Source organism: Chenopodium quinoa, unplaced genomic scaffold, assembly GCF_001683475.1.
Source record: "Chenopodium quinoa cultivar QQ74 unplaced genomic scaffold, ASM168347v1, whole genome shotgun sequence".
NCBI classification, from domain to species: domain Eukaryota; kingdom Viridiplantae; phylum Streptophyta; class Magnoliopsida; order Caryophyllales; family Amaranthaceae; genus Chenopodium; species Chenopodium quinoa.
This window is the reverse complement of record NW_018743920.1, coordinates 3,622,228-3,766,406: the sequence shown is the minus strand read 5'-3', so window position 1 is coordinate 3,766,406 and position 144,179 is coordinate 3,622,228. Positions and strand designations below refer to the sequence as shown.

General features: G+C 33.5%; 13 protein-coding genes and 1 pseudogene across 17 annotated transcripts; 6 read left to right on the top strand and 8 right to left on the bottom strand.

Moving 5' to 3' along the window:
• Positions 1-791: 791 nt before the first annotated feature.
• Positions 792-4,876, top strand: LOC110687995 (amino acid transporter AVT1A-like). Its single transcript, XM_021864658.1, has 12 exons — positions 792-988; positions 1,579-1,868; positions 1,949-2,163; positions 2,266-2,289; positions 2,369-2,549; positions 2,650-2,869; positions 2,967-3,102; positions 3,194-3,213; positions 3,309-3,454; positions 3,538-3,581; positions 3,664-3,723; positions 3,830-4,876. Exons 1-12 carry the CDS (start codon positions 822-824, stop codon positions 3,920-3,922), a joined length of 1,596 nt encoding a protein of 531 aa, XP_021720350.1. The 5' UTR covers positions 792-821; the 3' UTR covers positions 3,923-4,876.
• On the bottom strand, positions 4,617-10,972 carry LOC110687994 (calcium uniporter protein 6, mitochondrial-like). Of its 2 annotated transcripts, none has more exons than XM_021864657.1 (3): positions 10,117-10,972; positions 5,150-5,601; positions 4,617-5,072 (listed from the first exon to the last, which is right to left on the bottom strand). In XM_021864657.1, exons 1-2 carry the CDS (start codon positions 10,519-10,521, stop codon positions 5,152-5,154), a joined length of 855 nt encoding a protein of 284 aa, XP_021720349.1. In that variant the 5' UTR covers positions 10,522-10,972; the 3' UTR covers positions 4,617-5,072; positions 5,150-5,151. The 2 variants fall into 2 exon arrangements, with proteins under 2 accessions (XP_021720349.1, XP_021720348.1); XM_021864656.1 differs by having other exon boundaries at positions 4,617-5,053; positions 10,117-10,966.
• A 6,661-nt stretch (positions 10,973-17,633) lies between these two features.
• Positions 17,634-17,978, bottom strand: LOC110687710. The gene has a single exon (XM_021864332.1). The coding sequence runs from the start codon at positions 17,976-17,978 to the stop codon at positions 17,634-17,636; it is 345 nt and encodes a 114-aa protein (XP_021720024.1).
• Positions 17,979-28,314: 10,336 nt separating this feature from the next.
• LOC110687992 (probable xyloglucan glycosyltransferase 5) lies at positions 28,315-31,979 on the top strand. Its single transcript, XM_021864653.1, has 5 exons — positions 28,315-29,691; positions 29,833-30,141; positions 30,242-30,532; positions 30,692-30,805; positions 30,911-31,979. Exons 1-5 carry the CDS (start codon positions 28,957-28,959, stop codon positions 31,556-31,558), a joined length of 2,097 nt encoding a protein of 698 aa, XP_021720345.1. The 5' UTR covers positions 28,315-28,956; the 3' UTR covers positions 31,559-31,979.
• A 13,287-nt stretch (positions 31,980-45,266) lies between these two features.
• On the bottom strand, positions 45,267-49,761 carry LOC110687991 (methylthioribose kinase-like). The gene is made up of 6 exons (XM_021864652.1): positions 49,411-49,761; positions 48,447-48,756; positions 47,683-47,854; positions 47,381-47,582; positions 45,853-46,067; positions 45,267-45,719 (listed from the first exon to the last, which is right to left on the bottom strand). Exons 1-6 carry the CDS (start codon positions 49,594-49,596, stop codon positions 45,548-45,550), a joined length of 1,257 nt encoding a protein of 418 aa, XP_021720344.1. The 5' UTR covers positions 49,597-49,761; the 3' UTR covers positions 45,267-45,547.
• A 3,504-nt stretch (positions 49,762-53,265) lies between these two features.
• On the top strand, positions 53,266-57,423 carry LOC110687989. Of its 4 annotated transcripts, XR_002504496.1 has the most exons (9): positions 53,266-53,708; positions 53,781-54,006; positions 54,323-54,385; positions 54,604-54,740; positions 54,844-54,881; positions 54,989-55,031; positions 55,908-55,956; positions 56,059-56,223; positions 56,886-57,003. XR_002504496.1 is itself a non-coding variant. In XM_021864650.1 (8 exons), the coding sequence occupies exons 1-8, from the start codon at positions 53,582-53,584 to the stop codon at positions 57,062-57,064; spliced, it is 978 nt and encodes a 325-aa protein (XP_021720342.1). In that variant the 5' UTR covers positions 53,273-53,581; the 3' UTR covers positions 57,065-57,423. The 4 variants fall into 4 exon arrangements, 3 of the variants coding, with proteins under 3 accessions (XP_021720341.1, XP_021720343.1, XP_021720342.1); XM_021864650.1 differs by lacking the exon at positions 55,908-55,956 and having other exon boundaries at positions 53,273-53,708; positions 56,886-57,423; XM_021864649.1 differs by lacking the exons at positions 54,989-55,031; positions 55,908-55,956 and having other exon boundaries at positions 53,271-53,708; positions 54,604-54,881; positions 56,886-57,423.
• A 1,302-nt stretch (positions 57,424-58,725) lies between these two features.
• On the top strand, positions 58,726-60,039 carry LOC110687988 (50S ribosomal protein L7/L12-like). Its single transcript, XM_021864648.1, has one exon. The coding sequence runs from the start codon at positions 59,001-59,003 to the stop codon at positions 59,655-59,657; it is 657 nt and encodes a 218-aa protein (XP_021720340.1). The 5' UTR covers positions 58,726-59,000; the 3' UTR covers positions 59,658-60,039.
• Positions 60,040-62,271: 2,232 nt separating this feature from the next.
• Positions 62,272-66,268, top strand: LOC110687987 (glutamyl-tRNA reductase-binding protein, chloroplastic-like). The gene is made up of 5 exons (XM_021864647.1): positions 62,272-62,821; positions 63,310-63,390; positions 63,480-63,584; positions 63,746-63,895; positions 65,740-66,268. The coding sequence occupies exons 1-5, from the start codon at positions 62,432-62,434 to the stop codon at positions 65,977-65,979; spliced, it is 966 nt and encodes a 321-aa protein (XP_021720339.1). The 5' UTR covers positions 62,272-62,431; the 3' UTR covers positions 65,980-66,268.
• A 1,404-nt stretch (positions 66,269-67,672) lies between these two features.
• On the top strand, positions 67,673-93,587 carry LOC110687986 (glycine--tRNA ligase, chloroplastic/mitochondrial 2-like). The gene is made up of 36 exons (XM_021864646.1): positions 67,673-68,161; positions 68,671-68,721; positions 71,850-71,917; positions 73,530-73,611; positions 73,727-73,790; positions 74,310-74,365; positions 74,543-74,620; positions 75,577-75,651; positions 75,729-75,799; positions 76,585-76,701; positions 76,794-76,895; positions 77,617-77,743; positions 79,716-79,799; positions 80,182-80,268; positions 81,000-81,101; positions 81,671-81,734; positions 82,159-82,214; positions 82,330-82,401; positions 83,684-83,766; positions 84,952-85,000; positions 85,259-85,321; positions 85,421-85,510; positions 85,615-85,701; positions 86,238-86,309; positions 86,406-86,464; positions 87,013-87,106; positions 87,647-87,865; positions 88,090-88,184; positions 88,277-88,367; positions 88,460-88,564; positions 88,870-88,908; positions 90,813-90,902; positions 91,913-92,014; positions 92,674-92,755; positions 93,050-93,135; positions 93,224-93,587. Exons 1-36 carry the CDS (start codon positions 67,913-67,915, stop codon positions 93,320-93,322), a joined length of 3,210 nt encoding a protein of 1,069 aa, XP_021720338.1. The 5' UTR covers positions 67,673-67,912; the 3' UTR covers positions 93,323-93,587.
• Positions 93,588-96,237: 2,650 nt separating this feature from the next.
• LOC110687608 lies at positions 96,238-97,160 on the bottom strand. Its single transcript, XM_021864247.1, has 2 exons — positions 96,762-97,160; positions 96,238-96,652 (listed from the first exon to the last, which is right to left on the bottom strand). The coding sequence occupies exons 1-2, from the start codon at positions 96,876-96,878 to the stop codon at positions 96,281-96,283; spliced, it is 489 nt and encodes a 162-aa protein (XP_021719939.1). The 5' UTR covers positions 96,879-97,160; the 3' UTR covers positions 96,238-96,280.
• A 4,772-nt stretch (positions 97,161-101,932) lies between these two features.
• Positions 101,933-105,555, bottom strand: LOC110687985 (acylpyruvase FAHD1, mitochondrial-like). Its single transcript, XM_021864645.1, has 7 exons — positions 105,367-105,555; positions 105,030-105,195; positions 103,692-103,744; positions 103,451-103,513; positions 103,287-103,337; positions 103,056-103,173; positions 101,933-102,325 (listed from the first exon to the last, which is right to left on the bottom strand). Exons 1-7 carry the CDS (start codon positions 105,448-105,450, stop codon positions 102,210-102,212), a joined length of 651 nt encoding a protein of 216 aa, XP_021720337.1. The 5' UTR covers positions 105,451-105,555; the 3' UTR covers positions 101,933-102,209.
• Positions 105,556-106,862: 1,307 nt separating this feature from the next.
• Positions 106,863-109,283, bottom strand: LOC110687984 (exocyst complex component EXO70A1-like). Its single transcript, XM_021864644.1, has one exon. It carries the CDS (start codon positions 108,965-108,967, stop codon positions 106,994-106,996), a length of 1,974 nt encoding a protein of 657 aa, XP_021720336.1. The 5' UTR covers positions 108,968-109,283; the 3' UTR covers positions 106,863-106,993.
• Positions 109,284-110,146: 863 nt separating this feature from the next.
• On the bottom strand, positions 110,147-116,411 carry LOC110687983 (coatomer subunit beta-1). Its single transcript, XM_021864643.1, has 5 exons — positions 116,182-116,411; positions 113,735-115,807; positions 112,449-112,958; positions 110,817-110,902; positions 110,147-110,674 (listed from the first exon to the last, which is right to left on the bottom strand). The coding sequence occupies exons 2-5, from the start codon at positions 115,781-115,783 to the stop codon at positions 110,470-110,472; spliced, it is 2,850 nt and encodes a 949-aa protein (XP_021720335.1). The 5' UTR covers positions 115,784-115,807; positions 116,182-116,411; the 3' UTR covers positions 110,147-110,469.
• A 2,163-nt stretch (positions 116,412-118,574) lies between these two features.
• On the bottom strand, positions 118,575-120,446 carry LOC110687607 (annotated as a pseudogene).
• Positions 120,447-144,179: the final 23,733 nt, after the last annotated feature.

Below are 144,179 nucleotides of genomic sequence, written 5' to 3'. Positions count from 1 at the left end.
TTCTAAATAGGTAGGTTTTGATTGAAGGTATAATTAGAATAGTATTTTTACTGGAGGGATAAAATTAAAAAAGTAAAAAATAAATCAACAACTTTTGTGTGCAGCTGGTCACACCGACACACACCAAACCCCTAACCAACGAGTAACTCCTGACCGACTTAATAACCCCTAGCCGAGTGAGTAACCCCTATAACACTAACAAAATAACCCCATAATGATTGGCCACATATGAAAGTTTGTGAAAATTAAAAAGCCCTCAAAACTGACTCTCGCGAGATGCAATATGCCTGTACACCATGGATTATCGTGGTTGTCATGAATTCTTGAAATTCTTTGATTCAATACCAAAAATTATACTGAGTACGGCTTATGTTGTGTAAAAATATTTATATACACTTGGTTGCACCAGGTATTTTGTATTCACTTTGACAAGATTTTTTCCGAATAAGAAATAAAAATTCCTTAGATGGAAAATAATGTATACTTTGTTAAAAACAAAATATGAGACAGGTTTATGTTTATTCACAGATAAATATATTTTATTGTATATATCTGAACCTCGTTAAACCCTACCATCATACGTCAAGCAAAATAGAAGGCAGAGCCACAACAAACATAAGTGGTCAAATAGAATATTTTAGAATGCATAATTTTATTTTATTGATCTTGAATGTTTCTTTTTGTTGAAAAAATCCTACATTCTTGTACCCCATTAACAATATTGGTTGACAATATATACATTTTTTCCGTTTTTGCAGATTGTGTGCTAGACTGCTAGTCCAATTAAGTAACCAAAATAAATTCGCATCATTTTGGAAATAATGAGTGAATTTATTTTCAAAGTAGATGATAATGATTTTGATAATGATGAAATGAGTGATGTTAATGATGATCATGATTATTCCTCGAGCATCAATGATGGAGATAATACAAATCATTATGCAGGAGGTGATCATTCTTATTTGGATCAATGGCCTCGGAGTTATAGGTACATTATTATGCATTATTTTCTCCACATTTTATGTATATTTTCATGTGTTTTTGGATTTTAAAGATATAAAAATGTTGTTCATTATTGATTATTTAATCATGCATTGTGAGTTTATAGTGTATTGTTGCAAGTTCGTATAACAGTGTAGGGTTATTGTGGATTTTGTAACAATATAATTGTAGAAAATGTTATGGGTGTCTAGTTATAAGCTGATTAAATATGAATATAAGGTCTTTATATCATGCAAATCAATACCATATATGTAGTTTTTCCCGTCTGAGAGATGAACAAAATTATCCAATCTCAAGTTATTTTTCCTCGAAAATGTCCCCTAGTTATGCAAACCTTGAAATATCCCTGTATGATTTTATATGTCAAGTGTCAAGAATTTTAAAAGATACATTGAAATTGGATTTAGTTGTATGTGTCAGTGATGAATTTATCATTTCTTGGGTTGCATTTGCTAGATAATAGTCGACATGATATTGATACTTGAATAAATGTTATTTATCAAAAGGATGTTAAATTTCTAAGGCTTGTTGATCGTAGATTCTCTTAAAATCTGTTGTTTTGTTGATATAATGCAGAGAAACCACAGACTCGCTCTCCATTGCTGCATCACCAAATGGCCTTAGCATTCTTAGACAAGCACAAGACATAACTCAAAGTATAACACAAAGCATAACCAATATAAGTCAAAGCCATCAAGATCTTGGTGTTAAGGCACCTTTTCTTACCCCTAATGAAACGTCTAAAGAGCAGTTTGACAGATACTCCAGTACCTTAACATGGTCATCCGTAGGCAAATCATCCTTCTTTCATCCTTCTGGGGAGCAGATTACTTACGGCTGCAATGTCACACAAACTGTCTTCAATGGTAAATACCAAAAATTCTGTTCCTTCCATCTATTTGATTGAACTTGGTCAAATGAAGAGATTGGTTCATATATTTATCAGGGTTCAGTGTATTTGTTGGCATTGGACTTCTGTCAGTGCCATCAACGATACAAGAAGGAGGTTGGGCGAGTGTAGGATTATTACTTCTATATGCAGGAATTAGCTATTTCACAGGTTATCTCTTGAGGAAATGCATGGAGATCAACAAAGAAATCATCACTTTTCCTGACCTAGGAGCAGCAGCATTTGGAAACTTTGGCCGCATTTTTGTATCAGTGAGTTTTGCAATCATCTGTCTAGATGTTTCTGCTTTAAATTTTATCATATTCTTTATGCTCTTCTGACAAACTTTTTTTTTTTATGAATGCTTTTTGCAGATCATCTTCTATATCGAGTTATATGTAAGCATGAATGTTGCATTCTTGCAAGATTTTCAGGGATGTTCTGTTATCTGTTATACTGATTAATTTTTGGATGCAGTTCAGTTGTGTGGAATTCATAATGTTGGAAGCAGCTAATCTTGCTAAATTATTCCCAAATGTTTCCTTGCACTGGGGTGATCTTTACCTTGGCCCAGTTCACTCTCTTGGAATAATTTCTGCTCTTATTGTTCTACCAATTTGCTATCTCAGGGATTTTCGCAAAATTTCCTTCGTTTCTGGTACACTGGCATCAAAAATCTTCAAAAAAAATTTATTTTTCTGCAAAAATCAATGTATATTCTCATCCATAAGAAATGTATAATCAACATTATTTTGCAGTTGGTGGCGTATTTGGAGTAGTATGCATAGCGCTTTCATTGCTTTTAGTTGGTACTACAGAAGACATTGGATTTCATCAAACTGGGCCTTTAGTGAAATGGAATGGCATTCCTTATGCTTTTGGTGTGTTTGGTTTTTGCTACTCCGGCCATTCTGTCCTTCCGAACCTGTATCATTCAATGTCAGACAAGAAGAAATTTCAAAAGGCACTGACAATAATGTATGGTTGGTTTGTATACATATTCTGAATGTCACTGGTACTTTCTGCACTTCACTTATTAACAAGTCTAAATTATTTCTATGATTTTGCAATACAGTTTTGCATTGTCTATCTCAGTATATCTTCTTGTGGCTGTATCGGGGTTTCTCATGTTTGGCGAGGACACTGACTCCCAAGTCACCCTTAACCTACCAGAAAACTCTGCTGCCACCACAATTGCCCTGTGGACTACTGTATGATTCGACTTATGATCACATTAATGTGTAGAAATGCTCGATAATATTTGTTTTTCTTACAACTTATTACTTGTTTTCCTTTTTTCAGGTTCTGAGCCCCTTCTTCAAATATCCTTTCGAGTTTTGACTAGCTTATAAATTTATGAATTGTGATATTCCTTTCTTAAGAAATGTAGAGTTGTTTTCCCTTAACAACTGCATACATATCCTTTGTTGCTAAATCCATTGGCCAGGAGTCTAGAAGAGTTGCTGTCCCCAAATCTATCCAACAGTTGCTGGTGCATAATTCCTCTGAGAACTACTCTTGTCGTTTCGAGTGTTTGTGTAGCGTTCCTGGTTCCCTTTTTCGGTATGTTATTGAAAAGTCATAATCATTTTAGCAACTAACCAACACATAGATAAATATACCTTTACTAACAACATGAATTTCAGGTTATGTGATGGCCTTTACTGGATCACTACTGTGCTTACTAACGGTAGGATGATGATTATACCTTTTAAAAATTGCTTTATAACTTAATAAATTTCCGATCTTATACTATTTGATTGTAAATGCAGTCTATTGTAGTTCCAGCTCTCGGCTACATAAAAGTTGCCAAGAACCTGTCAACTATACAGGTAATATAACTACTATTTCTGATGTACAAAATGTTTTCTGATATAAAGTACAATTTACGTAAGAAAAAAGAGTAAAAATCTTGACTATAATTTTTGTGTTTTCCAGATTATTACGTGTTATGCAGTCGTGGTGATGGGGCTTGCCGTGGCAGTACTTGGAACCTATTCTTCAATCTACAACATTATCCACAGCTATTGATAGACTGATAAACTTTCACCTGAGATTTCCATAATTTAACCAGAACAAATGTAATTATCAAGTGTGTATATTTTTCCAATCAATTCTGTCTACGAAATGAATGACTTAGGACTAGAATTCAAGGAGAGTTTCTTCGTCAAAAGCCACAACAGGGCTGCAAGGCTCAAGCACCCTGTTGCAAAGGAAAACATTATCCACGTAAAGTTCGCAACTCCAACTTTCATTCCAAATTTGGAAATTAGCATCTCAGGAACTTGAGATTGAGTTTTGAACATTGCTCCCTCTGTTGAACATCTTTGAATCTCCTGAGTACGAATTTTGGAAGTAGTATCTAGCCTACGGGCTGCTGTAGTGATGAACGAGATAGTTGAATAACTTCAAATGTTTTTTGAAATTGAAGACAAAAAATGTGTTCTTTCATTCTCAAGATCTATGAACAACTATTATTATTTTCGTATCTCTATACTTTCTGTTAGTTGCACTTTGATACTTTCTAATTTCAACATAGATATTACAATGTGTATCAATAGTTGATTCGTTTTTTATTTTTTATTTATTTATTTATTTTATGAGCAAATAAACAAAATCCTTGATTTATCGAATTGAATTGGGAATCTTAGTTCATTACATCTTTGAAATTCCATATTGGATAGAATTTACAATACTATCAATAGCCTGAAAATTGGGACAAAACTGAAACGGAAAAAGTAGAATTTCATTGTCTTTCAGAATTTAGCTGTTTTAGATAACAAATGTTACTCATGATGCAATTGATCATTCGAAAAACAGCCAGACATCATATCAAAATGGTAGCTTTCATTGAAGATAAATCTGTTAATGTTAGCAAGTGTTCACCACTTCAGGAAAGATACTAGACTCCTCTATCAATAGGAACAACGGGGTAAGCCATTTCATATTTTTTGAGGCTCGTTCCTTTGCCTAAGGGAAAAAAAAGGACAGAAGAGCAATAGCTTTCTTGCTGATGGCGCAATATGATTAGCTGCTATCAAGGATGATAGATAGGTCAAATAAGAATTGCAATATTAGTTACGAGCTTCTTTACTTGGAGAAAAAGTATCTTGGCATCAATATGTCCACAATCCTCTTCTGCTGTAGAAGATATTGATCAATCTGAGAATTCAGCAAAAATCTATATTAATGAGACAGATAAAATCAGGTCTTGAAAGTATTTCTGATTACATGGACAGGTTGAGAGAAACTAAATACCTTTACAGTACTAACTTCTCATTGATCTGCTTTTTGTCGAGAGGATTTTTGCACTTATCTCTCAGCTCAATAAATCTGTCAATATCAAATTGGTACTTCTTGAACAGCTTCCGCTGCCTTGAAAGGAAGAGTGTCTTCATCAGGTCTTGGTACGTGGGATCTTTTGAGGTAATCATAAAGTAGCCATAACCGATCACTAAGCCGGTTGCTGTTGTAAAGAATGCGATTGGCTCCATCACATCCCACGAGAATTCCCAGAAAGTAAGACGAAAGAAAAGCCCGACCTGCAATATAGCAACACCAAGGCCTGACCACAGCATTAAACGAACCTGCCTGTGAGCCTTCCTGTCAATCTCTTCCTTCCTTTCTTGCAACTTCTGCAGCTCTTCCCTCCTTGGATCATCTTCTGGAGTTAAGGCAAGCGGAATCGATCTCCTAACCAGTTCAACAACCTTGGTACAAGAACGGAGAGGGGGGGGGGGGGGGGATGCAGTAAAAGCAATGGCAGATGAGAATCGATTATCTTGTAAACCACAAATCATATACTATACATCTATACTAGTGCCAAAACATCAGAGTGGATTTAGTACTTCAAAAGCTCCAAACAGCAGTGTTTATGGAGTACAAAACATCAGAGTGGATTTAGTACTTCAAAAGCTCCAAACAGCAGTGTTTATGGAGTACAAAGGAATAATTGAAATAAGCAACACTCACAAACCTAAGAATAATAGTATAGTAACTACTATCAATACCGTTACATTGGAAGGGTGAGACAAAGTTGAAATACAAAAATGGATCTTCTTAAATTTCAAGGCTCCATCTCATCTCCCAATTAAGTTCTACACAGGAAGTCTAAGAGGGAATATTATAAAAGCAGGAGGGACAGGATTAACAAGTTCATTTGTAATTTTAGGTCCATCAAATACAAAGGAGAATCCGTGATCAAGGAAAAGTGAGTTTTTGTTTAAGAAAACTGTATGTAACAAGAAGAATACTAGTATCATAGCTTCTGCTGATCAGCCTAGAAAACTCTGTTGAAAGCCTCATCTCTAAAGTACTAATATGACATGGTGAATTAATAATAATCTTTGGGGCCCTTTTTTCTAAGCCATACAATCCAGATATCCCACTCTTAATTTAGAATATTTTTCCATCAATTACCTAAAGTTTCAAACCATATGGCTCCAACTTCCAGCTCAGATAATTAATTATATGAACAGATGGCTATTTGATTTCCCATCACCACTCTGAAATACGCAGGAGTTTGCAGCTTAGAAGTTAGAAACTTAGAACCTTAGGCCCTTAGGTACAGATAATTTGAAGAGAACAGCTTCAATGTTATTAAGCTTCACATCCTGTCACGCAGCAAGAGTGCATTTTGGTCCTAATTTACTCACTGATGGGACTTAATGGACATAAAAAATAAAATCCCCAAAAACACAAGCTAAAGGTATGGAATTGCCATCAGTGATTATTAGGTGCTTTAAGGATGTTGCGAGTTTACAGGATAGTATGAGCCTAATTGTTCATAACCCTTTTAGCACGGCGAGAATATGTATAAGCAAAGAACCAATATAAGGGGTCAGAGACACTTTGGGTAGTAGAAAAATTATTTAGCTAAGATTGTTGGTTAGTTAAGTAAATGCCTAGAGAGAGGGCATGATAATTTTACATTTTCTGGGAGAGAGGTAAAGAACAAGCCTCTAAATTGCTTGTATCATCTTGTTATAATCTGTAATTCTCAATTATACACAAAAACAACCATCTTCTTCCTTTTAATTCAGTCCTAGCCATGTTAGTATTTAGCAACACAAGCCATCCAGGCATACATCCCTTTTAGTGACAATGCCTCGTACTAGAATATTCATAAACTGATAGCTCTTTGAGTTAAGTGAAAGTGTGTTAACATGGATACTTCCAAGTTCAAGAAACTACATCAAAATTACATATACTTTACTGGACTATAGCGTCATAAACTTGCCTCTGTAGCAATATATGCCCCTTTAGCAACTTCACTTCAGATGTTATTCTAAAGGAGAAAAATATTTTTTAAGAGAGATGAAAACAAAGTAATTTATGTGTATTTAGTCTCAGCCTTTTTGCACAATCAATCAATCAATCAAAGCCTTAATCCCATAATCCAAGCCTTTTTGCACACCATTGATGTTTTTATGCAGTCATAAACGGACGAAATAAATCATATAAAAGCGTAGGTGAAATGAAATTCCTACGAGTGAGAAAACTTTCTTGAAGGGAAGAGTACGGAATCTCTAAAGCTGGCAACTCCTGCTGACACTGCTTGGCATCCTGAATGTGTTTCACTTTCAGCTTCTGGTGTCAACCAAAGGGAAGACAGTGATGAAGAAGGCTGTTTACATCTTGGTATACAATACCGGACAATAGGAGGATCAGATCCACCAAGAAAGAAATGACATTTAGAGAAAGCTGTCAAATCGTGGTATATAAAATCCTCCTACCTATAAATAACAAAAATCTCATGATCACAAACATTAAATAAAATGGGATTTGAAAAGGCAAAAGAGATAAACCAAATGCTTTATTTGATTCACTATCTAAGAATATATACCTCTCTAGCTCCAAATCCTACCCTAATGTGAACACATTGACTGAAACATACGAACTCAAAAGACAAGAAGAATTTGTATGCACTCATCATTGTCAGATATACACTCAAAATAAGCAAACAACTCCAATACCCGAAGTGCTGCATTTTCCCTATGACCCTATCACTATACCAAATATTTCAAAAAGAAAATCCTGTATATATTACGTAGCAAAGATTATTTAATGAATATTTGTTAGGAAGAAACAAAACAATACTAACCACGAAATAGATATCTAAATCTTAATTAGAGCTGAATCTGATTCCTCTGCAGAAGGATCCAAACCAAAAGTTTTCACATGTGTCGCTGCTCAAAAGTGATGACTTAAAGTCAGCTTTATAACTCTTGCCACACACACACACACACACACGTGCACACACACACACACACACCCCAAAAATAAAGCCCACCTACCTTATTCAACAGCACTAAGCTATAACACCTAAGAATGACATAGGAAAATCCTAGATTCTAAATTAGAAATGGGAATCTGATACCTCTTCAAAAAGATTTTAAGAAAGAGTATACCCATCTGATATAGCTCAAAAGTGCTGCAGTAAAGTCAACTTTAGACTCCCTTTTTCATTCCCCCTTCAATTAGCAGTTATAAAACCTTAACAAGATCATGTAACACACCACCTATCAATCACCATCACTATTACAACAAAAAAAACTGTCAGAAATCATCCAAATTCTAACTGTCAACAACACCTTCAAAGTCTATGTGACAACACCACTCCCCCCCCCCCGGGTCACCCCCAAAAAAAAGATCCAAAATGCAAGTTGAAAGTACAAAAATTAAATGGAAAAAGCTGCATTCCTTTACCGCTCTGACTTATTTCCATAATATTCGAAAGGATGAAGACCCACTATACAGCATAAAAGAAAATCACCTTGAATTATCTAAATGCTACACAAGAGTCGGGACTAATCATCAAAAAAAAATTACGAAACAACTTAATATAGATTCTACTCAAACAGTATCTAGATATTCACCTAGATTTTATGTCTTACTTTGAAACCCTCCCACGGGCTTGCTACTCAGCACATAGATAGAGAAGCTCTAAATTCATTTCCTCATGCTAACATATATTCATATATACGCCTCGCTATGGCCACTTTCAAGTTGACAAAGTTTTAAGCAGAGAGTAAATATTAGGCTCTAAATTGCTTTTTGGTCAAAGAATATTTCGTAATACAGGGATAACATCAATTGTGGCCTAGTGGCTCCTATGTCTTAAGATTCAGTATGTCAAGTTGGAAAATTATCAATCAAGATGAGGTACGCTCAAAACTCAACTTAAGTGTTTCGAAAGGTTCTGAGAAAGAGGTTCATAACAGCATTGCTCCTGAAAACCTTTTCACCCTATGGTGAGCAATACAGACTAATAACTGGATCTTTGAAAGGGTGACTTCAGATACATCAAAGATGAATACTGCATTCTACAACACACTCTAACCTCCTTTCCTTGGGTGCAATTGTGTGATCCTGCAGGCTATGCGTGAAAGAAGATGCCAACATAGGAAGGCTACAAAAGGACCCCTAATATGAGGAATATGAATGGGCTAAAGTAGCATTATCAAGCAGGGGTTACTTTCATTCAAGCTTGGGAGTTGAAATTTTGAAATTATGTCAATTCAATAAGGAAAAATATTGAAATTTCTAAAGACAAAAGCACCCTCAAAGTACATTAGATTATTCAACCGATCATATTTGGCATGCCTTACATCCTCAATTGAATTGTATTGGTTCCTATATTTCATCACCATCATTTGCAACGAAAGGACATTCTTTTCTCTTCCTGTCTAGCTGTCATCATTTTTTCGATGATTTCCCCAACTTAGCTTGCCATCATGTACTCAAATGACCTTGGTATCAATCAAATTCTCAATTGCCAACATCTTCACCATTTTTGTATCTAAGCAATGGTAATTTCAACTCTCGAAAATAAAGACAAGACTCTTACTGTGCCAACCCTTTGATTCACACCCATAACCAACCCTCAGACCTCTAAACCAAATCTTCCGGAATCGATAACAATCTTCCATTTTCTTACAATCATCACAAACCCAATCATACCATTTATACCTATCCAATTTCTCCATGTCCATTCAAAATTAATATTTACACATAATTCCAAAAAATAAGATTCCTCTCTACACACAAAACAAATAAACCATACAACATCACAAATCAACACACCAACACACACATTTCTTCAATATATAATAATCAACCACAAAAAATCACTCAAAATTTCCAGCAAAATTCCAAATAAACACAAATTAAAGAACAAATCAAATTTTCAAAAAACATATCATAATCGATTTTAAAATTTATACCTTATCAGGATGAAGATAAACTTTATGACGAAAAAGCAGAACAACACCAGCTTCATCAAGAACTTTCGCGAAAGCAGCAGCTTCGTCAACAGATCTCGTAACTCCCATACTTTCACAAGTTTTCAAAAGCTCTGAATATCCAATCACCTCTTTTCCATCTTCTCCAAGCTTCGTCTTCAACGCTTCAACATTCACTAATCTCATCAATTTCTTCACTTCTCCCAACGTAACCGCCGCTTCTCTCTCTGCTCCGCCACTCGCCGTCGCCATAAACCGCCTTTCCTCTCGATTATCGTCTCTCGACGCCGAAAAAACCTCCGGAAAACGCGCCGGAAAGTACAGAGTTTGACGACTCCGATGAGTCGCCGCCATTGTTAAACTTCTTCGAAAATACGAACTCCACATTGTAATCACTTTCTCTCTCCTCTTTTACTTTCTCTCTTATCTTTAGGTTTTGGTTCAATCTGCCATTGAAGGAAGCTTGGTTTTGGTAATGGTGGTTGGAAGATTATTATTGAAGTTGATGAGGAAGATGTGAAGAAGTTGGGAGAATGTTTTAATGAGTGGGGTTGTATTTTTCTGATTTTCTTTACAAGGAAAGTAAAGCTTTTTATTTTTTAATATTATTATATTATTATGAGTTGATTTGTTTAATACGAGTAATTTAATTTAATTTAGCTAAATTTTATGGAAATATACTTTAGTTTGGAAAGTTAAGAGTGAAAAAAGGCAAGGTTTCCGGGTCGAAAAGACTGAAAGGGAAAAAATATTATTCATTTGTTATGATTTTATATTAAGTAAATAAAATGCATCTATGCCAAATCCTGGGACATATCAAATTTACAAAAGAAATTACAATGTTGGAAGTTATGAAAAATTATTGTTTTGTTTTTTTTAAGTATGTTTCGACATGATCAACTCTCATTGACCATAAAACTTTTTTGCCTAATTGGACATGATCAATTCTGATTAGCTATCAAAAAAATAGTGAAGAGAAACACACCCCTAAATAAAGATATTTGGGCCATGTTGGTTCAAAGTTGGATTACTGAAATTCTACTTTTGTATGGAGTGTACTTAAAAAATTAAAAAAATAAAAAATTCTTCTTTTGTATAGAGTATATTCTGTATTGATTTTATAAAATGTACATTAGCACTTTGAATCACACGCTTAAAAATGGACAAATAATATAACACTTTTTGTACGATCGACAACAAGAATCTCAATTATTTATTATAAAAAAATCTAGTTTATGTATTTTAGGTAACGACATTACCATAAACTAATTGTATAACCATAACTCCATAATGCATTTTATGAAAGATATCGTAATATTTAGCGAGAATAAAATTACTACGTATTACCTTAATTAACATGTAACATTAAATAACAAATGTTCCTAACAATTTCTTATTTTATAGGGTTAAGGTTGATTGCAAACGTAGGCAAATTTCATATGAATATGACAATCTCATGAGTAAGAATATGTTTTTTTACGTTAGCATTTAGTTTGCTTATTACTTTCTTGTATTAGTTTGTCTTTCGATTATGCTGTTATTTTTCTTGAATGAACTTTAAAGAAAAAGAAAATTATCACCACAAGGTCCACAAGTACAACACAACCAACTTTGAAAAAAAGAAAAAGAAATGGAAGTTTCTATAGTCAAAGAACTCAGCCCAACTACTGTACAAAATAACAAAAGTCAAAGGAAGGAATGAAGGATAGCACATTAAGAAGTGGCCTAGTGGGTGAGAGGGTGATTAGTCTGAAACTGAGTACTTACTCGTAATCATTATTGTTTAAAGGAGTGGTGGGCCAATAGTTTTGTTAATTTTGTTGTTTAATGATCAAATGCTTGGTTTTCAATCTTTTCATATAGATTGCCTTTAGAGTCGATTGACAGATTGTAAATGTGTTTCGTCAATCTTCTGTTGTTAATTAAATTTATAATTAAATATTGTAAATGAATAATACGAATAAATTTTGGAAGCTATGATTGCAAATGAGTTGATTTGGACACCATAATAGTGAATTTGTACGTAGTTTAAAATAACTCGATCATATAATTTATGATTGCATTTTATATGGATTATATAATGAATGAAATCTTCATCAATAATGTGTTAAACTAAGCTTTTAATTTTTTACTCTTAAACATTTTCTTAAAGATGAGAGTGAGAGATAACTCAAGTGGTTAGAACTCCCCTCCCGATGACAGGTGATCCTGGGATCGATTCTCATCACTCGCCCTTGTGGCTCTCTAAACAACAACAACAACAACAAAAAAAAAAAAAAAAAAAAAAAAAAAAAAAAAAAACCATTTCCTCAAAGATGGTACGGGTTTGGGCGTTTGGCTATGCCACTGCACCTCATGCTCAAATGGGTCATACATAAAATGAGCCTATAGAAATTATGTCAATTATTTAAAAACAAAACAAGTGCCAACGCAATAGGTACCGTAACGATTACTAAATTGGTTTTAAAAAGCGGGCTAACATGTGGGCCAACCTGTCAATATGTCATGTCCATGCCAAGCTCGTGCCAACTTTTGAAAATGATATTCATGCACGACCCATGACCCACTAGCATAGCAATGATGGACTTGAGGCAGGCTTATACTGGGTTGGACATTTTTATAATAACCCGGCCCATGTCCACCTTTGTATAAAATAAATTATTTTGTTCAAAATACAAAATTCACTTTGAAGAGTTCAAATTAAAAGACTTTCAAAATTAAACTAGAGACATAGAGCTAGAGTTCAAGATCAAGCTAGTCCAATTGTATTTAACATAACCCAACCCCCTAATTTCGCCCCTGAAAAAAAACTCATGAAATGTTAAGAGTAGCAATTTAAGTCAATGTGTTGGGCTTAGATTTGGTTTCAACTTTGTATTGGTTTTTCCTAAATAGATTCAATGTGTAATTAACATTAGAGGTTGTTTGTTTGTAGGGATAAATGATGGGATAGGGATTAATAATCCCTTGTATCTTATAATCCCTTGTTTGTTTAATGGAAATTGTTCTATCCCATATGAAAGGGATAGGGATAAAAAAATATAGTTATCTCTCTATTGTAACAAGGGGGGCAGGTATAAGGTGTAGGGATTAAAATTGAAAAGTAAAAGACAATTTTACCCTTAATGAAAGGGAAGGAAGAGGAGAGAAGAGAAATGTTAGTAAGAATAGTTAAGTAATTTAACTACTTATCCCAATTTAATTCCCAAATCATACCAAATAATGGATAACATAATTTTTATCCTTATCCCACCTATTAATTCCCTATCCTTATCATACCTTTTTATTCTCATTATCCCTATCCCTGTTGCCAAACACCCCGTCAGTACATAACATGATAAAGGAGTCAAATCAAGCTCAATATGTGAATTCGAGGTGTTCAAGTTTCTCTCATTAATTTCAAGTTGATTCTAAGAGATCTTGAGATTGATTCTCATCATCCGCCCTTGTGGCTCTCTAAACACCAAAAAAAAAAAATAAAAAAATATTAATTTCAAGTCGGTATATTGGATCGGATAAAAGTTTGTCAACTGTATATTAATGCCACCTTGAATAAAAGCGTGAAATTCAAGAATAGGCCCAATTCATGTCCTCCCAAATCCACCAAAAGAACTGACCCAAATGAGATCAGACCTTCACACAACAAACCAAGCATAAGTTTTTATGGACATACTACATTCAGGAAATTCAATGCTTGTGACTTAATAAAGCCCAATTACAACTTCCCTAAACAGAGCCCAACTTGTATAAATATTGGACACAAGTTTTGCCTTCCATTTGGAGATTATCAAATAAGTTTCACTACTTTACCGGATGATTTAAAGTATAAAAGCATGAGTTCGTAACTTTTAGCCACAATCCTCCAAACTCTCAATACTCAGATTTACATGATTTATACAAAAAATTTACCTCATTAATTTTTCCAATAACTATTAAAGAACGTTTTCATGGAGTATATATTGTCTTTTCCTCGGAAAATCAAATCGCGACAGGAAAACGTCCGGTGATGATCTATAGGAAATAGATAAGGACACCAATACCATACCCAATTACCCATTGGCCACTGCTTAGTTCCAAAATAATTGTAATGTACTAAAGTACACGTTAGACAAATTTGACGTTAGAACTTGAAAGCAGTGCCAATACTATCCAATTTTTTGCTCTAATTCATTTCCAACTAATATTCAAATATACTTGCTTCTAAACATACTCCATGATTCTCATCCTACAAAAAATCTTATCCGATACAATGATGGTGTTGAAGGTACACCTATCTGTCCTCCCATGCTCGGATGCTCCCCCCAAACCCACCCAAATATGTCTGATCAATTGGGCTGAGCTGGCCGGGCCAATTCGATCACCTCCAGTAAGGTGGACTATTTGAAATCCAAATTCAATAAAATTAAGGCCCAACATTATGGGAGGGGGGTTAAGATAAAAGGGATGTTAAAAGAGGGAGAATATGTCCCTCTCTGTCCGATACTTCCTTTATCTGTCCTTTTAAGTTTGCCCAGATTTAAACAAAATATGGTTTGATTCGTTGTATGTGACGCTGCTCGTTTGTCATTTGCTTACTTTTTATCATGATGAGGCAAATACAACAAGATTATCTAAACAGAAAAGCGGGACAAACATATTGGGACAGAGAAAGTATGAATAATCAACCCGAACACAATGGAGATAGCTCGATAGCGAAGGTTCACCCGAATTGGTGATGGGGTTATCTATATGACTATATGCTATAGGAATTGCCACTTGCCAGGGCAAATGCAACTGTATATGCACAACAACATGCTACATGTTTCAATATATTGCCGCATATGTTTTTTCTTTGATTTTGACACATCTAATTTTTTCATTGACCCCATACTACGAACGATCTTTTAGTGCCATTAGTCTACTGATTTGTAAAATCAACTCCTATTTTTTTTCTTGTTACACTAACTGCTAAATACAATTATGCCAAAAATAGGAAACTATCTTATATGTTTCTATTACAATGTAATAGTGTATATATGTAATATATAGTCCAAAATAAAATAAAAGCTACAACTGCATAATTTGATTTTGTGCATGCTTGCTAATTTTGTCTTCCTCACAAATAGGGACCTCCTAGTTCCCAATTTTAGGTTGAAATGACAAAATTAAGTTCCGTGAATCTATTCTTTCTTTTTCTCGATATAATTATTAAACGCATGAGAAAAAATATACATAATGCAAATTCTCAAGCATTAATCACTTGATAAATATTCTTATATCATATTCTAAATATGAAAATTTTCAAGTAAGTCAAATCTTATCTAAAAAGCAAAAAACTGAAACTGAAAAGGTCACTCATTCTCGATCACACAATAAAATGTAATGCATGCACTCCTCAACATCCTCGTCTTCTCCCCATTCAAGATTTTAGCTCGAATCTAGTACATTTATTTAATTAGGAATATTAAACTCACTAATTAAGGAAATCTAAAGATCCAATTTAAGTAATGACCACTAGCTAAAATGGCCTTGTTAGGTTATTGGGATACACTATTCCAATTCCCAGCAAGGTATGTAATTAATGTCAGGGAATCAGGTGTTAAAAAGAATGATGCACAAACATCAAACATGTACTGATGTGCTGAGGAAAGTCAACGCTTTTGTTGAGTGGCTAGCTAATAAGCACATTTTTAACCGTGATCGAAGATCCAATCAACGTACATACCTATACAATTTTAATAGAATATTATTATTATTATTATTATTATTATTATTATTATTATTATTATTTAATCAAATTGGAGGTTTAGTACTTGTACTACTTTCTATGACAAGTAAAAGTTGTGTTTTGGTTGGAGTGAAAGAAGCATTTCTCTCCCCATGTGTCCATTGGAGATTTTTAAAATCCAAACATCTTAAACATTTATGTGGAGTAAGGAGTTGTTACCACGAATTGTGTTTCTATATACATGTTACGAGTTACAAGTTTATTATGTGATGGGGATAGAGAGAATGAATATGAATTATGTAGTGATGAAAGAAGTGTGATTGAAATTTTCGGGAAGTTAAATGTTCTTTTCAATTGTTTGATTCGATAGTTTTTATCTATTAAAAAAATATAGAATTGTTGGTAATAAATAAAGATTCATTACAAACTTAATCAATGACGTTTTAAGGGTAAATAAGTAGCCTAAATAATATTAAATTAGCCTTGTTCACGTATTACTTGATTGATTTGTCATAACTATATGATTTCAGTTCAATCCTCTAATTTGGTAGGAAGAAGCAAAAACCAACAAAATTTGTTTTGGTTTAAGAAAGGGCCGCTTGAGCTAACAAATTATCATTTGTTGAAATTTGGTTATAATATAAATCAACTAGATCTTTATTTAGACTAACGAACATTTTTTTTTATTTAAGAAAGGGTAGTTTGAACTAATAACGTGCTATCTTCTTTTAATTGTTATGTACTTGTATAACATAAAATCTACTAGCTTAGAAAGAACAAACCAATAGGAAAAATCTTAGCTCGAACATTTTATAAGAATCGAAATTTATTCTTTGTGATACTTAAAAACAGAAAATCGTGAAAAGGTAGGAGTGATACCCTAGATGGACTATGGAGAGGGTGATGCCTAAGTGCAATTAACTCTAAAACATGCAAAAGACAAACTCTTACACAATTTCTTAGTTCATGTATTATAAGAAAGTCCAGACCAGCAAATCATTTGAAAAGATTTTTCAAATTATGATGCTAAGAGAATAATTTTTTTTCTTTTTTCTTTTTTTTTTTTTGAATTTATATTATATAATTATTTTTTGAGGGAAGAGAAACACAGTATTTAAGAAGGGCATGTGTGTATATATTTAACAAAAAGCTCTGAATTAATAAATTTAAGTTTGACTTAACCATAAATTAACTCTTTTGTAGTATGTTGTACTTCGTAGAAGCTAAAAAAAAAAAAAAAAAAAGCAAACAAAATGTGGATCCAACTGTAAAACCAAAAAGAGAGCAAAGAGTTCACTATAAGAGCATCTTTATTGGTGAACCCAAATAAATGGTTCATGGGTCACTATCACCATTTCTCTCTCATCCACATCAACCCAACAAATCATTTACAATATTCACTCTTAACAATGAACACTAAACAATGGTTCATCATCAATACTCCCTACCCCACCTTATTTTATTTTTGTAAATATAATCTTTTTTGTTTCATAATTATAATTTATTGACCCGATGTCAATGTAATTAATTGACGTATTTAATATTTTAATCGTGATTACTAATTAAGAAATTATCGCATTTTTTTATCAGCTTTTTAAAAAACTAATTCTTGTGATTAATATTTTTTAAACAACAACGCAGCTAATTTTAATTAACAAAAAAAAAAAAGAGGTACAAATCGTGATTACAGTTCTACAACTATAATCTAGTACACTTTATTTTTAAAAAAAAAAAAAAAACAACTACACATCGTTTTGTAAGATGTCCTTAGGGATAACCATTTGTTGTAAACCTAGTTGCCTAAATTTTCGTTGTTACCAAATTTATTCCATATATGTTCGACCAAGTCGTTTTTTAGCTGCAAATGAGTCTGTTGATCCTCAATCTCTGTTCTACGAGACAAGTATAAGTCGATATCCACAATACGATCAGTACGGTACTCGATAGTGTCCTCATTAGCGTTGCCTCCAGCATTCATAAACTCATTGGTATTAACGTTATTTTGATACGTCTCTCGTTCATCTTCAACGATCATATTATGTATTATGATGCAGGCGAGCATGATATTGTGGAGTATGTCGGTATCCCACGCCAAAGACGGCTTTTTAATAATGGCAAAACGAGCTTGAAGGATCATATTTTGACCCAAAATTTTTTTCTTCTTTCTATTTGTTTTGGGGTTGGTATTAGCATCCATAATTATAATTTATATTTGGAAAAAAAAAATTTAATAATAATAATAATAACGACAATAATAATAAAAATAATAATAATAACGATAATAATAATAAAGGAAATAATAATAATAACGATAATAATAAAAAAAAATGATAATAATAATAATAATAATAATAATAATAATAATAATAATAATAATAATAATAATAATAATAATAATAATAATAATAATAATAATAATAATAATAATATTGGTAATTATAGAGGGGATTTTTGAAGAGAAAAATATAGTAGAAAGAAATGGATTTTCAAAGTTGAAGAAAGTATAGCAATATGGGTGTCTATTTATAGAGGGGGAAAAAATAGAGCCGTTGGTAATTTATTTTTTTTTTATTTGTGTTTTGTAAAATATATCCGTTGCAAAATTACAACGGATTTATTTAAAACAGTGACACGTGTCAAGCAGCGGCTGGGCCAAGTGGCGCGCTCCCAGCCGCTGCTTTCTATTTTTTTTCCTGAAAAAAAAAATAAAAATGGGTGGGGCTCACAATCCATAAATTTGGTCCAAATGCTTGCAGCAGCAATCGATCCCACAACCATTCACTATGAACAATTATAGAGATCACCATTAAGCCACCCATTCACTTGTTCACTCATTGTGAACTATTTTTTTGTTCACCCTTAAGGCTGCCCTAATCATGGGTGTCACTCTTTATTCTTTTCACTTTTTCTACAAAACTCTTTTGTTGGCAATCATTTATTTATTTTTTATAAAAAAATTTCCATTAATTTACTTGACTAGCTTAGCAAGCCCACCTTTACTAATTAATGTTTGTAATTATAATTAGTGTGCTCAATCATTAATTAGCTTATGTTAATTAACCTTGTCGCCTTGCATTAGTTGCATTGCATATATCATAAGACTGCAATTGAATAATAATGTTAGGGGAGGATAATAAGATGCAGACACACTAACAATGTACTTCGATCATTGACTTGGGTTTAAGGAAGTTGATTACATAAATTGAAGAAGATATTCTAACTAAAAGTTTTGATTCTCTAGCAGTAAAGGATCTGGTAAGTAACTTCTTCCGTTGCATGCGAAGTCACTAGATAGCGCTTTTTGAACTAAACTTACTTTTACTAGATTTTGTCAATCAAACAACAACTTAGTCTCTAACTTTCGAGAAATTTTTACTTTTTCGTATTCATTTATGGCAAACCAAACAAGCATTTAAAAATTGTTTAGAATAAAGAAGAGACACGAAACTTAAAACTTGTTTTATTCATTTAAGCTAAGATATTTAAGTATGATCTGACCTAAATATTTTTTATTCGATTTGATGTACTCATCATTACAACTTAAACCTCATTACACAAAGTATTCATTACAATAATTGTGCTATCTCTATCTTTATACATGTAAAACGTGACTATTTTTAAGATATACTTGGTGTATAATGTGTATATTATACTAAGTATATGTGGCAAAATCAGTGGCGGACTTGGGCTTAGACCTGGTGGGTCAAGTGACACACCAGGCCCAAAAAAATTTTTTAAGTTATTTTAAAAAAAAATAAAAATAAAAATCAGTTTTCCCCAAAAAAACCAAACACGAATTCAGTTCAAGACTTCAAGCCCTAGCCTTCTTCTCTTCGCGACTTCGCCTCATCTCCATTCTTCAGTTCGCCTCTTCGCTTCGTCCCAGCCAGGCAGCCACCGTTCTCTTCGCCTGATGGTCGGACGTCGGTGGTCGTGGACTCCGTCCTCTTCGTGGCTTCTCGCATAGTCGCATAATCGCATTTCGAAATCGCTACTCGCTAGTAAGTTGATTTCTAATTTTTATTTTTAATTTCTAATCTTCAAATTAATTCAGTCTGATTAGTTAATTTTATTAAACTTTGGTTTAAACTTTGGTTGATTTGTTAATTTGTAGTTGGTTGTGCTGCTGAATTGGCGAATTGCTGTCTTGCTGAGTGCGTGCCTCGGTGCCTGAGACTTGAGTGCTGTCGACTGCCGTGCTGCGGTGCTGGCCGACTGCCCGTGGCCCTATTGCAGTGCTGCTCCGCCTGCTCCGCTGCTCGCCTCCGCCTAGCAAGGTAGGTAATCAACTAATCATCAATTGATTCTTTTTGTGAAATCTGTTTTGTGTAATTGTGTTTTGTGTAATTGTGTTTTGTGTAATTGAAATCTCTTGAACTTATTACTTATGTGAAATCTGTTTTGTGTAATTGTGTTTTGTGTAATATGTTTATGTGATTATGTCATTATGTGAAATTGCTTGATTTAGACCATTTAGTTGAATATTTATTCAAATAATTTTTCTGGGGAATATTGCTTGATTTAGTTCAATATTTATTCAAATTTCAGAATGAAGAAAAAACGTACTCCAAATGAAATGCAAAACATTACTAGCTTCTTTGCTAAAAAGAATCTTACTCCAACTTCTCTTCCACATCCAACACAAAATGAACAAACTATAACTCCACCTCAAGAAAGTGAGCAACTTTCATCTCCATCTCATTATTCAACTCAAAATTCCCCTCAAAATGAACAAGGCCAATGTTCTCCTAATGCCCCAATCTTTGGAGAAAGATTAAGTGAACATGAATTTGCTAATCTTCCACAAGACCCAGGAAAGAGGAGAAAAATGAGTCAATTTCATAAAGATGATAGAGATTTAGTGAGAAGAATTTACATTCAAAGAAAGCCTTGTCAGCCCAAAGACTTTACATTTCCCCAAACTTCTATTTTTGGCAAAAATCGTCGCTTTTGTGCTAAGTGGTTTGATACTTGGACTTGGCTTGAGTATAGTGTGGAAAAGGATGCTGCCTATTGTTAGCATGGAAGATATCATGAATCGATATCAAAACATGAAAACTCGTCGAGAACTATTGTAATAAGTTTGCATTACTATTTAGTTGTCTTTTGTAGTATTATATGAACATTTGGTTGTATTTTGTACTGTTTGAATATTTGGATGTATTTTTTAGTACTATTATTTGGTTGTTCGGGATTTTTTTTTTTTTTTTTACATACTTGATTATCGATTGTGACCCACCAATCGGAAATTCCTGGGTCCGCCACTGGGCAAAATGGTAAACACATGAATAAATGATGGGCAAAATGAGGCAAAAGAAGAATGGCCAAGTATACTGATGATCAAGTTCAACCTCGATGTTTAACTCTAGGTTGTCACACATATATATTCTAACGTCAAGCATGCAAAAACATCCTGTTAAGGTCATTTTCGCAATAATAATCTCTATACCGCTATACGAGTTAAATGCTATATGTGACCACGTACTCCGCCCATTTAATTCTTTCTAAGGCCAACTTCCTTTTTCTTTACATTCACTCTAGGAGTATATAATAATCAGTGGTGAATCCAAAAAAAATATGTAACGGGTCAAAATGCATTTGAAAAATTTAAATAAGGTCATTTGATACAAAGATAAGCAATTTTATTGAATAAAAAATAAATAAAAAAAAATTATAAGGGAAATTATTATTTTTTTTTCCTATGTTCAAGTGGAATCAAGATATACATGCATCTGCCACTGATAATAATTACTCCATATAAAGGTGGGCTGATAAGCTAGAAAAAGAAACTTATATGGCTATATAATGTATAAGTTAATTTAGTGTCCATAATATATAGTCTAGTGACTAGTAGTCACTAGTCGTGTAGTGAGTGAATAGCTCAGTGGAGCTACACTCACATTCCTTGGTCTCGACCTGGGATCGAGCACACCCCTGGGCACTCCCACCCACAGTTTCCTCTTGTGATAGGATGGGCTGTGTGGGCCCCTCTTACCTCAAAAAAAAAAAAAAATAGTCACTAGTCAGTCACTCTATCAGGAAATAAAAGTCACACATACAAATTGAAATAATACTCCGTATAAAAAAAAATGGTTTATGAAGGTTTTTAAGTAATACTCCATACAAAGAATAATATGAAATTTAGATATTGGTTTGACTATTATGTAAGGGTCAGTGTATGTGCTACATATATATAGGACACTGAAGATGTAATTTAAACGTAATTTAATTCTCTACACGATTTTACCAACTAAAATAGTTGATATTAATAGATAGTTGAGTCAAGCTCATGCAGTATAATACTATAATGTACAATGTAACTACTACTTCCGAATAATTACAGGGTAAAACTGTAACACGTAAATAAAAATATACTGGTAAGACATAAAGAAAAGAATTAAAGAAAGAGAACACTGAATAGATGAAGAAGGATCCACCCACATGGAATTGAATGAATAGGGAGAAAAGATATGAAAGGGTTTTGGTTAGCAAAGCCCCCACCACACTGACTACTCACATTCACATAGATAGATAGAGCAACTAACTACCGTTTGCTGGGGTTGCCGCCTTCTTATCAAATTTGAGAACGTGATATTGTGGTGTCGGTGGGAAACTCCTTCATTTAATTTTTCAATCCCCAATACTTTATATTATAATTTTACAATATAGTTTTTATATAACGTTACTCCTAAAATATGACCATGACAACGTGTCTAATATCATAAAATATAGTGAGTATTATTGGTTGTAGTATGGTCTGTTTTTGTGATTTGATTTTGTGGTCTATACTCTTAACAATTTGCTTCGTTGGCTAACCCAAATCTCTATCATATGGGTTGTTGGTGGGTCCACTTTGTTACCAGATCCTCATTGCTCGGGGAGACGCCGAGTATTTGGTATACAACACTACTACTCCATTATAATATCATTAATATGTATACTTCTACACCATATTATTTACATTTTTAGTAGTAGGTTTTCAATTTGTACTTTGCATTTCGTTAATTTTCTACTCTTCTATCTATAAATAAATGTAGCTAACATGTCATTTGATTCGGACATATCATGTTATTCAATTCCATATGGTGGTTTGAGTTGGGTCAATATTATTCTCGTATGTTGGTTCTGTAAATTTTTTAGTTTGGTTTGGGTACTGTTTAGTGATTAGGGGTAGCTAGTTGCAGTATAAGCTAAACTTTGACTACCTGGTTGCATTGACGGGTTAAATAGATGGTTGTACGTGTTAGATGTTTTGACTTGGTGACTATTTAAACTCTATACAAAAGTAACTAGTTAACTTAACTAATAACTTGTACTTATTTTATTACATGAACATGTGAAATGACAAATAGTTAAGTACTAATACAGGGTGTGTAAACTAGACTAATACTAACATAAGTTTTAATAATCAACTTTAAGACAAGTTTGAAAGGTTGAGCACAACTAACTCATTTGATCAACCTTCTTTTTTTTTTTTTTTTACCAAACAACTAAAGTAGTGGATTAATGAAGTCAACTCTATAATTTAGTCAAATAAACTCATTTTTGGTCAAGATTCTCTTAACAAACAAGGCCTTAGTTTAAGGCCATTGTTTAAAATCCTTTATGTTGGTGAATAATTTTTACATATTGAAATATAATTTCTCTGTATTATATATGCTAGCTCATCAACAATTAAAAAGGGACTTTGCCCACTAATTTTTTGCCTATACATTAAGCCGAGTTGTATTGACCTGTGAAAGATTTTAGTGTGATTAAACGCCTTCTCTTTTACCTACAAAACAAAAATGATGATGTCCATTATCTTATATACCCGAGGATTACTTCCAAGTTCCAAGTTCCAAGTTCCAAGTGTACGTTAATGTGTAGGATGAACACTGCTCAAACTAAAAAAAAAAAAAAAAACTCTACACAATCCGTGTACTACACATTGGCAAATTCACCTAGTGTTGAAAGGTCAAAAAGTTCACACACTATATATATATATATATATATATATGCCCACGAGGTAATGACCCAAATCGCAAGAGATTGTGTTTGTGTCATGAATCATGATGACGTTTGTGAACAAGCAATCAGTTATAGAGGTTGGAAAGTCACCAAGCTTGTTTACAGGTTTATCCAAGTGCTTAAACAATGTATTTAGATAAATTAAAGTTGGATACACTTTGATGTGGTTTTCTAAATTAGTGTTTAATTAAAGAAAAAGTACCCCTTCAAAACAAAAATTAAAAGTTAATTAAAAATTCAATTAAAAAGAAAGTTTAAAAAACTAAAGTAGTTAGCTTGCTAATAAGGCACTTATAGAATTCTTCTTCTATTCCTATTTGCTCTTTTTGAATGAATTGTCAAGATTATAGTGATAGACTTTGACAAATTTTTTTCGCCTTTATATAATAAAAAATTAATCATGCAAAATTCTACTTGGTATAGATTGATTTTAAATTATATGCCTGCATTTTGAAAGTAGAAAATTTTCTAAATAAGAATATATATAATTATTTAAATATATTTATATATATATATATATATTATCAAAAATTATATATGAATATGTTTGGAGTTCCATTCTAATCAATCAATAACATAATACTAAAATAGACACTTGAAAGTGACGCTTCCTAGTGTTGTATTTTCCCTCCAAAACTCCCCCTCCCTATTTAGGAAAATAATCTTTTAAGTTTGGAATATTTGTATAATACAACTATAATAATATTATTCTAAATCTTATATATTATCTTTACATAAAATGTATTTCTTTTTATTTCTTATTCTTATTTCTTCCATACACATTTACCTAAAATATTATTCCACTCTTTTTTTATTATAGAAAAGTGAGCCGCTGGTTTAGGTACAATTTACTATCATTACCGCCTGTACATGTTTTAGACGGAATACTAGATTAGTACCCGTGCTATGCACGAATTTAACCAAAAAATATTTCGTAAAGTTGTATATTATTAAAATTAATTCATTTATAAATTAGTTTTTAAATAAATAAGAAACTTACTACAATAATAATATTTTATACTCTTTAATTCAATGGTAGTTAATTTACCAAATATAAGGAGGTGTAGTGCTTAAATAAAAATGAAAACAAAAAACGGTGCAACACTTTAAAAAAGTGGAGTGAGTGACAACAATTATACTTTGTATGTGTAATGTTATTTTGTAAGATTAAGTTAAGATATATATTTCTAATATGAAGTATAAATTGAATTGATTTTTTTTTAAGTTAAGATATTTCTAATATGAAGTATAAATTAAATTTTGTAAGATTAAGTTAACAATTATACTTTGTATGTGATATATTATTTGTAATTTATATATTTACATATATCTTGTGCTAATAGTTTTATTGTAGATTTTATTCTGTTGTTTGAGTAATATTTTCATGTTTATTAAAAAGCATTTATTAATAAGTCTTTAGTCAAATAGTCACTAGATTGTATAGTTTTATTGGGAAATAATATGCATCATTAATGTAATATATTGTATACTGCTTTTAAATATTTTCAACACAACTAATCAACAATAATTTTTTTTTCCTCAATCATAGTTTTAATAATTTTTGTCTTATAATTTATTTTTCTATATGCGTTGCATTTATTTATTCCACATAAGTTGCCTCATTTTTGTAGTATATAACAATTAATTATGGGAAAAAGATTATTACAATCGTACATCGCACTGGCACTAATCTAGTTACATATAAATACTTTGACATGGGGATTGGATACATGCTAAATCAAAATGGATTGACCTGGGCATGATTTCGGTTTATTAAAGTAGATATGTCACTTTTTGTTAAACTTTACATAAATATTTTTTATACTTCCAAAATTTTGAAGCTGGAGTATTGTAAATGGAACATATGTATTTAGTTTTCTCCTATTGTCCTCTTTACCATATATAAATTAAAGAACACAAAAAATAAGGTCCCGTTCACTTCACCTTATTTTTGCTGAACTTAAATTATTTTTACTAAACAGAAATTAATTTTACTGAATTGAAATTATTTTTACTGATACTCTATTATATTTCTTCTTTAGCGTTACTGATTTTTATTGAACTGAAATTATTTTTACTAAAATGAAATTAATTTTACTGAACTGAACTTATTTTTGCTAAACTAAAATTATTTTTACTGATCGAACTGAAATTATTTTTACCGAATATTATTTTTTTTAAGGTGAACTAAACAGGGCCTAAGTTTTAATTAGTAAAAAAAACGGAGTAGTAATTAACTTCAAGAATAATTTAAATATAATATAACAACATAAGTAAAAGCAAATGTTTTTGATCAATAAAAATATATAATTAAAGCTAACAAAAATAATTTAATTTCACTAAATTTATTTCTATTCAACAAAAATAATTTCACGGAGTAGTTCAAAACCGGTAAAGAGAATATGACTTAGTCACTCTATAATAATTTTACTTTCCAATAGTATACTTCGTATAACCTTTTTATCCTTAATTTGTCTAATATATACATATATATATATATATATATATATATATATATATATATATATATATATATATATCCGATTTCCCAATATTAGCTAGGGTGAGCACGGATCGAATATCCGAAATTTGGATATCGATTTCTGAATCCGATCCGAAAAGTTTTAGATTACCGATTATCCAATTTTCAAAATATTATATAATTTATTAATTTTTAATTTTGATTTCTTTTTAAGAAAATGCAAAAGAATACACCAATTTTTGGATAGAATTGGATATTCGTTATTCGATATTTAAAATCTGGATATTTGAATTGGATATCCGTTATTAGATATCTGAAATATTTCGGATATTGAATATATGAAAATCCAAAAATTGATTCCGAATATATATGTATCTGATATCCAAATTTTTCGAATCAAATATCCGAATCGAAATTAGTATCGGATTGGATATTCTAAGATATCATATAACAAAATAAATAATACTTGCATAACATGAGTAAAAGCAAATATTTTTTTAATTAACAAAAATAATAATTAAAATTTAACAAAAATAATTAAATTTGAGTAAAATAATTTCAGTTTAATAAAAATATTTAATAGTATAGTTCAAATATAGTAAAGAGAACATGAACTCGGTTTTACTCTGTATAATTTTCTTTTCCAATATATACTCCGTATATTCTTTATTATCCTAATTTGTCAAAATTCATATCCAATTTTCTCAATATAAGCGTTTATAATGTAGAGTGGTACGTATGAAAGTGTATACAGTCTGTGTACACATGCATGCATGTGAAAAAGACACCCCAAAATTTGGACAATTTCAAGGCCCAGTTGTATCAGTATTGTCTCTGCTGTCTTCCAAATCCTTTATAATCTACCTTCTTTTTGTCCTATCACTATCTTCTACCTTAATCATTTTCGATAATTATTTTTTTACTGCGATTATTTTCTATTACTCACAAATATGATTATACAAAGTACTAGGTTTAGACATTACAATAGGTAGGACCGTAGGATTATTAAATAATATACTGTATACAAATAAATAAAGCACTACTCCCTTTCCAGTAAAATTGTGTGTTAAGTTTGAAATTTTGATGAACGGTAGAAGTAAGGGGTAGAGGTGTTACATTAGTAAGAGAGGTTGCGTTTAGCAATCCCCAAAATCGGTACTCTAAATGACAACACATGTTAAATGAGAAATACTTCATATATGAATGGCCAAGTAGTACAAAATGGATGTCAAGATGGGTTTCATTATCTAGCCTTCTTTCAACAATTGCTTTTATTTGCTAACATCACCCATTTGACTACTAATTTACAAATTACTCATCCCTACCAAGAAAACATAGTGCTAAGAGTAAAAACATAGTGCTAAGAGTAACGGATAATTAAAACGAATTGAATTATAGCAACAGTGTATCGGTACTATACTCAAAATAATAGATCACTTTTATTTAATAAGAGATGTACGAATGATCAAATAATACAAAATGAATAACTGGATGAATTAATTTTTTCCTCATTTCACCAACTACTTTTGTTAACATCACCCATTCAACCAATAACTTAAGAAACACTCATCCGGTCATCCCTATCAGCCTCTCGGGTTAAAAATGCTACGAGTAATTATATTTTAGATTAAATTTACAAATGTATAGGTACTTTAAATAAGAAATGTACCAGTGATAAGATAATACAAAATAGGTAATGAGAATGGTTAAAATTTTCCATATTCACCAACTACTTTTGCTAGCATCACCCATTTGACCAAATATTTTCAATAAATCACTCATCCCTATCAAAACCCAGGTAAAAGTAAAAACTTCATTAAATTATGAAACTACAAATCCAGAAACTCACAAATTCCCTTCTTACATTACCTAGCTTATTTTGTACTTTACCATATCATCCATTCAAATACAAATAATATACAATTGTTTGTTACCACTAGCATAAATACTACAGCAATATTTATTGTTATCTCTTCTTTTCTCTCTCCTCTTTCTTCACCATTTACAGAAATCCATAACCTTCATTCTCTTCTTCAATGGTTAAATGAAAAAATCTCTTTTTTTTTTTGGGAATTTGTTTCTGGTAAGAATAAGTTTGTAAAGTTTATTAATTATTTTACTTTTTAAGGATAACCCATAATTAATTTCTTAATTACCCCACTAATACGCTAGAAGAGAATCAGTGCTTCAAAGAACTTTCCTCCTATTTTAGTAATTTCCATGTTAGGGGCCCTTCTTCTTCTCTCTTATACCCCCTTCTTCAAGCTTTTTTCCAGTAGCTCTGTTTTTCTCTCTCCTAATTTCTCTCTCTAAAAACTTCTGGTTTTTTTTTTTAATTTTTGTTTTGCTTCACTTTCTCTCTCTAAATTCAATTGGCTGTCCTGCCTCTTCTTGTGTCTGCAACATTATATTGCTTCTGTTTGTTGTGGATCTACTAGTGTAATCTTCTGGGTATTTGTGCAAATTTAAAGATATACTTACTTACTTGCACATAATACATACATTAATGGCTGAAATTGGTGTTAGTTTGTGAGAATTTCCTGATTTTAAGATCTGGGGTTTTCTGGGTTTTTTCTAAATTGTAGGAAAAATCAAAACTTTTCGCCAAAAATCCAAAAAAATTATGGTTCCTGGTATTGATATGAGTAAATGGTGGGGCAAAGATGGAGGAGAGAGAAAGGGAACTCCAGTAATAGTAAAAATGGAGAATCCAAATTACTCATTACTTGAAATAGAAAGCCCAGATACAGCATTTAGGGCAGTTGAAAAAGATAGAGGTAAAAATGCAAAACAAATGACATGGGTTTTACTTCTTAGGGCTCATAAAGCTGCTGGTTGTGTTGCTTGGGTTGGAAATGGTGTTTTATCACTATTAAGTACAATTAAAAAGAGGTTGATTTTAGGTGAAGGTGTAAAAATGGAGAATGATAAATCTAGTAAAGGGAAATTATTGTACAGGATAATTCTGGGTTTTCTGATTACTGCACTTGCATTCTTGGCATTTGAGATGTTTGCACATTTCAATGGGTGGCAGTATTACCTTCAAACAAGTAATTTGAGTATGATCATACCTCGAACCATCGAGATACAAGGTTTGTTTCATCAGGTTTATGTGGGTTGGGTCGATTTTCGAGTCGAGTATATTGCTCCTTTGATCCAGTTTTTGTCCAACTTCTGTGTGCTTTTGTTCATGATTCAGTCTGTTGATAGACTGGTGTTGTGTTTTGGGTGTTTTTGGATTAAGATAAAAGGGATTAAGCCTAAGGTTGAAGGTGAACCTAAGCCAATTGATGCTGAGAATCCTGGCTCTTTTTATCCTATGGTTCTTGTTCAGATTCCAATGTGCAATGAAAAAGAGGTATATATCATTATCATACTATCATATAATATAAATTTATAATCCCAACTTATATATTTATAGAATTGTAGTATGATCATATAATTGGTATTGTTATGAATGATTGATTATAATTGTTATTATTCTGTTTTGTTTTGATAGGTATATGAGCAGTCAATTTCAGCAGTTTGTCAACTAGATTGGCCTAAAGACAAAATTCTTATTCAAGTTTTAGATGATTCTGATGATGAAAGTATACAATGGTTGATCAAGAGTGAATGTTCTAAATGGAGTCAAAAGGGTGTTAACATTATCTACCGACATCGTTTGGTTCGAACTGGTTACAAAGCTGGTAATCTGAAGTCTGCTATGAACTGTGATTATGTTAAAGATTATGAATTTGTTGCCATCTTTGATGCTGATTTTCAGCCTAAACCCGATTTCCTGCAACAAACTGTCCCACATTTCGAGGTAGTTTGTATGAAAATTGCTTAATTAACATGTGGTTGTTAGTAAATTAGTTAAAATAAACTAAAAATTTCGTCCGTGTTGGTGTTTTGATTTATTGCAGGGTAAACCAGAAGTTGGTTTGGTTCAAGCAAGGTGGACTTTTGTAAACAAAGATGAGAACCTACTAACACGCCTTCAGTATATTAACCTTTGCTTTCACTTTGAAGTGGAGCAACAGGTTAATGGTGTGTACCTTAGTTTCTTTGGGTTTAATGGAACTGCCGGAGTTTGGAGGATCAAAGCATTGGAGGACTCCGGTGGTTGGCTCGAAAGAACGACTGTTGAGGACATGGACATTGCTGTCCGTGCTCATCTCAATGGATGGAAGTTTGTCTACCTTAACGACGTCAGGGTATGTTTTGCTCAATGTTTTATTTGATCAGATCATATTGGTGTGAAATGTACTGAATTAGATCAATTTGATAGTGAAACTTTATTGCCAAAATATCAGATAGAATTTGGAATTATGCAGATTTTGATGAACTTTTCCTACAATTTGTGTCATTTTCAGGTCCTATGTGAACTTCCGGAGTCCTATGAAGCCTACAGAAAACAACAACACCGTTGGCATTCGGGTCCAATGCAACTCTTTCGATTATGTTTTCCAGCTATTATAAGCTCAAAGGTAATTCTTGTTACAATCGCATAATTAACAAATTTTAATTATATTTGGTTCTTGCTCAATATGTTCTCAAGTGTTCTGATTTTTGTAATTCGATTATATTTGCAGCTATCATCATTGAAGAAAGCGAACCTCATCCTACTGTTTTTCCTTCTAAGAAAACTAATCCTGCCATTCTATTCCTTCACATTGTTCTGTATCATTCTTCCCTTGACAATGTTTGTCCCTGAAGCCGAGCTACCACTTTGGGTTATCTGTTATATACCTGTTTTCATGTCACTGCTTAATATACTTCCTTCACCGAGTTCATTCCCCTTCATCGTTCCATATCTTTTGTTCGAGAACACAATGTCAGTAACCAAGTTCAATGCCATGATTTCTGGGTTATTCCAATTGGGTAGTTCATATGAATGGATCGTCACCAAGAAAGCAGGCCGATCCTCAGAACCAGACTTAGTAGCCATGGAAGAAAGGGAAACAAAGGCAATGAACCAACCCCAACTGTTCCGAGGTGCTTCAGATAGTGGCCTGTCTGAACTGACCAAACTGAAAGAACATCAGGATGCTACCCCTAATCCTGCTAAGAAGAAAACGAACAAAATCTACAAGAAAGAGCTTACATTGGCCTTCTTACTACTTACTGCTGCTCTTAGGAGTCTGTTATCTGCACAAGGGGTGCATTTCTACTTCCTCTTATTCCAAGGCGTTACTTTCCTACTCGTGGGCTTGGATTTGATCGGCGAGCAAATGAGCTGAAACACATAACATACGCGTTCATCTAATTTTCGCGATCAAAATGCATCTGCATAGATGCAAAAGCTACTGGCCTACTGCTAACGAGTACAGCATGATTCAGACGAATAAAATTCCTCTGAGAATCATCTCCTGTAGAAATTTTTTTCGTTTTTTCGACATAGAATTTACTCTTTTGTTAATTTAATTTATCACTTATAGTGCTGTGAATTTGTTTTCTTGGAGGGGTTAAAAATTGGTGAGATAGATTTATGGGGGATCAAAATCCCATATAAATTACCAAAATCATTATTCTTTTGCTTTTGGATCATAAAAAAGATACTCAAGTTTGTAATTTTATTTGTTCTTGGTTAGTTTGGTACCAAAATATTCTACATAAAAAAAAAAATTGTATTTAAGAAATACTGTAGAATTTGATTATTTTTAAGTGATACATAAGTTATTCATATCATATTATAAAAATAAACTTGTATATTTTGCATTATATTAAAGTGCCTAAATTTATGGATCCTTGGGTTTCTCTCTCTTCTAATCATGTGTTATGTGTTGTTACTAATAATTAGTGTTCTAATTATTGACTAATTAATCCATAGTTTATTACTCCGTATGATGTGAAATGATTAGTCTACTGTGTCGGCAGGCTAGTGAGAATATGTTAGTGTAGTTACTTTTATGTCCGCATATTATATCATGATCTTAGCTTGTTGCCTTAGGACCGCTTTATGAAAATGTCTTTTGAGCTGTGACATTAAACTCCTTTCAAAGTTTTAGTAAAGTACTCTTATGAGATTAAGTATCTTGTATCGTTTAAGGAAAAATTGACAGAAATAATTCTAGCTATTGTCGTCGTTGTATGTCATAATTTTGTAAGACGGTTTATAACTAATTGAGATTATACCTCTAGTTAACGCATAATTGAGAATATTGTAAAAAGGTTGACCAAAAAATTGAATCAATTTTCCAGCTAATTTTGGAGAACGACAATTAAACTTCTTATCCTTACAATTACTAAATTAAGTTTTTTGTTAACTTTTAAAGTTCAGATTTTCAACATTTCAAAAAGTCGTAAAAAATGAAGAATACCATAATCTTTAATCATGACTCTAAAGTTGTCTTTATATTAAGAAAAAACCAAGGAAAAACTAACATATAAGCACTTATATTAATTGTATACTATATGTATTTAGTACCTTGATTTGATTAAAAAGTCGTCTTTTTCTTCTTTGATAATTTGGTACATGAATGAAGTTGAAATATAAGAAAAAAGATCTAACAACAATGTGTTATATTTATATGTACGTAAATACGTACATATCAATTTATCATATAGATACAAGGTGACATAATTGACAATGGAACAAATATTTTGTTTTGGTGCGAATTATAAGAAATCAAATAATTTTTGGTATTTGCTTTTGAATAGTCTTTGAGATCATATCTAACTAACTAATTTTATTTATATTTTAATTAATGAATCAAATTACTCCATAAATCAAGCTGATTGACAACTACTACGACACTGCTTCTACAACTAAGCAATATTATTATTATTTTTTTTTTATTGTGTATATTTGTTTATTTTCAAAAAGAAGTGGTGATAGTAGTGAAGTCATTCTTTTTAAGTTGAAAACTAAATTGGCATATTAAATATAAGGCATGGGGTGGGACATTGATGCCTTGATGGCAATACCCCAACTAGAGGCAATTCTTACGGTAATTGTTATCCTTTGGATCTTTGGTTCATTTCCATAACATATTCTCTTCATACTCTACCAAATTTGTACACAGTGATGCCTACATATTGAGCAAGGTATCTTCAAATTATAATTTTGTGTATTGCTAAATGCTTTTCCTCTCTTTGAAGTCTTTTAGAACACTGAAACATCGGAAGCTAAGGGATCCTCTACATGAACTACATACCAATGAAATGTGGGCGGGATAGAAAAGGCAATAGATAGAGTTGATCATGGATCAGATCGGTCCTAAATAATTTAGCCAATTTTAGTTTGGGTGGCTGAGTTATGCGACATTTTTGGGCTACAAGCTTTTACTTTGAATAGAAAACCTAGGCTAAGCCACTATGGACTAAATGAACCTTAATAGGTCACGGATTCGAATCTCATCCACCCATCATTTCAAAGTGTGTAGAATGTTAAAACGCTGGGTATGGTGGGGCCCATGCTACATCCACACTTCAAACCCAGTGAGTCATCGTGTGAGGGGGCGTAATAAAGTATAAAACATATATATTCATGGACCCCAATAAATTTATCTCAAATAGCAACATGAAAGAGGATATGAAAAGATGCTATATCTCATTTACACTATCATAGTATTAAAATAGAATTTATCTACTCAAATTTAATATGTACATAGTATATGTTAATCTTTTCTTATATTATGGATGTCAAATGATTCCTAGTTAATGAATTAACTTTCAAATTTCCAAATAGTTAAATGCTAATGGAGCCTTCAATTACAATACTACATGCATTGCCAAGTCATTTATGCATAATGCGGCAGTATCAGCAAAGTTGACTTATTTTATACTAAGAGTCATTTTTAGCTTTGTGACTTGTAAACTACGAAGTATATATCAGCATTAATACACCTAGCTAGTAATATGTACTTATGAGATAATTGTAATATACGTTACTATTTTATGAAATTCTTATTTGGGAATCAGCATATTGGGTTTAAAATGAACCAATATTCTTGAACCTCTAAAAGATGCTCCATTGATCAAAACTTTTTTGTGGAGTAAGATTAGCCCTAGGTCTTAAAACTATACATGATATCAGCAAATCACATTTAAATTGTCAAGATAAGACTTCACAAATTTTATGCATTTATGAAACAAAGTCTTGAATGAAGTCTTGAAAATTCAAAACCCAACTTAAAACTCATTTTAATACTTTATACACTGTATTTTGCCTATATACGTATACCAAAGCATAACCTTTTTTTTTTCCCTGAAAAATATCATCATTAACAATAATTTGATTTAATTTTATTGAAAGAAATGTAAAGTGTAAATTTAATTGCAATTGACTGTTGTATTTATTTTTACTGATAAAATTGTTTGTTGTATTTTAATATAAAGTATTCCTTTATTTGCTATTTTTTTTGTTGTATTAATCTAAAGTATTCTATTATTTTCTATTAATTTCATCAACAAATTTAAATTACAAATAAATGAAAATTTTATGGCTATGGTATTATGTATATATATATATATCGATCACAATATTCATGTAAATAAATGAAAATTTTATGGCTATGGTATTATTATTTATAATTTTGTATCTATTAGTGGTTTGATATTATTTTTCAGCTATGTGCCTATGTAAGATAGGTAACTTACGGCACCATTGTAAATTATACTATTAAAACATCTTATATAAAAATGAAAACTAAAAATAGTACGTATATTTGAGAAATCTTAAATGAAGCTGAGGAATGAAGATCTAAATTTAGTTGAATCTTATAGAGTCTTAACATAATTATAAAATATTAAAAATTATTAAAATATGATTGATATGGCATGGGAAAAAAATCTTAATACAAGACAAGGCTAATCTTCCTCTGCTCATTTGTGACTTTTGAAATCCATGCAAGTTCAAAGAGAGTGAAGTTCAACAACATTTATTAACAATACACAATAAGAGCTGTATAACACTTTTTATTATGCTCTTTGTTTGACAATTAGATATTCAGATAATGAGGCCTAAAACGAGCCTATATATGCTTGAAAAAAAAACCTCTTAAAAGAGGTTGATCATTCAAAACTCTTCGTAAACAATCTGGCTTTGAAATAATTTGATGAGAAAGTATTGTGTAATGAATTAGGTTCCACTGTGAGACGAAATAAGTTATTGAACGTTTTATACGAATTTCTCAACATCTCGACTATTGAAGTATAGATGTTAGTTTTTTGACATTTCATTTAGTTATTGAAAGTTTCATATGAATTATTAGAATATTTGTTTTTGAAATTCCATGCATTATATTGGGTAGGTGGACTCACATTGAAACAAATCCAATTAATACTATGTGAATAAGTATATACTCCTTATCAAGCTTTCAAGCAACGTTTTAAGTGGCTTTAAAATATTTTATGAACATATTTACTTTATTTTATCTAAATGTTGCTGTGCTACAATAAATTTTTATAAAAGGGACTTAGTATTTAATTTTCATGTGAAAATTAATTGTTCTCAACATGGTGTGTCAAACTCTAATTCCCAAATAAAGGAAAAGATTATGCAATGTAATTATGTAAAGCTACACTTAATGATCAAATTTGAACAAAAATGACATAATTCTTGACATATAATTATTCCAAAATTCCACCAATATAACAACTAGCAATCAACTTGTTAAAAATTGACATGAATAATTTCCATTATATTGCATGTACTTTGACGTGACTATCACATGTAGTTGCAGTTTCAAGATTCTACAGGTACACTATCTTGTCACGTTCATATAAACTGATTTTAATAAGTTTTTTAACTATTTGTATATGGTAATATTAGCGTATCCAAAAATATATGAATCACAAGAATAAATCTTGCTTCTACGCATTTACAAGAATTAATGGGGAAAGTCATGAATCATGTGAATTTAGATTTACATAAATCAACTTACATATTCATTTGTAAAACAAATTGGAAAAGCCGCAACATCTTACCTATTCATTCTACAGTTTTAATTAGTCCATTGGAGAAAAGAAAGGGTACATATAAACTATTAATACTATGAAGAATAAATTGATTAATGTACGTTTTAATTTGTTCTATCTCTTTACGTTATTCTTATTACTTGTATTACGAGGTACTTAATTTTGTTAAAATCATAATATATCAGAAAAATTCAGACAAGATCATATAGAAAACCAGATTTTCAAGCTTATTGCCATGTACTTAACTTAATTAAAGTACACATTAAGACGAATTATTTTTTTTTTTTTTTTGGGGGCAAGTACGAAGAAAGCGTCCTATTGAATCAAAACCTCTCTCCCAGGTCACCTTGATTTGGACACTCTGAAGAGTTTCCTTTGAAAGTGGGGGAGGTCTACTGTGTCATTTTCAAAAAATAATACCATAACATGATAACGTGTCATGTTATAATTGGTCAATTTTTTATTTATTTTTAAAAGCTTAAATGTATTATACATGTATGTATAATTATAAATACATGAATTTTTTAAAAGAATACGTAATTATAGTTTTTTAAAATCTATTTCATCTTTTTAAAATCATTATCGAAAATTAAATTATTAATTAAAATTCAGTATATATAAAAAAAAAATCATCATTGTTTTTCATTCATAATCTTAATAATTAACCACCCCCAAAATCTTGAATAATCTATTCAGAACTCAGACAAAAATTCCGACCAAAATTTCGTCCAAAGATCGGATTTATTGGGTTTCGAATCTGCTTTGTTCCATGATCCGTATACAAATTTCGTTTTAGGGTTCGATTGATAATTTTGGATTTATATAAAAATCAAGTTGTTTGATAGTTTTGAGGATGAAAATAGCCTTAGGAGCGTGTATTATGATGATCTAAAACACAGATCTTTCAATTTTTTCTAACGATCAATGGATAATGAGGATGTGCTCTGTGATTTAGAGTACGATTTTTTTTTTTTTCGCAAACCTGTTTGATCTAGAATTGAGATTTGCGATTTTTTTTTAATCTGTTTGTGGTTAGGTAATTACTTGTATTAAGTTAGGTCATTACCTACACCACAAACAAGCTCGAGAAAACTTAATTACATTTATTGGATCAAACAGGGGTTGCGAACAAAAAAAATGAGACCACTTCATCTTCTACAAACTTGATACTCCTTGTTCTTTGACAAAATTGCACAATTTGAATCAACATAAATCATATTTTCGAACCATTCAAATCGGAATTTGTCCTTTGCAAATACTTATAAATGAGATTGTTGTTGAGATTTTTTTATGAACAAAAACCTAAAATCAAAAACTGCAAAAACACAATTTGTTTTCGAATTTTTATCCCGATTTTAGACCGGATTTACGAATTTATCAACAACTAACATTGATTTTGGGAATGGGGGCTAATCTATGACATGATTGATGAACAATATGAATAATGATGAACAATTTTTTTTTTGATTTTTAATTATAATTATAAATTTGAAAATTAATTAATATTATAAAATTAGATTTTCATAATTTATAATTGTGTATTTCTTAAAAAAAAGCCATGTATTAAAAAGAATACATAAAAAAAATACAATTTTAATACATTATGGACATTAAAAATAATTCAAAATGAAAATAAAAATACTAAATACAAGCCAATCAGATTTCGCCACATTAGTAAATTATGGTGTCATTTCTAAAGAATGACATTGTAGCATTTTCATTGAAAGCGGGGGCTGAGAAAAGGAAAAGGGAATCATTACTCACAAAGATGTCTCTAATGGAGATTAACCCTACAACATCATAGTTGTGAGATAACAATCTTACGGTCTTACCACTAGATAAAAACTACTTGTTCTTTTAATTGAACAAAGGAAGAACATTGAAAAAACAAATGGAGTAGTATACACTACATATGTACAACGTTGATTTTTCGATATTTGGAGGTTCTATCAACTCATCATCAAGCACTAAAGCTTTGTAAAGCCTTTTTACGCCTTGAACGTTGAACAACTTTTAGCTTTTTATTATTTATACTTCGTATATACTTTATATATCAAATATTTTGCATAAGATTGATTTTTTTAGAAAAAAATTACTTGTATATATATAAGAAGAACCGACATATAGCAATTGACTTTACCAAAACCTTAATAAACGTATAATAGTATCAATTTGTTCTAACAACCATGCATTACAAAGATCGACAATTACCTACGAACAATTGATTAGGACTTTTGTTTATGATAATATAATATGACACCGTCACGCGGCTCACACCATTAATAAAACTCGAAACGATGACCAAATTTTATAATTATGGAATAAGACGAGGTGCATAATTGAGCAATCTTCAAAAGATCAAAAAATAGTGGAAAAAGCTAGGAACAAGTAAGCACGTACACATGTGTTATATAAGATTCTTTTTACCGACACTTATAAATTGAAATTGAAATTGAAATTATATGTCAATGCACAAAGTTGGAGGCTTAGGTTTTATGGATTCTTTTCTCGTCTAACACTCATTGAGTATCCTTCCAAAATTCTCTTTCCCACTTGGAAAGACAACCGCATTATTTGTCATCAAATACTTAAAAAAAATTGCCAAAAATTGAGCACTTACTAACCACTATGTTGTATTTTAAATTGCGAGGTGTGTTTGGCATGTATGGTTATAACTTATTATTAAACTCCCTTTTACACCTTCCTTAATTATATGTGTATTTTTTTTTTTTTTTTTAATTAAGAAAAACTGCCTTATATCGGTATGAAACCTTAGATCAACTCGAGTTATCTGGTAAGATACTTTAAAGAGAATAGAGCGATAAAGGTACATAGTTCCCCACCGTTAAATGCCCCTTTAATAACTAATCTTCCTTAATTTGATGTGTTAATTTGCTAAAGAGGAAGAAAAAGGTTTGAGGACTAGCTAGGGATAAAAGTTACGTGATATTTTTTTTTGGTGTTATGTCTATTCTCTTCGATTTTTATTTTTTATTTTTTTTTAATAAGCTGGAGTTGGAAAATTCCACTATTTATAGGTCATCATTGACTTAATTTTTTTACCAATATATAATATATGAATATGATCATATAATATGTTGTTTGATTTTTCATAATGTCTATTTTTATAAATTATTTTTTTCATAATTTTAACTAACCTCTAATTAAAGATATTAATGGTCAAAGTTGTGTCTCGGCAAATGTGCAAATCCAACTCTAGCTTATAAAAAAAATAGAGGGAGTATTAATGTTGGTCCATTTACGTACACTTTACATCAATCTCATATTTACGTACTATCTTTGTTTGGAGTACATTAGATCGAGTTACACTATATATTAATGTGACAATTAATTTGAGATGAACAACGTGTGTATGAACGGTGTATCTACCTAGCAGCTATAAATAATCAATAAGTTGCCCTTTAACTTGATCAAGTATGTACGACATGTATGTCTACCTATGTTTACAAGTACAGATAAAAAAAACTCTCAATATAAAATGTCTAACATATCAATAATTTGAGGAGAAATGATAAAATCTTAAAAAACCATCTTTTTCCGTAGTCTCACACAATGATCACGTAGTTGCATGACTTGCATGATGCATGTACATAGGAAATCTTTCATTCAGATCTCACCCACTAGCAATAATCAATCTCTCTTATGTACCGTATGTTCTATACACTAAATTAAAACCCTCATTATTTAAAATATAACTAACATGGTGTTTCATAAATTCTTCCAAAATCTAGCTTATTATTATGACTAACATATAAATTATAAATATCTATCCCTCCCAAAGTCGCAATATATATGGCATACAAAGTATCAATTTCTATTAATTATTAATTTATTATATGCTTGTTTGGTTTACATAAATTGAATTTTAATCTGTTTAAATGTGCGTTGATATGCTAACTTCATCCTTTGTCGATCACAATATAATATTTGATGAAATTGACTGTCATCCTATCTTCATTCATTATTCTTATGATGAATTCTAACGATTCTAATTAATTCCAACCTTGGATTTAAAAAAATTGGGTTAATTAAATGTCCAAGTCAAAGGGTATAAATCACCGGCATAGACGAGCACATGCATGATCATGGACTCATGGTCTTAATAAAAATGTCTTCTTGCTGTCATTACAACTTATATTATAATTAATTAATTGGCATTGTCAAACATTAACTTAACAAACTTTATGGTCTAACTATGCATGACCCTAGCTAATAGCTTGTCTTTCAATTGTAGCCCGACCCATAATATATAATGAATATGGTGATGAGGATATTTGTTGATTATTATTATTCCTTATCCATTCAAATTAGAACTGTTACTATGGAATGGTAAAAATTAAAAAATAAAACTATACATTTTTCTATGCTTTTGAATATACTTTTAGTCTTTTAGTGCGTTATATACAATTTTAAAGACATAAAAGATTTGAGTTTTTTGTTTCACATTATATCCTTACTTTGAATCAATAAATTGTGAAATAAAGCATTCTAGATTTGATAAGATACTCGTACTAGTGATGGACTCGTGTGTGTGATAAATGGTGACTTTTTTGTAATTTGTGTTAGTAAATTACCTTTAAAATATGGTGATTAAAGGGTATGTGAGAACCAAATGTCATATGTAATTTTCCTTATTATAAGAGTTTTTGGTATTTCATTATATAGTTGAAGATCATCTTAGTGTTTAATTCCTTGATGGAAGCTTACACTAATTAATTTCCTCTCCTCATAGTACTAGTTGAATGGCAGAGATGCTATATATCTCTCCTTTAGTCATACTAATAAGATAAACTTCTCACGTTATTTATTATTTTAAATTGAGTTGATTGTCTCACGATAAAGTAATACATACTACTAAAATTATACAATCAAGTAGTGTATTCTTGCAAACATAAATCAAAATAAAATGTTAAGTCAAGACTAATTTGAGTTCTGAGTTATAGTTATAAAGGATTATAAGACCATCTCCAATGGTGAGACTCATTGGAGTTTTTTAAGGAGAAAGGGAGAATATTTTTCGTAAGGGATACCAATAAGTTGGTATCTAAACTTAAATACTCGAAGAAAGTTGCTAAGTTTAAATACTCAATTTTGAGTTTCAATTGACAAAAAAAGTGGGCCCTTATCAATTTTATATTGATTTATTTATTTAACTTTTAATGTTTTTTTATAAAAACTTAAAATTATTTATTTAATTGGATGACATTAATATACTTAAGAGAGTCTCACTATCGGAAAATTATAGATCACATGAGTTGTTAAACTGAGAAGTGACTTGAGTATTATCATTGGGTGTGGAAAACAACTCATTTTGTATTTTAATACTCAAAATTGAATCTCACCAATAGAGATGGTCTTATACTCTATATTTTAAACCAAGTAAATTATTTTGTTTTTTAGAAAGGCCGATTTTTAATCGAAATGAAAAGATATTTTTGGGAAATAAAAAATCTCAAAAGAAAATGATGTATGAGTAATTAATATATTGTTATCTCCAATCTCATGAAAACCCAACATGTCTTAAAATGTACTTTTAAATAGCGACATAATCGTACAATTATGTGTTCCAATAGGAAGCCCATGCAATTTGTGTAAACATAACATCTAATTGATTAAACACTCCATCTACTTTTCTTCTCACATGTCGTTTTGTGACTGCTTATACTGTTACAATTGACTACCCTTCTGTTTTCTTCCACCTCTTCCTTTGAACATCGCGTGATTACCGTTATTTTTTTGGTCCGTTTTGTAACTTGTGACCTATGGTAAACAAACTTTCAGAATGAATTTGCTACTAAGTGGGAACTTTATTGGTTGATTATGGTTGTATATTATTAGTTGTATACTCATTTACTATATAGTAGAAGTATTCAATATAACTTTTTTAAGGTTGCTAGTCGTAAGATGATCTGGTTATATGCTTCTACACGAGTGAATGGTCAATTAGTCATAGGCGGAGGTGAAGATGGTTAAAATAATTGGAGTACTTGAATAGTTACCGGCTAGACAAAACTTGCTTTTATATATTACTTTGAAAGATGACATTGGGCCGGACTGACTCAAGGTGTGGTATGACATCGGCATGATATAGACACCACATGAAAATTTATTGTGCATGTCAGGCCTTAGCCCACCATTTTTAGAAGAAGCACGAGAAGGCAAGACGAAGCATGCTAAATCAATGAAACTTGACTTAGGCACGCAAGCACGATATGGCTTGATTGGCATGGTGGCGCATGATCTTTTTGAAAATTTTATGGCTTATGTCAACGAAAGCTTGTACAAGTGACATTATTAGAAGATAGATAAAGGGGGCTGGCCTTGAGATTAATTTTGTGCAACTTATTTAAAGATGTGTAAAGAAAGTAATGCATATGGTAAGAAACTTCTTATTGAGCGTTTTATAATTCCTTTATTCATCTTTAACAATTTACTTATAAATCATATATGTATAGCCCTCTTTAAGAATAAAATTGTGGGCAAGTAATTTAAGGAGAGGATGACCGATGGAATGTCGAGTGCAAGGATTTTAGAGTTGATTGTAAGATACAAGAGAAGTAATATAAGAAGAGAAGGGCAAAAGAAGGAGGGGGGGAAAACCAAAGTGAAGGTAAACTTTATTGTTAATTTTCCTTTTTATTACAAGCCAATTTCTACTTGGTCCTTCGTACTCCTCGAGGATTTTTTAGACTCTAATTATTAGGGTTATAATACTTCCTTTGTTTCTATTTAGTTGACGCGTTCAATTTAAGCACACATATTGAAGAGAATACCAATTAGACTTGCTTTGGTTATTATTGGTATACCAACGACATTAAAAACAATACCAACCTAAAACCGCCAAAAGTGTCTGTTAAATAGAGTCTAAAAAGACTCAACTTAGTAAAGGACGAGAAATCTCTGTAAACATTTACTGATCATCTCTATCCTCAATTTCTCATTGACTAACATGTACTTGTATCAATTTTGACATGGCACGACACGTTGCTCATTGGTTGGGCCTAGCTAATCCTAAAGTACGTGGACTCGGGCCCCTCGACACGAGACCAAGCACATCCTACATCTTTAATTATTATACTGTAGGTGCTATTCAATAGAATTATACAAAACATATGAAAGGGCAATTAAAACCAGTACATAATATGTTTACATGTATACCATATTCATCTTTGTTTTGGCTTCTTGGAAACTAAGCATATCGCATCACAGTACAATCATTTTCAACAATGTCAAAATCAAAATTTAAATTGTGATATAGCATAGTAATGAACTTGGAAGAAGTGGCAAAATCGACGGTTCAGATGATTACATTTGAGTGAATTAAACAATAATGAATCATGTTAAAAAGAGTACAATGATTTAATTTAATTTAAATTATTTTCACCTTATACCATGCATGTTCCTTAATATAGATATCACAATGTAATAACTCCGAGACTTTTACCTTCTTAATAGCTAAACTAACTAACTAATTAGTTGCTTTGAGCCTTTAATTTGATTGCCCTTATGTAGCTTCTCCAATCATGATTGTTGATAGAGTATAAAACATATTTCAAGGTTTCGGCCATTAACTTAAGTTTTTTAGCGTAATAGAGAATTAAACATATTCCTAGATGGTTTCAACCATTAGCTTAAACTTTTCGTTGAGATGGTCCTTTGACAATTGCTTTATTAGCTACATACAACGTAACGAACAAGAACGTCCTTTCATAGACATCTCTTTCAAAATCAAGTTCAGAAGTAATGGCCTGGTACTCTGGTAGTATATATGTGTCTTTTCTTTCTGATATCAATCTGTTTATAATCTATGAAATCCAAACCCAATCTATAATTTTGTTCACATCTTCTTTTAAGAATAATAAATTAAAGTCCATGTATCAAAATATGTTTCCACTACCACATTCTTTCACTTTCTCCATCTTTCTTCTTATATACATTTCTATAATTTATTCAAATACAAAGGTTTTTCTCAATGATTATGTTTGTCATCCACGTTCTTTCCTCTCCAACATAAAGTGCCTTTCTATTCAATACAATTGCTAAAGCCCTGCCAAATGTATTGCAAATTAATACAGTAGTATTTTATTTCTTTAATCTAATTTACTAATGTTAGATCTCTCTAATTTATCTTTGTGACTTTTAAATCTAAAATAGATCTTTTGTAAGGGTTACCTTTTAGACTTGAAAATGTATATTAAGAGTAGATAATAGGAAATGTAATTTCATTTTTTTGGTTGATATGTTAAAGTAAGAATATATTTTGATTTAGTGAGAGAGAGGGTAAAATGAGTTTCATGTCAATATACAAGTCATATTACACCTAAAGAAAGAAAAAAATTATTAGAATTGAAGATATATAGTATGATAACTCACACAGAGTCATAATAGTCACGATTTTTGAATCAAATGATTTTCTATTTCTATTAAATGGAATGTACTTATTGAAAGTTACGAGTATAAGACAATTATTTGATGAGCGAAAGGGTATTTTAAAACTTGTTTCATAGCATAAGGATATCAATCATGCAAACTTTGTAATTAAAAAAAGAAAAAAAAAAAAAGAATTTTTAAAAAAATATTTGAGATGGTTCATGGAATTCAGTGCTAGAAGCCGAGTAGGGGACATACTGTTCTCTTCTGAAGTACGAGTAATGTTTGAAAGAGCTCAATTTGGCAAATCTTGATAGGTTGATGCGGGCCTATGTTAGGTACTTATGGAGATTCATATCCCACATAAGATTACGACAACATTTGATGAATATAATCATCGATAGAAGACTGTCCTGACTTCTTAATGACTCCATTCAAAAAAAAATAAAAAAAAAACCTTCTTAATGACTTAGTCGATGAGAAAACTTGATAAGAACACTCGAGCAACTATAAAATTTTACACAACTTGTATATAGGCAAAATTTTATACAAGGTGCATCTACAAAATTTTTTTTTTTTTTTTTGGTGGAGATCTACAAAATTTTTATTATGAGAAGATTAGCAAGACCATTCTAATTTACTATAATAGTGACTCGTTATTAAGTTGATGGATAAATTATGCAACTTTCAACTGTACAGGCATATCTGCCAAAATATGCAGAATCAAAAGGGAAACCATGAAACTAGGAGAGAATATATAACTTATTCACTCAATAGTACTGTTTCTTTCACTCGATGTAATAATACGATCAACAGAGTTGTAGTCTTGTAGACTATCATCGATCATCCTTAAAGAAGCTCACCGATTATTCCTAGAATTACATCTATGAACTTGTGTGTTATGCAACATCAGCATATTATGAATCAACCTCCTGTATGGCTGTGATTACTTCATCGATGGAAGCAAAATTCCTGCGTTTCTTCATGAGCATTTTTCCAAAGTTGAGTGCCTTCCTCTCACAGTCAGCTTGTTTGGAAACATCAGTTATTGATTCAAAGTCCTCAACATGCGCCACACCAACGATTCTCCTAAATACGAAAAATTGAAAGATGATCATTGTATGTTCATACAGATCACAAATGAGATTAATTTAAAGGTAATCCTGTCGTAAAGAAGCACTAACAGGCTAAACCAAAAAAAAAAGCAATGGGTTAAACTCACCTTATCATTTTGGCAGAGCCAAATCCTAGAGAATCATGGAACAAATCTTGTATATACTTTGTTTGCACGAGTTTCTGAATATCAGGATTGTTATAAATATGTGGAAGATATGCTTCACCAGGTCCATCCTTGTTTTCATCCCAAAGAGCGATAAATTTTTGGCGGAATAGATTCCAAGTGTCACCGAGAGTTTTGAGGATCCATTTCTTGTAAGCCTATGAAACACATTGGAGATTAAAAAAATAAAAAACAAGAATGAGCATATTGAAAGCCTGAAAAACAATTATCCAACAGAAATATGTTTTTTTTTTTTTTTTTTTTTTTAAATGTAGTTGGATTTTCTGATTCCACAATGAAGCAAAAATCAAAATCATACCAAGGAATATATGAAAAAGTGCAAATTATTCTCAGTGCATTAAAGCATAACGCTTAGGCGTTGTACTTTTGAAATGGATCAAAGCTGTAAAATCTAATTGATATAAGCCAGAAGGCCCAGAATACACACTACTAATCAATCCAAAGGGCTTGTCTTCCATCAAATAACAAACTTCACTCCCTACTCAGTCAGACCAGGCCAAGGGGAAAATACTAAGTGTGTGAAGGGTGCCAAGCAATCTTGCAAGCTTCACGATGAAAGCAAGCAAAAAAGGAAATAAGGATTGGGAAAATAAAATAAAATTTAGTCATAAAGTAGAGTTCAGAAGGTTTACAAACTAATGTCTATTAAAAAAATAAATAAAAAAAAAAAAAAAAAAAAAAACAGGTTTACATACTAATGTGTTTAGACTTTAGAAAAAGAGGATTTAAGGAGATAACAGTGTGAAGGAGTGTGATGAATTCATTTTCAGCTTGCCACCTAATCTTTCTTTTCTATTTCTTCCCTTTTCCTCCATCATTGATCTCTAAACACTACCGTAAAGCTAATGGTTCAATTCAGTATTAATAGTGTAGAAAAGCTATAATATTATGATGCAACATTTTACTTTAACTTGATTTTTCTGCACGTTTGTAAATTCCAACACAACTCAGTGAATCACAGTTAGAAAGAATATATCCAATATCCATCTATTAAAAGGATGACGATGAAGAAAATAAACTGTGAAACATAATACTTGCAGATATGTTAGAAGTTTTCAGATAAAGGAGAGTTCTAAACTCGGCATCTACCAAACTATGCTTTAAGCCTATGTATGTTAAAGATCCACTATTTCTCTCCAAAACACTAGGAAAGGTAAAAATGTGCTTGTTGTCAACTAAGAGATGCTCCAGAGACTACAACTCTGCAAGGCTTATCTTATCATACTTCAGAGTAGGCTACATTTCTCCACCTCCCCACTACCAGTCCCCACCACTGCAACTAAGACTTTGCGGCCTTTGCCAAAAGTATAATCCTTATATTGCCTGACAAGCTAATGTAAAATTATCCTCAGAGTTTCAGTAAGTTAATCCTCTAAGGATCATAGGTAATAATACATCCCAGAGCAACAAGTAGAAAAGGTGAAACAATGAGTAGATTGATAGAGCTAACCTTTCGGTCATTCTCTTCATTTGCATGTCCATCTTGAGCAAAGAAGGCCAAAATAAGGTTTCCCAGATAAGCTCCTATGTCAAATCCCATCGGCCCATAGAAGGCAAATTCCGGATCAATCACCTGAGTTGAATCCTGAGTGACCATGACAGAACCAGTGTGGAGATCTCCGTGAATAAGGGCCTGTGCTCTTTCACAGAACCTGTAACAAGGAGCAATAATTAACTCACACTTCTAAAATGGATCTAACCATAAAAGAACCTTTTTTGAAAAGCAATACTCTGTTTAGACAGAAAATTTACTTGGATTTCAATTGAGCAACTTCAAGCTTCAAATCATTATCCTGACGTACAGCCTCAGCATCACGATCAAGGTGAGGAATCCAACGGTTATACTCAGATACTTTGTACGGGTCAGAGAATACAACCTGTTCAGTAAGCCGGCACAACTCCACATTTCCACAGAATTCAGCCACTGCAAAAAAACTCTAATTATACTGAGGAAGGATGCATTTCAATAGACATAAGACCAGCAGAAGATAAATGTCAAAATATACACAATGATGGATGAGATCTATCCGTGGAAACATGTATTAACTCGGAACTCAAATAGCATACAAAACCGCAGTAGAATCTTCAATATCAACCTGGATAACTTAAAACCTTCAATTCTTATCAAGCACCCTTGTTAGATCCTCAACACACCGATATTAGCACAGATGCTTAACACTTCAATTTGGATCAAATACATGGAATTTTTTCATATATATAATGTAGTGACATTTAACACATACAAGTACCCGAATCTGAGTAGCATAGAGTTTGACAATATTGTAGAGCAACTAATTAAAGTAAGAGTAAGGAGGCAGCCATAAAGAAACAACATTGACTTATAATACTAGGTTAATACGGAAACAGGAGTGGTATAGCAACTCTATACATTTTGTTCCAAATAAAATAAATCATTACACTAGTTGGAGTACCTTTCACTTCATATATCAGCAAATTACATTGTCGAATAAAAATCACAAGGAACAAAACAGAACAGCAAAATAAAAAGTATGTACCTCCTTTTTTATGCTCCGTAGTGGTAGTGTAAAGAAGAGAGGTATAGAACAAAGTCCTTGACATATATTCGGCCATGTGTTCTGAAAGCAATGGATATTCAACTCCAGCAATCAAACCCTTCCTAAGGATGATGTGTGGAGGCTTCAAATAACGCATGCCAATCAAAGACATTGGACGATCAAAGTGATAAACCTCTGGAACATGAGCAGGACATAAGCGACCATGTTCTTTTAATGTCACCGCCTCAAAATAAGCACGTTCTTTTGTCATTGGCCATGCTTCGCCAATGCAGCGTATGTAAGGAAGTGCCTACAACCCCACATATCAGTATTGGATTCCCTAGTTTATCACGAGAAATGAGATAATCACACAGCCACCAACAATACCCCTATTCTAAAATAGCAATGTACACAATCAATAAAAATAATTGAGTTCATCGCGAGGGTGCACAAATTAGTCCACTCTTGGGATAAAACAATCTTTCTACAGATTCACAGTGCTAATATCTTATTCATCGCCTACTTATTTTGTTCACAAATTCCCACATTTCTACTAAAAATAAACACTACCCCCTTACTCCGAAAAATATACTTACGTCTAACATTTTCCGAACATTACAAAATAGTATACATACACAACTATTTCTGAATTCCGAACAGAGAATAAGTATTTGATAAACCTTATTCAATTGTTCCAACAATGTATTCAGATAAATCCCACCTTGCAATTACTTACTATTGTAATTGACTAATTTCACATTTCAACAACACGTGATTGCACAACTTCTATCTATGTAATTAAATTCATGTAATCATCAAATGTCGTAAAATTACAGAACAATACTAAATAATCCTAACAAAAAACAATCACCCATTACAACAAACAATTATTCCAACAATAAAGTTCAAAACTTTATAATCTACAGTAAGCAAAAAAATAATTGAATTAACTTATTTTTTTTACCTGTTTGATGACAACAGAACCAGAAGGAGAGACAACGATGTAGACAAAATTAAGGTTACCATCTCCAACTTCTTTGATCTGAAAGTTGTCGGAGTCACCAAGTATGGAAGACAGAGAAGGGGTTGCTTTTATGTACTCAACCAATGATGTTTCATTAAGTGGTCGGAACCCATCAACCGCCGACATATTTTCCGGCGCCGGAGAAATATTTGAGGAGAGAGAGAATAGTTGACTAAAAAGACTGTTATTTGTGTGTTTGTTTGACAAGAGTTTAAATGAGGGGAAAATGAGGCATTAATGAATGGTGTTGGAAGAGTTTTATAAGAAAGTGAGAATAAAGTGAGGTGATTTGGGAAAGTCTAGGATAGGAATACTTTTCTTAGTTTTCAATAGTTGTAGAATAATTGAATGATTTGAATCCGGTCTTGGTTATGGGATATGTGGAAGGTTAGTTAATAATCAAGTTGTTTAGATCGGGTTAATAATCTTTGGGTAATATTAATTTATCTTACTGTATTTGGCTGATTTTTAGAAAAATTTGAACTTATCTTAAACTAGCTTAGGTCTCTTACCATGCACGGTAATTTTCAATGACTATTTTTTAAATTAACATTATATTAAAATTTTCAACTTTCATATGTTATACTCATATCAATTGAATGCTAAAACAACAAAAATGGCAGGAAAAAATCACACTAAGAATAATGAACATGTGTCGTTCTTGGCAAGTATTATTGAATTATCGATTATCGATATATTAAAATTCTAATAATAAATTATTCAAGGAAATAACAAAAGTATCATTTGTTAATTTGATATATATGTAGCTTCCATCACATAATTAAAAAAAATATATGATCTTGTTGTAATAAACGTAGTATACATAATATGTCTTTCCCAAAAATAAAAAATACTCCATATGTCACAAATTATGTAAAGAATTTTTTATTTTTATTTGGCTTAAATTTATAATTGTCAATATGTTTTTTTTTTTGGAAGCAAACATCAAATCTTTTATTATTATTATTATTATTATTATTATTATTATTATTATTATTATTATTATTATTATTATTAACAAAAACCTACATAATCAAACAATTTACGAGAAATTAGTGGGGAGTCGAGATACAATCTGGGCCCCCACCCCTCTAGCTATAGCGAACCCAATCTTGTTGAAGATGTGAGCAGCTGCACGAGCACCAATATCCTGAGTCTTAGCGTACGCCTGAACCTGCTTCAGCAACGCAACAACATCCTTCTTTAATTCCCCCACTGAAGAAAGGAGAAAGGAAGAAAACCATAGCCAATAGCCCTGCAACGCGCCCCATACTTGTCTCGCTTCCATTGAGCCGCAGCCGACACAACACGACCAGGAACGAAGTCAGACAACCCAGATTGTGTCAAAGGAGAAGACCCCGTCAAGTCAACACATACATCAAGGCCTCTATCCCAGGAATAAAGCAACACATTTGCTGGTTGAAGAGCCCCGTTGTTCCCTCCAGTCAACCCAACGTTAACCTCCTTTCTTGCAGAAATCCTAGAGCGAAAACAAATATCAACAAGGGTATCACGAACAACGTTGTGCCGATATTTAATACCCACCATCCCAGCACAAGACACTGCATGATCCCCATATATATCCCCATCAAAAACCCTTGAGCAAGCAGAACATGGTGTCGAAACGGAGAACAAGGGAACACCCAACCGATAGCAAAGAACACAACGGTAAGTCTTACCATTCATATTCTGACCCAAACCTGATATTGGGACCGCTCGCAACCAGGCAGAAGTGTGATCCCCCTGCTGGGACTTCCATAAGGCAACCTGACGCAGAGATAAGGAGAAAGTGAATTCTACAGATGCAGTGACCTTCGTGAAATATATATCTGCCAATTTGTTCATGAGTTTGGGGGCAACGATCTCACTAGGGTTACGCATAAGGTCAGTCTCCACATTCCCATTGAAAAGACTAAGAGCACCATCGAATGCCAGTCTTGGACCAACAATACCAGAATTGCGAAGAAGCGTAGCCTGAAGACCAGAAGACTGCAAACGTGACGCAAGGAAAGCATAGTGCCGAACATCTCCCGTTGAATAGACACCCAATCCATCATAAGAAAAAGGTAAGGTGGCAACTCGCCATTGCAGATCACCAAAATATGTAAAAGATTGGTTTCTTATTATTATTATTATTATTACTATTATTATTATTATTATTATTATTATATGTAAAAGATTGGTTTCTTAAATATAATTTTTTCAAAAGATAAAAAACTTAGGACTTACCGGGAGAGGACACTTTTAATATAATTGATTAATTATACATAACTAGATAACTATTTAGTTACATCATATCAATTATAATATATTTCTAGTAGTACAACATGTCACAAAATATGTCTAAAATAATAAAATCTGATTACGGAATATTATTTTTATTTATAGTTGTCATTATTATATAGTAAACGATACAGAGTATATTTAATCTTTTATTTTAAGTAATTATTATATTAACGAAAATAGCTATTATTTTAGTATAAGATTTTTTAAAAAAAAAAACTAAGGACACGCTAGGAAATGACACGTGTCATTGCTGATGTATTTTTTAGTATATAGTTATATATAGTTATTGATTGATTGATTGATTGTCAAATTTTAAACTTATATTTTATCTTATGTAAATGAACTTATATTATCTGAATGTATTCGATGGTGTCATACTTGATTTTTTTTTCTTAGAAAGAGTTTCATGCTTGGTCATTTGGGTTATAGTCAATTAATTCATCATTTTAGCTTGATTTAGTTTGCATTCCTCCCGTCACACAATACAAAGCCTATTTGGGTTTTATTACGGGAATCAAGGAGGTTGTAGATTCCTTAAAATTAATGATTGAGAATACATATGTGCATGTGGGGTTAGAGAGACATAAAGAGAGAAAAAGTACTTGGTAATTATTGAAGAGAGGGAGAGATAAAGTGTTGGGAATTGATGTCAAAAGTACAAAAAAAAAGAAAAGTAAAAAGGATGACAACTCATCAATAAGTAGGTAACATTCTCAAAAAGTACTGCCTTTAAATAGAAATAAACTTTCTTATACAAAAAAAATAAAAATAGAAATACACTTTATATTTTGGTTTATCCAAAAAAGAATACAAACTTTGTATTGTGAGACGGAGAGAGTATATTTTATCAACTTAATTTTTAGTTAAGAACTTGTATGAACAAATCAAAGTCATTTTTTTTTAAAATTATTATAATTTGAACTTGAATAGCCTTGCTATTAAATAAAATAGGATCTTACTTAAGTTTGGATGTTGGGTATGCTTTAAAGCTATTTCAAGCACGATTCTTACACTAAGCTTAGCTAAAGATGATAAATAGGGCATTTGGTGTTCCATATCAAGATTAATTCTTGTCAATCCGATTCAATACGTACTATTGTACTAGGACAATGGGTGACAACTAACAAGTCATTCAAATCAGGTTTGAGTGAATTAAGTTGGATTGACTCATCACTTAGGCACTGTTCACTTCACCTTAAAAAAATAGTATTCAGTAAAAATAATTTCAATTTAGTAAAAATAATTTTAGTTCAGCAAAAATAAGTTCAGTTCAGTAAAAATAATTTTAGTTGAGCAAAAATAAGTTCAGTTCAGTAAAAATCAATAACTTTAAAGAAGAAATATAACAGAAAATCAGTAAAAATAATTTCAGTTCAGCAAAAATAATTTCAGTTCAGTAAATTAATTTCAGTTCATTAAAAATAATTTAAATTCAGCAAAAATAATTTAATTTCAGTAAAATTAATTTCAATTCAACAAAAATAAGGTAAAGTGAACGGGGCCTTACAGTAATTTCTTACAAGTATACAACATACGTAGATCAATTTTGGTCAAACTCATATAAAATCGTAGATTTTTAGTTTGAGTCGCTTTTAGTCAATCTGTAGAGATAGCAAAACTATTTAGTATTTCTAAATAAATTTTAATAGTGGTATTACTCTGATACTTCAAGTCAAGTCAATTTTGGCATTTTGCTAAACTGAGCCAACTCCACCTTTTTTTTTTTTTTTGAATAAGAGCCCACTCCACCTAGTAACCCTAAACATACATGATCCATCTTTAATCTTAAACCTCCTTAAACCCCACCAAAATAAAACCCCCAAAAATGGCTGCAACTCTTTCACCTTCTTCCTCAACCTGCAACTGCCACCTCCTCAACCCAGCACTTTTCAGTGGCTCCTCTTCCATTTCCCGCCAATTCATCAACTACCCACTTCAGTTCTTCCCTAAAGGTATCATCTTATACTCTCTCACTCTTCAATTAAATGGCTGGGTAATTTGCAAATTTTGCTGTGATTGATTAGGTCGGAAGTTTCCATTGTTCAAAAAACACAAATTTGAAGCAAAAATTAAGGCAGTAAATGGGGCGAAGGCATTCAATACGACATCATGGGATGAAAAACCCTCTGAAATACTGCCTGATGGTAAAAGGGTGTACTTGGATGAGCAAGATGTTGTCACGTTTCTCGACCCTCCTAAAGAACTCATTCCTTTAGACCCTTCTTCTTACAATCCTGCTTCATATCTCTGGTAATTTTCTAAATTGTATCCTATATTATGTAATTCTATTTGCTTATTCACTTTATTTAATCCCTTTTTTGTTTGTTGTAATTGTGTATTGTGAGGTATCATTTGCATTATTTGGTTGTTTTTCTTTTTGATTGATCAGTTTAAGGATATAGTTTGACAAGATTAATAATGTAAATTGGATGATATGCTATGATTGAAGTGTAGTAGTGTAGTTCAGTAGGGAATGACTAATTTTGTTTGAAAACTACGGTTTGATGATGGGTTTTAATAGGCATATAGTAAGTCTTTTATTATTTTAATGTCTCCTTATTACTAGGAAGAAGATTTCAGAAATCCCAGAAGAAAGAAGGCATCGTTTACTATACCTCCTGAATCCTAGGTATAACTCGATTGCCTTGTTTCGGTCTCTAACTTTGTTGCCACTTTTTGTTTTGTTGGATATCTTTTGATGAGTTAAATTTGATTTGTGTTTGCGGAAGCATTTTGAGGAGCTATACTTGAACACCTCTTGCATAGTTGCATTGTGATTATATCTTGCTTCATATGTCGTTTCCCTTGTGTCTTCTGCTCTTGTTGCAATTATATGGAATAATGCAGGCTTATATTGGCTGCTTGGGAGGTTGCTGGAGGGCGCTACAATGATGCAAAGTTAGCTAAGATGAGCTCTTCTAATTTGTTGTCTGGTGAAAATGATGCCTTGTCACTTGAATTCTGGAATTGCCGTAAAAGTGGAGGTTTCTATCTGGCTTTAGCATTTTTTAATGTGCTGATTGGTATCTTGATTCTTATTGTGACTTGGGAGAATTTTTTGACTGCTTTTCGAACAATAAATAATAGGTCCAATGCCTTTTGGATTAATCAAATATTTGCAGATGGTGAGTTCTCTAATCGGTCTACGATCTTTCTATCTCCCTTTCTTGTTTGGAGCTTTGTACATTGTTGAATTCTGATTCCAGAATTATGCATCGTTCTGGTATGCTAGGCAATATTTCGTAAAGATGGAAACATATTTGGAAGACTTATTGGTAAGAATTTCTTACCTTTATTGCGGAAGATCATTCTCCTTCTTCTTGCAAAATCTTCAGTATTACAAAAGAATAATTTGCTTTCTAAATCTAAGTGAAAGCAGTCCAATATATCGGCTTGAGCTGCACTTTAATTGAGAATGTTTAGAATCCTTAACTAAAGAAAAAAATACTCCGAAGTAATAATAATTTCTAGCTGGCTTATTTCTATCAGCCCGTTCCTTGTATTCTTTTTTATTTGCGGACTAGGGACATAGTATGGGAAAATGGAAATAGCCGGTTCCCCTGTTTTAGATTTCAATTACAGTTTTCTGATCAAACAGGACTAATATCTACTGTTTTGTCTACATATCAGTATATCACTAATTCCAACTCAATTAACCAAAACCTTCCTATAACACTTTTAAGTAGGAAAGTCATAATGCTATGACAATGAAAAAATAAAAATTATGATACCTTTTTACATCGAGTCATGAGATGTGCTAAACCATGTTATATTGTTGTAGTATCTGCATTATCTACCTAAATTTAGGAAGGGGCTTTAAGATTTCTGTATTGACCATTCTAAGAGGCTAAGACAAGTTCTATTGCTATTAAACAGCGACTATCCCACACAAATTTAGCTTCATCTAGGGATAAATGTTAACATAGGTATAGCCAGTACTTTTTGCCACTAGCATTTACGCTGGACAATTTTTTTTTGAATGTTACAACTGTCTACAGATAGGTAAGTTTAAGATTCAATGATTGTAAAACTAGAGTAAGACTTGAGATGTGCTTCTTCACTCTCACATCATTGCCTTCGCACCTGGCCCATATTTGCATCTACCACAACCGATTCATAATCTGATTGGTTTATTGTGCTCCTGTTCCCAGCCAATTCCATAGCTTTCAGTGAATCCCTAAGGCTCTGTACTCAGCAATCGTATGATTCTTAGCCATTGCTAATGTACACTTTAGTTGTCCATTACAGTTTGGCGAATGTGCTGTTTTTAAAATAATTTAAGTGCTATAAGTGCAAATGCAGGTGTGTCGCCACTGGCTCGAATGGCAACATCTTCCAGTCCACTGTATTTTACTGTAAAAGAAGTTAATGAAGTAATGCCTACTGATCAGCCATGTGATTTAGCTTATGAGTTTGGGGATGGATTATTGAATCTCCATGATTATCCAGAAGGTTTCCCAATGCCAGGTGAGATTACAAAATCTCATGCAAACATGCATTGATATTCCACTAGTTATGTAACTTCAATTTGGATGTTAGTGCTGCGTTATTTTTTATTTGTGTGTCAATATCAACATACTTTTTATAGCTGGATATCTATTTGTTTGTATTGCATTTTCTATTCTACCGCCTCTCCATTCTTTCATTACTAAGCTTTGCGAGTTACCTGCATGACTAGCATGATTTAATTCTTTTCACTCTAAGCAAACTTGTATTTACCTCTTTTCTCTATTCTTCTTATGTCTGGGTCCAAGGTCCAACTTTGCTTCCTAATGGTGGTGTTTCAAGATATTTTTATAGTGCCACTGTGCCAGTAAGGCAATAACCAAAGAAGCTTTGACTGTTAAATTTCAATTTCAAAGGGTCTTAACAGTTTACTATTCCAAACGGATTAAATTGTTTACTACTCTTCTGTTGTGTATTATAATGTTCTATTTCGAACCGCTCATTAGATTGAATGCATTTCTGTTATATTGTGTAGTTCTGTAGCAAAGCAATTGGTGATCATCAGATCATGTATTCATGTGTTTAACAGATATAATCTCTTTTACTGCTCAATGCATGGTTTCTCTTCTGAGTATTGCATGTTGAAAAATCAATGCTAAGTTTGAGGTTCTTTCTATTTGCAGCAAAACATCCATGGCCCTTCAATGATCAGGTTGTCATATATGTCCGTCATCTTGGACCTGGGGTTATGGTTGGACAGGTATGGCAGGAGGGCCTAGCATTGGAACAAATACCCAAGAAACTTTGTGGTGAAATCTTAATGGTGAAAGATTATACTGTGTCTAATGGAGATGATAGCTAGATGTCAGCAATACTGGATACTCTGATGGCAAAAGATTGTTGCTTCTGGATAAAATCCGCCTGTAGAAACTGCAGCTTTTTATCTGTTTCTTCGTACCCTTGAGCATGCTGACCATCTCAGAGTTGTATGAAGGTTGTTGTGATGAATGTGGGTTGAATGAAGAGTGTCAATATCAAGTTTATATTGTATGATACAAAGGAAACCTACTTACACAGTTACACCCTTGCAAAAGGCATCAATTTTGTTGCTTTTTGTACCTTGTAAGTGTTGTAACTCAATGTAGCCTTCCAACCTTCATGTATGGCCTCTCTCCAGTGATTCATGCTTGATTGATATGCAATTCTGTCAGTTTTTTTTTTATCATTGACAAACGTTCATGCTTACCATTTTGTCTTCTGAGGCTTGATTGAGCCAGGTTGCATTTGAAGCATCAATCTTGTAAACTTTATTGGAAAAAACACTTTGGGATAGACAAAAATTTAGGGCTCTTCTTCCTTAAAACATTTCAGTACATCCCAAATTATGGGCATTCCACTACCTCTCAATGATATGATGGACACCCCTGTTTGGGGGCTCATTACATATGGAAACTTCTCAGTTAAATTAGGCAATTGGCTTGCTCATAGTCTCAAATTTGAAGACAACAATTGGCTCTATAGATGGATTTGGAAAATAGACATCCCTAATAAACTTCAGATTTTTCCTTTGGCAAATATTTCATAACAGTTTAGGTGTTTGTTCACTAAAGAACATAATCCCGTTCAACATTTGCCTTTTATGCAATCAGCAAAATGAAACAGTTGATCATCTTTCTTAGCTACACTAGAACCAAAGAAGTTTGGAACCTCCCCTTTATCAAAAAATTTGTTAGATCGCTCAACCTCATTTCTAAAATTAACCAAAACATTAAGAAAACACCCAAAAGTTTATCCTCTTCATTTGGAGTATTTGGAAAGAGCAGAATGCTATTATCTTCCGTAATGAAACCTTTGACATATTTAAGTTTTATTACCGAGCACAATTTGGTTCAATGAGTGGCACCAAAAAAGTCTCATAAATAAATTTTCCTCCATGGGATCTCCCATTCCGAGATCCTATAATCATTCTTCTCATACTCAATAATCCCTATCATCCATTCTTATGTCATATAACATGTTTCCTAACAACTTCTTCAAACTCATCATCAGAGATAACAGCAGAGCACTCATCAAGACATCTATGTTCAACCTCGATAATGCCAAAAGAATTATAGCGGAAGCTATAACTCTTTATAAAGGTATCCAATTAGCTCTTCAATGTGGCACCTATTAGTCATCAACTAAATAAAAGACATTTGGGAATTATCTTGGCAGATTGAACATACTACCAAGACACTCATTCTCTCCTTTCTCGGTTTCGCGATTGAAGTATCTAACACGTCTACCGAGAGACAAATCACGCAGGGGATTGGATAGCTAATGTGGCCATGTAGTATCTTGTAGTATGGATGTTGAGGTTTGTAATACTTCTAGTTTGTTTTCTATTCATTCTTCTGATACATTAGGAATCGCCCTCGCGAGTAAGGTGTCCTATGTCTTTTTTACTTACCTATATAAAAAAAAATTAATTATTAAAATGCATTATGCAATTTTATGTTTTACCATTTTACAAAGAAAATGTCGTAAAGGAGTGAGGAAAAAAAAAAAGGGGGACATATCCAAGCTTCATGAAAATCCAACAAAATTTTTGGAGGGTTTAGGGCATCGTCTTCTTCTAACCCCCATTTTACTTTGTGAACTTTCACCAACTTTGTCACTCTGCTAGAAATTACCAGTACCCATTTCTTCAAATCAATGTTACAATCCCCCTAATTTCCATACTTCCGACCGAATTTCTCTCTCCTCAATCGCAAATTAGGGATTAGGGTTCTTCAGATCTTACAATTTGATATCATAAAATGAGTTTATTTTTGAGATTAAGGCAACAAATCCCAACTGGGTTAATTCCAAAACCCTACATTTCATCCCTAATTTCTTCAAAAAACCTTAATTCTACTTGGGTTTATCGCACTTATGCTCAACCTGCATTACAAGAAGAGGAATTTGAAGAAGTTGAAATTGATCCCAGAAAACTCCCAGCAGATTATGACCCTTCAAAATTTGATCCAACATCTCACCGTAGTCCACCAAGTGATCGTGTTTTTAGGCTAGTTGATGAGGTTTCTTCTCTCACATTGGTAGAAGCAGCTGAATTGGGGACAATTTTGATGAAGAAAATGGGGATGAAAGAAGATGAAGTTCCTGTTATTGGGGTGTTGAATCCTAGGGCAGCTGCCGGGTTAGCTCAAGTGGCGGCGAATTCGCCTGCTGGGGATGCTCAAGAGGAGAAGAAGGAAGAGAAGTCTGTGTTTGAATTGAAATTGGAATCATTCGAAGCGGCTTCGAAGATTAAGGTTATTAAGGAGATTAGGGCATTTACTGAATTTGGATTGAAGGAAGCTAAGGACTTAGTGGAGAAGACGCCGTCGATTTTTAAGAAGGGTGTGCCTAAGGAGGAAGCTGAGCAGATTATCGAGAAGATGAAAGCTGTTGGAGCTAAAGTGATCATGGAATGAGGATGAATTAGTTGAGTGCAATGACAGAAGGTAGTCTTTTCGAATTAGATAATTTTTTTCGACTTTGATCGAGTTAATGGAGTTACTGCTGTACTGCTATTTTTGTTTACTGCATCTTGGTTGTTTGAATGAAAGCTATAAATTTGGCCGGGAAAATGAAATTTGCCTAATGTACAATGTAGATGTTTAATATTGTAGCCTGATGTTTTTGCCTTGTTTGGTATGTTATAAACAGAGGTTCTGCAAAGTTTATGTTTCTTTGACAACCTTTCAATAATGATCAGGCTTATAGTTTCTACAGCTTTCAGAATATGCTCAAGTTGCAAATATTCTGATTATGTAAATCATTCAAGTGATGATTGATGTTCATCGTGTTTTCGAATGCTCTTTGTCATTGAGTTTTTCATTTTATTCTTAGTGTAGCCTGTGTGTGATACAAACAGATAATTTTTTTCGGTTTGTCAAATGTGTAGAACTTTAACATCCCCCTTACGCACCAACATTTGGTTTCTTGTCACTAACATCAGTTGAGATGTAGTCCATGTAGGTATTCTACCTGGAGGCCTTCAAACTGTCTTATAAAGTTATGACTGAAACTGTACCATATAAAGGCCCTACGTCTATTTATATCGTAGCTCGAGAGCTCAGGATGTGATTTCTCTACTGGCAGGGACTACTGGACTAGTGCCCTTGCAAGTTTTAATAGGATGCAGATTGTGGGATATGTTTATATGTTTTATCTCCTGTAATTGGGGTGGAGTCCTCATGTTTGGGAGCATTCTAGAGCAGAATACATGCCTTAGGCCTTAGAAAGACCTTTTCAGTGGGCAGGGCCCTAGTTATGACCGTATTTCAGCCCATATGTAACAGGGTCAGACCCGAGTTTATCTATTTCAGGGTCGGGATCTTAAAGGGTCAGGTCAGGGCGGGACAGATTCTTAGTGGGGCAGAAGGGGGTCATGTGTTTAGTGAAACCAATTGAAAAGGTAATTTTTGGGTCTTCTTTATCCTTTTTACTCATCATGCCCATCTGAAATCAGTAGCCAATATTTTCTTAATAAACTTCATTGATCTTTTTGTACTCAACCACTCACATAGGAAACCAAATGGCATCTTTATGGAAGTTGAAGCCTTTCCCTCGTTGACCATCTCAATGTTTCTGCCTCTTCTCCAATTTCTTCAAAGCACAATGAAAGAGTACATCTCCCCTGATTAAGTCCACAACTCAACATACAACTTATTACTCTGTGCTTACTTTTAGATAAACTAATTGTGGCATTTTGATGTGTCTGCCTTTGGCAATTCCCCCCTTTCTTTCTCCCTCTATGATATTATATGATCCTGTTTCTTATTGCAGGTTCTTGTGCAAGTGACTTGACTAATAGCAACCTCAGATTATCTGTTTTGGTATAATTGACTCTTGATTACTGTATATTATAACTGTCCTGTACTTTTGCTCCAAAGGTGATCACCCTTGTTCTTGGCCACCTTGATTGCCTGCATTCTGAGGCAGGTTTCCCATCTTCGCCATTGACTCTATGTTGCCATAAATACTCATGATTACTACAAAGCATATACTACTATGTCATACCAGATTTTTGCTTCAAAGCAAATGAATAGCAATCCTCTCTGCCGCCCTAACTGGAGTCCTCCTGATGTAGTGATACCAAAGTATAAACATATCAACAAATTAATTTCCAGTGTTAAATGTATTTCAGCACAATTTGGTTAAGAAATATGGTGGTCCACACTTCATAATTAACCTCAATAAAAATTGTATTATGTATTTTAATAACCCTGATAAAAGTTTTCAGCTGTGAAATTCATGACTTATTGTTGATAACATTTTTGAAAATAATTTGCATACCAATCATATGAAGCGATCATTTGCCTAGGAATTTCAGCAACCGCATACCCTCAGAAAATTGATTCTTGAGGCTCAACTGGTCCTCTCCTATTATGATGCTCTAAAAGTAGAACAATATAATCATAAAAATATACTTCGTAATACAATACGAAGAAGTCAATATAATACGAAGTATTTTCTACCTTTTTACTTGCAAGTTTGCAACACATCCTCGTGACACATTTTAAGGAAGTAATGAGTGAGGTTAATTAATGAATAACTTTTAAAAGTTATAGAATAATTAAAATCTTAACTCAATCCCTCCTCTTATCAATGTAAAAGTTATTTTGATAAATTTGTCCATTTATCTTCCCTAATGCGGAGTACAAGTATCTTACATAAAACTCATATCAAAAGGTTTTATTGAAAATATTTTGAAACTAATGGAGTACTATATATGACTTTGGTAAATAACATTAATAACAATACACGTCATTCCTAATTTATAAGTATGCTTTAAGAATATAGCAAATTAAGAATACTTAATTTACTGTATTAGTAAATTAAGTACCGAAGTTGGTATCAAAGATTAGCAACCTTTACTACGAGTACATTATTACCCTCTTTTACTCTTTCCAAATGAAAAAACGATTCTCTCCTAATACGAGTACTCCGTAAATTTATATCAACGAATCTCATAATCTCGTCTACATTATTTCGTTTGAGGCTCTCTCTAGTCCCTACAAGACTACAACAAAGTAACGATAATAAGCTAAGATGCGCACATTTTGGAGTGATTCCGGAAAATACAGGGGATATGTCAAGGGCTCGAAAAATTCATCATCGTCAATTCATCACATCCAAAATCTAGTTTTGAACAAAACCACTGTTCAACCTTCTTAACCAGTAATCCTCAATTTCTGCAAAAATGATACTGCAAACTCAATCTCTTTCTTCCCACATTATCCCTTCAAATTATCTTCCAACCCAGAAACTCAAATCATCTTCAAAACCCCTCAATTTTTTCTCTCCTAAATCTCGCAAATCCCCCCTAAAATGCTCCTCCATTTCAGTAGCTTCAGACCCATCATCATCAACAACAACAACAACAACCCAAATCAAACCTTACCCAGCTGAAGTTTCAAGGACTATAATGGAGTTATCTTCATCTGGGACTCTTTCTACTTTGACCCATGATGGTTGGCCCCTTGGTATTGGTGTTCGTTTTACTGTTGATTCTGATGGTACCCCTATTTTGTGCACTAATCTCTCTAATCGACATTTTTCTATCGATAAAAGGTCCACTCTTCATGTTCAGGTTTGTGTTTGATTCTTCAGATTTTGGTGGTTTATTTTTGTTCTTGTTCAATTTTGAATTATGGGTTTTGCAATATGAGATAATTATTAGCTGAATTTAGATTGGTTGGTTCATGATTTTGTTTCTATTTATCCAAATATCTATCTGATTAGCAAAGGTGATAATTCTGTAAAGTAACTGGTTTTTATGGAATTTGATATTAGTACTTAGAATTGCATGATCAAGTAATCAACAACCTGAATTGAGGTGGGTTTTCGTTAGAGATTTTTGGTTAAATGGTAGGTAGTTGGAGGTGAAAAGTTTTAATTAGGATAAGTAGAAGATTGGAAGCACTGAAAGGTTTGCTATGTTAGGTGTGATATGTACTGCCGATTGACTTGCAAATGATGGAATCCAAAAGTTAATTTGGTGCCGGGAGTTTATGCTGTGTGGTTATTTGTTACTGTAATAGGAGGATGAGTGGATGACGAGTTTTCATATGTATGCAGCTACCGCAATGTGGATTGAGGACTCCACAGTGTACTATACAAGGTAGCCTGGATAAACCCGATGACAAAACGGCAGTGAAGGTAACTTATAATTTTTGCCTAACCTCTTCCGTTTCACTGTTAAATTGGAGGTGACACCTCTATCTAACTTGCTATGTTTGATCCTGCAGAAGCTTCATTCAGCGTGGAAAAAGAGATTTGGGGAAGAGATTAATGAAGACCTTTTGTATGTTGTCTCTGTGGACCGCATACTGCAGCTAGAAGATTTTCAGGAGGTGTGGTGGGTCATATTATTGTTGGTTGTACCTTTGTATCTTAATTTCCTTGGGACTGTAAACATTGTATAGTAAGCGCCAAGCGGAGTTTGATATGGAGGATTTCATGTCATCATATGTGAATTTTTAAGATGCATAACCTTTTCTCATTATGTTTGCAGGATGGTGTTTGGGTTACATCTTCAGATTATAAAAATGCATACCCAGATCCTCTAAGAGATATTGCAGAAAAGGTTGTGACTGAGATCAATGCAAACAACATGGAAGATGTGCTTCGCTTTTGCAGCATTTATGCAGATTTGCAATTCCAGGTATCTTCCTATTCCATATGCTGGATCCTTGAGAGAATCACATATTTGCATTGCAACATTTGTTTTCATGTGAAGTGAACCCTCTCTTCCCAAAAGTGAAAGAAGTGGAATGGTGGTCCTAGGAAAATACAAAACTTGTCTTTAATGTGCAATTATTCAGTTCCGAAGAACTTTTATACTGTGTTATTCACCCAAACAAGTAGCTTGTTCGGTGACTAACCATAATGCTTAAAAAAAATCCCTTGTCTAAGTCAAATTTTAACATATCAAGAAGCTTATTTCTTGTCAAAGGGGTGAGATGACAATCATGACATACAAGAGTTACCTGTTGGTTCTTACTTCTCAGTGGAGAGTGTTTTACCTCTGACCATATCATTTACTTGCACATAGTTGCCAAGCCATTTCATGCTATGGCCTCTGGTGACTTCTCTATGTGATTTACTTGGTATGTCTAAAAATTCCAAGCTAGTCTTTATTAGGTCATCCTAGTATTTCTTAAGTTATTATCACAAAAATAACTCATTTCCATTTAAATATCTTCGCTCCCATTCTAAAGTTATGTTTTAACGATGGCCCTACCATTCTTTAAGAGGTGAGAAGTTTACAAGTGAAATGAAGTACATCATTTGAACCCATAATTGGTTTACATATCTTTAGTTGGTTACTTGGGCACGTGGATGCTAGATTTTTGCGATTATGTCTGTGTAATTGCAGGGAGATTGGTTCTTTTGCCTTTGCATGAAATTCAATTTGTTTCTATTTATTGTTTAATAGTCTTTTGAATTATGCTTTAAAAATACTTGAGTTCTACTGCCTATAACAAAAGTATCCCAACAACAAAAGCTTGTGTATAATTTGTAACTTTGTATACCGTGCTTGAGTACTACTAAGTCCCAAGTATCTTGTATGAGATCTTGAAAGGTGGCTGCTGTCCTCAATCCTCAATCTTTAATCGTATGCCTCCGATGAGGCTTCTACATTGGATGCATAAGTGGAGGTATCAGGTGTAGCTGTATCCAACACATACATAGATAGGTTGTTGTCATTAGACTATTGCTAAAAAGTCCTCAATAAGCTATTCCCTTTTCAAGAGTTTATTGATCTCATGGTCTGTGTGCAACTGTTGTCTCCTTAGGTTTTGATTTGTCTTAAGAGGAGTGAGGACTGAGATTCGCTTTTGTTGGTTTGAAATGAACGAGGTAACAGGAATCTTATCAGTTTTGACCTTTGGTACTGTGTACACTGTACAGTTTGAATAGTGACGGAGCACTGAGGTAAAAGGTATGGGATACAATTGTCTATCGGAATAGTATATCTGGAATTCAGTTTGATCGGTCATGAATCTTCATATATCCTAGTTCTGATAGGGAAATGAGAGGACATGGAATCTGTGTGTGATTGGGGAGATGCCTATCTTATAATCTTTTTCATTCTTAAATCTTAATTACCTTGGCCAACTAAAGAAGTTTTCTCCACCCAATTTTAACTGTGTCTAGTGGTGTTTTATACCTTTCTTATATGCTTCGATGGCAGCTTTTATGCTTGTGCTCATGTAAATCTCAACTCAACCTGATTGCCATCGTTCGGTCTCTCTAGCTGTCTGTTATTTCAAGGTGTGTGTCAAGTGTTTGTGCAAATTGATAGAGGGATAGGATATATCAGTATCAGCTGAATGTAGATGATTTTGGTTTATGAGAATTTGTGTTTATCGCTGTAGCTCTTAATAACTTCTCTTGGAATGATGGAGTGAACATGATTTGAGGGGTAGAAGTACCTTTGTCGTCTCTCAGTAATGGATTTAAGTTTTGTGTCGTGTTGGTTTAATTATAATTGCTTTTCTGCAGGTTTCAGAGGCAAAAATGGTGTGGGTTGATAGGTTGGGTTTCGACATGCGTCTGTATTCACCTCCAAGTGGAATGTATGAGATTCGGATTCCATTCCCTAGGGAAGTGACCGATGAGAAGGGTGTGAAATCAACATTCAATGGGATGTCTCAAATTGCTTGGGAAGTAGAAAAAAATTATTATCCCCTAGATTTTAAGAGAGTTAAACAAGTAAAGAATATTGTGGTGGCAGGATCATAGAGGATGATGGATTTCATTGCTTATACTTGTCTCTTCTTCCCAGAGGCATAGGTCTCTTTGACAGGCCATTTTTTGGGGTGGAAATGTGGAATGCTAACCAATTCTGCAATTTGTTCCGGGTGCATTGTTGTCTTTGTTGGCCAATTAGATTACGAGCAAAATTAAAAGTGATAATTATTAATAGCAGAGAGTATATTTCATATTCGGATTGGTAGTTGTAGATTGTAATTGTATCATCTTTTATTGAATCATATTAATCCTGAATCTAAATTGGCAGCCAGATTTTGCATTTGTGTATAGATAAGAAGTTTTTATTGGCATTGCTCGTTTTCTAAATTGTATATATTCATGGAAAAATTACGTGTGCGGTAGAATACATATTGAACCAGGTGAATTAGTGAAAAGATAGTAAAATTCAGCAAAAACAGTTAGAGCAAAAAAATAGTTTTTTCTAAAATAAAAAAAAAAAGCTAATTTTTTTTTATATGCTTATGCACAATACAGCTTCATAAACTTAATGGTTGATGACTTTTGAAGTGTATCAATCTAGTATTTTTGTTAAACAACTAGTTAGCCTAATTTTACATCTAATAGTGTTAGAAATTAATTTGTAACTAATTACGTAGATTGGTGTATTTTGCTTATAAATTTTTATAAGTTGATTATGCAAATTAATAGTATCCTTTCATTCTCTCTAAACCCCTCTCTATCTTAAGTGGTAATACTGTTTGCGTAGAATTTGTGGATGATATAGAATTTGTTTTACTAGCAAAAGAATAGTTCGTATTTGTATTTTGACATATATATATATATATTTTATGATTGTATGGGGAGTTTTTTAAAAAAGTTTTATTGTTGATTTTTTTTTGGGAAATCCTAATGCTCTATATCAAATCGATTTTAATATCTAATTTTCCTAACATATATATAAAGAGAAAGAAAATGAATCAATTTTACGAATTTAGGAATAATTTTAAACTAAAATTTGTCTTGGAAAAGAGGCAACCTCGGTTAATAATTTGCTTATCAGTCTAACTCCTCTGGTCTTTTGCACACGAGCTTATTAACATCAACGAAAGTCAAGTAAAGAAGCAAAGATGGATGCACAAGTGTGTAAGAGTACTGTGTATTGCTTAAGAGTGTGTGTTTACAAGTTTGTTTGGATGGTTTGCAAATGAGGGGGCGCGCTTTCTATTGATAGGGCTCCTAAGTTTAGACCTAGAGTGTTCAGATTTCCTACTCCGAAGAGTTCTACGCAAATCTAGCCTACGGATATGTACAAGAGTTAACTAGAAATTGTTAGAACCTTCCAGACGTTTCTCAAATATTGTTGTACATTCTGAACGTTTTCAGGCCTTATATTGGAAATCTGATTTCACCTTAACATTCCTTGACCCGAAAATCGGTGAACCCCTATAGTTACATTTAACGGTTGATAAACCTATTTCGTTTCTCAGCCTTATCAACTTGTATTTCCCTCCGTTAAAAATGGGTTTTCTTTAAGGGTTTTGAATCAGATTGAAGATTAAGAAAGTATATCTTTTCTGATCAAAACACCGGACTAATTTTCTTTGCTTAAGACCCGAAGTCATTCCTGTTCAAACTATTCGAACCCACAAACTCGAGGTAATCCGGCCAATGGGACAAGCAAACATTAACATATCATCCGGATGGATATGGGGCAGGGGCACTATGCAACCCGAGCCATTCCAAAACGTGGTGCACCCTTTTTACACCTCTCCCTCGTTATCTCTCTTTCTCTCCTTCCCTAAAACCCAAAACCCAAACATTTATCCACAATTTAAAACCTTCAAAGAACTCAAACTCTATTTCAATGGCGGAAAATCATACCCATTAACAGAAAAATCAAATCTTTTTCTCAACTAAACTCTTTCATTTACTGTAAATTCCTCAATCAAGTTACAAGTAACAAATGGGGATTCTCACACTCCCATTAGTAATCTCAGTCCTTAAACCCCATAACTATAAACCCCAGAATTTCTCTTTCATTTTTCACCCAACTCGTCATTTTTGCTTTAAACCCCATAATCGTCGCTTTTTTGCGTCTTCTAGTGTTGGCGCTTCCACTTTGCGGCACAATTTTTCCGACAATGGTGACCCCAGTTCAGGTCCTTGTACTGCCTCTGTGCCCACTTTCCAACAAGCTATTCAGCGTCTTCAGGTTTATTTCATATTCTCTTTCCTTTGACTTTTGGATCAAAATTTTATATCTTTGACCTTTAATTCTTGCCATTATGTATTTTTCTAAATTTTATGACTTAGTTCTTGCTAGATTCATTGCAATGTGTGATATTCAATTTATGGATTTAATGATATTATGTTTAAAAGAGTATGAAAGTCAAACAAGAAGCTCATTTGAAAATGGAGGGGGAGTCGTTTACTAGTATGTAAATTGTTGTTTTCAATCTAGTTAGAATATACAAGTATTGGTTTTTGGTACCCAAGAGATGACATCGAACTCGATATGGGTTACATTCTCGGGTGATGGTTTTGACATCAAAATTAGCATTTGTGCTTTTATCTTTTGGGGTTAAGTAGTTATCTAAATCAAATAATGATCTGATCAAAGGGTGTATAACTGTATGTTGCTCCCTCCTGATTGGACATTGAATTCCATTCATATATGACTGGTAATCGTCTCATATCTTTTTGTTTTTTGGGTACCTGCAGGAGTATTGGGCCTCTGTTGGGTGTACAGTTATGCAATGCAGCAACACTGAGGTGATCTTCTTAATTTGTTGTACAAAAGCAGATTCCTTTTGCGGTTTGCACCTTCTTTGTTTAATACCTATTGTTTGGGTGTCCCAATTGATATGGATTCACGATAGATGTAACTCGTTCTCCCTGTGATGAATTTTATTAAGTTTGATAGACATGCTATTTCAAATTATATATAAAAATAAACAATTGAATCTTAATACATTCTAGGATATTTTTGATTTTAACACCTCACAAAAGCATGAAAATGGTTTTTAACACCCCAAAAAAAAAGGTTTATTTTAACACCAGACAAAAACTACAAAAATGGTTTTTACCACCATTTAACTGATTTCGTTTAGGAATCCGTTAATGGGGTCATGAGCCACGTGTCGCTTTATTATTGGCCAAAAAAGAAAAAAAAAGAAAAACAAAAAATTAAATAATAAAAAAAAAACCTAAAACTACCCAGCCACCCTAGCCCCACCACCGCCCCACCACTGCCACCTTCTTCTTCACCTTGACCCACAGCCGCCGACGCAGCCACCGATGCACCACCTCCCCCTCCCTCACTGACTGACCTAAACCCATCCCCACCTTTTTCCCGCAGCCCTAAACCATCTCAATCACAGCAGCTCCACCCCCCCTCTCAATCACCTCACGCATAAACCCAATAGCAGCCCTGCACCAGCCTCCAATCGCCACCAATAACCGACCGAACAGCCACACAACAATTGCAGCCTCTAGCCACCGCACCTGCAGCCGCCACCTGCACTCCGTCGCCATCACCAGCCACAAATTTCGATTTGCTATTTATGGATGTTACTCCAAGAACAGCCACGAATTCAGCCATTGATGGCCGAAATCGGCTGGTTAAGGCCACTCAGCCCCAAAACCGGTCGATTTCAGCCATTAATGGCTGAATTCGTCGCCGGTTTTGGGGAAGGAAGGTTGCGGTTTGGGCGTTTGGCGGTGCTAAAGGCGGTTTAGGGCTGGGGAAAGGGAAGGGGAGGGTTCAGGTGGGTCGGGTAAACGGAGGGGGAGGGATGCGCCGGCGGCCGCGCTAGGTGAGGGTGGAGAAGAAGGTGGCGGTGGTGGGTTGGGGTGGATGGGTAGTTTTAGGATTTTTTTTTTTTAATTTTTTTTTAAAACAAGTAAAATGGTGACACGTGTCACCGTGGACCCCACTTAACGGAATTTTTGGACGGAAACCGTTAAGTGGTGGTAAAAACCATTTTCGTAACATTTGTCTGGTGTTAAAATAAAAGTTTTTTTTTGGGGGGTGTTAAAAACCATTTTCATGCTTTTGTCAGGTGTTAAAATCAAAAATATCCTACATTCTATGGTTCTTTTTATTTTTAAAGGTTTGTAGCTTATGAAAGCTATATTTTATTTGGGCAAGTCATTGCAGCATTTGTATATTTACTTCACCACCTTCAACATGCGGTTTACATTCCGGATTATGTTGCTAGTAGCTTTACCTTTGATGATCAGGTGCTGCATGAGGAGTGATATATAGTCAATGTAGATCTGTTACTTGTTATTTATTGTGTTTAAATGCAAAGTAAGTGTTTATTGATTGAGCGAGCTATACTAAATTTGTTTGTTTGAGGTGGCAGTTCGTACTGGGGGTCTAGGGGTGCTTGTTGGCTCTTTACTAGCACGTGACTTGTTTGCACCAACTTTTATGTCCATGTCTTACTTTCACATTACTATACTAAGGAAACTCTTAACACGTATACTATTCATGTGGTTGACCCTATACTCAAGGTTGGTGATCTTTCAACTCTTGTAATTTCTCCTGAAGTGCCTCTTTGTTTCTTTTCCTCTTCCCTCTTCCCTTTTGTGTGTGTTAAAAGTGGACACCCTTAGCCTATGGTATATCGAGTAATTTTCATTAACATCATTTACTCCTCTTTCTAAATATTCTCTACACATGTTTGGATGAGTTAAAGGTGTGTGCAATACATTTGGATCGACACTACCACATTGGGTTGGTTGTTGCTGTAAAAGCATTAGATAAGGAAAATGAGAAGTGGTGGGCCATAAATAGCCTGAAATTAGAAGGACTTTTAATATTTTTCTTGGGATATCTCTTAATTTACTATGGTTTTGCCAAGCAACGAGATATTAAGTTCCTTTTGGGTATTTTTATGGGTTATGAGATGTTGGCTATAGCGCCTATAGGATTTTAGTAGGCTTCATTTCTCTCTTTGGTGTACTACATTACATTGAGATGGAGTTGTTTGGTGAACATATGCATATAGTATTTGAATAAGGGACTTGAGATGGACTTGTTCAGGGGACATGCAAATATCAGTGAGCTTTTATTGCAAGATTTCCCAATGGCTTGAGTAGTGGAAGTTCCTTTGATTTAATTTCTTAAATTTTTTTATCCCCTCGTTGAGAGCATTTGCTTCTCTTCGCACTCTATAACTGGTTCCTCTAGCAAATGAAGTGGGTCGTTTACTGTTTTTCTTGAGGCTTATGTAATGGAGATTTATGTTCACCAATAGTATTTTGGTGGTGAAGTCTTTTAACAATATGGTGTAAAAAGTAACAAGTATGGACTCCATAGATGGCTTTCAAGCTGGCTGTGTCCACTCACTTCATATAGTTTTTATGATCTACTTCTAGTGGATGATACTGTGATCCTTAACAGATCCCGTGAGTGTAATTTAGGCTTCTTGTGATGCTGTCTCTTACTAGATTGAATAATGGCTAGTTACTAATTAAATTTGAGAATATTATATTGATTCAAGCTAGCAATGCCCTAAATCTGAAGGATTTGGCCAAGTTCTTTGGGTGTAAATGGCTCTCTCCTACTTGCATTTATTCTTCATCTAGTGGACAAGCTTTTATGAATTACATGTGTCATTTATTTGTGTGGTTTTGCACTTGTGCATGCTATGGATTATGAAATTTCAGCACAATTCTAGTTCATCTATATGCAGACTTGGTAGTTTATAGAAAGTCCTATTTAAAACTTACCTGCCCTGTTATTTGTGAACCTTGATTGCTGTTTGCTCAAATGAGAGCAAGATTAATTGTAAATTGTTGGTGTAAGGTTTCCTCTTTTCCTTTGCTTAATGATGTTGCACGGTTTCTATAATGCCTTTGAGATACATCTTTGAGATTCTTGCATTTCTCAGGTCGGAGCTGGGACGATGAATCCCCTGACATATCTGAGGGTCCTTGGTCCAGAGCCATGGAATGTTGCGTAAGTCAACTCCAAGAATTTTAATAATATTTTTCTATTTTTTCTGGTTTATTTTTGGGCTTAGGTGGTACAAAGTGCTCTATCATTTTCTATTTTCTACTTATGTTTTTAGTTCCTTTTCCTTCCATTATTCTGGGATATACAATTTGCATCGTAGACAAGCTTTGTGCTAAAAGGTGAATAGATTCTTCTCTTTGCTGAATGAATACATAACTCATACTACTACAATAGAAGTTGTATGTGTTTTGCACGCCTTACAGCTGAAGTAGTTTTGGTTGTCTTAATGACTTAATGCATCTACTATGTTTGCTAGAATATTTAAATTAGACTCTTTACAAGCTGAAACCCCGAAGATCGAGGTTCTTGGTTTATGGTTGGATTTTGAATATATTATTCACGAGAGACAAAGTCTACTGAGGAGTATATACTTAAATCATTTAATTTATATTTCTTTTGCTTAATATATGTGCTTAGGACTTAGGGATACCTGTCCATCTTCTCAACTTACCCTATTTCCTCTATCTGGGGGTAGGGGAGGGAGCAGGTGGCTAAGCATTGAGAACATAAATGAGGGTTTGTGGGTCATTGGGCTGTAGGTGTGGAGGTTAAGAGTTTGTTTGAAGTATTTTGCCTAGTGGCAGTAAAAGATTTACAAATGTGAACATGTAGCATTGTCAATAACACAATATGCTTGACAAAACTAATGTGACCTACATTACCTGACCCGAACTCAAAATGGACTATCTAACTCGACCTGAACCAAAATAAAATATGCATCCCATATAAGCTAAATGGTAATAGACACTATAGTCACCCAACCTAAATTGACCACACCAAAACTTGGTGTATAGCGAGAATAGATCAGGAAGTCAACTCTTAAACCAAGTCTGGGTGCAGTTTGCTTAAATTCACATCTTTTGGAACTTATAGCATAATTGGGGTTAGAAAGCGTGGGTAAAGGGTGTTGCAGTTGAACTTTGCTCTTGTTGGAAATTGACTATGGACTAGATACACTTGTTATAGGGTACCTACTGATTAATTGTCCAGGAAGAATCTCTTAAGATATGAGTGCTTGCCCTACTTTGGTATTGTGGTAGAAAGGAACAGCATATCTTCTGATCACGACTTTCTTGGAATAGGGTTGAATTCTTTGCTTCATTTTATTGCAATTCTATCCATGATAATATATATGATTGTCAGTTTTAATTAATATATTTCATTCAGAATTGCTCACCTATTGTTGTAACGCCTTTCTAGCAATTTCAAAAAAAAAAATCTATTCTTATGTAGAGAAATTATGAAATAAATGGTTACAATAGTTGATTGGATAAATGTTTGCGATGATGACCTTCTATACTGAATGTTGGTGTCAATAAATTGAAGAGGGTGAATTTCTTCAGTCTTGTCAGTTGCTGATGACATAACTTTTTTCACAATTTACATCTTCTTGTAAGGATTGTATTAAGATAAGTTCATGCCCTTAAGAGGCTTATCTTGCTTTTATCATGGCATCCTGCCTTTAACTTTGGGGTTGTAGTTGTTTATGTTTTTCTATTGAATATCATCTGTTATGTAGGTTGCTCTAACATTGACACGAATTTCCTTTGGAAAGTTATGTAGAGCCTAGCATCCGGCCTGATGATAGTCGCTATGGGGAAAATCCAAACCGTCTTCAACGCCACACCCAATTTCAGGTATAGCTGTTATTTTTAATGTATCCAAACCAGAAAAAAACTGAAGTTTGAAAATACTCTGTTGCTTCCTATGGTTAATTAGTCAAGTATACTCTTATTTGGAGTCTGATCTCAGGTTATATTGAAACCGGATCCTGGAAATTCTCAAGATCTCTTCATTCGGAGCCTATCTGCTTTAGGTAGCAATTTTCTTTTGTATCTCTTTCTGTACTTGCTTGTTATCTTCCTGAGCTAACAACATCATGCACGCGTGAGGTAAGCTAGAGCTCGAAAAGGGTCCTTAAGTCGTCTTTTATATTTTTGTATAAAAACCAGGTTGAGATGATGGTGACCTCTTTCAACATTGGACTCCACTATACAATCTCATCAAAAGATTAAAATATAAAAAAAAATAATTGCTCTACTTCATTCTTATTAAAAACTATTTCATCCTTATATCCCTTGCCACATATACTAATGAGATTGAACACTTGAACCTAATCAACCCAGATAAACACAAGATGATTATCAAAGGCAAAAAGGAAGTGTGACACTTACCTTCTGATTGTTGATATATAGTGAACATGAACATAGGACATATGATGTTAAGGTTTTTTGTTGTTGTTTTGGTGCTCGTTTAGATTTCCATTGTTTCATCTCAGTTTTAGTAATTCTTGTGCATCATTTCAGGTGTTAATGTTTTTTGGTGCATATTTCAGGTGTTAATGTCAATGAACATGATATACGTTTTGTGGAGGACAACTGGGAAAGTCCGGTAATTTTTTCCTTTCACTGGTGGACCAAGCCCTACCCTTACTTTGGAGATAATCTTGTCATATAATAATGGCTTAACTCTTATACTTGCTAGTTGAATTCATGAAATTCTCAAGTCTGCAGTGAGGTCTCTTATGCATACTCACTGTTGTTTTTGTTTGATACTGCTTGTTTTTAGGTCCTTGGTGCATGGGGATTGGGTTGGGAAGTTTGGATGGATGGGATGGAGATCACTCAATTCACATACTTCCAGCAGGTTATAATTCTTCCTTGTTTCCTTATGAGAAGGATTTTATGTGCATATTTTTGAAATGAATATGCATATTTTATGAACTTAATGTGATGTCTGATGTGTACATTTATTGAATTCAATCTGCAACAGTTTATTTTGTCAAATTTATGTACACAGAATGTTCACAAGTGTTTCATATTAGAAATCAAAAGTATTTTCAGTTCAATAAAATGTATACACATTCAGTACTAATAAATGCTCATTCAACTGAAAAAAGTTGCACATCTATCCTTCTCATTTTAAGGAACATCCCGTTATCTCATTAATATACATACACTCCCTCCGTTCCTTAATGCTCTACTCACGTTCTGTTTTGAGGTGGTTCATAATGTTCTACTCACTTCTACTTTGTTCTATCTTTAGCAAACACCTTATACCATATTATCCCCTTTTCCCACAATTTTTACACCTTTCCCACTACTTTATACATTTTGTTTTTCTTTCACCCACGACCTTTTTACTACATCTCTCTTACTTAATCCTCCTTTTCCTTACACCCACTCACCTTTTTCAATTTTTCCTAGGAAAAAGATTCTACAGTAAGTGATATGACCATTAAGAAATGAAGAGAGTAAGTATAGTGAATAATGAACTTTTGATTTGGATCTGATTATTTAAAGCTTGTTTTTACAGACTGATCATTAAGTCTTGTCCTCAATCTCTAGTTTATTCTAGCAACAGTCAACAGAAATACAAATTAGTTATTTGAAATCAGACGTCATTTCAATTATCAATCAATGGTCTTAAAGAAAGGCTTCCTTCAATCATGTTGTCTTTAGTTTATACTTTCTGTATATCTGGAGTACTTGTCCTCTACCATATGATAGTTTTCGCTCTCAATTGTTTTTTAATGAAAAAAATGGCTACCTCCATATTTTGATATCAGTTTGTCGTATGTTGTTTGTCTCAATTTTGTTCAGGCTGGAGGTCTTCCATTGTTGCCAGTGTCTGTTGAAATCACTTATGGTCTAGAGCGAATTCTCATGCTGCTACAGGTCTGTGTTTCTAGGTGTATTCTTTCACATTCCCAGTCTATATGTTTCTGCTGAAGTTTTTCCATCTCTGTTTGCAGGAAGTTGATCATTTCAAGAAAATACAGTATGCAGACGGGATCACATATGGAGAATTGTTTTCTGAGAATGAGTAAATAATTCACCCCAGTTAACTTTTATTTGTAAAAGTTGCTAACAGATCCCGTGCCTCATGTCCAGTCATATCTGTCTTCAAAGTCACATGGTGTTCCTTAGTATAGTTCACTTACTAATCTTTCCTATTCAGTCTATTTATCACATAAATCAGTGTTTCTATTTTAAAATTCCAATGCGATATCAATTGTTAGCTTTAATTACCAATGCATGTAATAGAAATTCATTATATGTATGCATATCGTTGAAAGGAAATTATTAACGAATGGAGGGAGCAGTATATGTAGGTTTTTGAGCTGTGAAACTCGTGCTTTATTATCATCGAGTTTTTTCATAACAAACTGTATTCTTATTGTTATCAAGTGTTATTTAACTCCTTTAATTAATGGTTGCTATTATGATTACTGTTGAGTTATAGGTGTTGGTATAACATCAGCACCACCACCATTCATTGGGGACAATGTTGTTGGCAGGGACTATAGAGGCTATGATGTATTTAGCTTTGTCAATAATAAAGCCTTGCCTCCTTCTATAATTACTCTACCAATTTTGTTGATTATGTGATAATTCATCACATTTGTGCACCTTCATTTTCATAAATTTTGTTGATAGATTCTAACCTTCACTACCATTGTAGTCTTCTAAGTTATGTAATCAATTGATCTTTTTTTTTTTTTTTTTTGTTTTTTATTGTTTTTTTTGTTTTGTTTGTGTCTTGCTGTACTATCTTATATATTTGACCTATTATGTTTATTTGTGCTTGAATGGGATGTTTACTTTTAGGAAGGAGATGAGTGCTTATTATCTTGAGCATGCCACTGTCGATCATATTCAGAAACATTTTGATTTTTTTGAGAAGGAAGCTCGCCATCTACTTGAATTGGGCCTTCCTATCCCTGCGTATGTTCCAAAACCTCTACTATGTACAAATATTTCGTAATTCTGGACAAAGAATATGGTCAGCAAAATTAACATGCCTATAAATGTGCTAGGTATGATCAGCTTCTGAAGACATCTCATGCTTTCAATATCTTAGATTCTAGGGGCTTTGTAGGTGTAACTGAACGAGCTCGTTACTTTGGTCGAATGCGTAGGTGAGTAAACTTTTGTTATTTTTTCCTAGCCATGCTTTACTTGTACCAGATCATGTTCAGTGGTCGAGTATCTTTCATGTCTAATACAGAGTATATTTTCTTCAAACATTGTGCTCCTTTTTCAGAGGTGTTAGTATAATGCTTTTATCTTATACGAAAAAAATAATGAAGTAATAACAGTGGGGAAATGTAACTTAGGTCTCCTATCTTCATTCATCCCAAAATCTAGTATTTCTGCAAGTTTTTTGTTTTAGCTTTTATCTCCACTCCTTTCTTTAAAGAGTAATGAGTGAAAGCCTTTGAAATTGCCTGCTAACCGGTATTGATGTTTTCCATTACATGATTATAGTAGTCAGTAATGAAGTGTTTTCCACTTTCCATATGAAAGTCAAATTAGAGACCTGTCTTCCATTTACTCTAAGGCTATGATCATCTTAAGCTGAAGATCTTCTTTTTTCATGCACTTTTCTCCAGTCATTACAATTTTAAAACTAGTGCTTTTAGTATGAAGGCTGCATGCTACTGCCCTCACCCCTCCCTTATCTTCGATGAGGATGTCTTGTTTACTGCGTTATTGTGTTAGTGGTGAACTGAAGAATAATATCTAACATTTATTAAGGGTTGTCAGTATTTTTATCTCTATACTAGCTATTAAAAATATTATTATTATTTCGGTGGTGTACTCACGCTAATTTCATTTTTATTATTGGCAATGCATCAGTTTAGCTCGTGAATGTGCTCAGCTGTGGCTGAAGACACGAGAGTCTCTTGGTCATCCTCTAGGCATTTCTGCTGAGCTTGGCCCTATAACTTGTCCGAGTGAGGTCATCCAGTCTGCAGTAGAAAAGGTAGGTAGCAAGCGTGATGTATGGAAAATTCTGGTTCTTGTTCACTGCAATTCTTCTTTTTCTTGGTCTTATTTGGTAGCCAAATATGTATTACTGATCATGTCAATGCACAAGGGGAAAGTGATCATCTGCTTGTAGCTGGCATAAATTGCATGCAGTGATGCACCATTTGAATTATCATGTCAAGTTCTTATGTATTGCAAGTATGTCATGTTTATATATGTTTGGTTATGTATTTCACTTGTGCAACATTACTATTGTGTTTGTAGAATGTAAATCACTCTATTGTGCGTAGCAAATTTTCGGATCCATAAATCTGGATTACTATTTATTGATGTGATTTTCTCTTGTCTTTGTAGAAGCATGAGAAGTTTGTTTGTTATCTGTCTGCATTTGAGTAGGCTGGGTGCTTTTCTCTCTTTTAATATATAGCGTGAGTTTGTTGAGAGGAATGGGGTATCTTCCATGATTAGTCCTCTCATTCTTTTACTTTTGTACTGGGTTTGTTGACTTGATATTTCATGTTGTACAGCAATTAGCCTGGTTAGGTAAGCTTTATTTATGGACTGTGGAATATGATTAGCCTGGTTGTGATTCTGTCTGTTGGGATTCTTTTTTATTATCTTTCTTGTAGCTTTAAATCTTTTATTGACATATTGCTTTTGGTGGCCCTTTCTCTTAACTACATTATTTATTCTTCAGTACATAAGAAATAGTAATACTTTCCCTGTTCCCATTTCTGATACATGCTAACTTTGTCACTCAATTATAGATCTCTGAATGGCCCTTATCTTCTATCTAACTAATGAATAGTTTTTTAAGGTTTAAAACGAGGAAATCTTTGGGATGGAATAGAATAATTGGACTGGTATGGTGCATGTAAAATTTTTGGGGCATTCTGAAGGGATCATGTAAAAGGTTGTTCGACATTGATTGTTTCAAGTGGAAAAGGAACATGTGATTTTCTTTTTAGTTCCCTTTGTAATGTAGATTATGGGAAATGCTAATTAGTAATATGCATTTATTGAAACAAAGAATATTATTAGAAATGTTTTTTCCTTGTTTAGTGCTTGTCATCAAAGCTGCTCTCGTCACATTTACTCTTGTCTGTGCCAGCTCATAGATAAATTTTGGGAGCTGGAGTTTAGAAAGAATAACATGGCTTACTTTTAAAATTAGTGGAATGGGGTACATCTATTGTTAATTTGTTATGCCTCTATGAACCACATATAATGGAAAAAGACTTCAAATTGTCAAGAACTTTTTTTACTTATTCATTCTAGGGCTTAGATTTTTTTTTAACCCTGTTCAGTTCACCTTATTTTTGTTGAACTGAAATTATTTTATTGAATTTAAATTATTTTTGCTGAACTGAAATTATTTTTATTGAACTGAAATTATATTTACTGGTTTTCTATTATATTTCTTTTTTAAAGCTACTAATTTTTACTGAACTAAAGTTATTATTATTGAATATTTTTCTTAAGGGGAAGTGAACAGGGCTTTCAGTCAATTTTATAACTATAGAAACATCCAGTTACTTAAACTGTACAATACTCCTTTGTTCTGATAACCTTTTTGTAGAACAGCCATATTTCCATCAGAGGCAAGTATTTGGATTAAGCTGGTAATATATGTTGAAGTTGCTGTCATCTTAGAAGTGTCTTGTCTCTTGTCTGCCACCAATTGAATCAACATGTCTGGAAGTCCTATAATGATTCCATCATACTATTGTAGATTCAATGTAGCAAGCTTTTGCATTGCCTCCAGTAATGTGGGTGATAGTTTGCTGTTCTGACAATTCATGCTCTGTGTTATTTACTGATTTAGTTTCTTGTGAAATTTTTAATTTGAATCTGATGTTATGACATAGACATTAGACATCAATGCAAACTTAAGGTGAATTGCTTCAAATTTTATTTTCCTAATTTCTAAATCAAATTCAAAATTCAAATTTCTAATTTTTAAATAGGTGTCTGTAGAGCCAAGGATGTTTGCCCTTGAAATTGGAACAGAAGAGTTGCCGTCACATGATGTATCATATGCAACTCAGCAGGTTGGTTCATGCTCACTCTTTGATATACTCTCTGAACATCTATTATTACAGAAGAGCTGCCTGGCAACAATGCACAAGATTGACAAGAATATTTAAATATGATTACTGCCCGAACGTTAATTTCGTTAATCCTACCCTTCCATTACCAAAAATTGTGAAAATAATAAACTAATGTTGCAACCTAACATGCGAATTTTCCAGCATGTGATGTCTTTCCTGGTCTTCATGCATGTGGTTGTATACATGGCGCTCTTATATTTTACACTGATTTTAGTGTTGGGACTGTTAACACATTTGTAACTTTGTAGTGGTCCTACCCTATGGCTCAGTGCCCTCTATATTGTAGGGCTTTGTGATTTTAATGATGTGTTGTTGTCTCCAGTTGAAAGATCTTATTGTGCAATTGCTGGAAAAGCAAAGATTGGGCCATCATGAAGTGCAGGCATTTGGTTCACCTCGAAGATTGGTGGTATGGCTCTAAAAACTACTTTACCTTTTCTGTTTTATTTTATTTTATTTTATTTTTTATTTTTAAAAAACTTATCTTCAAATTGTAAACTATAAATCTCTGCCTGTTTTAAGCTACGCAAATTTGAGAGGTTAATAAGTTTAATATTGATGCGTGCAATCTGATTATTGGAACTCCTCAATAAATGCATATTTAGATTATAAGAGTTTGGAGGATGGTTGATTTTTCCAAGCTACTTTCTAGCTGAGTGATAAATGGAGGATGGTGTTGGCAAATCTATCTTGAAGTTACCTCGAAGAAATTAATTCCTTAATGATAAGGGGGTGGGACAATTTGACTATTGTATTAGGTCAAGGGGATTCTGCACAAAAGATACTTTGATTTCTGTAATTGATTAAGGTTTGTATGATATGGAATCTTTAAATGACTTTAGGAAAGGTGAATGGCAACATCCCTAGATGATCACAACACTAAGAATTATGCAATCTTACCAGAAATAAAAATCCTGAACCAATGCAGATTTGCTGATTTGGTTTTAAGATAATCTGTCCAATCTCTAGCATACTAGATATGTGCAGTTTTCTTGTTTAGCTTCTCCTATTCTTATCCAACAAAAATTGATGTCAGAAGTGTAGTAGCTAAAGTTAACTGCCTCCCTTGCCTCCTCCCAAAAAATAAATAATAAAGATTGAGAACCAAAGAGATTGAATCAACTTGACTTGTTTCTGCAGGTTTGCATTGATGGGTTGTGTGCCACGCAAGCTGAAAATGAAATTGAGGTTCGAGGACCCCCAGCTTCTAAGGCATTTGACAGCCAAGGGAATCCAACAAAGGTATCCATATTGGCCATATCTAACAGTCTTTTAGTCGTAGTCTTAGAGTTTGGTTGATTAAATTTTATCAACTGAAGCTGTGAGCTGGTAGTCTAGTTTATATACTTAACTTCTCTACATTTACTGGCTGAACAAAATCTCAATTGACAAGTTCGTCAAGTTGAATATCAATTTGGTTCAGGTATTTATAACCTTAAACTAACATTCCTTGTTCTAATATGTTAATTGTTATAGCTAAACATACTTTATGTACACACACACACACAGAGAGTCAAGCATATAGATTAAGCTCTCAAATTCAGAGTCTGTTCAACTTCATTGTTTAATTACTTGATGTACTCTATTTAGAGCATGCTTCTTCATCGGCTCAATGAATAACAGTTACATGTGATGCACTAAATTATGCCCTTAGTATGATACTCTGTTAACAGCTCTTCATACTCGACTTTGATCTTTTATAGGACGTGGAGCTGATATTGTTGTGACATATGATTCATTTTCTTTTATCTTTCTTTTATGTATTGATTAAATTCTTGCACTCATTTAATGCTTGGGTTACTTGTTTGCAGGCTGTTGAGGGTTTCTGTCGTAGATATAATACTTCTCTGGACTCCATATACAAAAAAGTAGATGGTAATTTCGGTCTTTAGATTGTTGATATGTATGGACTGCATATGGATCTATTTTTTATTTCTAATAGATCTTTGCATGTCTAGCTTGTTTAATGAAGATAGTTCCATTTCATTCCTAAACTCTTTTTCTGGAAGAGCTGTTCTATATCTGTACATTGCTAAATGAGACGAGGGCATGTTGCTATGGTCTATGACAACCTTCCTCCCTTCTCAAAGAAATGAGATGAAAGTATTATTTGGAAGCCATTGTTTATTGTGCATTGGCTGGTTGAGTTGGATTGCAGTCCTTACTCGTCCCATATAAAGCTGTGACCATTCAACACTTTTTGATGCACAGTGATAATATATTCTGATGCAACTTCTATAAATGGCTCTTTTGAAGCTTCTTGCATAATGGTCCTGATCATATGCTCTTCTTACTTCAGGTAAGACTCAGTATATATACGCTCGTGTCACGGAGCCCTCCAGATTTGCTTTGGAGGTTTGACTTTAGCTTCCTGACTGATCTATTTCTTTCATTTTCTTTGTACGAAGTATATTATTTCTTGAGTACAGTGGTCTGCTCGAAAAACTAATCTAACTATTCTGGTCACTAGGTTTTAGCTGAAGGTCTCCCCGGAACCATTGCCAAATTATCGTTCCCCAAATCAATGCGTTGGAATTCTCAGGTTTTTGTTTCCCATGATAGTGTCAATTTTTATTACCTGGCAATGTTTTTGTGTAACTCTTGGCTGTCACAGACACAGTACGCAAAATGCTGTGCTGACAGCTATAATTTATTTGGAATTCAATTGACTCCTGGGTGCTGAAGCATTAAGAATTGTAGTTAAATGTTATTTAGAAACAAAAAAGTCAGTTGAGATCCAGAGAGAAAGGTTGATGTTATGAGAGAGAATAACGGAAGGTGTAAAAATATTTGGGGATGTAGGGAGTATGCATATATGAACTTTCGGGAAAAAAAATACCCCATGGTTTGCTAATTCAAATATTTCTGTTTCCTAAAGCATACTGGTTGTGGTGTGCTGACTAAATGCTGTGAATATTTCTGAAACATAATTATGGTCTTCTTTATCTGTTTATGTTTTTGAAATATGTGTCAGTTTACTATGAAGTGTATGGACCCTAGAACTTTGGGAATATAGGATTTTCCATGCTTTGAGAATCTAAATTTTTACTTTATGCATCTAAAGATTACCAGTCTTATGGATTAGTGTTGAGCTAAGTACTATTGGTCTGTATTTATTTTTAAAAAGTAGCCGCGCATGTAGTTTATGGTTTTGAACCTGCTTAGGAATCCACTTTAGCTCTTTATAGTGTCTTGCTACTGTAACATTGTATATATTGATGAGGCATCAAGGGATTAAGTTGGTGCTGTAGCAGTCTGGTCTGATGTGGATGGGGTAAAAACAGTTTCCCTATGGCTCTAACCATATTGGACCTCTTCTCTTACACTGCTTTGACCTATGAAAATCTATTGCTACGTATCAAAACTTAGATTGTCCTGATCGGAAATTATTTTTGTTGATAAAATAAACTGATTATTATGGAACAAAACTAAAATTCACTGATCTACACTCACTTATTAGTATACAGTAGATTTTCAAATCTGTTACTTTTTTTCTTTTATTAGTATACACTATATATTCACATCCAAAAAACCCTTACCTCCCAAGCAAAGGTTAAGAGTCTCTGGTGGTGCAAAAAATTGGCTTTTCTTTACCTGTGCTGACTGCTGAGAAACATTACGTTTGTTCCTTGCTATGGACTGGCAATGCTATTAATGCTGTGACCAAACATATGTTTGATTATGATGTCTTTTCCATTGATATATCATTTATTCTTAACTATATTGATACATGCTGAAATTATCATATTTTAATAATTACAAAAATATATATACTACGTATATATGGTTGTGAGCTGAGCAGATTTTTCTTGATATGCTTTTAGGTTTTGTTCAGTAGGCCTATTCGTTGGATTATGGCTCTTCATGGTGATGTTATCATTCCATTTACTTTTGCAGGAGTTTCCAGGTAATTGAAGTAATTTTTGCTACAAAGTTGCCTTTGCCTTTTTTCTGCAGATGTTGCGGCATTACTCATCTAGATGTTTACTTCTGTCCCTTTTTGGCCCTCCATATGCATTGATCCTTTAAGGAACTTTTAGACTTGTAATTGTACCCTTCAAAGGACCTATATTCATAATTCATGATTTTTTTTAGAGTAAATTTAGTCTATTAAACAAGGGTTTTTGCAGTGAATAGGGCTCTATAAAGCTTTCTCTTATTTTCTTTTCTGATGGGTATTGGGGGTCTTTTATTTTTTTTTCTAATGTTTTGTCTTCTCCTCATTTTTAGTTCATCATTAATTCATTATAATTTCAACTTGATTTCTAAGTAAGCATGAGACGGCGGCAATGGGAGGGAGAATTAGTTTGTTGCACATTTTTTCCTAACCTGACTATTTGTTTGTTCCAAAATCTCATAAGTACTACCTAATTCATTAGTGAAATTCAGAACAGGTTTGTAATTTTCTACCTAATTTGTTTAATTGGCCCAAGAATTACTAAACTCACTAGTATAGTTTGCCTTTTTTGTTTTTCCGTTTTGCAGTTCGCAGGGGGTGGGATGGTCATTGGGGGGGGGGGGAAGTTCGGGAAGTAGGTAACACTGGCTCTGACCTCTGTTATTAGAATTTTTCCCTTGAGCAGTTATTTGTCATAGGTTTTAGCTGATTAACACCTAAAGTATTGTGTATGATCAAATTTATCTGTTACCATTGATGTTGCAATCCTCTATGTAATGTCCTGTGTTAGCTGGTATTGGCAATCTCATCATATTTAGGAACAAGAGCTTCACATTGCTGTTATTTCTCAAGCTAAACATCATGTTATCATCTGCGATTTTGTTATAAATGTCATCACATAAGGTCATACACATGCTTAGCACTTTTTGGGCTTAAGCCCCTAGTTTGTTCAGACACTAGTTAAAATGTTGTTTCTTTAAATGCATACTCCTGCTCCTCTATGGTATGTCCTGAAAATTTTACTGTACAATTCTGGCTCTTGTTTATTAGAAATCCGCCTCATGCTTACACATTAGCTGTGACACGCAAACTCTCTGGAAATTACTATAGTTTGCTTCAAAATTCTTGCTGTTATTATTTGATCATTATTAAATGCTGTGATATTTAATTATGTTTTGAAAATTTTCTTTGCAGTGGAAATATATCTTATGGTCTTCGTAATACACCTTTTGCAACTGTTAAGGTATGTACATGAATGTGGACATGTGTGAGTTTGCAATTTTGAAAAAGTTACTATTTTTTCTTCTCTTACAGTTACAATAGCCAAACACTTGCGTGGTTAATATGGTGTGAAAAGAAACGAGTGTGTTTAGAATCTGACTCTGTTCTGTTTAGGTCGTGGACAATTTACTCTGCAATTCTTTTTTATTATCTTGTTTGTTGTCCTTCTTCAAACTTTGGTTTCCCACAGGCAATGTATTTTGACTTGATATGTTTTCAGGTGGAAAGTGCAGAATCCTACACTGCTGTTATGAAGAATGCTGGCATAGCTGTTGATATTGAGGTATTATGTATAGATATAACGTGTTGTTCCTCAAGAGCATAGATTTTCGGAAAGGTGTGCTGGCTATTTTTGTTCAAGGATTAATTACTTTTGTTACAGGAGCGTAAAAATGTGATATTGGAGCATTCAACTGCTTTGGCTGATACTGTAAATGGACAAGTAATTATGCCTATTGGTTTATTGGACGAGGTACTTGATCCCTAATGCATTTTATAAGCTTTGTCAATGCTTAGTCACATCATTTGTATGATCAATTATTAGTTAGATGATTCTTATTGGTTTGTCACATGTAGGTTGTAAATTTGATTGAAGCACCCACTCCATTACTGGGAAAGTTTGATGATTCTTTCCTAATGCTTCCAAAAGATCTACTAACAATGGTATGCTAGTTAGTCGTGAGGATGTCAATTTCTTTTTGTAGATTTTGCATTAGCATATCGTCATATCCTCACATCCAATGTTAATTTACCTACATCGCATATGTTTGGTACTTAAATTTTTTTTAAAGAATTTGAAGGATAAATGGCTCTCAGGTCTCAAGTCATGGGCCTTACAGATTAGTGAAACTTTGAATTAATTTTGCCAGGTTTAACATGAGTTTGGATAAGGCTACCCACACCTGTGAATGTAAAGCTACTTTTACACCCTAAAACTAAAGGCACATTACCACGATGAATCAGCTCCAAAAAGATAACCGTTTATCAATTTCAAAACATTAGCTCTACTAGGGCAGCCTGAAGCTGGCTGTCAAGATTTGATATAGTTATAAACTAGCATCTGTTTTTATTATCGCAATAATGAGTAAAATTTTCTTTTTTATAGCTTTGATCTTGTTCTTGAAACCAAACTATTTTGGAATCTCTTAGAGAATGGAGGTGAAACATGCCTTATCAGCTTCTGCCTTCCAATGATGCAGGTTATGCAGAAGCATCAGAAATACTTTGGAATTGCTGACAAGAGTGGTAGGTTGTTGCCATATTTTATTGCGGTGAGACTCATATTTGTGTATCTGCTTTTTGTTTTGTTATGTGTTGATGCATGTGATGGAATCCTGTGATTACTAGTTTTGTTGGGTTGGTTTCAGGTGGCAAATGGGGATATTAATGTTGATGTTGTGAGGAAAGGGAATGAGGCAGTGATCAGGTTTATAACCTCCCTTGGATTTGTGCATATTAGATTTATCTGCTTTTCTGTCAGTGTTCTCTCTATGGACCTTGTTGTTTGCTACAGTTTGTAGAGCATTTTAGATGGTTTTCATCTTCTTACTAATCCTCCTAGAATGTCCTATTCGGTAGTTTTCTTTTTGTCTTCTCCTGCATTGCTACCTTTCTAGACGTTTTTGCTCTTTGCTTGAGGAGTAGAAAAAAATGTTTATTTTTGGTGCTGCAATGTAACAGAATTAGTGCAAGTTGGAGTTATGAGCTTGAGAAAGAAAATAAGATAATGTGGAGCATTTGTTTTTGTTAAGGCTTATTAGCAATTTCTTGGGTTTTTTTTTTTTAATGAAGAATATCTTTGGAATAAGGTGACTAATTTCCTCAGGTGCTGATGGGTGTGAATAGCAAAAGCTTTTGGGCAACCTTTTGTTGTAGTGATTCAAGAATATGGACCTTTTTTAATCAAATTATTATTTCTCTACTGTATTACTTGATTAATGTTTTCTTTTATCTGAAAATGTATATTTCCCACAGAGCACGTTATGAAGATGCAAAATTCTTCTATGAGACAGATTCCAGAAAGAAGTTATCGGAGTTTAGAGGTCAACTTAATGGCATTCTTTTCCAAGTAAGTTCATGTATTTTCCTTTTTTTTTATTTTTCTTTTTTTTTTTTTTTTTTTTTTTATCATCTTTTATCTGGGTTCTTGAGCTCTAACCCCTGAAATGCTTTAGATTTGTATACAACCAAATCTAAATAGATTGAGTAAACATCTTTTCACCTTGCTACTAGTAGAAAATCCCATTTTGGACTAAGCTTTGATTTTGATGTTCCACAAAACTAAGCTCATTTGCAAAAATTCTCAAAAGGGTGGTCTTGCAAATTAACTCTGCCTTTAATTTTCTGAGGAAGAATTTGCAGGACCATCTTATACTTTAGGAGCTTTGCAAAGAACCAACATATAATGTTTTGGTCCATAACTATCTTACCTTGCCATTTCCCTTAAAACTGTTAAAGCGCACTTCAAATGTGAACATATTTTTGAGTTGCCAAAAACACTGGTTTTCCACTGTCCTGAGAAACAGTGGTTTGATGACTATTAATTTTCCCTTGTCTTTGAGTTTTTCATTTTGTTGCACTGGTTCTAACTTTGATTTTGCCTATGCAGGAAAAGCTTGGAACCATGCTGGATAAAATGATGCGTGTTGAGATTATTGTTACCAAATTAGCCTCATCCATGGGTTTTCAATCGGAGCAACTACAGACTATACAAGAAGCTGCATCCCTTGCTATGTCAGATCTTTCTACTGCTGTTGTGACTGAGTTTACTTCTTTGGCAGGAATAATGGCTCGCCATTATGCTTACAGAGATGGATACTCTGAGCAGGTCTAACTTTTGACCTGTATCACTAAATTTTTCTAGTAGAATATGTAACTGGTTTGGGCAACTAATTTGTGATCTCCTTGAATTGGGGTTTTTGTTTGTTGTTGTGCCATCTGTCTTCTGCGAGTGCTGCCTGTCTACACATTTATCAATTTTGTTATTCAACATCCTCCCCTCCCCTAAATCCTTTCTTTACCTAATTTTTAATGATCTAAATTATGTGACAGATTGCTGAGGCTTTATATGAGATTACACTCCCTAAGCATTCAGGAGATATATTGCCGAAAACGGATGCTGGAAATGTTCTAGCAATAGCCGACAGGTTTTTACCTTGTTAAGTTGAGTTTAAAATGTTAAGACTTTTATGACACTTTAGTTTGGCGGCATCTGTATTCTGTTGCTTTCATATTGCAGACTGGACAGCCTTGTTGGTTTATTTGGGGCGGGTTGTCAGCCTAGTTCCACAAATGATCCATTTGGTCTACGGAGAATTTCATATGGCCTGGTAAGAGATCTGTAAGTTCTTTGTTTTTCTTGGAGAGTGAAACAGTCGCACCAAATTCAAGGTATCTCTTTCCCCAACTTCTGTTGTGGCAGGTGCAACTATTGGTGGAAAATAATAAAGATTTAAACTTTCGACATTCTCTGGAGCTTGCTGCTGAGGTCCAACCTGTTAAAGTTGATAGCAGCACAATAGATGATGTAAGAGTGTATCTTTTATGATTGATTTCTCTCTAGTGTCTAGGTGTTGACTATTCTTTCTATTGGAGCTCTGTTTGTACACCTCATGCATGTGTTAAGGCTTTTTCTGTTCAAATGATGTTTAAAATTGACAGGGTAGGCCACTTATATGTTTTCAATCTCATAGGTGATTCTTCTGAAAAGATCTTGTTTTATCTTCTCAATTTGATAGTAGTTTCATTCGTTAAGTTGCATCCTGTTCTCTCCATTAGTTTAAAAAATTGTTAGACAAATCATGTGCATTAAGCTATGATTCCTTTCTGCAGGTACAACAATTTGTAACGCGGAGACTGGAGCAATATCTGGTGAGTATGCTGTGCCTATTTTAATCAAAGGACAACTTTCCTTGTCTCTCTTTATGATTTTCAGCATAAATTGGCTTTATAATTATACTGCCTTTTTTCTAAAGCAATATAACATCTTATTTGCAACCTCCACCGGAATGTTGAAAAGTCATAAGCATGATGAAGCAACATGATTCTTCCTCCCAAAAGAAAAACATTCCTTTTCCAACCATCAAGTCTACATAACATCTGGAAGATAATAGGTTCCTTAGAAAGTCTCTCTGACTCTGGATTACTTTCAATGTAAGCTCAAATAAATGAATGACCTATTCAAAATTTCACACCACACCAGGCCACATAACCCCCAAGCTTATTTAGATCAAGGTTAAAAGCAGCTAGGCCATATTTAGCGCTTGTTTGGTTTGACATTGGATACTTGCATACTTCCTTGGAAATTTTAGTCAAATTATCCCCAAGCTTATTCCGATCATGATTAATACCAGCTATAGGCCACCTTTAGCGCTTGTTTGGTTTGATAATGGATACTTCCTAGGAATTTTTAGTGCATGAGAAATTATTTTTCTAAAAATTGTTAAAAGTTGTTTGGTTGGATGTTGGAGTTTCTACTTCCCATGGGAAGCTCTACTATAGAACTTCCTTAGAATATACACACTCTTACTTCCATATTAGTGTCAACCAAGCAATAGCTCATGCTTCATTTCCTAGGAAATTTAAATTCATCTGTTGTGGCTTCATGTAATCCAGAGTAAGTACGAATTACTCGAAAACAAGTGGGATACTTAGTGTGTATGTCTACTTGCCAATTCATTTCTGTCTTTCTGATAGTCAGTTTCAAGGTAGGGAATGGCAATTGCTTAGATTTTGGGAGGATGTTTGGAGAGAGGATTAACTATATTCGGTGTTTCACTCAATAATATAATCAGTCCACTGTACATGAAGCTCCTATTTGCATTCCACAGTCTGGCAATTATTAGGATCTCCATTTATGGAAGAATCCTTATGATAGAGACATAGATGTACTCATTGTAATTTTCGAGGAAAGGATTCTGGAAGTGGTCGGGGATAGATCAGGCATCTTTTCTATCAAGTTTTTTTTTTGTTCTGCCTTTTTTCACCACAGAAGCACCACCTTTTCCCTGTTCATAGATTGATTTGGAAGGCCAACGCTCCTCTTAAGGTGAGAGCACTTGTGTGGACCTTACCTTTGTGAAGAATCAATTCTAATGATATTCTCCAAAGAAGACCAAGAATGATTATTCGCCATATATGTGCATGTTGTGTTGTGTCAATAGTCAGTCATGCTCATACGTCTCTTTCTTTGTGACATGCAAGTGGTATTTGGAGGAGGCTTTTTGCTTTGCAGGGTGAATACCTAGTTATCACACACACTGTTTTGGATGTGCTGCAAGTCTAGTTTGTGGGCTTTGGAATGGCAAAAGAAAAGAATTTGTGGCAAAATGCTTTTAAGGTGATAATGTGGTGTTAATGGTCAAAATAGAATACGCAAATTTTAAGAGGAACCACTTTAAGTGCTAATATTTTGTCGGATAACATGTGGACTAGGGCTATGAAAATATTCGACGTTGCTCAGTAGGGGAAATACATAATAATAATTTCAGAAGTTGCTCAGCAGGGAAATCTGTAATTTAATTTTCTGCTGTTACAAAGCCAAGTTGTCCTCCGTCCTTGTACTTTCTGCTTGTTGCTGATTTGTAAAAGAATTTTCTTTAGTAACAAAAAATAAATAAAGACAAAATTAACAACGAAATGATATTAAAAAATTGGGATGTCTTGAGGAAATCAGTATGTCCAACTTCATTTATGTATTTGGAATCTTGAATGGTCATTCATAATTCTAACTGAAATGCAATTGCTTGTCCATGTTGGGTGGATTATGATGGCAGGTTGACAGGGGAATAAATTCAGAAGTTGTCCGGTCAGTTCTTTCAGAGCGTGCAAACTGGCCATGTCTGGCAGCAAAATCAGCAGTAAAGGTGTGTTTATTCTTTCTGAGATATAATCATTTTGATGTCTGAATAGTATGTTGCAAAATGCTATCCTTGTGCTCAGTGGTATGAGGGACCAAACTAGTCTATTGAATCAGCAATTGTTTGATTATTCTCTTTGTACTTCATTTTACTTCTATATTTCAAGTATGACCTTCACATCTGACTAACTTTGAAATGAAAGTAGATTGTGCCATGCATGAGTAAGTCTGAATAAATTGTGACAAGGGGGTCTTAGAGCCTGTAGGATTCTTAGGCCCGCATATTTTCCCCTCAATACCTTGCCTAATTGCATATATTTTTCTTGATTTCATATTCTTTAAGGATTTCTTTTTGCCTTGTGCTGCAGATAACCTTAAGATTAAGGAATCATGCATTTTGGATTTTTCTAATGATGGCCTGACGGGTGATCAAATTTCCTTCTGATTGCAGTATAAATTGAAGGTCTAAAGAAATTCATAACTTCGTTAGGATTTAATACAGTTGATCTAAATGAAAGGTTACAAGTCTCAAGATATTATCTGTGTTAATCAGTCTAATATAGTCAATAGTACATAATGAACCAGGCCAACCAGCCTAAGGGGGAGGGGTAGTTCTTAATATTATCTTGAAGAAGTTAAGACTTATAAATACTTTATATATAGAGATCAGTGAGAGTGTTCAGCCACTCGAAAGTCTGAGATTGTAACAAAATCATTGATGATCATATTGCATCTACAATTCTATATACAATCAACAATCATTTTCCAGTTAATAAGTTACAGTATTTCATTTTCTTCCTTTAATCTTCATGTTCCTTCTTTAATTTCTGTTAGACTATACAACCTGTTTGTAGATTTTTTTCTTTGCTAAATGTTGCCATGCTCTTTATCTTCCCAATTGCATGTACCTTGATATTCTATCCCAGTGGGATAGATTATGGGTGGTTGTGGGTAATTTGGTATAATTTCTTCAATTATAAATTGCTGCCTTGTTCAAAGATAAAAGCCTTGTTTCAGATGGAAGCCTTGTTCAAAGAAGATCTCCTTCCAAAGGTTGTTGAAGCATATTCCCGGCCAACAAGAATTGTCCGAGGAAAGGACTTAAATGACATCACAGAGGTGTGCTTCTTAAACTAGCAGTCATCCCATGCAACAGAGATAATTTTCTGTGATATTTAACCTTTTTTTTTTCGACGCATGATATTTAACTTGTAATTGTAACTATATGTATTCTCTTTCAATGTGGAGAAAGTGGGGGATGAAAAATTGCTGTTTGCTGAAGTTGAATGACCATGTTTTGTGCATCACCATCTGACATAAAATGCAACTAAAATCATTAGGAGAATCGTCTAAAAGGACCATATTGATGACTTACCAGGTGTAATCAGAATCACATACATCAAATGAATGTGGTGCTATGGTCTGGTAAAAGTGATTGGCTGATGGTTATATCACGTCTTTTCTTGTTATTGAGTTCATCATATCTATATATTGTTGATTCCATGTGATTGGTTTTTTTTAATTTTGTTAGATGGACCACCTCAACCTTGAGTTGGTTCATCGAGCCTGTGTGAAACAAACTGCTGTTTGTAAACATGAATACTTGACAAATTAAAACTGCACTTTTTTAAATAAATATAAAATTATATCAGTGTATCTCTTTGTCTCACTAAAAAAAATATGACAAGAATTTTTAGCTGTGTTTATGTAATCTGTATTTGAGTAATAATAATAGTTTCCTTCTTGCTAAGAAATTGTTTATTGTGCTGAAATTCAAGGTGAATGAAGCTGTTTTTGAGACGAAGGAAGAGAGAGCTTTGTGGACTGCTTTCTTGTCAGTGAACAAACAAGTTTATCATGGTACTCCACCAGTTTATATTTTCCCTTAGCATTTTTTTTCATTCAGTTACTTGATCATGATCATAAATTTTTTGATAATGCGATATACGTCGTATATATTTTATACATAAGTGTCGTAGTCCAGACCCTTGTGATGTCAACACACATACCCTCTTTCAGTTTTTGAGATGCACATGATCCTCCTAGATTTAATCCGGCAACATAAAATAACCCTAATCTCAAAAGACCCCAAAGTTCATGTTGTTTGGTAAAAATGCTTACAAGTTTATGTTTGATTCCTTTTGCCTTGAATAGGTATTGAAATCGACGAATTTGTAAATGCATCCTTGGAATTAGTACAGCCACTTGCTGATTTCTTCGATAATGTATTCGTAATGGTGGTATGTACCTATTTTCATGCGATGAACGATGAATATCTATGAATGTAAACTTGAAAGATTTACATCAGCGTATAAATATCATTTGCAGGAAGAAGAACAGGTCAGGAATAATAGGCTCGCTCTTCTTAAAAAGATTGCAGACCTTTCAAGGGGAATTGCAGACCTCTCATCTTTGCCAGGATTTTGAGTAATTCAAACGTTTTTGAATTTTTTTTAGCACAGAACTATAGAACAAGGTAATAGGCCTTGATAATGTACATTATCTTTCTTTTTCTAGATTTTACTATTCATGAAACAACTCTTATTTTAGAGTTAAGTCATCTTAAGTTAGTGTATCCTAAATTATTGTAATAGCGTAACATCTAATTACTTAACTGGTTGATTGATACGGGGTGGAGTAGAAGGATGTACGTGATGCTCCACTTGATGAAATAAGATCCATTTGCTTCCCACTCTGTGACTCTGAGTAGCATGGCAATATGCTTTAAGATGTTAAAAACTAACCCAACCCGACTAAACCCGCTCTAGTCCGACTGTGACCCAATTCAGCAGTCCATTCTACCACAAATTCTCAACATTGAAAAATGGTGGATAAAAACTCCAACTCCTCTGATTTTAGAAGTTTTGAGGAAACGCTATTTAAGTATTTGATTTTTACAGTTAACTTTTTACAGTTGACTTTAAAAGTCAAATTTAGTAAAATTTAGTTAAAAAAAAATAAAGATCAATGTAGTATTAATTCTCCACTTAAAAAAACGCAATTTAGTTCAAAAAGAATAAATATAGTAAAAAAAAAAATCTAAAATTGACCGTAATTTTCATGAAAAACTTTTGTATACATCCGATATACAGTAATTTACTGTACATCGGAGGTCACTTTTGTTGAATTTAGGGTAACTTTTATCCTTAAGCTTAAATACTCCCTCTGTCACTAAATTAGTGGCCTATTTCTAAAATTTATTATTCACATAATAAAGAGAAGTGAGTCTCTAATAAAGGACGAAGGGAGTAACTTTTATTATATTAGGGTAATTTTCAATATATGTGGTAAGAAACTAACTTTTAAACAATATATGTGGTAAGAAACTGCCTTATAAAACAATTAATGTTGTAAAAAGCTATCTTTTGCCAAATTATTGCATTAAATAAGAGACATTTAATGACACATTTTCAATCATTTTTTCTCGTTTTTCCACCCACTTTCTCCATAACCCCCTTAGAACCCCTTATTCCCCTTCTCTTTCATTGTTAAATTAAGTACATGGTAGCAACTTACAACATTTAGTTTTTATAAGGTAGTTTATTACAACAATTTTTTTATAAGAAAGTTTTCCACAAAATTTGATGTATATAAGGTAGTTTTTCACAAAAAGTCCTTTCAATTACTACTCCGTATAAATTTAAAAACCGAGCATGGCTCGATATCTAGCTGTAAACCAACAATGAAATGAGGCATTTTGACATAGTGCCAATGCCTATCCATTTGATATTATTCATAAGATCGTTGCTTTGTAGAACGGAGTACTTCCTTTGCATATTGTATTGAAATACTTCACATCATATCAACTAAGAAAGGCCAGGCCAGGTAAAGACATACAAGCTCTAGAAATATTGGCAATATAACTTAAAATCATCAAGAGTAGATCGAACATCAAATGTTAACCAATTCTAGAATCCTCAAGAATGGTTCAAACAAACATACTACATAAAATTGCATTGAAAAGTAATTTTCAAGACTAAATAATATCAAATGTTAAACAACTCCTAGAAAATTTGAAAGTAGAACGTATGAAAATTTTCCAATCGCCCTCTCTCTCGTAGAGATTAGAGTTCATAGACAGTTATATTCCTCCTTATTAAGCATGAGCATGGGTACTACTCCACTTATCTCCACATCAATAGCAAAATTCATAGTGACACCTGAAAAAAAAATAACAACGAAAATGTTTAATTAATACTTCTTATATTAGGCTTACATATTAATAAATTTATATTTCTACGCTTAAACTTCTTATATGTTACATATTACATATTAGTAGTATAAAAACAATGATAATATTCATTTCTTATATTACCTTTTTTATTGATCTTCGGTGAAATGAATCTCCAATATTGCAACATTATTATCAAAATAAAATGTTGAGGCACAACAAACAAGACTACGAGTAATTGAAAATAATTTGTATGAATAATCGAAGAAATAGCAATTAGGTTTTACCTAAATTAATAATTAGGTTTAACAAGACTTGAATTATTTATTGAAAATAAAATTAGAATTTATATATTTTATTATACTTCATACTAATATTAAAATTAGAAAACTAACCTGCAAGTCATATGAAGACAACCCTCAGTTTTCTCAACAAAAATCTTACAATTAGGGCATCTCCTCCATGACTTATCCTTAGCAAGCTTCATCACCATTATATCCTCCTTCTCCCTCTCATCTTTCCCTAGCTCAAGAAACTCTTCGCAGCTTACGCCGTCGTGCCACGGCACTTGACACCGTGCACAAAACAATCTCCGGCAGCTCGGACACTCCGATTCCCTCACCTCCACCCCACCATCATCCACCATTAAAACAGAGCAATTTTTATATGGACAGTTTGGTACGTAACAAAAGGGAAAAAAAAAAAACCCAAAAAAAGATCGTACGTGCAAGAATGAACAATAGCATGATACCATAATTTTTTTTTCCCCCTAATCATTAATTACATAAATATATGATATTCTTGGCCAAAAATTATATAGATGTATCCATAATAATAAAATATTAAATCATCTTTAATTAAATTCATGATTTCTTGATATGCAATAATTGGACAATACAATCTTATGAAGACATATCACAGAGTAGCATACGCGTACTATCAACAAGTAATAAATATTTCTTTTGTATAATAATCAAATAATAACTAGTTAAGTTCAAACTTTACTAACATTCACCATGCATACTATCAACGATTAATTTCAGACGAATATATAGAAGGAAAACAAATAAGATCAAAATATGATTGATGATGACACACTTCCTTAGGCCCAATTTTATGAAATAAAAATAATAAATTTTTTTATTAATCTTGTTAACTACAAGTCCACAACCGTACACAGTAATCATACATACAAATACTTTTCATATTCGATCTCAACATGGAAAAATGTTGTATAAAAACTCCAACTCCTCTTGTGAAAATCGTGGCATATCTTCATTGCGTTGTTGATGTTCAAAACTATCCTCGATCTCTGGAATAAGTAAGTGATGATTATCTCCATTATTTAGGGCAATAGCTTGATGTTGCTCCTCTTGTTGAAGATGCTGCTCCTCTTGACGATTGCGTTGTAAATGTTCAAAACTATCCTCGATCGCTGGAATAAGTACATGATCATTAGCTCCAATATTTAGGGCAATAGCTTGATGTTGCTCCTCTTGATGAAGATGCTGCTCCTCTTGATTTATAGCTTCAACCTCGACATCTCTAGCAACTCTATAAACTTTGCATAACACCCAACCATCCAACTGCAAATAAATAAAATCCATTTAAAAACGTACAGAAACATTATTTACAAATAAATTGCTTCAAAGTTACACTCTATAAAGTCTATATTATAGTGTAATTATAGCTTACCATATTTTTTGGTTTGGAGCCTTGGGATTGTGATGTACCATCATGATCATTTGTTTTAAGTCTTTTCGGTTTAGGCTCCGAGGTTGAAGGAATATTATTAAGCCTAAATTCGTGCATGAGCCATGGTGTTTTAATTCCCTTGGGTTCGTTTTTATTTTTTGGAGCGGGTTCGATTTTAATAAAGAATGCTAAAGCCTTCCTATAACCAATAGTTATTCCTTGTTTGTTACTTATTGTTGCATCCACCCCGGTAGCCTTCCAATAACCATTGCCAGCGGATCTTCTAGGTCGACTTCCGTTTTTATATAATCTTTCTAATCTTGTGAAAAAATACCAAGTGTTCTCACTTTCGGGTTCATAATACACTGCATCAAAGATCAAGAAATTATTATATACAATACCAACACAATCTTAATCACCATGAGATACAATGTAATTAATTAAATTAAACAAAACAGAAGTATAAATTTGACGCACCATATATAGTAAACACAATCAAGAATGAAAAGCATGCATACTAATGCTTACGACTTAGTTAGGAGTCCATATCATCAAATTATGAAATAATTCTAGAGATACTAAACCATCAAATTATAGAGTACCAAACACCCATCACTTAGAATATAAAATTATTTTTAAGGCTATTCTTGTATATATTATCATGAACCATATATGTAAACTAAGGAAAACTTACAGTAGTTTATACAAAACTTAATTTAATCGTCAAATATGCATGAGTATGCCTTTATATATATTTATTAGTGACAAGTTTATGTATCAAGAATTCAAGATCATCAAAAAAAAAAAAAACATACGAAGACATAATAATTGGACAATACAAATCATACGATCAATTAATAATTAATTTCAGACGAATAAATTAAAGGAAAACAAATAAGGTCAAGACTGAAAAAAATCATCGTAAAACTTACGTGTAAGATCTTGAGGACCGAGCACACCGTACAATACAGTCTCATGCATCTTATTTGGTGGCAAAGCTTCGCCATTAATCTTCTTAACTAGGTAATGAGTAATCAATTCTTCATCTTTTGGGTCAAAGCGAAAACCCGGAGGAATCATATTCCAGATATTTACCGTTTCATTGCTCGAACTAGCCATGATTATTTAATTTGAGCTTATGAATGATACTTGAAGAAGGTTTATTTGTTGAAAGAAAAGTAAAGCAAAGAGAATTTAATCTGATTTTGTTGAAAGAAAAGAAGTACGGACTCACGGTATATATACACTTATTACAACTTATTATGCACGCTAGGGCAAATTTGCATTTGGATAAGGGTACTTTCCATAAAAAAAAAAAGATGGATTAGGGTTATAGATTTAGGTGGATTTTCTGGTTATTGTTAGCTAAAAAGATAGAATTATAGTCCCTTTCAAAAAAAAAAAAAAAGATAGAATTATAGTTGTGTTAATAAAATAAAATTAATGCCCTAATACAAGATATAATTAGTAAGAAATATTTAATTACCACTAAATTATGAGATTGTATTTTTAAATTTTGTTTTCTTGATAAAAGAATCTAAATTTTAGTTCAAAAAAAATAAATGTAGTATTCATTCTCCACTAAAAAAAAGAATGTACGTAAAAAAAAATGATTGAAGAAATTTATCAATTTATTTACTTCATAAATGTTCTTGAATCTTAAGCAATGTGTACTAAGGAAAACAGTTTCGTACAAAATTTGATTTGTCAAATATGAGTATACCTTTATATTAATGACAAGTTTATACATCAACGTATTAATAAAGTCATATGAGATCTCGATTTAATTGTCTCGATGAGTGCATTATTAATATCTTGTTTTTATAATTTTTGCTAGTTTGAAATTAAAGATATTTACCATCAAAGAATTGTATTAATACACGTAAATAAGACTAATATTATGAAACGAAGGGAATAACATGATCCGTTTAATTATATTTAATTTTTTTCCCTAATCATTACGTATGAACAAGAACAACATGATTTTTTTTTTACCCTAATCATTAATTACATGAATGTCGTATGAATTTCTTGGACAAAATTAAATTATACGGGGTCTATGCATAATAATAAAATAATTAAAAATATCTTATAATTCATGATTTCTTGATATGCAATAATTGGACGATCAATATCACAAAGTAGCTAGGGATTATCAACATGCATACACGTACTATCAACATGAAATTAGTGAATAAATTCAAAGATTAATAACATGCACCAAGCAAACAATCAAGGAATAATTTCAGACGAATAAAAGGAAAACAAAGACGATCAAGAATGAAAAATTCATTATTGTAAAACTTACGTGTAAGCTCTTCAGGACCGAACATGCCGTACAATTCAGCCTCGTGCATCTTGTTTGGTGGCAAAGCTTCGCCGTTAATCTTCTTAGTTAGGTAATGAGTAATTAGTTCTTCATCTCTTGGTTCAAAACGATAACCCGGTGGAATTATATTCCAGTAATTTTCTGTTTCGTTGCTTAAACTATCCATGATATTTGCTTGTGATGATACTTGAAATTCGTCTTTTTTTGTTGAAAAAATAGTGAAGAGAATTTAATTTGATTTTGTTGCAAGAAAAAAAGTACGGACGTACGGTATATATACTTATTATGCACGCTAGGGTAAGTTATTAGTCAGTTTTAGCTAGCTTTAACACGGAATTATTTATATAAAAAGTGGATTAGGGTCAAAGATTTAGGTGGATTTTCTTTTATGATATTTTTTTTTAAGTGGTTATTGTGTTAATAGATAAAAAAAAAAAAAAAAAAAAAAGAAAGATAGAATTATAGTTGTATTAATACAAATAAAATAATGCCCTAAAACAAAAAATTTGCATTTAGTATGAAATATTGAAATATTTAATTAATTACTGCTAAGAAAGTAGATTAATTTTATAAACTACGTTTTCCTGAAGAAAAAAAAAATCTTAATGTGTTAATTTTCCAAAAAAATTACAGCCTATCCTTTTTCTTTTTTTTTTGGAAAAAAATTTACATCTAATCTAATGTACTCGTAATATTTAATAATATCAACTAAAACAAATTGAGTTTAAATTTTATAATTAAGTTTTCTTTTCTATGTACATCTTTATGAAAAATTAAACAGCACGTCTTGTGTGCGACTGGTAATACCTGTGGCCACTTGTATAAGAACAAAGTAACCCCTAAAACACTGATCGAGTAACCCCTATAACACTGACTAAGTAACCCTAAAATATTCGCGAAGTAACCCCTATAACACTAACAAAGTAACCCCGGAACACTAATCGGATAACCCCTATAATACTAACGAAGTAACCCTTATTATAGCTGGCCACACCGTGTGGCTAGCCACATATAAGAATTTGTGAAAAATAAATCATTATTTGCTTTTTCCTAAATAGTTACGGGCTTTTACGCTAAACTATATGCATACATACTTCTTTTTTAACTGATAAATAAATACAAATTGTAATTCTGTAAATATAAAGTACATTTTTTTAACTAGTAAAATATACACCGAATTGATCATCATTTGATTACTACTCTTTCCATTCCTCCTGATTTCTTTTATGATTTCACAAATTCTCCAAAAAGGTGGAGTGTACGTTAATTTATTGTAAAATGAGTTAAAGTTATCTTAAACGTAATTAAAGATACCATTTATACTACAAAAATTATTATTTTTCTAATTATAAATTATCTTTCAAAAAACTTATAATGTATTAGATTAATCATATAGCTTCTATAGTATGTAATCATGAATCTATAAGAAATTACACATTAAATAAAATTCAAACCAACAACAAATTAAAAGTTACCTTTTAAGGGGTTAAAGTTACCATAAAAATAACCGTCTTACAATAAAATTAATTAATGTTCACCCGCCTTACACAAGAATTATTGTTATAGTTTTATGGTCAACTTTTCATAACTTTGACTATAATAATTAATTATTATAAACATCAATTATATCATGTGAGATATCTTGAAATTTTATATATTCATACATACAGGTGCATGGTGCACTCAACTAACCCAAGTTTAATTTTTGTTTTTCATTTGAACCCGACTCAACACCCAACTTGAATACCCGATCCGATTTGGCATTTCTCGATCTTGTATAAATATTATTGTTTGAAATTATAGACAATGCTTAGTAAGTAGATCAGTTGGCTAAACTTGTATGGAAAGTCATTTATAAGTTTGTGACTGACCTGACTGTTGAGTCCATAAGCAAACTTTCATGTGAGTGAAAGTTTTATCCCACATTTAAAGAGTGTAAAAGTGAAGAAGAGTATTGAGATGTGTATCCCACATTCTTTCCACCCTCCTACATTAAAAAAAAAAATAAAAAAAATAAAAATAAAAATAAAAATAAAAGTTGTGTCGACTTTTATAAGGCTAAGGGGCTACTCTCATCATTGTCATATGGTTTTGAGGTGAAACCTCCTTAGACTTAAGGTGGACACTTGTGGCGGATGCTCCTCAGACTCATTTATTAGTAAAAGTTATATAATTTTTTTAAAAAAATAAAATTTAGCGAATAATTTTATTTTTGAATGATCTTAGGCCCCTTGATGGGAGAGGTATTGGCGCATAGGCACTATATATTTCACTTGCAAATAGGATGACATTTTTGTAAATAATGAGAACCTGAGAAAAAGCGGTGGTGGAAAATATGATGACAAAAAGTACCACTACATGCATAATAATACATACAAAAATATTATTCAGACAACTTATATTTTAATGGTACATTATTCATGCATAATAGTACACAAAAATGTACCACTATACCATTAAAAGAGAGAAAATGTACCACCGAATTCCAAATTGGCCTCCTATATGCATGCAAAATACATAGACCCTATGCGCCTAGATGCACTCCAACGTAAAATTTCTGGTTACACATTTACGCCACTGTAGCTAGTTCTGACTTCTGATTTACAGTTGCTATTTTCGTTATGTTACAAGACAGCAAAGTCATGTGCTTCTGTAAAACAAAGAAGTAAAGAAAGACAATGGTCTTTTTTTTTTTTTTTTTTTGAAGACAAGACAATGGTCTCCTAAAGCAGCATTTAAAGAGGAAAACAGACCCTTACTCTAGAGATCTGAAATAAAAATTAAATTTTTTTAAAGACAAATTTATTATATTTTTTATTATTTGATTAGGAGAAACTCAAAATTTTAGATAAGAACCAGACCCTTACTCTAGATGCAAATTTTAATTCGCTTGGGTAACTGTTCTTCCTAATTACATACACAATTCTTATTCTTAACTTGATATTGTACAAGAATAAATAGCATTATAAGCTCAAATCCTGCAACAATTTATTACGTAACTGATAAATTCCAGTTTGGAGAAAGGTATGAACTGATGCTAAAATCATCAGCAACTTTAACAAATAACTAGAAATAAACAAATGATGTTCCACTGGAAATGGCAGTCCAAAAGATCGCGATTAATTGCTTACTGGTGTGCTCCGTCTTTCAGCATTGAAATTAACATCTACCAGACCTGTTATACCAGCAGTAATTTTTTGGCCTGGTTTCACTGGCCCAATACCTTCTGGGGTGCCTGCACAACATAATTATGAGAAGCTTCAGTTGACAGTTCATAGGTTTAATAGTTCACGACTAGGAGTTTTGCCACAAAAATCGATGGCATTACAAAGCCATGCTTCTATACGACTATACATGTGTAAATTATACATTTACTTCAGTATATAGAGTTGTTCAGTAGGCTCATACATAGTTAATCAAAAAAATTCCTTCAATAGGTCTCAACGCGAGCTTGTACAGGGTTAAGAATGTAACCACATAGAAGACTAATCGGTGTTTCTTTCAAAAACCAGTTAGCAATAGATGCAGTAGCAAACTAGACATTTTTGCAGGGCAACTCGCATGTGTATTTTTCATCTTAACATAGTGAATTATACAAAATAGCCAGGAAAACGAAACAATGCAACATAGAGGATATAACCATAAGTTGTCATATTTCTTGATTAGTATCCTAATCTGCACACCGCCTCCCCTGTAAGGTAATCAGGGGAGGTGATCAGGAAGAAGGCAGGGCACATTGATGAACTCCGTAGAGAACAATGTAACAGTATGCACATTAGGATGAAAAATAGGTAGTAAAAACGATACAATGCAGGCCGGAAGCCTGAAGCATTACAGTCCTAAGTGACAGTCATGACAATCAAACATCGAATTCACGACAAAGATGCACAACACAGGCACAGCAGCATTTGCAGATACACTATTCTTCAAGAAAAACAGCAGTTCGACAAATAAGCAATACATACCGGTTAGGATCACATCTCCTTCAAGAAGTGTCATAAAAGAACTGATGTGGCTGATGAGGAACGGGATCTTGAATATCATATCTTGTGTTGATCCCTTTTGCTTTAATTCTCCATCAACCTTTTGTCACATAAACTAGGATTAGATATTATTCAATCAATCACAAACAAGGATAGTACGCGTTTCAGAGTTAACTGAAAAAATCACAAACAAATGAGGTCTGATAGACCAACCTTTAGCCACAACTCCAAGTCATGAGGATCAGGCACTGCTGTTTTTGGAATCTGCATGAAATTGACTAACCAAGATAAATAATCCAGCCACATACTGTACTAGTAAGGTATTGAATTCGATAGAAGAAAGTTCGAATACATGATTTATACAAATTATGTCTTACCATTTCACTGATGGGTGTAAATGTGTCGAGTCCCTTAGCTAGTAGCCACGGAAGACCTGTAGCCTAATAGAAGGAAAGAACAAAATGTGAGTTAGAGAAGCATCTGAAAGTTTATTACAGAATTTTATGATAGGAACCTTATGTTAATATAAACCAATGTTTAGGATTATGTTACATATTCCTCAAAATAATAACAAAAAGAATTTGTTACATAACTTGTCTAAAAAATAGAGTATATTACCTTAATAGTAGCTTGGAGTTCCTTTGCTGTCATATCAAGTCCTAGAGCATAACCTAAAAAGTCAAGATCACTGCAATTAGCTTTCTTTCCAAAATAAGAACAATTGTATTATTAGGTTATTAGGATACTAAAGAAGGATTCTTATTCAAAAGAATGTGGAAAAAAGTTGGTAAACAGGTTAGCTTTTATCATGTAGTGATGTAGTAGTACTTAGTATATACCAACTTTAGCGTTAAAGAACCTCACAATAGTTAAGTGGATTACGTTCTCTCTTCCAACAAATTATTCGTATGTTCTTAAATAGTATAATTATGTGACATGTTTCTTGTACCCCTTCCCAAAAGATACAATACATCTTTCCAAAACTTACATAATATAAGTCACGGTCTCATGGAGTATGAAATTTCAATTCAACTCATAAAAACGAACTAAATCAATTGTGATCTAGTAGTATTATTTCGCGTTGGATGGAGTATTCACAATATTGCCATTTGACAAAGTACAATATAGAGCTTGTCAACAAATCTCATTTCTAATTTGCTTTGTAAGAGAGTTTTTAAGAGTGATTCTATATAATATTGTACATTTAATTTGAAGTCCAAAACAGTGCAAGTGATTTTCTTTAGTCACGTGTCATAGGAATTTAGATTGGGTTTTTGGGCTGCCAACCTGATGGGCCTAGATACTGTGGACAGTCCAAAAGAGACCCCAATCATCAATCATGTCTTACCAAAATTCATTTTATTACTAAATTAATATTTTTTTAAACATATTAAAATTAGATTTAGATCCCAATGAAATAGATAAATTAACATTAATTGTTATGCCAGAACAACAAAAAAAAAAAAAAAAAAAAAATTGCATGTCATTTTGTAATTTGTCAAACCACTAACAACTAGTGGTCACTACTAACAATTATTATCTTCATTTATTCTCACCTAATACTAGTAGTATATGAGTTGTGAGTATTACAATTTCATACATAATAATAATATTACTCGTACATTTAAATATTTGAAGTATAATTAAACATTTGTAAAAAAAAAAAAAAAAAAAAATTAATATTATGAAAATTTGTGTTATATCTTTTCAAAAAAAAGTTATAAATATTCATTGTTTAAAAAAAATAAATAAATAAATAAATCTATAGTTAAAGTTAATACTTCACATATAAATCGTGCAAAAAGTCAATGTGTGTCAAATATTCTAAAATAGATAATGTTATAGTAGGTTGCGTTCATTTTCACCATATTTCTCAATGATTGAACTTCAATCAAATGCGGCTATTATATAAACAGAGTAAAAGAGTAAGAACTAAGAAGGCGAAGAGAGACGAACCCCCAACGTAATCCAAGGCCTCGGATTCAGAAACATCGCGAGCTTTCTTGCCAATAACCACAGCAAGCTCAGCTTCATACCACACTTGCTCCATTGAAGCTGGGATTTCAATGGTTCCTCCATTTTCCAAGTACGATGATGTTGGCTTCAAGAACAACACTGGTTCCTATTCATCCAATAAAACATACAACAAACACATCAATCATTTCGTCACAAAATAATAGTCACGTTATATGTCCAGAGACAGTTGTCACATACATATACTAAAATCACAAATTGTGATTGATTTTACCATTATATCCTTACTAAAAAGAAAAACCGAGGAGAAGAGGCCAACCTTAGGCAAAGGAGCGGGGTTGTTGTCGATATAGTTACGGCCAACACCGATTATTTTAGTACCCTTCTCAATAAGATTAGCCATGATTCTTCTTCCTGCCAGTTTATCTTAGCTCTTTAGCTAAGATCAAATGTAATCAAGTTTAGTAGTGTACTAATTTCTATTTTGGTAGGCTATATAACATGTAACACTCATATATATAAATAAAGAAAACCAATAGAATATTGACAGCTAAATCCAGCTACTACTCAATAATTTAGTGGTGAGAAAAGAGTCATCACATGTTCATATTTAAAAATATTTATTTGTGGGGTAAGGTTAGATTAGAGGAAATTGCTAGTTTTTGGCTATTATTGCAGAAATAGATCGGAAGTATTTTGGCATATTATTATTCATTTATTTGGTTTTGTTTTGGTTGAGTGTGGTAGTGTTACGATAATTTCTTAATTGTTGGCCACATATGAAAGGAAATGAGATGGGATCTTGGTTATAGTAGATATCAAGACAAACTTATAGCTATATTCCAAATTTATGCACCTTACTTGCTACTTTACATCTTTGCTCAACGATGGGTTGTTGAGTAAAGGTGTTAATTGGAAATTTGATCAATCTTATTCAAGTGTACATGTGTTTAGTCACTATAATGATTGAAATCGAAAGAACAAAAAAAAACTACTTTATTTTAATCTTGAACTCACATGTTACGGAGTGTTGTATTGTACAAATTATAAAGTAATCCATGATTATTTGACCAATTATGAGATCCATAACCCCACCCCACCAAAGGGCTTTGCCCTCATGTGCCCGAGCTTGGTTGACTAATTTGATAGGACGTCTTCTCCTTACCTATCAAATAAAATTAAAAACGATAGTGTATTCATTTTAGTATTCTTTTATTGCCCTTGTGTGTTTAAGGTTACATCAAGTGATTTTTTTCCCCCCTTCATCCCTTGTTTAGTAATTTTGGAATGCCTTGGATAACCAATTAAACCTTTGAACAACAACCAATTTGTTGATATATCAGGAAATAACATAATATTTGCTCGATGTGTAGCTTCAAAATATCAATTTTCATAATTTTTATCAATAATGGAATTAAAACCATTGATGACCAAAGATGTGCATTTAGAAGTGTGAAATACTAGAAAGCAAGAACAATTCAGTTTGAAACAGAGAATATTTTGGTTTCAAAAAAAAAAAAAACAGAGAAAATATTCTAAGTATGTTTGAACTCCCCATCTCATCCTAGTTCTTTTTTTTTTTTTTTTTGGTATGAAAAAATTGATACTAATTATTTACTCATCTATATATGCTCCACATATTTCTACTTTTTGTTTTGACCAACCATAGTTGTGTTTATTTAAGATAAATTTTCAGGAAAGAATCAATGGATGATGTGTTTATTTTTGGCACACCCTGATGAAATAGGAGGTTTTAGAACTTCTGGTCTTATCCACTCTCCAAGATGGGATTATATTTCTCAAAAGGAGAGGGTGTAGACAATAAGAAGCTGAAGTTATATTTAACCAAAATATGTACAAAGACATCAGAATATGCATTTCAGACTAGACTGAACTACAGCAGAAAACAGAAAGCTGTATATACAAGTATACAACAGGTCATGTTATCATGTACTGATCGGAGCAACACGAAACTGATTAGCAACAGCATTGCGCAGTTTCCCAATCAAATGGTTCGATTTTGAGCTGTTACTACGACCAAATTTGGCTACATTAAGCTGGAACAAAGAGCTAAGCATAGCCTCCAAGCTTGATGCAGAGTACTTAACATATTTACTAGGACTAGACTCATTTTCTACTAGGTAACTATAATTATGAACATAAGACCTGTAAGTTGGAACAATTGTATGAACTATGAGTTGACATGCCTTCTCTCGCAGTGTATTATCAGCTACCACCCACTCGGATTGCTTCCTGTACATGTCTTCAAACGCTTCATTAAAACCTCGAAACCTTTTCTTCACCAGTTCTTGAGTATTTGTTCCTAGGGAAAATAGTATTAGTTCATCTTCACTTAGTATAGCAGGAAGCTTTCCCCAGCTATGTTTTAAGTATGCTTGAGCATAGATTTGCATTTTTCGCTTGTGCTCATGTAGCAACTCTTCTCCCATGAGATCGCCGAATACTGTTCCCTGCAAGAATTCATACAGGTATATGTAATTGTTCATAAGGAAAAAGTAGGACAGTGCATTGTCCTCAAAGGTCTTTGACCATGTCTCTAAGTTAACCTCCAAGGAATCCAGTATGTTTTGGAACTCTTCTCTCAGAATTCCATTGTGGGACTTTTTCTTGTTCCAAATTTGATGGATGGAGAGGACTTTTGAGAGAATCGGCTTGTGATTGTCCTCTAGGAGCATGACGCAGTAGTTAGTGACAAAGGTAACCAACCGAGGGACACTACCATCTGAAGGAGGCATCATGTTGTACCTTTGGGCCTCAACTTGATGGGAGAGTTCCTTAAATATCTCACACGCACCCTCAACTACCTGCTTGATGAGGTCTCGTGTAAGATTTTGAATCTCTAGGCATGCTTTTGAGCCAAAAAGCAGGTTGAAGTCTGCCCTCAGGCTGTCCAAGACTGCAAATATGTCTAGCAACTTTAGAAGCTTGATGGCGTCTTTTTTGGCCTCAGTAATCCTAGTGCCAAATTTGAGCAGTTCTAACAAACCCGATTGAACTGTGATTTTTGCAAAGCATCCAAGAGAAATCTCTGAACCAAACTTCTCAAAGACTGTCTTGCAAGTATCATACTCAGCTTGAAGTATATGCTTTAAAGCAAACTCCAAATGCTCACCCCATTGAACTGTATGATCTTCAAATTTCTGAATAGAATCTGACTCAGAGATTTCTTCTTCAAGGTAGCTCAAATTAAGGGCTTGTAAATCTGCCCTCGCATTTGAGCTCCTCACATCAATAAAGATAGTCATGCAGTTCTCAAGCCTATCGTGTGCTTTTAACCTTTCAATAATGATTTGAAGTTTGTGAACCTGCGGCTCTGTGAATGAGGCATTGGTGCTAGAATTCTCCTTCACTAAATTCCTGAATGTGAGCTCTAATGTGTTAAATGCATTGCTTAAAAGTCCTCCGTTGAGCCTAGCATGCGCCTCCATGTCCTTGAGTTCCGAAAGAACCCTCAATGACCTCTTCACATTCAATATGTACTTGTCATCAGCCATTACATTTTCATCCAAGAGCTTCACTATATCCTCCATCCACTGCCCTGCTAGCCCACAGTTGTCAGACAGAAACATCAGTGCCTCTTCGAATTGCTTCACTACTAGCAAATACCCCATGATATCACCGCCTATGGGGCCTTCCATGAGCGACCTCTCAAGGCCACAAACAGATTCATGTATCTTCAAAACTGCCGCTACAGGTCCAAAGGCCCTGTCCACATGCTCTCCCACTGCAGAAAGAGTGGATTTTCGAGAGTAAGTAGAACGAAGCTCAGTTGATAATATCGGTAAGTTATCATTTATCTTCTGTAACCTTGACTTGGTTTCATCTATCTGTGAAGCCAAAGAATTTGATTTCTCAAGACTTTCTTTTAGGCACTGCCTAGCAGCTAAGAGCTTGTCCATGTTGCTCTCAGCAACCGCCAATCTGCGAATCAACCATAAGGCTGGTGTTTTTGAGTAGCTTACAATTCTGAGTTCTGAAACATATGCAAGGAAATATGTAAAGGTAAGTCAACAGGTTATCAGATTTCTTGTCCTTAAAACTGGGAGTTGAGAAATCCATATCTACTATCTTCACCAAACTTTACCAAATATAAGTCAGGAGAAGGGGGGGTTTACCAGCAGATTCTAAACAAACAATCCTTACTTTTGGGGCAAGATTCTTACTTAACCTCAACTAACTATTTATTTGAGATACTTTTAGTGATGTCCTGAATGAAAAATTTTAAATATCATACCATCAGAAAACTTGCAAATAATAACTAACGATCCTATGTGGAAGACTTGCTGCGGCTTGGTCGGACGAATATTTTGGATGAAATATCATGTTTGATAGATGTACCTGAACATAAGAATTGTGATTAATTAAGTAGTAACATTTAATTCTTAGATTACTAAAAGTAAGAGAAAAGTTTTGACTTAGCTTTTATAGGAAGTTTTTACAAGTAATTGGATTTTGTTCTATGCTGTTGGCACTAGCATGCACTACAGCAGCAGTTCAACCACTGGAAGATAACCAAAGCAGCAGCAAAAAGTTCATAGTTTATCAACCTACATAAATTACATATACAGGAGGAGCATATTTATCTTGACTCCTATTGGCCAAAACAAAAATCACAAAATCGCGTAACATACCAATTTGAAGCCAAAGTTCCTATGAAATTTCCCGTGAACCAACACATTTACAGAAGTTCGGTTGAAATCATGTACCAATTTGTGTTTCATACCTCCTTAATTATGGAGGTGTCTCCAAATTTAAGTTAGCAATCTAATTGAATTGGTGAATGTAAATTATGTGGCAAAATCAGAGGCAACAGGACATAAGACGAAACACGTAATTTGACAAAAGCTGCGTACTGTGCTAGGCTCAAAATAATGTGAACATAGCCTTCTGACCCTTGAAAGACAATCCAGCATCTAACCTTATTGTGGGAAATAAGCAAGTTTGTGCCATGATATACCTACTGTCATAGTGTCATATGTCGAACTCTTACAATGAAATGCGGCATGTGTGTGCAATTAATTGTGTCCTGCCGAAGGCACTCAGAGAGCTAGAAAGATGTAAGTGCTAAACACAGTTGATAGAGAAGGAAATGGCAATGGAGAAAAGATTGAACAGCTAATCATTTAACCTCGAGGGAGAGGTCTACATTGTACAAAGTATACCTCAGTTGAAAGCACAAAATGAGGGAAACATAAGACATACATCTCAAGACATAAAGAAATGAATATCCACTTTAGGCTAACTTTCCGACACTGGAAAACTGTAAAATCAAAAATCTCCCTCTTTTAAGAAACAAGTGCGTATAAGGATATGCAACAGTCATGCCGATAGCAACATGACACAATGAATAATGGTGAAGCAGGAACAGGGAAACTCCTATAATGTAACGACGAAATATTGATCAAGCAGCTCCCTTCTGTTTCAGTGTGATCTTATCCCCAAGACTGAGGGCAATGCCTTGTGTTTTACTCCTAATTCTGATGTAACCGCTGAGCTTGCCATCTGATTGTTTCTCAACACTCACGTTCACCAAAGCATCTTCACCGAAGACACTTTTAGCGTACAAGTTTGCTGCAAGGAAACCACACTCTCCTTCCAAGGCCGATCTGATATCAAACAGAAAAACAGATCAATAAGTGGAGGCATACATCAATCATCTTGGCAAGGCGAGAAAATATCTAGTAACTAGTTGAAGCAAAATCATTAATATGTCTTAGAAAAAGCTGATAGTTGCATCACAGGACTTACGGTGCAGTAAGGCATTTCATGTTAGTCGACTTGATAATGTGATCTAGGAATTCCTTCTCATCTTGAATTACAGTGTTTACAGCAACCTGTAGGCAATGTCAGAGTTATAACGCTTGATCAGGGAAAATTAATTTAGATACTAAAATGAGTAAAAGGCATTCACATCCCAAATGAATATTATAGATCAGGGTTGATATAAAAGAGGAGATATTAGCCTTAAGAAAAAGGACACACTGCAGTAAGCATAGACCAACAAAACACTAGTGTAATACCCAGTAATTAAATGTCAATACATAATTAATCTTATCAATCATATAATTTGTAAAAGCCTGAAAACACCTAATGACTATGTTGCAAGAGGACAACAGTACTAGTACAAAAGCTATGCAAGTAATTTACAAAGATACCTCAGTTAGAAAATAAAAATAGCAATTAAGCAAGACAAAAACATGGCATAAATTGTCATAGCAGCCAAGATAGTTAAATACTTCGTGATAACTTTGTTCTAGAGGTCGAGTAAATGACACATGTGACTAAACTTGGGAGGAATCAGGTTTAGTTTCTGACTCTTATTAACAAGCAAAGAAAAGGCTAGTCTCAAACTGGCACATTCAATGTGTTCAAGAATCTTAAACTAAAGGGAAAATGTCAAAACTATGGAAAGGAGTCAAAACTGTAGAAATTACTTACCACTTTTCAATATTTGTTCAATGAGAAAAACTATTATATTGTATGTAGAATCATAAGCATTTTCAATATCTCCCAGTTATTCTATTGTTCTTGAAAGGACAACTAAGCTCAATAAAATAACATATCCACATATTTCGCCATTTTTACTTTTCCACTGTTTGCTCACCCAATAAACAAGCATGGTAAAATTGAGGAATCCACACATTTCTACAATTTAACTTAGTTCATCCAATTAATGTCAAGTTCACATACACAGCGATAACTGATTAAAGGACTTAGTTTAGTCCAACACCCAAACCAAGTGTAGTTACAGAAGAAATCAAAATTTATTAAACCAAACACCAAGGTTCTCATACCCAAAAAAAAACATATAAATAGAACTGAGAGCAGTGAAGCCTGTAGGATGTTCCTAAATTATGTGATCAAAGTTTTCCCCCACTTGGGGAGTAAAGGACAGAGGTTAATTCATCAATTGACACACAACATGGCAGCTAATTAATCAATTGACACGCAATGAGGAAAAGTTAGTCCCAGTGCAGTCAAGTGATAATCTGCTAGATATAAGAAGCAAACATTGTCATATAAAATACATGAATAAGAGCTTCCAAAAAAAAAAAAAAAAAAAAAAAACACATGGATAAGAGTAATTACAAACTATACAATTCAACCACTGTAGTTTTCAACAAAGATTCTCTTGAACAGACAAGTTGGAAACAAACCACCAGATAATGTCCAAAAAAACCAAATGGAATCTAACAAAGAGTAACCACAAGATGGCAACAGACCAAGCAGATGGAAGACAACATGACCTTTGAAATATAATCATACAAAACACAGAACAGACTGTATAAGCTCTTTTTCAGAACACGTTCAGAAAGCAAAATAACAACGCATTTCCTAGAAATAAAAAGTAATATTGAACATTGAAAATATAAATCATACCTTGTTTTCCCATTCAAACTCAGCCCACATAGATCTGAATGCAACATCAGCACAGGTTGCAGGAGAAATGTAATCCATAATGTCAATGTGGATGTCGTTGAGGACAACAACATTACGTTCAAGCACATTTGAAGTCTCATAGACAATATTTCCAAATATAACTCCTGTTTCAGTAGAGGAGACCTTAATGTTAGCCCTGATTTGTTTGCTTGACTCTGGCGCCAGAGTATAGTTCTGTGGACGCTCCACGAGTTTAAGGTCACCCATGGTTGCCAATTCCAAGCATAAGTTTTGCAGGGTTTCCTTTGTTCTATTGATAACTGTAACATCAAGGACAATGTCATAATGATGAACTGTAACATAGGCCTCAGCATAAACCGGGTCACTGAACCCTGTGAGTTGAAGAATGCGATTAAGTTTATTCGCATCATCATTTTCCTTGGTAAATTCTCCGGTTGCACGTTTCAAATCATCTTGAACCTCATCTTCCAATTCCAACTGGCTCATGCCCTGAGGAGAGGAAGTAACAAATATTAATGAATGCAAAGACATTTACCGTATGAAAAATCGTATACGAAGGCAAGATAATCTGTGATAATTATGGCAATTGGAAAAAGTTATTTGCATAAGGCAATCCTATGCGCTTTTTGAGCATAGTTCAGCTGCATTTAAAAACTTAAACTAGGTATACTTTGCCAAGAAAAATATTACTTAGATAACGTTTCACGAGAAATGAAAGACCTAGAAAATCTTGCAGCGTAAACAACCATTCTATATGATAAATATAGATGCCAGTTTTTAACAACAACAACAACAAAGCCTTAGTCCCAAAAAGATGCCAGTTTTAACAAATTAAAAAAAAATTAATAATAATTACAACAGTGAAGGTCTAATGCACCTTTCACGGGCCGGGATTTATCAAATTAATCTTCTTCCACACTAGCAAAATGGAAAGTTCAAGATAACAAACTCGGAAATTTAGACTAGAGAACAGCTTGAACTTTTTTATGTCTGCTAGCCCTATCACTATCAGTAATTGTATCAAATAAAAACTAACTTAAACTTGGAATAAAGATGGTAACAACAGCATATTTTAAAGAGTGAGCAGCCATTCTGTATGACAGTATGATAAATGCAGCCTATGCAGATTGAAAAAAAGTAACACAATTCATAAACCATTAAAAAATAAATCATATAGTTTTTATCTATTCCTATCTAATAAATTTGATAAACACGATTCTACCATCCACCCAACACCCATAAATAAATAGAAAAATCACACTAACCTTCCTGCTCTTCAAATGATAGAAATCAATGAGATCATCAGGTTGAGAGTGAGAAATCTGAGCCTTGGCTTTCCTCTCCTCAGATTCACGGAATTGCTTGTCAGCAAGCATATTAACAAAGCTTTCTTTGCAAGAGTGAAGCCAAATTTTTCTAGCTGCATCACCGGTGTTGCACAGAAGTCTGATGCAGAGAACTATCCTATCATAAGCATCATTGTCAATAGGGTGTGGGAGAACAGGTGATTGCCCAAGCTGGATCATGGACACCATATATAGTAAGGCATGTGTTATTGCTTTGTTCACTTCAACCTTGGATGGTTGAACCTCCTCCAACCTCAAAACAAGCTTTGTCAAAGTACAGGCAACAACAGCGCCAAGGAAAAAATCACCAGATAGCAACAGAGATCTCAGATTTCCTTGAGTAGCCAACGAACCTTGAACCAAGGTAGGGGGTGACATAGCAGTTTCTAGGGCAGCACTTTGAGTGGCATAAGTTCCGTCTGCAAGAACCACAGGCTTTCTAGAAGAGACTGTAATACTGCTGGCTAGTTGGTCCCTCTTAGGAGCATCCTGGCCCTCTCCTTCCTCAGTGGCAGTGTAAAATGGAAGTTCTCCAAGACATTGCTTAATGGTAGCGATTCCACTTTCAATTTCGGAGAGAGAAAGACAATACTCCCCAATAATCCACAGAGCACAAGAGCAAACTCTTGCGGCACGGATCTGATAAAAGGTATCCAGAAGCCTTGTTATGATGGAGACCCGCAATTTGGGATTGGTCTCAATGATCTCCCGCACAAAGACTACAACATCAATAGCTGAAGCAACATTTGTGTCTCCAAGGAAATCCATTAGCACATGGACAACTGTGCTAGCCACCTCTGGGAATTTCATAGCACATGTATGGATGGCTTGAACAAGCATTTGCCTATACTCTCCATTCTTCTCAAGATCAGCACTTTGAGTCTTCACCACTTCCTTCTTCAGCATGAGAACTACTTCATCAACATTCCTAGGAGTAATCAATTCAAGGGAAATATCTAAAGTCTTCCTCCTGATATCAAGATTAGGACTAGAAAGTGCACGAAGAATATCCATAATCATTTCAACCATGATTTCCTTATGAGAAGTCTTCAGCTCATTCAAACGATCAAGCACAATAAGCTTGACGTTGTTGTCACTTTGTGACTGCAGTAGCTTACAATAAGTATCAGCAGCGGCCCTAATAGCTGTAGGTGCTGATGATAGAGAAACTAGGGTACCAGCACATTCGTATATGACAGCTGTTGAAGGGGCAGTGAGCAAAGATATAATGATCTTTATGTACTTCCCCTTCTCATGCTTATTGGTCCGACAAACCTTTTTGATCAACTCCAAAACCACCATCTGAAGCTGCTCACCCCAATCCAAGATCCGCTCAATGTGGGTAAATAAGTAGCTAATTGCCCTCTCTTGGGCACATGTAAAGAGCATGAGGAATGCATTCCTCTTTGCTGATGGATCTTGCTCAGTGGAGAGCACCTTCTCAATGGTCTCTGGTGCATCTACCAAAAGCTGCTCTCCCTGTGGAAGCTTATAGATAGCCATGACAGCAAGTATAGCATTCCTCCTAACATATGGATGCCTATGTTCCAGATTTTGCAACACAGATGGGATCAATGGCTCAATGATCTCACTCTCATTCAAACGACACAAAAATCTAAGCGTAACACCTCGAAGATACTCGTTAGGGTGTTGCAAATTATTCCTTAGGTTTTGACAAATCAAAATCATCTCAGGGAGCACCTTCCCTTTAGCATCAGTCTTATCAATAATTTCCAAATAAAGCAGCAAAAGTTTCTGAATAGTGTGATCTTCTGAAGGTAAGACATACCGAACAATGGTGATGAATAATTGTGGGATCGTCTCACCGTTCAATAAAATCATGACAGCCTTCTTCATTGCATCTACCTTCGCCGGCACATCACTGCCTTCCAATGCCTCCCTGATCTCATTGGCTAATGCCGGTGTGCCCTTATCAAAGTGCACCAATAGCGTACAAGTTTTCTCCATGATTTCGATACCTCTTACTCAGATCTGATAAACGAAAAACAAAATTCAATAACAAATCTCACCAATCACAACAATTCACTCAATACCCCCAACAATCAACACATCATACACGCTACATTTCCCCTAATTCGATCCCACAAAACATATCATAACGAAAACTCAAACCCACAAACAGATTAACCCTAATAATCAAAAATTAACAAACAAGAACCCTAATCTGGATAACAAGCTCTTACCGACAAATTCACACTACATTTGAACTAGATCTAATAAAATTCAGCAAATCACAAACCTTAATTCAAAGGTTAAAACAAAATAATCGCAATTAATCAAAATCATCGATCTAAGAAATGAAATCAAAATGATCAGACATCAGATAAGAGGAGAGAGAAATTAACCTGATAATGTGCGATGAAAACAGATCAAACAACTCGATCGAAGAATGAAATGATGAAGGAATTAGTTTATAGCATCAAAATTGAGATGGTAAAGTGAATTCCATTTTTCGTTAAGATTTTCTGTGAATTTCAGAGTTTTTCGATTCACAGATCTAAAGGATAATTTTCCGAGAGTGGTCTCTCTTTAAGTGTGAGAGCTGTTGTGCGAAAAAGGAGTAATTGTGTAGTTATTGCTATCACCCCGAAGCATGCGCGGTGCACATGGTCATATAGTGTTTCTTTTGGCGAGACGAGGGTTACGACGAGGGGCTTCTAGGCAGAGCAGAGCAGGAGTCAGCAGAGCAAAGCAAAGCAGATTTTATTATTATTATTATTATTATTATTATTAAATCTCAAAAACAGACAAAGTCATACAACCTACAATAAATTAGTGCGAAGCCGAGATAAAATCTGGGCCCCCACTCCTCTATGTATAGCAAAGTCTACCCTAGTGAAGATATGAGCTGTAGCACGAGCCTCAATGTCTTGAGTCGTCGAGAACTTCTGAACCCGCTTTAGCAACGCAACAACCTCCTTCTCTAATTCCCCAAGTGAAGAAAAGGATAAGGGAATGAAACCATATGCAATTAGTCGACAATTAGCTTCATACTTCACCCGCTTCCGATGAGCTGCATCAGCCACAACCCGTCCAGGAACAAAGTCAGATACTCTTGTCTGTGTCAATGGAGAAGACCCTGTTAAGTCCACACATACATTGCGACCACGATATCAAGAATAAAGTAACACATCTGCAGGTCTGAGGGCCCCGTCTTTCTCTCCAGACAACCTTATGTCAACCTTCTTTCTTGCTGAAATCCCAGATTTGTAGCAGATATCAACAAGGGTATCCCGGACAACATTATGCCGATATTTAATACCCACAATACCAGCACACGACACCGCGTGATCACCGAAAATATCCCCAGTAAAAACCCAAGAACAAGCAGAGCACGGCGTCGAGATAGAGAACAATGGAACACCCATCCGGTAGAAAACACATATTGGTAGGTCATACAACCTACAATAAATTAGTGGGAAGCCGAGATACAATCTGGGCCCCCACTCCTCTAGCTATAGCAAAGCTTACCCTAGTGAAGATATGAGTTGCAGCACGAGCCTCAATGTCTTGCGTCGTCGAGCACCTCTAAACCCGTTTCAGCAACGCAACAGCCTCCTTCTCTAATTCCCCAAGTGAAGAAAAGGAGAAGGAAATGAAACCATATCCAATCAGCCGACAGCTAGCTTCATACTTCACCCGCTTCTGATGAGCCGCATCAGCCACAACCCGTCCATGGACAAAGTCAAATAGCCTTGTATGTGTCAAAGAAGAAGACCCTGTTAAATCCACACATACATTGCGACCACGATCCCAGGAATAAAGTAACACATCTGCAAGTCTGAAGACCCCGTCATTCCCTCCAAACAACCCTATGTCAACCCCTTTCTTGCTGAAATCCCAGATCTGTAGCAGACATCAACAAGGGCATCCCGAACAACATTATGCCGATGTTTAATACCTACAATACCAGCACACGACACAATAATAATAATGATAATGATAATGATAATGATAATGATAATGATAATGATAATGATAATGATAATAATAATAATAATAATAATAATAATAATAATAATAATCATCATTATTATTATTATTATTAAATATTAATTATTTATTATTATTATTATTATTATTAAATATTAATTATTTATTATTATTATTATTAGATATTAATTATTTATTATTATAATTATTATTATTAAATATTAATTAATTATTATTATTAAATATTAATTATTTATTATTATTTTATTATTATTATTAAAAATTAATAATTATTAATTTTAAATATTAGTTATTATCTTTAAAATATTAATTTTTATTCAAAAAAAATCAATTATTATTATTAATTATTATTATTACTATTTTTATTATTATTAAATATTAATTATTATTATTATTATTAGTATTATAATAATAGTAATAATTATTATTATTATTAAATATTAATTATATATCATTATTAAATATTAAATATTTATTATTATTAAATATTAATTATTTATTATTATTAAATATTAATAATTTATTATTATTATTATTAAATTTAAATATTTGATATTATATTTAAAATATTAATTTTTATTATAAAAAATCAATTATTATTAATATTATTTTTATTAATTATAATAATAATAATTACTGTTTTTATTACTATTATTATTATTAAATATTAATTATTATTATTATTATTATAATTATTAAATATTAATTATTTATTGTTATTATCAAATATTACTTATTATAATAATTCAATATTAATTATTATTTTTAAGCAGAGTAGGGCAGATTGAAGTAGAGCAGAGCAGGACTCAGCAGAGCAGAGCAGCTCTAAAGAACAGGGTCGAGGTCTATTTTATTTTGATCATACTATCTCAGGAATATATTATTTGCAACTTTTGCCAAAAACGGAAATTTCACATTAGATGCAACTTTTTTCATTCTTTCTCTTTTTAGTAAATATTTTTAAATGAAAATACTGTTTTAGATTAAGTATTCCCACCAAAATTAATTCAATCACCCAACTAGCTCAATAAAATCACCCAACTTTTAAAAAAAAAAGAATCTGGGCCAACATTTCCCCAAATTTTTCTAGGATTAAAACCCTTAATCGAGTTCTTCTTCTTCGTTCTTCCTGACTTCCATCTTCTCTACTGCACTTTCTCTCTCCTGTCATTGTTGTACGGCACCATCCTACCTTCACCTTCTCTCTCCTTTCTCTTGCAACTTAGTCTCGGAATATGCCGGATCTCAACCCACTCGATGCCGGTATTTTAGTGAGGATGAGCAAGAAATCGAGCTGCTTAACAAGTAAATCGACTTCATTAAGCGCGGCTCTCCGTTGGCTCGTCGTCGCTTCACTTCTAGTGAAATCGGAACACACCCCTGAAGTCAGCTTACGTGCTTATTTTGTGTTGGTGCTCATTCCATCAAACACTAGCCTACCAATTAGTCTTTTCCCATGTCTATCTAGAAGTGAACCTTATTCAAGGTGATTGTTTTCACACATAACACACACATACTTCTATATCGGTGGGCCACGATGGCTGATCGGATTCCAAGATATTATGCAATAACCATTTTGGAACAACATCTCTCACCCCAAGCATTTCATCATCTTCTATGTACTCTCGTGTTTTGTTTTGACCAAATATTTAAATATAATAATCTTTATAGGGTAATGCAAAGTACTAAATATAAAAAGTACGTACTTCTTAAATTAAACGAAATTGATATGTTATTTAGATTAGTAGTTATAAAATAAATTCTAGTACTATATGGCTATATCTCATTGGGATTTATCATATGTAACAAGCCATCAACACTTACAACACTAGTAAAATACTAATAAAATATTGGGAATTTAATTAACCTATCTATATCATTGTTCTTGCGGCTTTCTCAACACCCAAAAAAAAAAAAAAAAAAAGTGACACAAGAATCCCTGTCTCCCAATCAAATTAAGCAACCGCAGTTTGAGGATGTGGGAAAAGGCGGATGGGAAGGCCATGCTCCGGGATAGGCATGGGATATTGGGATTAACAATAACTTTCTCATCAGGAAGCACTTTTTCCCATTTAAACCTCTTGACAATGTGGTACATGAACACCAATATCTCTAGCCTTACATACTCCTTTCCTGGGTACATCCTTGGTCCCCCTGCGAAGGGTACGAATGCGTATGGTGCTGGCCCGGGCCCATTGAAACTCGATGGGTCGAATTTCTTTGGTTCTGGGAAGCATTTTGGGTTCAAATGTGTTGTATTTGCACCCCAATATAGCTGCAATTAAGTACATTTATATATGTTAGCTAATCTTTAGTTTATGGACTATGAGTTTAGTACAAAGGTCAAACTTGTGAAAGATGTGGAACATGCATGATTTAGTAGCTAATTGTAAAACCTTTGCTTTTAGTGAAAGTTTAAGTTATGACTCAATTACCTAGCCAAACTGACCTGACTTGATTGAACAGAACTCAAAATAAATGATTAGAAGTTATAGTGAAATTACCTTCCAACCCTTGGGAATTTCAAATCCGTTGTACATAAAGTCGGAAATGGCTTCTCTAAAACTACTTTGGAGTGGAGGAGCCAAACGCAAGTACGCAGCACTTCACATGCCACATTCCATGAGTATTTCATCTTTTGTATGTCCTCCCAATTTAGAAGTTCTCCTGGTTGTTTTGAATTTGCTATCTCCATTTGCTCTGCATCGTAAAATTTCCAACCACCATTGGATAATAATCAAATCATTAATCTTCTACAATATCCACTAAATTTTACGTTTGTTTATTTTTAAATATAGGATGCAACAACTTACTATATATGAAAATAACATACATTTGCTAGTTTAATATTTATTTTTCATCATTTAAAATTCTACGTTTGTTCTCCTGGTGGTGGCTCGTGCCGCGCCGTGCCGTGCCGGCACACCCCATCCCACGACACGGACATCCCACGTTCTTGGCGTGCCGGGCCGGGCCGGGCAGCGAGCCGCCCACTTTTTTTTTTTAATCGATATATTTAAATATTTTTTTAATTTATGTTTTACTATTATTATATTATTATTGCTCTTTATATTTCTCTTATTTTTATTATTTTAGTTCTTACTTATTTATTATTTTTATTATTAATATATTATAATTAATTTTATTTTTTAATTATTATACATTTTTATTATTATTTAGCAAAAAACAACAACACATATAATTAAAAAATTGACTAGTGCGATAACACAAGAATTGATGAATAACTTATTTTATTATACATCGGTACGGTAAATTGATAATACAATAATTGATAATGATAAAAATCGTACAATAATTGATGAATAACTTAACTTTATTGCTTATTTTATTATACGGGGTTCGATAATACAAATAATAGCTATAATTAATAGTACGTAATCTAATTATTCTTCTTGTTCGTCTTCGTCTTCTTCTTCTTGTTCAAGTTCATCGGCCAATTGAATTGATTGGGAACTGGTAGAACCCGACGTTCCTTCATCGTCGTCGTTTTGTGCATAAGTACGATCTTGGGATTGAGTTTCGGCATCCAACCAATCCTTGAAACAAACACACATTTCAAGTGTTTCGGGTTTTAGATTTGTTCTTCTATCGTCTAAAACCCTTCTTGACGCACTAAAAGCTCTTTCGGAGGTAACGGAGGAGACTTGGATAGCAAAAATATCACGAGCCATTGCCGCCAAAATTGGATGTTTCGTGCTTTGTGATTTCCACCAATTAAGGATGTCGAGGCCGTACTTCTCTTCGTCGTCCATGCCTTTCATGAAGTCGTAACTTAAGTACATTTGCAGCTCCGAAACATCGCTTTGTGTTCTCCTAGATGATGGTTCACTATCTGAAAACTTAGACATCATGTTAGCAGCTTGTGCAAATAAACCTTTGGCCCTTTTACTTAAATTTTTGGATGATTGAGAAGGAGCAAATCGATACACGGTTCCATATTTAGATTCATAAACTCTATATAAGGCAAAAAATTGATTGGTCACATTAGTTTTATAAGATTCAACATCGTCTTCAAATTTCATGCATTGAAAATGAATATCAATTAATAAAAATGTGCCATCATACTTTTGCCTTGGATCTAATATAGAAGCAAAAATATAAATCATAGGAAGAATAGTGTAATATTTACGCCATTTTTCCTCCATTTGATGGAAGATATCCATCATAATCGTGTTGTGATCGGTGTTCATCAAAAAGTTGTGCAAGTAAACATGCATTGCTAAGAAAAGAATGAGCACAAGGATTATAAACAGAAGAAAAACAATTTGTCATACTATAATAATTGTAAAAACTGCATATATTTTTCATAGTTAGACCAATTACATCTAATAAAGCAAATTGTGGAAATTTTTTATAATAAAAAATTGTTAATGGACCCTTGTACTCGATTGTCATACTCAACATTTCATAGGTGGAGTTCCACCTTTGATTTTAATACCCTTTATCCTTTGTTGCCTGCAAAAAGCTTTCCATTCCTGAAATCTCATGTTAGAGCTGTTAATAGACAAAATAGTATATCTAATTTTGTGATAAAATGGATCAATTGCTTGGGTTCCATCCTTCACACACAAGTTTAGAACATGACAAATGCATCTAATATGAAGTGCATCTCCAATAATATTACATCAGTTAATTGTGCTTTAACTAAATTTGCACTAAATGTCATAGAAGTTGCATTATCAAAAGTCATAGACATGATTTTGGACCCAAGATTATATGCATCAATAGCTTACATTAAATGATGAGAAATATTAAGATCGGTGTGGGGGTATTCAAGCATTTTAAAATGGATAATGTGTTTTTGTAATAACCAATCAGTATCCAACCAATGACAAGTCACACACAAATAGTGATATCCGGAACCACTATCTCATGCATCAGCGGTCGAAGAAACTCTACAAGTAAGATTACTCAATTCATCATATAACTTCAATTTATACTCTTGAAATGATTTCATGGCAGCCGAACGGACAGTTTCTCTAGAGATTTTTCTGTGTTGGGGTTGTAGTGCTCGGTTAATGTAATTGTTAAAGGAATCATATTCGGCAAAAATAAAGGGTTGTTCGGCATGTACTAACATTCTCCCAAGCTCATCCATATCTCTCTCATAATTATAAGTGAAGCCATGTGGATGGAATTGAGAAATTTTGGGTTGGGTTGGATCACTAGATGGTTCACCACATTTTTTTACATGTCTAGTAAGGTGTCCCGTCCCTCCCTTGGTTTCGGTCGAGTAAATTTTCTTACATGCCTTACACTTGGCTTTGGTTCCATCTCTACTTAATTGAAAATGTGCCTAAACATAACTCTTTTGGTTGGTAGCGGCTTGTTCCTCTTCGGTACACCATTCTAATGTGTTTGGAATTTGTGTGTTTGCCATTTGGATGGATTGTTCACTCGACCCGGCGGCATGTGTTTGGCTACCTTGACTAGTAGGATGAGAAAATTTATGTTGTGAGCCGTATAAATGAGGTGAAAATTGGTTTCGTTGAAATCCCGAACCAGACATAGTCCAAAGAGACATATTGTCAAATTGTTCGAATCCTCCCATGGTTTGGGGATGAAAGAAGGGGGTGGAAGTGTTCGGAATGGGCATGTTAGGGGAGGGCATTGAAGTGTTTGAATTTGGTAATTCCCTACTAGTACTAGTACGTTTTGACTTGGCTTTCCTAGAGGAGGAGGAAGGGTTCGGGTTTGATGCCATGATTAATAATAATAACAATAATAATAATAACAACAACAACAATAATAATAATACAAATAATAATAACAATAACAATAATAATAACAACAATAATAATAACAATAACAATAATAATAGTGACAAGAGCAATAACTATACTAATAATAAATTAATATATAGCAATAACAATAACAAATTAAAATAACGTTGAGTTAGATGTTACAACGACACTTTGATTGCTTTTCGCTAATTAATTTCCCGAACTTATAATTTTTTTTATTAATTTTTATAACTGAGAGAATTAGAGAATTAAAGATTATATGAGATTTTTTTTTTTTTTTTTTTTTGAGATGTAGAGATTATAAGAGAGTAGGAATTAGAGAATAAGAAATCTGAGAATAGATGAGGTGATGAATTGTGGAAAAAAAATGGAGGAAGAAGTGAAGTATTTATAGGAAAAATGATGAATTAGCCGTTAGAGTGGTTGTTGGAATATAGCCGTTAATATGGCTGTTACAATATAGCCGTTTATAGCTGTTGGAAGCTGCAGAAAGTAGCCGTTATGCACGGGCCGTGTCATGCCGGGCCATGCCTGGCGGACCGCGTGTTGTGCTCGCGGGCCGGCCTGCGGGCCAAACGACCGTGCCGCCCACCGTGCCCGTGCCGATTTATCAAAATTTTGTTCACGGCACGGCCCACTGCTGGGCCACCGTGCCGTGCCTATGGCGGGCTCGTGCCGAGCCGTGCTGCCACCGTGTCGTGCTCGTGCCTCCCCACCCATGCCTACCTCTAGCAATTGATGTGCTTTTGTGACGATTTGTTATCTAGTAGGCATGTAATGACTAATAATAATATTGGTGAAAATGTTCGATTAAATACATAATTTTTTTTAAAAAAAAATTAGCAAAAAAGTAGATTAAATTAAAAAAAATGTTCTTAACCCGTTGGGTTGACCCGAACCCAAAATTTTAGGCAAGGGTTGAACATTTCTTGGCGCGTAACCTCAAGTGACCCGATCCGAGATGACTCATGACCCGACCCTGATTGGTAGGTCTACATAGTAATAAAATTATATTATATTGTAAAGTATATTATTTCAACCGATTAGTGTATATATAATAAATGGATGTTATACGTTTTGAACTACTTCTTTTGCTCCAAAACATATTATGATATAAAAAATAAATGATAATTCTTGAGAATTACAATATAATTTTTTTTTTGAATAAAATTATAATTCAATATGTACATCTGAAATATTGGTATTTTATCGAAAATAAAACTCTAAACTAACAATTTTATCCTAAAATTCTATCCAAATTTGATTGAAAATAGAATTCCAAATTTTTTTTATCCTATGAAGTCTATCTAAATCTATCCAACGTGGCGCACACTTGGCAAAAAGTTAGAACACCAAGTATCACTGTCTCGTAGCCTGGTTAAAAGTTTAGCTTTATATATTAGTTATAAGATTGGACATTTGCTCAAGTATGTTGTCCGGTTTGTCTTTTAAAAAGAAATGAAAGGTAACTTGTGCTAAAAAGAGTTTGTAACAATCAGGGTCACAAGTGTACACTATAAATATCGGGGTTTTTTTTATTTATTTTTTTAATTTTTATAACTGTGATTAATTTTAAATTTTCAAAATGGTAGATGTAAATTACTTCATATTTAATATTGTAACATAAGTTCAACGACTCTTGATGAAAAATTGACTTGCAAATAATCCACCTAAAAAGCCATTGAAAAGTAGGTTTAGGTTTAAGATCAATTATTAGTTCCTAAAACAAAAAATTCAATTATTAGTAGTTAGCTAGTCATGTGGTTGATTTAGAAATTACCATTACTATTTTGACTCCAACAAAGTTTTTTTTTTTTTTTTTTTTTTTTTTTTTTGGACGGGGACTCCAACAAAGTTAATTACCAATGATTTGCAAAATATAAAGATACATTGTATAACGTATGAGTATATTAAGAAAGCAAAATGGAGTGCAACTCTATTGGTATTGAGAATATTCTCAATGTACCCCTCCGTCCCTTAATGATAGTCCCTTATTAGCAATTTTTACGAGAATTAATAAACATAAATAAGAAGTAGTAAAAGTACATTGGAAAGAGAAATTTACATTGGATATGTAAAAAAGTAGAGAGAGAAAGTAATAAAAGTATATGGAAAAACAAAATTTACATAGGAAATTTAAATTTGCACAAATATTGTTGCAAATTGGAGGGAATTTTGGTAAAAAAAAATTAATATTGATTGTACTTGAAAAAAGCAAATGAGACTATAATTTTGTGACTTAAAATTGGCTATAATGGACTATCAATAAGGGACGGAGGGAGTATGTTAAAAAATTAACTAACACAAATTGTATACTTCTCAGTAAAATTAAATAACACAAATTGTATACATCTTGGTAAATGCACAAATCAAGCATAAAAATCAGTTTAATCTAATTTTGATTGGTACAAAACCATAGAATTTGAAACCAAATTTTATATTAAAATGCTCCATACTTCTTATTATTTAAATATTGTGTTCTTTAAAAAAAAAAATATAAATATAGTGTTCTTCACCTATTATTAAAAAAAAATATACTAAGAACTTTAGAAAATTTTACATTTGAGTCTCATAAACTCTCACTAAAGAAAAAAGATAAGGAAAATCTTTCAAATGAGTTAATTTGATTGTCAGACCACAGGCAACTGAGGTGGAGAGCGATGTCATTAGTCCACCACCTTAACCCATATACGTAGTAATTGTAATTGTTTTTCTTAGGTTTTGACAGTACATAGAGGTACACCGTACACACTCACAAAGTCACAAAAGGGTCAAAGACTCAAAGGCAACACATAATTGAAACTTGTAAGTTGTACTTTATTGTATAAAGGCCCAAAGCTAAAATAATTTATTAGTTCATACATACTCTAAAATATTTCATAGAACAAAATTTTTTTTAATACAAAATGGCTAGAACATGTAGAATGTAAAAGAAATTAGCTGGATCAAAAAGTATATCATCAATATAATTAACTAAATTGAAAGTGGGATGCAGAGAGGTTTTGTACAAGTTATAACGTAACATCACAATAATTCTCTCTTAAAAACCTGTAAATACCTTTAACAATCTGCAAAAGAATTAGTGATGTGCTACCGCTACGTGTTCAAACGTTAAGGCTAGTTCAGAATTTAGCAGCGGAAAAACTAACTCAGTTATCAATAAGTTTCAAAACCAAAAATCAAAACCAAATTTAGTCTTACAAGTTGAAACCATTAAGGCCCTTATTCAAAACCTAATAAAAGTAATAAATAAATCAAACCAGAGTTAAATTAAATCCAAACTTATGAAACGAAATAAACTGTGGAAATCCAACACTCCACTCAAAATCCCACCACCTTGATGCAAGTTCTGATTATGTAAAAAAAACCCGTGATTAATCTGCTCCCCAATATTACAAGTGTAAAAATTGGATCATTACAGGGGCATTGAAGGGCGAAGGTCATGACCAAGAAAAAGACACAAAAAAGCATGCAATCAGCAATGCTGAGTACATACAAGCTACGAAATATATCAAAGAGTTCCTAGCATGTTATTAAAAATCAATCAGCACACACAATTTAATTATTGACTCTAACACATGTCTCAACTATTAACATTACTAAGACTTCACTAATTACTAACAATAATTCATTCATTTCATTCACTGATTGGATTAAGAAATAGACAAGGTTGTCTCCCCATGCTCCACTTTAGAACATCAATAAAAGAAAACCCCATGCCTCCTTTCGGAAACATCAATAAACATCCAATGGCAGACGGGCGCGACTCCGTGGCCATAACTAGTATGAGATCTCATCTAACTCTTTATAGTTTTAAAAAGCATTTGTAAACAAGAGACTCGTAGATCAGACGGCCTCTAGAAAGTACAAGGCTAATACCCCGTGAACCCCAATCCATCAATACTCTAAATGTGCACGAATCCAGAGTTTTATTGCTCATCCATCTTGCACTTTACGTGATTTACAAGTTTGGACTTGGTGATGACTCAATGCAAAGTAATTCAACCAATCAAACATTTATCATTCAAGCAATTCAAATTTCCAATTCAATTCTTGATTTATTAGTGACAAACAATATTTATTATTGAATCTTTTAACTACCTCGGTGTATAAACAACTTAAGTGCATAAGGCACCTCAAATCATTAACCTCGTCTCATAAGACTTTAATTCTCCCTTTACCCATTCCAATTCATAAACATGAACGAGTAATAAGATAATTCACTCCACATATTTATGTGCCTTAGCCTCTTAGCTCATCTGGCAAGTTATTGCATAAATAACACTAACAAGAACAATCAATACGCATTTCTCATACATGAATCAAACCAATCATCACGTTAATCATCAATCAAACTCACTACCAAACAATTTCACTCAATCTACAAGTTTCCTAACATGATTCTAAGTTTTCCAAGTCCTTAAACATGCTCCTAAAGTCAAGGTTTTCGTATCCTTGTACGTACCTTGAGTAAACGAGTTGATTGGCCACTTTAGAAACTAGAAATCACCTTCTACAAAGTCCTCTCCTAAACCAAACAACAATAGTCCAATCATACCCAAGCAATTAAATTTACAGCAATACTAACTTACTTTAAAAGCTTCAAAATTCAATTAAACAAATTTTTAAAACCTTCCCTTTAATTAAAATCAAAAGCTTATATATAGTTTTTTAAGTTTCCTTCATAAAAACCTTGAAATACATACTTATTCATGAAATTACAGCTAGTTTAGAGCTTTATAAAAATCTGAAACTTTATTTTACACATGAAAGCTTGAAATTACAGAAATCTTTATCACTACATACATTATATTGAAAGTTAGTAGACTTTAAACCCGAAAATTCCTCAATTCAATGTAATTAAAGACTCCAAAAACAATAACCAAGAATCTGAAAATTTATTCTTGCAATTAAACTTTAAAGTTCCAAACTTTATAATCATAAAATAACCACAACCTTTATTTAATGAAATTAGAGACTTGAAACACATGAAATCAATACAATTTAAACCCAAGATTAAAACTTTAATAATATGAAAATTTATTTTAAACATTAAACCTTCGTTAAAATAAAAAACTGCCCGAAAACCATATTTAAAGGCTGAATTTGGCCACGAGAGGGTGGTGTTCACTACTAAAGTAGTGAGTTTTGATTAAAACGTTGTTTACACACGAAAAACACTATTTTATTGTTAAAATCGGACGAGTTAGAATCTAAACGTGATTAAAAAAAAGTTAAGAACGGAGATCATAAGTTGATTACGGAAAACTGAAAATTTATTTTTATGCTTAATTAATCATTAAAAATTCAATAGGAACAAAAATGGTAAAGCTCATACCACAAAATGGCGGGTCTATAAATACCAAATGGAATTACCCATTCAAATCACAACAACTTCTTACCCAAACTCCCTTATTCATCCCATAAAACCATTACCAATCGTCTGAATGATCTGGTTCATAAAGCCCAAAATAAAGTTACCCAAGTCTTTTTTAAAACCCAATCTTGCTAAAGCTAATTTTGTGGCCCAATGTGGTAACCATGCCCTTCATTAATTCGCAAATTAAAATTTTGATAATTGTTTCAAAAAAAAAAAAATAAATAAATAAAAACAAAAGGTTTCAATTTGTTTAGGAAATTTTGTGTAGAACTACCCTAAAGATAGATTGTTTTGTGAAAAACTACCCGTTTTCAAAAATATTGTTTAGAACTACCCGTAAGATCGCAAAAGTTTATCTAGCACTATCCATTAACGGTTTCCGTCCAATTGAGCCGTTTGTGGGACGCACTCCTACGGTTTCCCACCCAAATAACTTCCCTCCTCAACTATCTCTCTCTTCCTTATACTTTCCCTCCATTTTCACTCCTCTTCTTTTACCTTCCACCATTCACCATCTTAAACTAACCTAAGTAAATCTCCAAATTCATCCCTTTTTTGGAAAATTAACAGGGCCTATAACCCTTTTCTTTGTTGTCCCTCTCTTTCCTCTTCATGTTTTTGCTGCTTTGGGTAATTCCATGTCAGAGGGTGAAATTGTCAATGGTTAAAGGAAAGGGCAAAGTAAATTAAATGCGAAAACAAGGATGAACGAGGTAAAATGTAGTAATTACTGTAAAATTCGTGGCCTTTAAATTATAAATTGTTGAACATGTGAAAAACCCTAATTTTTTAAGCAAAACCCTAATTCAATTCAAGCCATAAACCCTAGAAATTAGAATCCCCAAACTGAATTGAAGCCCTAATAAACCCTAAATTAAATCCCTAATTATGTTAATTGAAGTAAATTAAGAACCCTAAACCAACCAAATAGACCAAGAATTAAAACAATAGCTTAAAACATTACCTAATTTAGTGAGAAATTGTGTTAAATTTAGATTTTTGGATGAGTTTAGAGGGAAAGTAATGAATGAGGAGAAAATTGAGTAGGAAATCATAGGAGTGGGCCCCACAAACAGCTCAATTGGATGGAAACCGTTTGTGGGAAGTGCTAGACAAACATTTGCCATCTTATGGGTAGTTCTAAACAAAAAAAAAAGTTGTTCACAAATCAGCCTATCTTTAGGATAGTTTTACCCAAAATTTCCATTTGTGTATTGATTTCATTACCTCACTGGCTCCCTAAGCTAGCTAATTCCTTGATGATTTATTAGTATATCTTCACCTAACCACATTATGCCCCTCGATCTCCTCTTATTCTTCTTTTTTGCCAAGATGAACTTTCTTGTTTAATTGTTATCATAAGAATGAATATTGGTAATAACTAAATTTAGCCAATTTTTTGAAGAATTTTGATGTAAGCACCGTCACGAATTTGATCGAATTCTACATTCTCGAATTGGAAAATATTTCTTATTCAAAACCAATTTGGGTCCATGAATCCATCCATCCTTTCAAAGTGGAATATTAAGCTTATGATTGTGGCTCATGATTATGTTTATACTCTATCAATTATTAATGTTCTAGTTGCTGAGAGTCACAGTATGGAAACTAAATTAACATTGTGAAAGCTATGATTGCTTGCTTAGAACATCACAATAAACTTGAAAGTAGGATGCAGAGAGGTTTTGTACAAGTTATAATCATTATTTATGTATTAACAAATTACGTGAAATTATTTATAAATTTTAAAATTACGTGTAACTATGTAAAAATTGTATTATACATAGTTAAATTAACACGTACACATATAATCATGACGTAGATGCTGAAGGAGAAGAAAAAGAAGATGATGAGGATGAGGATGATGTGGTGGGAGTGGGGCGAGTAAAAATACGGTAGAGGTAAGGCTTAATCATTCCGTCGTAGATTATGTCTGCATGAGAGCATAATTTGGTCACGAGCTTCTTTGCGGCTAACATTACGATACCCATGGTTTTGCAGCAAGATTATATGGTGTAGGATAGCCATTATATATAGAGAGAGATAGCTTGTTGAGGAAGGTGGTACAAAAATGGAGGAAACTTGTTTAGGAAGGTGTCCGGATCATAAATGGAACCTCTAATGGTATTAGCGGTTCTATATATAGAACCTCTATTGGTATTAGCGGTTCTATACTGCCAAATTCCAAGCCTTAGAACCGGTCCTATGTGGACGGTATTGTGGGAAATGGTTTTTAATTAAACCGACTTATATAGGGAATTAATTTGTATTTTATCATTATTTATGGAAATCACTCGGATTAAATATAACAGGTTTTGATGAAGTGAAGGAATTATTTTTGCACCCACAAAATTATAGGAATTAAATTTTTATTTTCTTATAATTTTTTTCTTCAATTCTACATTTTAACTATTATTTTTAAGTTTTTTTTGGGAAGAAGATAAATATTGTTAAGAGGGGGAAATGAAGATGTGAGGCAAACTATATCAAAATGCGTCTCTATTTATAGATCTTGATAAGTTATGAATTTTGGTAATTTTTATTTTTATTTTATAATTTTTTAAAACCACGAAAATTGCATTAAGAAGAATTAAAGGGTATTTTGATTTTTACCACCTTCAAATAACGACTTTGTCGAATTTACCACCTCCAAAAAAAAAAACATTTACTTTACCACCTCATAAAAAAATTAAACATCAGTTTTACCACCAATCACCTCCAACTAACGGATTTCGTCCAAAAATCCGTTAGTGGGGCCTACCTTGCACACGTGTCGCCATATTATTGGTTAAGTTTTAAAAAAATAAATAAAAAAAACAAAATAAAAAATAAAAAATCCCCATCAAGCAACCGATGGTTGCTGCCACCGTCGGGACCCCCACCGCCGGACCGGCTACAACCAGCCCCACCACCTAACCGGTTACAACCAGCCCCCACCACCTAACCGCTACCAGCCACCGTCGGGACCCACAGCCACCACACCGATTTCGACCTCAAAACCCTAGCCACCACCGTCGGGACCCACAGCCACCACACCGATTTCGACCTCAAAACCCTAGCCACCACCTAACAGCTACGACCAACCCCACCACCTAACCGCTACCACCGCACCGCACACCACAGCCGCGCCGATTTCGACCCCCTTTCCACCAATTTTCGACCTCAAAACCCTAGTCAACACCTAATAGCTACGACCAACCCACCACCTAATCGCTACCACCGCACCGCACACCATAGCCGCACCGATTTCTACCCCTTTCCACCAATTTCCGACCTCAAAACCGTAGCCACCACCTAACAGCTACGACCAACCCCACCACCTAACCGCTACCACCGCACCGCACACCACAGCCGCGCCGATTTTGGCCCCCTTTCCACCAATTTCCGACCTCAAAACCCTAGTCAACACCTAATAGCTACGACCAACCCACCACCTAATCGCTACCACCGCACCGCACACCACAGCCGCACCGATTTCTACCCCTTTCCACCAATTTCCGACCTCAAAACCCTAGCCACCACCTAACAGCTACGACCAACCCCACCACCATCCAAACCCAGACCAGAAACAACCGCCACCCAGACGCGAAACCACCCCGACTCAAAACCACCACCACCCACCAGAAACCACGCCAGCCAGACGCGAAACCATCGCGACTCGAAACCACCACCACCCAGACGCGAAACCCACACGAAATTCCGACCAACCGAGGTAGTTGATTTCGTTGCTGGTTGGTTGACATGGAAGATCGGGGAAGATGAAGAAGAAACGTCAAAAATGTGGGCCCTACTAACGGATTCATGGACGGAATCTGGTAGTTGGTGGTAAAATCGATTTTTTGGAAATTTTGGTGGTGGTAAAGTAAATCTTTTTTTTTTGGAGGTGGTAAATTCAATTAAGTGGTTATTTGAAGGTGGTAAAAATCAAAATACCCAGAATTAAATTAACTTGGGTAAATGACAAGCCTGGCACTCGTGGCACAATCCTATTCGCCTGCGTGTCCTGCGCCTGTTAGTCAGCTTTGTTATATTTTTGCTTTCAACACACCAAAACGACGTCGTTTTGATTCTTAGGGAAGCCAAACGACGTCGTTTTGGCTGTCATTCAGCGAAAAGAAGGAATTTGCACTCCCACTTGCACGGGGCCCACAAGCAATTCTCCTTCATGATTCTCGTCGTTGGACGACGCTTCTCATGACTCTTCTTGCCATGACATTTTGGGTCTGAACTATTTTATCATTGTAGTCCAAATTTTCTTGTCTTGACAAGAATTTTTGGGTCATTTTACAATTGCTCTAAAGCTTTGGGTTAGTTTCGAACTTGTAACCTCTAACACGTAAAGATCATGCACTTATCATCTCAACCAACTTTTATTAGTGATTTAAAATTTATATAAAACTATATATATTCATTTCAACTAATAAGTAAATTAGAGGTCATATAATCAATATATTTTTCACAACATTAGAAGACAAGTTTGTATGACACATTTAACACGTGATACTCTCCTTGAACTCCTCATACAGCCTTATGTCCATGTGCAAATCTCAATAAAAATATACACACATATGTATACATGAGGTCCTGGAAATATGAACTTTGAGATGAAATGTGAGATCTTAACTGTCAATTCACAACAAAAAACATTGATTAATAAAAAAAAATTATGATAAAGTCTCATGGTTATCTCTATTATATAATGGAAGGGGGGAGATGGTGGCGGTGGAGTCCACATGAAAATATCACAATACCCTTACTAATCTTTCATTACTCTTTATTTACATGGGATAAATTTGACAATTATTAACGCTATCATTAATTAATTGCCAAATTAAAACAAGAAAACACAAGTCAAAATTAAAATAAAGAAAGTTTTGAACATTACAATTAAGTCTACCAATGAATTGAAGGATATTGCAATTATTTGCCATTTATTTTTTCTACTTTGTCGTTATACAACACTTTTTTTTTTCAGTATGACTTAATTATATATTTTTCGACATACAATTTTGTTAGAAAAAAAGTTGTGTAAACAAGTAGGTGGGAGCCCGGATATATCACCAGTCCAAGGCACGAAAACTACGATTTCTTATTAGTTTAATTTCGCCCCTCATAGGATCACCGGGTTAACACGAAACAACTAATGAGATACAATGGAGTAAACAATTTACTTTGATGATCTTCAAAGTAAATCAACAAAAGGAGTTTGTAATATGTTTGTGAACAACACTCCAACCAAGTATCTAAAAGTCTACTTAGCATATGAAACAAGTGACTTAATTTATAATCATTTCATAGGATACTCCAACAGCCATATTCTCATGAACGTTAACCCAAAATCAATTTGACTTTATTGTTATTTAATACACAATATTCCCATATCAATTGATTTCATTAGTGTTAATATGATTTAAATACTCATAACAAAGAATTAAACTGGTCATAACGGACATAATAAGCAACGGGCAAAAGATCAAGCAAAACCGCAAAGCAAATGTATCGGGACCGAAGTAGATCGCGCGGCGTGCTATACTTTGCGCGCGGCGCACTTATGAAATAAATGATTAGTGGAATCGCTTCATTCAGTATTTATAATAATGTGTTTTTAGTTAAGTAAGATTATTCAACTAAATTTTTCAACTTCTAAGTGGAGGAACTATAACATTTGTTTGTTAGGAAGGTTTTTGAGTGTAAAGTTGATGAATTTTAGTCTTTGTTATTTATCCAAAACTGTGCATGAGATGAGTTTATACCAATTGAAAACAAGTGGAAAAGCTTTCAAATTTATAGAGGGCGGTGTTGCATAAACTCTCTGGTTAGTTTATGCAACACCGCCCTCTATAAATGAGTCAATTAGAAGCATTAATTCAACGTTAAATTGTACTGATTTTAGTTAAATACCTTGTAGTTAGCAAACTTGTGCTTTAAAGTAGTTAGTAGGTCTAAACTTTACAGTCTACACCAAGCAGTCTGTCTCTATCCGTTCACGCAAATTTGTGTACGTATGCCCTATTCTAAGCTAATATCTAGATGGAAGCTTTGTGAATGGGGCACTTAAAGCCCATCAGTCCATGCAGTGTGATATAGGTACTTTATTTATTCATATAGAAGAATTAGAACATAAATTGCAAACCTTAAAAGCTACTAATATAATTAAGAATGAAGAATATGTTGGAGCTTTCAGAATGAATTTATGTTCATTTCTGGTATATTAATTAGCTATTTATTTCTCATGAATCACGAGGATGAATTTCTCATACCTTGTCGTAGATCATATGGAAAGAAAAGGAGAAGGTCATTGTTACATAGATGTTTAAGATACAGACTTGTAGACTAGATTTCTTGTTTTTTTTTTTTTTTTTTTTTTTTTTTTTTTTTTTTGACGGGGACTAGATTTCTTGTTTGAAGAAATGAAAACACTTCTCTAAATGTTGTGTCCAGTTGGCAAGTGATATTACACCAATTATTTCAATATATTTCATGACTGATCATCTATTGTATAAACACTTTTCTTCGCGTAATCTAGTGCTATAAGGTTTGTGTGATAGTGCTGTAATAAAAGTCCTTGACTAGTGAACGTTTGAGGATCACTTGGGGAAAACTTTTATTTTCACTCATGTCTTAGGATGGGCTTCAGACTTTCATACAATTGATAGTGCATTAGACGGATGAGATGCTTGCTTTGCTTGCACTAGGCTTTTGTATTAGTTTGTGTCAAATATGTAATGTGCACAATTTAATTTTGTTGTTTCAGAATAAATATGTTTACAAATTTCCTAATCATAAGGGATATGATTTGTTAGCTAATTTTTTTGTTCCTTTCATGTAGGCAGGTTATGCCATCGTAGGGATAGGAGCACCATGGATCTTTGAACCTCTTGAAGCCTGGATTTCACCACTTCTTTGCAGCTGCAATGTTATTCTTTTACTGATCACAGGTTCATCTTAGTAAACGTTTTTAATATACACTCACATAGGGCCATCTATATGTGATGTTGCACAGATTTGACTAGACTTGTTTATCTAATGGGTGTTTCTTGTAGATAGAATATTTCTTATGATTCTGTGGATTTTAGTAACTTTTCTTTCTTCTTTGAGACTTCCATAAGGTTTTTAATTAAGTGCATGTTGATTAAGTGAACGAGAGGGAAAATGTTGACTACTTGTCTCTGCAGTTCCTTACTTCCTTCCTAAGATGGACGCCTTATAGTGAAGCTGTTACAAAGGGCCAGCAGTAGTGCTTATTTTTTCCTCGTTCTCTTATAACTCTTCCAATTGTTCTAGATTATCTGTGTATACCGTATAGATTACTTTTAAAGGTTTAGCTATTTTTTTTAATTGATGGAAAAATTAGAATCCTTTATGCTGGATGTCAAGAGTCATACTCCCTCTGTTTTGTATTAGTTAAAACACTTTTTTTTTTGAAAATCATTTGACTTTATTGTTTTACTAATAGTATATGTAATTTTTTCCCCTATGGTTTCTAGTTAGATTTTTTGGATGTGCAATTTCAAAATGATCGACCCATAGAAGCGTAATCTCTGGATTTTAATCGCTTAATGAGGCCCCACTTTTGGGATTAAGGCCTATTATTAATTAAATGAGGCTATCATCAACAATTGTTAGGTTAGTTTGGTATTCTGAAGCAGTGGCTTATTTCTGAAGAATATTTCCTTACAATTGTTGATTAGATTCAGGTTTATTACTTCCTACAATTATTTGGAGGCATCATTACAGTAGCTTCTGTTTTCTATTTACTAGTTCTTGTAATTTTCTTGAAAGAGAACTCTCTTTGGTCTTCCCTGCTTATGAATCTTCTAGTTCATGGGCAGCTCTCATGAAGTAGATCCCGAGTAAGGATTTTCTTAAGAGAGAATAATCTTCTAGCAAGTTGTCGTAGATTTTGTCATCAGGAAAATGATTTTTGCTTCTGTCCTTGGCTTCTTTCACTTTGGTACCTATTATTACTACTGCTGTGATGAGGTGCAATGTTGTTTGGCAGAGAATAAGTTTGTAGCTTGGAAAAGGAGGTTGATGAACGGTTTGCTTCCTGAAGTTTGGAAGATGGTTCTGTAGAAATTTTGGTGTTACATTTGGAAAGAAAGAAACCAACAGAAGAATGAGTGTAAAGCTTGCTGTCGTCAAGATCCCAAGCTCCTTTGCTTATGGCTTCAGTCAAGTCTTAAGTTTTTTGTGGCACTTAACATTTCTTAACCCTCTTGGTGTCTTTCCTTATATGAGGTTAATGCTGGCATTCTGTTTTTTTTTTTTTTACTATACTGAGTTTTGAACACGCTTTGCCTAGTGATTACTATCTATGCCCCCCCCCCCCCCCACAACAAAATTTAAGCTTCATTATGACGGACTAAATCAAATGCTTGTCTGTCTGTTGATAACAGCTTTTATTATATTATGTAGGAATCTTTCAACAATATCCGGTGTACCAAGTAAAGAAGATACGATTGCAGGTAATTTTCTGGTTTGTTGGAGCTTTAGAAAGCAATATATAAACTGGTTAAGAGATTTGAGATCCTTGTTATTGCTACTATCTGTCAAGGAATGAACTTCTCATTTTCAACAGAGTTGATAGATTCTCTGATAGACTATAACTGAGTGTTGGATTAGTGATTAATTAAATGAGTCTCACCTCATCATCAGTTCTGTTAATTCTGAAGGGTCTAGTGGAACTCTTTGTGATTGTGGGATAGGCTATAAATGCCTCTTTGGACTTGGGCTGATCTCCCGCTTATCCCATCACTGGTAGGAATCTCCTGAATGATATTGGGTGATTATGTATTATGTGCCTCTCAAGAATGAATGGAGTGATATCACTTAGACTAATGTGTGAAACAGAAAATTTGCATTCTTTTGTAGATATTGTATTTTCCACTATGTACTCTTGATTTGACAATGTTTTACTGAAGGTATATGGTAATATTTTTGTAATGTGCTCTAATTCCATATCTTTAATATATAGGGTTACTACAAGCTTAGTCAACGACTAAAGCATATTGTTCGTTTGCCGTATGCTACGCTCTCTTATGGCAAGTGTATATTTATGCTTTTCTTTGTCTTATTTTTTGTAATGGTTCATTTTATTTTGTACTTCCTTCCATTGGCATGTTTTCTTTATTTATGTTCACAATCTTTCTTTTCTACATGTCTTTGATGAACACCATTTTGAAATTAGTGACCATCTATAAGAGGCTGTGTTAAGGATCTTACATAGATTAATAGTCCCCCATTCTTGCAAACTTAAGTGGATTATAATGTTGAAATGGCGAGAATGTTGGGAAAGCAAGTACACTAGTAGGAAGCAGCTTGTTAGCTGGGATTCCTCTTTGACTTGTTCTAAGTTTCAATCGTAGAAGCCTAGAAGAATTATGACTCGTTAATTTGTAATGGTGGAGACAATATTGAACTCAAAGAGAAGGGAGGTTCAATGGTAGCCTATTAGCAGGACTATCTCCAGAGTCAGATTCTTGCAGTGAAATTAAGAATTGTTCAATATACGATGTTGGTACATTTGTAGAAAAGACTTTGTCTTTCTTAAATATTGAATGGACTTGGAAGCTACCTGACAATTGATTTAGGGAGAATCTGTCTCCACAGTCCATTCATGTGTTAGATGTGGGCTTGCATGTTTATAGAAAATCAATCAGGCAAAGTTTGAAAATCAATGGACATCCTGTAGGTGATGACTTGTCGATAGCTATAGCGGAAAGGCTTGGAAATGTGACACTTGTTCGAAGGAGTCTGATAAGATAAGATGGAGTTGAACATAAGCTCATCCAGGGAGGGAAAGTGTAGACCCAAGTTGCAGTTTACTCTAGGAAGGTGATGGAATATGAACAATGTAAAGTCAACTATTATTTTTGATTGTTTAAAGGCTCTCCTCAATTGGGTCTAAGTAGTTGTTTCTTGCTGCCATGTTGGGTTTCTTCCTTTAATTCATTCATCATTGTTATCAAATATTTCTTCTTATAATAAAGTCTTTTTCTATATGAAGGCAAATACCAGGTTTCAGGCTATTCATTTTAGGTTATTATAGCTCCTTTTTATAAAATTTTATCTTTGTCAGATGAGCCGTGCAAGTATATGAGCAGTTTTTACTTTTAACTGTATATATATATACTTAAACATTCTATAGTTCTATAGTCATTTGCATTAGTAATGATTAAAAATGTTACAGTTCTCTTGTGCTTATACTAAAAAGACAGTAACCTTTGATTTAATTTCAAGCTAGCCTTTCTCGTTTCTTCGTGTATTTGTAGAATATTTTGCTAGTCACTGTTATACCCACAACTTGCATTGGGTCACCTTAACCTATCAATTTTCATTACTCATTGTCAATATATGCTGTCACAATGTTATAAATTACTGAATTAGACCTTCATAAGTATAACCATTTTGTTGTTTTCTAGAGGTCAATTAATGGATAAACAACGGCTGGCTGCCACCTTCAATATGACACCTAAAGTCTTTTTAGGACTTTATCTAGGAGTCTTTTTTACTCAGTCTAAATTCAATAATACTAGTTTCCAATTTCTTATTAAAAATGCTGATAATCAACTAAATTCTTAGTCTTCTAAGTTTATTTCTAAAGCTGGTAAGACTCTTCTTATCCAAAAGTCACCTTTCTGCTTTTCCCTCTTATGCCATGACTACAGCCAAGCTTCCTGTTTCTACTTGTAACTCGTTAGATTCTATCAATCGTAACTTCGTTAGGCGCCAAAATCCTAGCCTCCCTTAAGTTTCTATTTTTTTTTTTTTGTTTTTTTTTTGTTTTTTGACAATAGCGCCTCCCTTTAGTTTCGTGGGATAAAATTTGGACCCCTAAATCTCAGGATGGGTCTTGGTATCAGAAAAACAGCGGCGGTTAATACTAGACCTGGTAAATGGATCATTTGGGTCGGGTCTGGGTCGAGTCATTTTAAGTCAGCTAACATTCTGGTCGAGTATGGGCCGGGTCGGATTTCGGGTCAGGTCAGGCCAATTTCAGGTCAAGTATGTTCGGGTCATATTCGGGTTAGGTCAAAATGTGGTCGGGTCATGATCGGGTTGTTTCATTTGTGAATCAAGCTCAAATGAGTAATTTTATACGGAGTATATATTTTGTTATTGTTATGATAAAAACTATCAATTCAGTTTATGAGCTTAGCTACGGTTGAAGATGAACAATTGGAGTTACTTTTGGTACAAGACATTTTAAGTTCAATTATAAGGTAATTTCAGTTCGGGATATTTCGGGTATCAGGTCTGTTCAGGTCAGTTTTGGATATCGGGTCTGTTTGGGTCAAACACTTCAGGTCGAGTCAACTTCGGGTCGGGTCAGTTCGGGTGTCGGGTAAGGATCGGGTCAACTCCATTTTCGGGTCAAGTATGGGTCGAGTCAATTTCGGGTTTTGGGGGGTCAATGTTTTTGGGTAAATATTGAGTTATGGGTCGAAATATTCGGATCAGGTCATCGGGTCTGAGTTAGGATTGCCAGATCCCGTTAATACTGCCAAGTTCTTTCTGATCATAGTAACCTCTGAGTCCAACCTGTCCACGCTAAATATCTTTCGTCTAAGAGAGATCTCATTTTAGTAAAGACAAGTAGGTCCAATAATGATAGAAAGTGGATTGACAATCTACCACGATAGCAAGATGTACGCCTTCACTTACGCTTCTAATCCAAATCTAAACAGGTATATTGTCTTTTCCCTTCGATACAACTTTTTATAATACATCTTCAATTAATTTTATAACAAACCATTATATTTTAGTATTGCAGAACATTCACATGGAGTGGGCCCTCTGTTACACTATGCTGTTTTATAGGTTTTCTGTTTAATTTCTCAATCTATATTACGTAATTGTAACTTCAATTAGAATTAGTTTTTATTTTATTATATTAATTTGTTTATATTTTATGTTTAAATGGAGTTCAAAAATAAAAGGAAATGATCTGAGCTTGGCTTGGATCTACATATTCTTAATTTTGTTTTCCTGCAATAGGATGCATGCGAATATTACAGGTAGGTAAGCTTGTACATTCAACTTCTTCGAAAAAATAATTTTTTTGTAAGAAACAAGGATTTGGATCGTAAAAATAATGACAACTACAATAATAATATTCATAATAATCTATAATTCAAGACTTCAAGTTTTTAATCCTAGTGTACTGCTTTCATGCTTTGTTCCTTTAAAAAACAATAGTGGTAATATCATTTCTAATGCTCCGTAGTAAGCAATAAGAAGTTGTACCTTAACTTGCTACATTAAATATATCTAAGTTATACGACTCACGAGTAATAATTTTAATTAGATACAACATTACCCAATGAAAAGCTACAATAGCTCATAATATACAAGTAAATATTTATTTGATCTATATTCTTTTGCTGATAAAAAAATTACAAGTGTAGCTTGAATAAATATGCCCAATGGAAGCATGGTGCTTGTTGTAGCTCACCTGATGTTCCGTACACCTGGGTATACCTTCCTATAGGTACACCTAGAGGCATTTCTATAATTTCGTAGTGATTCTTCTATGTTACTGACGCGTGCTCAATAATCTCCCTTTTATACAATAAACAATTTTGCTCTCGTTACTATGTGTTCTTCATCATTTCTACCAAAATTTAGTAATTTTTACAAAAATTCACTCAATATTTTTACGAAACTTCGCACAAATAATTATTTTCTGTAAAGATTTATTTAACGATCTCATGATATTAAAGCCATAAATTATGAAGATTGAAACAAAAAAACCTTCAACAACCTTGGCATTAATGGTGAAATTGGTTTTATATTTTCAATAATGATCCAATTTAGACAACTGTTCATCAATCTTAACAACAATCTAATCTACCAGGTATTGATTTTTACATTCATTATTCGTTAATAATTTTTGAAAAAACAAAATTATTAAATTGATTTACATATCCAATGGCAGCAAAGTAAATTATGAGCGTATAAATTAATCTTGATTATTTAGCAAAATTCAAATGAGCAAATCCGTGAGATTATTTAAAGCGAATACGTGAAAGTTCGGATTATTTTTAGCAATTTTTCAAAAAAAAAAAACTGGTGTTATAGTTACACGTTAAATTGCAACATTGTACCTGAACAATAAGAATCAGTATACCAATATGCCAAAATTGCAGACAACAGAAACAAATTTGCCAAATTTGCAAATAGTGCAGTTGTAAGTATATAACTTGAAAGTACGTAGGTAGTATATTAGTTTTACAAATTCTTAAATGGACTTGGTTCACACAAATTTATTGTAGACAACTAACATCAGAGATACTATGATTGTTTTATTAATAAAAAAAAAAGTCACTACATTAAAATAAAGGTTATTATGTTGAAATAAAAGCGATTGTGACATTATAAAAGCTATAAGAGGTTAATTTTTTGGGATGTAAACAGAAATAACATTAAAGGTCACATAAGTTTTAATAAAGGTTACTATGTTAAAAAATAAGGATACTATGTTAAAATTACGGTCACTATGTTCCAAATAACATTAGTTTTGCGTGTATATAAATCTCAGGTCCACAATAATATTATTGTGGACCAGGTCCACGCAAGAATTTCTGATTTTCAGCTAATTGAATCACTATATAGAAATGTATAATTGTAGATTTATAGGCTCCTCTAAACTTTAGTGGCTTTGTCAATTAAAATGTTTTTAGGGGGCCAGTAAAAAATTTAAGCTTCGTACCATATCCCAATTTATTCCAAAAACTTGTTAAATGCTACTTCTCCATTTTTGTATGCATTTTTTCTAGCCACGGCACCCAATTTCTTTACAAAGAAAATACCAAACTTTCTCCCTAATAAATCCAAATTCTACAATAATTAAAATATAAATTATTGTAGAATTTATCAATAAAAGCACCAAATTAAATCAAGGGTTCCCAGATTTAATTTCAATTCAATTAGATTTCTATGTCAAATTGAATGAAATTTCTAATTGAATTGAAATTCATCACTTAACAAAAAAGAGCAGAAAGAAAAAAAAAATTATAGAAAAATATTTGTTAATTTGAGAGGAACAATATGAATTAAATACAAGAAGAAGTAAAATACCGAAGAATTTTTCTTACCACGTGCGAAAATAATTTGTAGGAGGTTATTAACTAGGGTTTATAGATGGACTATAAGATAGAGATAAAACTTGAATGCTATGAAAATTCGACGACATATGTAGTGGAGGCCGGAGGCGTTGGAGGCTAGATCATGGTTGAGGCTACATGTGGCACTAGCTAAGTCGTTACCCAGACGTAGCTGCTGTGATGTAAATGAAGGAATTGTGTTTTCGTCAAGTGCAACTACTAGATATATAATAGATCGAATTATGGTGATAATTAAGTTCGTTTCTTTAAGTCGTCGTTATATCATAACTAGAGGTAGTAACGATCTTTGGGCTAGTAAAATAGGCCAAAGCCTATTAGAACGGATCCTATAAAATCACACTGTGAGGCCATATTGATCATAAGAAGAATAAACCTCTCCCTCTAGTTGTGATAGCTAAAATGTACTATCACAACTAACAACTACCTCTACAGCTACATTTTTCCAAACACGCCTTATAAAAAGATGATATGCAGGGGATAAAACTACTCCCTCTATCACCTAGCATTAATTTGACGATAAAATGATTTTTTTTTTAATTTTTACTCTGTATACAATATTTATAACGTCGCCCTCATTTTACATACTAAAGCCCCCATTTTATAACTTAAAGTCTTAAATGGACAATTTTGCCCCCCTTCTCATTCTCACTCTTTTTCAACCATCCCTCTGAATTCTCCATTAAAAGTGGCTTATGAGCTTTCAATTTTTCATCCATTGAGCACATTATCATTCTAATTTATACAGTAATACACTATACATAATTCCCAAAGTATCATAACAATCAATATGACAAAATTAACACATAACAACGTAGGAGTATTCCCGCATTATATGATTGAAATTTGGCCCTCTAGAAAGTAGAAATCCTTAATTAACAAAAAATTAGGAGTTTAAAGTTTGTTCCAAATGTTGAAACTGGAAATTCTTGCTCCCATTGAACCATTTGTAAGAATTGACGGCATATCGAGAAGCTAGGTGGGGTGCGAACTAGGAATGGCAACGGATCGGATTCGGGTCGGATGCGGCTAAATCCGAATCCAATCCGTTTGGTAAACTAACCATGGACTCGGATTTCGAATCCGAAAATTCCGAATCCAACTTGTAATTTTCGAAT

Coding starts and splice junctions, on each gene's coding strand:
- LOC110687995 (XM_021864658.1), top strand. CDS start 822: ATGAGTGAATTTATTTTCAAAGTAGATGATAATGATTTTGATAATGAT. Junction 1,869..1,948: donor CACACAAACTGTCTTCAATG/GTAAATACCAAA, acceptor TATATTTATCAG/GGTTCAGTGTATTTGTTGGC. Junction 3,455..3,537: donor GTTCCTGGTTCCCTTTTTCG/GTATGTTATTGA, acceptor CATGAATTTCAG/GTTATGTGATGGCCTTTACT.
- LOC110687994 (XM_021864657.1), bottom strand. CDS start 10,521: ATGTGGAGTTCGTATTTTCGAAGAAGTTTAACAATGGCGGCGACTCAT. Junction 5,602..10,116: donor TTTATCTTCATCCTGATAAG/GTATAAATTTTA, acceptor TCTTGTACCAAG/GTTGTTGAACTGGTTAGGAG.
- LOC110687710 (XM_021864332.1), bottom strand. CDS start 17,978: ATGATCCTTCAAGCTCGTTTTGCCATTATTAAAAAGCCGTCTTTGGCG.
- LOC110687992 (XM_021864653.1), top strand. CDS start 28,957: ATGGTTCCTGGTATTGATATGAGTAAATGGTGGGGCAAAGATGGAGGA. Junction 30,142..30,241: donor AAACTGTCCCACATTTCGAG/GTAGTTTGTATG, acceptor GATTTATTGCAG/GGTAAACCAGAAGTTGGTTT. Junction 30,806..30,910: donor CAGCTATTATAAGCTCAAAG/GTAATTCTTGTT, acceptor TTATATTTGCAG/CTATCATCATTGAAGAAAGC.
- LOC110687991 (XM_021864652.1), bottom strand. CDS start 49,596: ATGTCGGCGGTTGATGGGTTCCGACCACTTAATGAAACATCATTGGTT. Junction 48,757..49,410: donor GTTCTGTTGTCATCAAACAG/GTAAAAAAAATA, acceptor GTGGGGTTGTAG/GCACTTCCTTACATACGCTG. Junction 46,068..47,380: donor ATGAAGAGAATGACCGAAAG/GTTAGCTCTATC, acceptor TGTGTTTCATAG/GCTTACAAGAAATGGATCCT.
- LOC110687989 (XM_021864649.1), top strand. CDS start 53,582: ATGGCTGCAACTCTTTCACCTTCTTCCTCAACCTGCAACTGCCACCTC. Junction 53,709..53,780: donor ACTTCAGTTCTTCCCTAAAG/GTATCATCTTAT, acceptor GTGATTGATTAG/GTCGGAAGTTTCCATTGTTC. Junction 56,224..56,885: donor AGAAGGTTTCCCAATGCCAG/GTGAGATTACAA, acceptor TTCTATTTGCAG/CAAAACATCCATGGCCCTTC.
- LOC110687988 (XM_021864648.1), top strand. CDS start 59,001: ATGAGTTTATTTTTGAGATTAAGGCAACAAATCCCAACTGGGTTAATT.
- LOC110687987 (XM_021864647.1), top strand. CDS start 62,432: ATGATACTGCAAACTCAATCTCTTTCTTCCCACATTATCCCTTCAAAT. Junction 63,585..63,745: donor AGCTAGAAGATTTTCAGGAG/GTGTGGTGGGTC, acceptor TTATGTTTGCAG/GATGGTGTTTGGGTTACATC. Junction 63,896..65,739: donor ATGCAGATTTGCAATTCCAG/GTATCTTCCTAT, acceptor GCTTTTCTGCAG/GTTTCAGAGGCAAAAATGGT.
- LOC110687986 (XM_021864646.1), top strand. CDS start 67,913: ATGGGGATTCTCACACTCCCATTAGTAATCTCAGTCCTTAAACCCCAT. Junction 83,767..84,951: donor ACTTTTGCAGGAGTTTCCAG/GTAATTGAAGTA, acceptor TTTTCTTTGCAG/TGGAAATATATCTTATGGTC. Junction 87,107..87,646: donor TTAATGGCATTCTTTTCCAA/GTAAGTTCATGT, acceptor TTGCCTATGCAG/GAAAAGCTTGGAACCATGCT.
- LOC110687608 (XM_021864247.1), bottom strand. CDS start 96,878: ATGCACGAATTTAGGCTTAATAATATTCCTTCAACCTCGGAGCCTAAA. Junction 96,653..96,761: donor GCTCCAAACCAAAAAATATG/GTAAGCTATAAT, acceptor ATTTATTTGCAG/TTGGATGGTTGGGTGTTATG.
- LOC110687985 (XM_021864645.1), bottom strand. CDS start 105,450: ATGGCTAATCTTATTGAGAAGGGTACTAAAATAATCGGTGTTGGCCGT. Junction 103,174..103,286: donor ACTTGGAGTTGTGGCTAAAG/GTTGGTCTATCA, acceptor ATGTGACAAAAG/GTTGATGGAGAATTAAAGCA. Junction 102,326..103,055: donor AGGAGATGTGATCCTAACCG/GTATGTATTGCT, acceptor TATGTTGTGCAG/GCACCCCAGAAGGTATTGGG.
- LOC110687984 (XM_021864644.1), bottom strand. CDS start 108,967: ATGGACAAGCTCTTAGCTGCTAGGCAGTGCCTAAAAGAAAGTCTTGAG.
- LOC110687983 (XM_021864643.1), bottom strand. CDS start 115,783: ATGGAGAAAACTTGTACGCTATTGGTGCACTTTGATAAGGGCACACCG. Junction 112,959..113,734: donor ATCATTTGAAGAGCAGGAAG/GTTAGTGTGATT, acceptor TCCTCTCCTCAG/GGCATGAGCCAGTTGGAATT. Junction 110,903..112,448: donor AGTTTGAATGGGAAAACAAG/GTATGATTTATA, acceptor CATTGCCTACAG/GTTGCTGTAAACACTGTAAT.